Genomic DNA, 144,179 nt, shown 5'->3' on the forward strand with positions numbered 1-144,179 from the left:
TATCCTCAGTTTGTGCGTATGTGTGCGCATACACACACACCACACACGGGAACAATGTGAGTAGTGGAGCTAAAAGAGCATGAATTGCAAGAGGCCCAGCCTGTGACACTCCTATCCAAAGCTCATAACGTGTATGTGGTAGCCCTGATGTGGATTGCCTATGACATGCAAAACTTGTACTTTCATGCCATGAACCCACACAGCATAATGCCACTGTTTTTCAGTGATCAACAGAATTCCAGTCCATTTCATGGAAAGGAGACCACATCTCTCCACTTACAGCAGCTCTTAGAAATTGCAGTAAGCAGGCAGAGGTTCCTATTTATTTCATGGAAGGAACACCGTGCCTCTCTGCTTTATGCAGCTCTTAGAAACTATAGCAAGTCAATCTGCTTGTTTTAAGTGGATAATCCAATTCATCCATTTTATGAATGGATGACTTAGTGGATAAAGTAGCAGTTACAGGAACTCTGGGGGAAAGCAACCATGTTGCACTTGAGTTCTTGGTTCTAAGGGAAGCAAAAGCAGAGTGTAGTCAAACGCATACCCTGGATTTTAGGAAAGCTGATTTTAATAAACTCAGAACAATGATCAGTAAGGTGCCATGACAAGCGACGCTAACCAAGATGGGTGGTTTAAAAGGAGTCCAAGATGGGTGGGAGCTTTTAAAAAAGGAAATTCTCAAGGCACAATCACAAACAATTCCAACAAGAAGAAAAGGTGGAAGACAACAGAAGAAGCCAGTGTGGCTTCACAAAAAGCTTAGGGATGACCTGAAAACAAAAAAGCACACATATAGGAAGTGGAAAGAAGGCCAAGTAACAAAGGAGCAGTACAGGCAGGTAGCACAGAATTGCAGGGATGGCGTCAGGAAGGCTAAAGCTGAGAATGAGCTGAGGTTCGCGAGGGATGCTAAAAACAACAAAAAGGCTTTCTTCAGCTACGTGCATAGTAAAAGGCAGAGGAAAGAAATGGTGGTTCAGCTATTAAATAAGGATGGCAAAACGATAACAGATGAGAAAGAAAAGGCAGAGGTGCTCAATTCCTACTTTGGCTCAGTCTTCTCCCAAAAGAGGGTCTATGACCCCCTGGCAAAGGTGAAGTGCAGGCTGAAGGGGCAGGATTGCAGCTTGAGATCGATAGGCATATGGTCAAGGAACACCTAATTACTTTGAATGAGTTCAAATCTCCAGGGCCAGATGAACTGCATCCTAGAGTAATAAAAGAACTGGCAGAAGAACTCTCAGAACCGCTGTCTATTCTCTTTGAGAAATCATGGAGGATGGGGGAAGTGCCAGATGACTGGAGGAGGGCTCATGTTGTCCCTCTCTTCAAAAAGGGTAAAAAGGAGGAACCTGGGAACTACAGACCAGTCAGTCTGACATCAATCCCTGGGAAAATTCTGGAGCAGATGATAAAGCAATCCATCTGGAAGCACCTTGACAACAATGCCGTGATTACTCGAAGCCAACATGGATTTGTCAAAAACAAGTCCTGCCAGACAAATCTCATCTCATTTTTTGATCAAGTAACGTCCCTTGTAGACCGTGGGAATGCTGTAGACATCATATATCTCGACTTCAGCAAAGCTTTCGACAAAGTGCCCCATGATATCCTGATGAGCAAACTAGCTCAAAGTGGGCTAGATGAAATCAACTGCAGTGGATCCACAGTTGGCTACAGAATCGGACTCAACGAGTGCTTATCAATGGGACCTTCTCAAACTGGGGAGAGGTAACGAGTGGGGTACTGCAGGGCTCAGTCCTGGGCCCAGTGCTCTTCAACATTTTTATGAATGACTTGGAGGAGGAGGTGCAGGGAATGCTGATCAAATTTGCAGATGACACAAAATTGGGTGGGATAGCTAATACTTTGGAAGACAGAAACAAAATTCAAAGTGATCTGGATAGACTGGAGTGCTGGGCAGAAAACAGAATTACATTTAATAGGGATAAATGCCAAGTTCTGCACCTAGGAAAAAGAAACCAAATGCACAGTTACCAGATGGGGGATACGTGGCTCAACAACACTACAAGCGAGAAAGATCTTGGAATTGTTGTTGATCACAAGCTGAATATGAGCCAACAATGTGATGTGGCTGCAAGAAAGGCAAATGCTCTTTTGGGCTGCATTAATAGAAGCATAGCTTCCAAATCCCGGGAAGTACTAGTTCCCCTCTACTCAGCACTGGTTAGGCCTCATCTGGAGTACTGTGTCCAGTTCTGGGCACCACACTTTAAGAAGGATGCAGACAAACTGGAGAGGGTTCAGAGGAGGGCAACAAAGATGATCAGAGGACTGGAAACAAAGCCCTATGAAGCGAGACTGAAAGAACTGGGCATGTTTAGCCTTGAGAAGAGAAGACTGAGGGGAGATATGATAGCACTCTTCAAGTACTTGAAAGGTTGTCACAGAGAAGAAGGCCAGGATCTCTTCTTGATCATCCCAGAGTGCAGGACACAGAATAATGGGCTCAAATTACAGGAAGCCAGATTCCGTCTGAACATCAGGAGAAACTTCCTGACTGTTAGAGCAGTACGACAATGGAACCAATGACCTATGGCGGTGGTGGGCTCTCCCACACTGGAGGCATTCAAGACTAAGCTGGACAGCCATCTGTCAGGGATGCTCCGACTTGGATTCCTGCATTGAGCAGGGGGTTGGACTCGATGGCCTTGTGGACCCCTTCCAACCCTACTATTCTAGGATTCTAGGATTTATACAGCCCAGATTAGGACCAGCTGACTCAGCAAACAATTTGTGTAATCGTGGTCCAGAAAAATGATGTGAATGAGATTGGAATGGAGTATTGTATTATTAAAGAGTGGAAGCAGAGTGCGAAGTGCCATTTGGAAGTGGCTGTTCCGGGTCATTCGCTTGTGTTTCGGATGTGATTTGGGCATTAAGGGGCTAATACTAATAATGAGTTTTCAAGCATTTCTGCCTTAAAATACTGTTCTCAGGTGTCTCTAACACATGTTTTTTTTAAAAAAATGAAGGGGCTGTTGTGGCCTGTGCTGTTCCGGATTTTATACTATCCCACCTTTTACAGCAGTACTATCTATCCTACACACAGCTGTTCAGAATCAAATCCCATTGCATTCAGTGGGACATAGTCCCAGCTAATTGCAGCCTTAAGACCCCGGTAACTTTCGCTGTAGGGGCTTTGGTGGCTCCGATTTCGGCGAGGCTGTGAATCCATTCTAGGTTTCAGTCACAACTCTAAAAGAGCTATCCAAGTGCTTACCCCTACCCCCAACCTGGGATGAGCACCTTGGATAGCTCCTGTAGGGTTCTGGCTGGTTCTGACTAAAACCCAGCGTGGATTCGTGCCGCACTGAAATCGCAGCCACCAGCCTCCGCTGAAAAATAATATAACGACTCTCAGAATGGAAACGGAGGGATCCCGCCGGCTTGGCTTTTGGCGCCTCCACCGCTTGCAGGCTGCCTCCGCGCCGCCAGGGGCCGGGTCAGGCGCAGGCAGGCTCCGGCTCCTCCTCTTTCGCCTTGGAGGCGCTCTGGGTGGCGAGGCGTGTGTGTGTCGGCGGCGGCGGCGGCAACCAGGAAGTGGGACCAGAAAATTGGAGTCTGTCAAGCGAGCGGGGCGCCTTGGCTGGCTGGCTGGCTGGCTGGCATGGAGGGCGCCGGCCGTGAGGTGAGTGACAAAGGGAAGCCCGGCAGGACAGAAGGCGAGTCCGGGGGAGGCTGCTAAGCGAGGGACGGGGGGGAGGCCTAGAGGCGTGGCAAGAAGACTCGGTGTCGGGGCAAGAAGAGAAGCTGCGCAGGTGATGGCGGCCTCGGTTGTGCGCCTTCTCTCGTGTCCCTCTTAAAGCAGGAGTAGGCTAGTGTCTCCGCCCCCACGTGAGATGTTTTGGGCTACAACTCCCATAGGCCCTGACCCTTGGCCATGCGCCTGGGGCTCAGTGGAGTTGTAGTCCAAGGCATCTGGATGGCACCAGGTGGCCTCTCCGTGCTCTAAGGAGGGCCGCCTCAGAAATCACTACGATAAAAAGCTTTTTTTTAAAGGAGGTGTTGGATGCGGGTATAACTCCTTCCCACCTCCCAACTAAAGAGTGGGCTGACTTCAGCAAAGCCCAAGGAAAGACATGAGTCCTGATGCTATGCTGCGCTGTGCTTAGGCAGCAGCCAGTATATCAGATTCATGACAAAGTTTCAATATCTGGGATGTCACTTTGGCTCTTGCTTTTTCAGTGTTGATGGATTCTTTTCAATTTGTACAGCCCGAGGATGCAGACAGGATCCTTGGAGCGGTGAGAGCCACCACATGTATGCTGGATCCTTGCCCCTCCTGGCTTATTAAAGAGGCCAGAGGAGGACTGGCTGAGTGGATAATGGGAGTGGTTAATGCCTCTTTGGAACAAGGTATTGTTCCATTATGCTTAAAAGAGGTGGTTATGAGACCTCTGTTGAAGAAGCCTTCCCTGAATCCCACCATACTAGATAACTATCGTCCAGTCTCTAACGTACCGTTTTTGAGCAAGGTATTAGAGCGTGTGGTGACCTCTCAGCACCAGGGGTTCCTGGATGAAATGGATTATCTTGATCCATTTCAATCTGGTTTCAGGCCTGGGTATGGGACAGAGACAGCTTTGGTCGCCTTGGTGGATGACCTATACCAGGAACCGGACAGGGGGAGTGTGTCCCTGTTAGTTCTGCTGGACCTCTCAGCAGCATTCAATACCATTGACCATGGTATTCTTCTGGGACGCCCCGCTGGGATGGGAGTTGGGGGTACTGTTTTACAGTGGCTCCATCCTTTCCTAGCGGGGTGAACTCAGAAGGTCGTATTGGGGGATGCCTGTTCAACTCCGTGGCCATTAGCTTGTGGGGTCCCTCAGGATTCTGTTCTGCCCCCCATGCTATTTAATATCTACATGAAACTGCTGGGAGAGGTTGTCTGGAGTTTTGGAGTTCGGTGCCACCAATATGCTGATGACACCCAGCTCTGCTACTCCTTTCCACCAGATTCCAAGGAAGCTGTCTCTGTCCTTAACTGGTGTTTGGCATCAGTAATGGACTGGATGAGGGAGAACAAATTGAAATTTAATCCAGACAAGACAGAGGTGCTCCTGGTCAGTCAAAAGGCAGATCAGGGAATAGCCTGTATTGGATGGGGTTACGCTCCCCCTGAAGACTCAGGTTTGCAGTTTGGGGGTGCTCCTGGATTCAGCCCTAAGACTGGATGCTCAGGTTTCAGCGGTGGCCAGGAGTGCTTTTGCACAGTTATACCAACTGCGCCCGTTCCTGGAGATGTCTGATCTGGCCATTGTGACACATGCCTTAGTTACATCTCGTTTGGATTACTGCAACGTGCTCTACATGGGGCTGCCTATGAAAAGTGTTCAGAAACTGTAGTTGGTTCAAAGAGCTGTTGCCAGACTGTTGACTGGGCCTGGTTACAGGGAGCATACAACTCCCTTGTTAAAACAGCTTAACTGGCTTCCAGTCCTTTTCAGGACACAGTTCAAAGTGCTGGCTATGTAGGGATGCTGGAGAAATTCGAGACTATTAAAATGAGCTCGGATTTCTAAGAATCTGACCTGCGGAATCTGCTGCAGAGCGACCCGCTCAGGTCTTGCGGAGTTCGTGGACTTTTGGATGATTTTTTTTACTTTCCCAAAATTTACGCATATAAATCCATAGAAAAATACATAAATTTCTGCTGAGGAAACGTAGAATGGAATAGGGGACAATACACTGGGGTAAATTATGTAAATACAATAAATGTTACATACTGGGGTAAATTATGTAAATACTTATGTAAATATTTACATAATTCTTTCCGTATTTTTCTGCATAATGAAAAAGAAATATTCGCATCCGTCTGTGGGCGGATGACGGAACGAAAGGCACCCGACAATCCGCAAAACACAGACAGAGCAGATTTTACACAGTCTGTATATCCCTATGGCTATGACCTATAAAGCCCTATACGGCTCCGGTCGAGGTTATCTGAAAAACCATATCCTCCCTTATAAACCTGCCAGTGTCCTGAGATCTTCTGGGGAAGCCCTTCTCCCAGTCCCACCACTGTCACTGGCACGTTTGGTGGGAACCCGGGAGAAGGCCTTCTCAGTGGCTGCCTCATGGCTGTGGAACACCCTTCCCAGGGAGGCTAGGATGGCTCCCTCCTTGATGTGTTTCCAGAGGCAGCCTAAAACATTCTTGTATAAATGTATTATTATTATTATTATTATTATTATTATTATTATTATTATTGGAATTCAATACCATAAGATGTGGCAATAGCCATTAGCTTAAAAATAGACGGTCTTGTGAAGTATAGATCTATCAGTTAGACTCTATGTTTAGAGGTAGTAACTGCTGGATTTATACAATGTAAAAATGTGCTTTTATAGGCCCTGGTTGTAGCTTCCCTGAAATATTTGGCTGGCCCACATTGGAAATAGTATGCTGAACTAGATTAAACTTGGTTTGATTCAGCAAGGCTGTTCTTGTGAAAGAGAAAGTAGGGATTACCCTCTTCAGCCTGAATCAAAAGAGACTTAAGAGTAAGACCTTTTGGCTTTCTCTTTTATGGTAAGAACCACTGGAAACTGAAGGTTGACTACCCAGCCGTTGTAATTTATTTTTGAAACAGTTTTCATTTCTCTTACTGTCGCTGGAAATATGAATAACTATGAAAGATGGCCTTTCCTCCTAAGAATGAACATAAACTTCCTTTAAACATCAAATTTTGTCTGCTTTTAAAAAGAAAAAGAAAACCCTGTTCCCTCTAGAGCCGCCTTCCTCAACCTCGTGTTCTCCAGATGTTCTGGAATTCAACTCCCATCAGCCCCAGCCAGCATGGTCAATTGTCAGGAATACTGGGAGTTGTAGTCCAAAACATCTTGAGGCGACCAGATTGGGAAAGGCTGCTTTATAGCTTCTGAAAGATGCTTTCATTGGGGTGTGGGGGAGGTCTGCTGGCATAGGCAGCAAAGAATTGGTCTGTGAAAACAGGTCTCCCCAATAGTGTAGCCTGGAGATGAATGAATTGCCCAATGTGTCATGTGTTGGAAACTTTTCCAAAGCAAACAGCAGTGGCAGGAAATTGATTCCTATGCTTAGGTTTCCCTATACATAGTTGTTGCAGTGATAAAGAATCAGTTCCTATATTAGGTGGATGATATACATAGGATAGGATCACTTCAGCCTTTGCCTGGGTTGAGACCCAGGAGCTTCTTTGGTCAAAGGGAAATGGAGGTGGACGGGAGACCCCTCCTTAGTTGCAAGGCTTATCTAATATATTAATAGCACAGTAATTAATTTACTAAGGGAGCAATCCTGTGGCCGCTAGTCAGGGGCTAGATGGCCATAGGATACGTTGGTTCCCAGGAACCGATCTTTCCCCCCTCCTGCACTGCCTCGTGTGCTCAGAAGAGGAGCGCAGAGCGGCGAAAACGGGGCATTCCTGGGGGCGTTCCGGGGTGAGGAAGGTGAAAATACCAGTACAACACATCCTATGTGTCATCCGGCAGCCTCCTGCCCCACTCCACCTTCCTGCTGCTAGACAGCCGAAATTGGCTGTCTAGCCACAAATACAGGGCAGCTGAAGCACGGAGGGGACGATCCCCTCCGTGCTTCTCCTGCCCTGCATTGGATAGGTGGTTGCCTCCGAATCCGGAGGCAGCCGCCTATCCCGATAGGAATGCGCCCTAAACCCTTTTATTGGTTGCCAGCCACATCCCTGCCCTAAATATCTTTGACTGCATTTGGCTTGAGATTCTTCCATGGCAGCAGCTTGCTAATGCTACTTGCTCTCTAATAAAGAGTTAGCCACATGATGTAAATTAATAGGTGGCTATTATTGTCTGACTAATGTTGAAGCAAATGCAGTTCAGCCTCTGGCTTCCACCCATTTCACGGTTATCTTGTTTATGGCTCATCTTTCACACCCCCAGGCATGTTTACATGAGCATTCCATTACAGAAAGCTCCTGTACGTATCTTCTCAGAAGTAAGTCCATTGATTTCAATGAGGTTTACTCCTAGGTAAATAGGAGTATGCTATTGTTCCCAGTACCTGAGTTCATTAGTAATCATGAGTAGATGCCAGTTATAAATATAACATTAGGCAAGCTTGGCAGCTTCAAAGTTGTAATTAATGTTTTTCAGATGATTATCTCTAGCAAGTGTATCAGACCATACATATATGTCATAGAAATACATATGACTCAGAGTGAAATGGAAATAAGTAGTGACAATGAAACTGAAGGTGACCCAACAACCTTAGTGGAAGAGAGTTGAACTCTGTTGAAATAGATGAGTAGTTGTCAACATGTCATGCAGTTATTTCGGCTGCTAAAATTAGTGTGTCAACAATTTTCAGTACCTTTGTTTTTTCCCTTAAATTTAAACAATTTAAGGGAAGTATATTCCAATAAAATAATTCTACATAATATAACATTTAAACATTACTTGTGCTTTAATTTCCCCCCTCAAATATTTCAGGTCAAATACTTGTGGTATATTGGGACAAAACATTAACATGGGGTACTTTTTTAGCTTTGTTGGCACTAAATACAAGTAAAATATACACATGGTAAATTCAATCACTTTCTAGGATATCAGAAAGTTTTCTGATGCAAACTGAAAATTTTCTGATGCAAATGACCCTATGTAAATTAGCCTACTTTGCCATATTTATTCCAGTTCATTCTATTTCCAAATTCAGAATTTTCTAGAAAACCCATATCACTGCTCAGGACCACAGCAGGGAAGGAAAGGGATAAAATTACCCCTCCACATATGATTTGATTCCATTAATTATTATTCTATCAACCCCCACCGCCAATTGATGCTTTTTGCCTTTTTAGGAAGTTTCCACATTTTCACATATAGTTTGGCCCTCATTATGAATCCAGCCACAGAACTGATACTAGTTTGGCCACTAATTAGGATTTGGGGATTTGGCCACAGAATTATGTGCTCCATAACTTCACTTTTTAAAAAAACATGAATTCCTATTGCCTTCACTCTAACAAAGGTAGGAATAGTATCTGTCTACCCTTATGTAAATTACTCCCAGGCTCCTGTTAAGGGTGGTCTGTCTGTCTGTCTGTCTGTCTGTCTGTCTGTCTGTCTGTCTATCTATCTATCTATCTATCTATCTATCTATCTATCTATCTCCTGTTAGAGCTTCTTTGAATACACAGTTTTCTTTGTGATGTGCTTGTTGTTTTTTGTATATGGTGGATGTTTTATGATGAAAATACACGTCCCAAATTGGAAGTAACCAATATTCTCTCTACTTGTAAGTATGTAATGTTTCTGGGTTAGCATATTTATTATGGAATATGTTAATTGTTATTTAATAGTGTAAGATTCACAGCCACGGTCACCTTCACCATCATGACCACAGCTGGCCTAACTTGTATGAAGATAAAGATCTACTGAAAGAACAAGATGTGCTTCCTTTTGTGGAGGACTACAGCAATTTTGATATTGTCAAAGCAACCCAGTAAGTCTCTTGAATAACATCATTAATTGTTATAAATTACATATATAAAATTGCATATTTTATTACGTATATAAAATATATTGAATTCAACTATGTCATGTAGGTGAGAAAGACTGACCAGTAATGTTGTTGTATTAATAATAGCTACTGTGTCTTAATGCCTTTTCTGTAGTAACAAATGTGTTGGCTAATAACGACGCTTCTCATCATGCCTCTCTGCAGGTGTGACACCTTTAGCCAAAAACTCAAACTGTTCCCAATGATCGTATCTACGTACAGATCATACATAATCACTTCCTATGCTCATTTTTTCATCTGACTTCTATTTTAAATAAGCAAGGCATGTGATTCTATAGTATAGCTAATAAACACTGCATCTGCCAAGCTTTTGGGAGCTATGAAGAGTTACTGAAGGTAACCCTCAACAGAGACCCAAATCGTTACCAGATATGGATGTTATATCCCATCAGAATAACAGCTAAAAATGTGTTCTGACTATGATAAGAACAGTAGTTTCATTGAAGGCTGTGAATTAAAGCTACAATCAGCAATTAGTTCTTGTCAATACATGGAGAAGGGCTGGGCCAGAGGAGAATGAGATCCCACTACATATGATTGGAGTATGCGGAAATGTTGTTGTTGTTGTTCAGTCGTTAAATTGTGGCCGACTCTTCGTGACCCCATGGAACATAGCATGCCAGGCCTTCCTGTCCTCTCTCCCGGAGTGTGCTCAAGTTCATATTCATTGCATCGGCGATGCTGTCTAGCCATCTCATCCTCTGCCGTCCCCTTCTCTTTTTGCCTTCAATCTTTCCCAGCATCAGGGTCTTTTCCAGGGAGTTTTCTCTTCGCATTAGGTGGCCAAAATATTGGAGCTTCAGCTTCAGTATCTGTCCTTCCAGTGAGCACTCAGGGTTGATTTCCTTTAGGATGGACTGATTTGACCTCCTTGCAGTCCAGGGGACTCGTAAGAGTCTTCTCCAGCACCGCAGTTCGAAAGCATCAATTCTTCGGCGCTCAGCCTTCCTTATAGTCCAGATCTCACAGCCATACGTTACTACTGGGAAAACCATAGCTTCGATGAGATGGACCTTTGTCAGCAAGGTGATGTCTCTGCTTCTTACTATGCTGTCTAGGTTTGCCATAGCTTTCCTCCCAAGGAGCAATCATCTTTTAATTTCATGGCTACAGTCACCAACTGCAGTGATCTTGGAGCCCAAGAAAATAAAATCTGTCACTGCTTCCATTTCTTCCCCTTCTATATGCCAGGAAGTGATGGGGCCAGATGCCATGATCTTAGTTTTTTTTAATATTGAATTTCAGACCAGCTTTTGTACTCTCCACTTTCACCCTCAACAAGAGGCTCTTTAGATCCTCTTCGCTTTGTGCCATTAGGGTGGTATCATCTGCGTATCTGAGGTTGTTGATAATTCTCCCAGCAATCTTAATTCTGACCTGTGATTCATCCAAACCCACGTTTCTCATGATGTACTCTGCATAGAAGTTCAATAAGCAGGGCGACAATATGCAGCCTTGTCGTACTCCTTTTCCAATTTTGAACCAATCGGTTGTTCCATGTCTGGTTCTTACTGTTGCTTCTTGGCCCTCGTACAGGTTTCTCAGGAGACAGGTAAGGTGGTCTGGTACTCCCATCTCTTTCAGAATTTGCAACAGTTTGTTGTGATCCACACAATCAATGGCTTTAGCGTAGTCAATGAAGCAGAAATAGATGTTTTTCTGGAATTCTCTTGCTTTCTCCATGATGCAGCAAATGTTGGCGATTTGATCTCTAGTTCCTCTGCCTCTTCGAAACCCAGCTTGTACTTCCGGTAGTTCTCGGTTCACATACTGCTGAAGCCTAGCTTGTAGGATTTTGAGCATAACCTTGCTGGCATGTGAAATGAGTGCAATTGTACGGTAGTTTGAGCACTCTTTGGCATTGCCCTTCTTTGGAATTGGAATGTAAACTGACCTTTTCCAGTCTTGTGGCCACTGTTGAGTGTTCCAAATTTGTTGGCATATTGACTGCAGCACTTTAACAGCATCATCTTTTAGGATTTTAAATAGCTCAGCTGGAATACTGTCATCTCCGCTAGCTTTGTTGTTAGTAATGCTTCCGAAGGCCCACTTGACTTCACTCTCTAGGATGTCCGGCTCAAGTTCCGTGACTGCACTTTCATGGCTATCAGGGACATTCAGATCTTTCCTGTATAGTTCTTCTGTGTATTCTTTCCACCTCTTCTTAATCTCATCTGCTTCTGTTAGGTCCCTGCCTTCTTTGTCCTTTATCATGCCCGTCTTTGCACAAAACGTTCCCTTAAGATCTCCGATTTTCTTGAAGAGATCTCTAGTCTTTCCCATTCTGTTGTTTTCCTCGATTTCTTTGCATTGTTCATTTAAGAAGGCCTTCTTGTCTCTCCTTGCTATTCTCTGGAACTCTGCATTCAGTTGGATATATTTTCCCCTTTCTCCCTTGTTTTTCACTTCCCTTCTTTCCTCAGCTACTTGTAAAGCCTCATCAGACAGCCACTTGGCTTTCTTGCATTTCTTTTTCTTTGGGATGGATTGAGTTGCTGCCTCCTGAACAGTGTTACGGACCTCCATCCATAGTTCCTCAGGCACTTTATCAGGTCTAATCCCTTAAATCTATTCCTCACCTCCACTGTATATTTATAAGGGATATGATTGAGGTCATACCTGAATGGTTTAGTGGTTTTCCCTACGTTCTTCAATTTAAGCCGAAATTTTGCAAGAAGCAGCTCATGATCTGAGCCACAGTCAGCTCCAGGTCTCGTTTTTACTGACTGTTTAGAGCTTCCCCATCTTTGGCTGCAAACTACGTAATCAATCTGATTTTGATATTGACCATCTGCTGATGTCCATGTGTAGAGTCGCCTCTTGTGCTGTTGGAAAAGAGTGTTTGCTATGATCAGCGTGTTCTCTTGGCAAAACTCTATTAGCCTTTGTCCTGCTTCATTTTGTACACCAAGGCCATGCTTGCCTGTTATCCCGGTGATTTCTTGACTTTCTACTTTAGCATCCCAATCCCCTATGATGAGGAGGACATCTTTTTTTGGTGTTAGTTCTAGAAGGTGTTGTAGGTCTTCATAGAACTGATCAACCTCAGCTTCTTTGGCCTCAGTGATTGGGGCATAGACTTGAATTACTGTGATGTTGAATGGTTTGCCTTGGATTCGTACTGAGATCATTCTATCGTTTTGAGATTGTACCCCAATACTGTTTTTCCACCCTTTTATTGACTATGAGTGCTACTCCATTTCTTCTCAGGGATTCTTGCCCACAGTAGTAGATATAATGGTCACCTGAATTCACCCATGCTTGTCCATTTTAGTTCACTGATTCCCAAGATGTTGGTGTTCAATCTTGCCATCTCATGTTTGATCACCTCCAGCTTACCTTGATTCATTGATCTTACATTCCAGGTTCCTAAACAATACAGTTCTTTACAGCATCAGATTTTCTTTTCACCACCAGACACATCCACAGCTGAGTGTCCTTTCGGCTTTGGCCCAGCCGCTTCACTCTTTCTGGCGCTACTTGGAAATTCCCTCTGCTCTTCCCCAGTAGGATATTGGAGACCTTCCGACCTGAGGGGCTCATCTTCCGGCGTCATCTCTTTTAGCCTTGTGATATGTTACATGGGGTTTTCTTGGCAAGAATACTGGAGTGGGTTGCCATTTCCTTCTCCAGTGGACCACATTTTGTCAGAACTCTCTGCCATGACCTGTCCGTCTTGGGTGGCCCTGCACGGCATAGCTTATGGCTTCACTGAGTTACGCAAGCCCCTTCGCCACAACAAGGCAGTGATCCATGAAGGGGATGTGGAAATGTAGCCTGCATTAAATACACAAGGGACAGAGAGCAAAAGTGGAGATGTCTAGTAACAGGCATGTGGAAATGAGGTTGATTTTAGAGGTATGAACATTTTGGAATGGAAGAAGATATTGTTGTGTTTTTTAAATCACACTCGCATCATTCTGTGCTTTTGCCAATTCTCTTTAATAGCCCTTTTTCTTGCAATAATGATTTCTTGAGTTGATTTTAATCACTAACTGCCAGTGATGCAGCAATCTTTTTGTTGCATAGTAACATAATATGTAGTATTACTGTTAGAATAATTTCCCAGTCATCACCAGTTTAATTTTACTTCTTAAATTTCCTTGTTCTTTTTTATTGTCAGCTCTTGAAGAGTTAGGAAATAGGTCTTCTATCAGATTTGGATTGAACAACTACTTAGAATAAAGTTAGGCCATCTTCCAAATGTTCCTACTTGCCATTCAAATTAAACTTTTTCTTATTTTAGATATGGCCTCTTGGAGCGGTGTCGGGAGTTACTAGAAGCAGGATATGATGTAAGACAGCCAGACAAAGAAAATGTAACTCTTCTTCACTGGGCAGCAATCAATAATCGGCTGGATCTTGTAAAGTAAGCTGTTGTCAGTATGTGCATTTGTCAGAACTTGTGAGTGTAAAGAAATGAAGTAGGTATGGTATTTGTTGTCTTTTGTTGATGATAGTGTTTTAAAAATTTTTTTGTATAGAATATGTTCTTTAGTTTCAGAACTACACATGTCCATATTGTAGCTTAATTTTATTACTTTTATTACAGTAAGCTTAATTTTATTACTGTTCACATTTGTTAGTGTCACCTTTCCAGGTCTTAAGATCACATATAATAGTTACAAATAATATAGAAGAAGTTAATTTCCAGTAACTACATGTATATTTCCTGTACATCTTACTAGAAATTCTTGTACTAGAGAGGGCAGGGGAATTTGTGGTTTTCTAGATAATGTGGTATTCCAAATCCCATCAGCCCCAACCAGCATGGCCAATGGTCAGAGATGATAGGAATTGTAGCTCCAAAACATCTGGAGGGCCACGGGTTCCCCACCCCTTTACTAGAGGATGGGCAGAATCCGGAGAGTCCTTGGCACATGTGAAAGGCACTTAAATAGATGTTCTACATGAAGGCAAGAATTCCACAGCTAGCAGAACCTTTCATAATCAAAGGGTAGTTTAGTGTAAATGTAAGCTTTTGCCATTAGTGAATTTCCTTCCTCTTCAGTTTTAGCTTTGTATTTAGTCTCTAAATGCCAGCTCAAGGGGGAGGCTAGCAGAATCCAGTGTTACGAAGCTCCAGGGGTATGCTAGTTACAGAAACAGTATAGAATAATATATGTACATTTTCTCTGTATGAAAATTACATACCCAGTTGCCAGGTATTTTGGATAAAGGCAAGGAGCAGGTTTCTTCTCTTTATTCTCCCACTGAAGATGCACCCTGACCTTGATCTTTCTTCCTGCACAGCTTCCCAAGAAGGAAAGAGCAGACTAGGCTGTGCAGCTTAGCACTGACCTTCTTCAATGAAGGCAAGCCAAGCAAGAAGGGGACCATACTTAAGTTTCTAAAATGAAAAATTTAGGCCGCAATCCTATACAGACATCCCTGGGAGTAAGTCCCACTGAACTCAATGGGCTTATCTGAGTAGACATGCATAGGATTGCACTGTACATGTATTACTAACTGTTGAATAATTTTGTTTCTAAAAAATCCTATACAGTGGGCAAAGGCCCAGCGAAAGATCCATTTGCAGAATGAGTGCTCAGTTGAATGAATATACTTATCTCTGACATAAAGGGCTTTACTGAGGCATTAGAGCATAAGCATTTTTCTTTCAGTGTTCACCCATCACTTATTTATTAAACGACTTTGTTTTATATTTACACAGGCTCTTTATTTCGAAAGGTGCTGTGGTGGATCAACTAGGAGGAGATTTAAATTCAACTCCACTTCATTGGGCTGTTAGGTATGGCATTTAACAATCCTGCTTTTGACTGTTTACTCATATACAGGTTATCATGAAGTGGTGTGATACATGACGGGGAACTTAGTTCTGATTTCGTGAAAACAAGTTTGCTAAAAATGTGTAGTTTTCACATAGCAATCAAATACTTATTTTCTGATGTTTTCACAAAATGTTTTATATTTGTATATATACAAATCTATATATAGATTTGGACCAAATCTAGAGATCTGGGAGCACAAGTAGAAGGCTGCATGCCCTCTGCTGTTCTTGTATTTTTACATAGTAGTTCGGGCTGGAGAGAAGAAGCTGCTCAGCTGTCGGAGCAGGAGAGGGCAATAACTTCAAAGGCTGACTGAGGCTGTGAGCGGCTTTATAGCACCTAGCAGTACCTCGCAAGCCAGCCCCTTCTCCCTCTTTCTACCTCACCTAATAACTATTTGGTTAGAAATCTCTCTATGTCTGAAACCCTGGTTTGGGAAAGGAGAAGAGTTGCAGGGGGTGGATTAAGCATCCCTCTGGTCTGCATGTTGCTTCTCCCCTGTCAGTTGCCACCTTCTGATACTGCTTTGCAATGAAGAAACAGTGGCTGAACATTTGGACATTTGAGTTGGCCAGTAATGTGTAGTTTGACATTGGGTTTTAAGTAGTGCCAATGCTTGAATAAGGGCTTTTCCACGCATAACTCCCTGTTCTAACACTGCTAGAGCAGATATCCATGCCAACATCTGTTTCCATATATGGATTACTGTTGCAGGACTGGGGCAAATACTGTATTTCACAACCTTATAGATATATACAAGTACAGAGTTAGTAACCATTTGTAGGTATTTTAGGCCAATTCACACAAACCTTTTGAGAGACATGTTTCAAAAAGGATGGACTTCCTATTCTTTAAAAAAAAATTGTATGGAGTTGCTGTTTCGATTGATAGGTTTGCCATACCCTTATCTTCAATAAGCAACTCTGTAATTCTTTCCCACAACCACTGATGGCATACTGGAACCTCTGTGTATAGCAAAGGTATTCACATAATAAATAACTGTATGCTAGGGTTGCTTAAACAAAACAAACTGGAAATCTTGTCTGAATTACAATTAGCGTGCTCCCCATACATGCATGTGAATTAGTCCTTATTTTGCTTCACCAACAAAAAGTTCATTTAAAATGGTAAGCTATTCAGCATTTTTCTGAGGTCACACACTGGAGGGGTGGAGGTGGTATTGCACTCATGTTCTGCTTGTGGTCTTCCCATGGGCATCTGGTTGGCCACTGTGAGGATAGAAAGAGACTAGATAGGCCTTTGGTCTGATCTAGCAGGGCTCTTATGTGATAGCTCACTTCCAGTTGATCTCATAACTCTCATGCCCTCCTCCCTGACCCATATATAACTACATAAATACATATTTGTTGCTCTCTTCTTCCTCCCATGTCATTTGTTCCTTTACTCTTTTTGTTCATCTCAGTTCTTGGCAAAAACTCAAATAAGAAATATGCACACAAGACAAATTTGTTGTCCAATCGTAATTGTTTATTCAATTTCAATATTTTAATATAATTTTCCAAATAAGTACAGTATTTATTTATTACATTTATATCCCACCCTTTCTCCAAGGAACTCAAAGTGGTGTACATGGTTCTCTTACCCTTCCCCCATTTTATCCTTCACAACAAGCCTGTGAGGAAGGTTGAGAGATAGTGACTAGATTTGTACCTGGTTCTCCTCAGTCCTTATCCGATACTTTTAACTCCACCACAGTGGGTCACAAAGTTGACACATTCCCAAATTCCTAATATGCTTATCCTAAAATTCCATAAATAAAGTATAGTTCTCTTTCTCTAATCCTCTTCTTTTTAGACTTTTTTTCTTATCCAAACTGTATTTAATCAGTTATTCTGCCTCCCACATTTTTCCACGGCCACTCTTCCACTGTAGGAACAACTCTGTTCTTCCTTTTGCTAGTCACTAATATTTGGCTGCTATAAACACGTTCTGTTTTAATTCTAAATTACAGTTCTAAAGTTATACACATATTACACCTGTGTTAAAAGAACTGCACTGGCTGCCTGTCTACCAAGCCATATTCAAGGTTTTTGTTGTTCTACAAAGCCCTGAACAACTCGGGACAAGGATACTTATCTGACTGCCGTCCCCTATATACAACCAGTCGACCCCTGAGATCCTCCAAGGAAGCCTTGTTGGTAATTCCACAACCAATAGTGTGTTGCCAAGGAACAGCATGTAAGCGGGCCTTCTCAGTAGCGGCACCCACCCTCTGGAACACCTTCCCACGTGTGTTGAGCTTTTAATGCCTCTTGAAGACATATTGTTTACACAGGCCTTCCTTGACTTGTAGTGAATTATGACACTGCTCCATTTTATGACTGATTGTCTTGTTGTAATGTTTTAATGTAGTTATTGTTTTTCTTGTTCTTTCACTGTTTGTATATTGGTTTTATACTGTCTTTGATATATGTGTGTATTGTGAACTGCCAAGAGATATTAGGATATTAAGCTGTATAAAAGTAGTTTGTATGTATGCATGAATAAAGAAAGAAAGAAAGCTCTAGACAGAGTTGACCTTTTATCAGTGTTTTTTCTTTCCCATTAGTAATAGAACTTGAACTTTTCTACATAAGTAGTATTCTAAAAATAAAAGCTTCTGTCTCTTTCCAGACAAGGGCATTTATCTATGGTCATATTGTTGTTAAAATTGGGAGCAGACCCAACTCTTATTGATGGCGAAGGCTACAGCAGCCTGCATTTGGCTGTGCTTTTTCAACACATGCCCATCATAGCTTACCTCATATCAAGGGGTCAGGTATGTTTTTGGTATGGTAAATTTAATTTTCTAATAGTAACATACTTTGTGAGGATGGTAGTATATAGCCTTATGACAGACCGTTCATACTTGGGTCCTATTCCTTGTGTTGTCATGAACCTCCTTTTTCATAATTACACAGATAGAAGCAGCCACATTGTCCTATCATAGACATTTTGGGTTGTATCCAGGGCTGTGTGTCTGCCAGCAGAACAGAAACCACCGGCGAAACAGATTTTGCCTGTCCCCACAGCCTCCCACATGCACCCCAGATCTGCTCCAGGAGGTTGGGAGACTCTCCAGAGCAGACTGGGGGACAGGGATGTGGGGATTTACCCCGTTGTTTATTTACTGCCTGAATAAGTTTTTGAATTAGCCTATTTAATCTTTTAGCTCCCTGTAGAATCCAGCTGAAAACTATTTTGGTATTCCAACTTAAACTGATAACTAGAAGACTCTGCTCCTGATTCTCAACCCCTTGGCCCTAGCATGTTAATGTTTTGAAGGGTTTTTAAAAAATCTCTTAGCCTTATCCATAACATCATACTAACCGCCCCTTCCTCAGTTTAAAAAGAATGCATTTTAAAAGAATTGATTGCATGCTTTGTTGAGATTCCATGCCTATTAATTCCTTCCCATTTTCACCACTGATAATATTGCAGCCTGAACTGCTCTGTCTTTGAGTCTTGGCTCTAAGAATTTACAGCTTGGTGGGGAACACCCCCCCCCCCCGAAAAGTGTACTAATACTAGTTGTTGATATGTACCGAACTGCTAGTTTAGTGAACATCCTATATATTTATTATTATTTATTTTAATACTCCTGACATGATGTTGTAACAAAAAATGACCATTAAAAGTAAGCTATTCAGATATATACGTTGCTTTTGCTATGAATGCCTCTATTATGGGGTGTATATTCATGGAAAGTAGTGTTACTAGGCTGTAGTGTACAACTCTTTAAAGTTGCCTGTTTCTAGCACTCCCATTTGGTTGAGAAGAATTGATGCATATAGTCTATAACGGTGTAAGCAAGACCCATATGAAAGAGTTATTAAGCTATAAATGTTTAATGAAATACACAGTTTAATTCAATGCACTATTGCCAGTTTATGGCTCTAGCTGAAGATTTGGCTGATACATTCATTTCCTGAACTATTCATCTTTTTTGATAGAGTGTAGATACCACTGATCACAATGGACAGACACCTCTTATGCTGTCAGCCCACAAAGTCATTGGGTGAGTAATGATTATCACTAACATGCCATGCAATATTATAATGTTTCCTCAGAAGTAAGCCCTGCTGATTTCGGGGAGATTTGCTCCCCAATAAGTATGTATATGATTGCAGCCTTTTGCCAGTGGTATTTAAAAACTACTACAACCACTCAACAAAACTTTCTGGAAGAAATAACAGTGACATATTTGTTACCAAAGCAGTTGTTCACAACTGATGGATAAACTCCTAAAAGCAGTTTTATAATGGAAATTTGATGCACCCCAGAAGTATAATTTTCATTAAATTGATACAACCATATTCAACACTTATTTCTGTCCCACACGAGACCTTTTGGATAACAGGATAATTCAAAGTGTTTCTGTCATTTTTTTCCTTTCATAATTTTGTTTTCTATGAGGTGCTTATAAACTTTCCAAACATGTGCAAATTCTTCTTTAAACAGAAGAATGTGTTTACATTCTGAGTTAAGAAATCTTGTCTTGCCAAACTGCATAAGAATCACTTGGACATTAAATACGTTTTAAATGAGAATTTTAATACTTTTTAAGCAAAAGTATGTATGTATGTATGTATGTATTTATTTCTATACTGCCCAATAGCTGAAGCTCTTTTACTTATACCATCCTTTCTTACACAGATGTTTCTCCCTTGAATTGGATATTATCCTGTGATTTTCTCCCTATATACCACCTGTAGTATTTGTGTGATAAAACTTATTCCCAAAAACTTCTGTTTCATTTAAATAGTCTTGGTTTCATAGATTTATATATAGCATTCTTGAGAGGATCCTATTTTTTATTAAAAATACAGAAATTACGACATCAGTGATGATTGGAAGTATAATCACATGAGAATATTGTTTTTGTTTATCTTTTCTCATATTTTTATGCGACCCCTTACGCTGCATATTCTCATTATAAGTAAATTGTGCTGCTGCATTGAGCTAATCAGGTCCAGTGTTTTCACGGAAGCTACGTTAATTTAGTATCCTGCTTTTGAAGATGACTGCATACAATGAAACTTCCCTGAAGACCTGCATCATGTAACTGCTTTTCTTCTGTGACCAATACAGTCTCACCAGATTAAAATTCGTCCTCATCTAGACATCTCAGTGTGCTCAAACATACATTTCTGTTCTGTGTGGGGGCTGCTCCAATTCAGTGTAGGATTCCAGTGCACACTTATTTTTCTTTCCTAGCTGGGAAGTTCTTGATTCCTCCTATAGCAATAGGGTAAACTTTACACCATTAAAGTAGTAGCTGTGGTTGCACTCTATCTTGTTGATAAAAAGCATATGCTTTGCTTGCACAAGGGATGCTTCCAGGCAGAGGGTTCCTTGCACTGCCGGTCAAAAGCCACTATGTAGTTATTCCATCTTTTCCCTCTTTAGTGGCTGTTTTGTGGAAAGAAAAAATACAGAAAAAGCAGTGAGAAAAAATGGCAAGGTTACAAATGGAAGATGACATTGTCTAGACCGCCCCCCCCCAATGCCCCCAGTATGTCAATGTGGCAGGGTGACTGCACAATAAAAGCCTTATCTGGAACCACCCAAGGTCCCAGGTTCAATCCCTGGCATCTCCAGTTAAAAGAATTAGGTAGCAGGTAATGTGAAAGATGTGTGCCTGTTGTAGGAATAGGCAACCAGGCACCCTTCGGATGTTTTGCACGACAACTACCATAATCACTGACCATTTGCCTTCTTGGTTAGGACTGAAGAATATCTAGAGGACATCAGGGGCAGTATCCAAAGGAGCCTTTGTGTGGGTGGCCCAAGCCACTGGCTTTAGAGTACACACGGCCCTGCCACTGGTGGCCTCAGTGTAGCACTTCTGGGGGCAAGTGTAGCAGCAAGTGGAAATGCTCATTTCTGGAAGGGGCAGGTTGTGGAGAGTTTGCAGTTGTTGCGGCACTTGGCCTAAGAAGCACTACATCACGGCTGCCCGCACATGCGCCTCTGCCAGCAGGCTTGGACCACCCGCACAAGGGCCCCATTGGATACTACCCCAGGTTGTCTACCCCTAGATGAACAAATAGTCTGACCTGGTATAAGGCAGCTGCTTATGTTCCTAAATATAAATGCAGGTAGGAAGCATTTCCTTCTAGTGGTAGCTTTTAGGGCTTCTGCCTACATGAGCGCACCCTTCCCACCCCGGTGTAGATGCAATCACAGAATTCCAATGTCCCGTATGTTTTGTCCATGAGTATTTAACATCAGATTTTTAGATCTCCTTATTCCGAGATGATGCAAAAAGAGTCCTGTGGTACTCTAAAGATGAACAGGTAAATCTGATAATCTCAAAAGAATCAAGGGACATGTCTGATGTTTCCTGTAACAGACTACCATGGCTACCCCTCTGGAATGTATTCCTAACTATCAGCATGCCAGGGATACTATTAATAGAATGAACTATTTAAAAATAGTTAAGGTGAAGTGCCTTCTTCTTACTAGCTTGTTGTATATCTTTGTTTTCTTTAAGGGTGGAACCTACGCGTTTTCTATTAAAGTTTAATCCTTCTGTTAAAGCTGTAGACAACACAGAGAAGAACACTGCATTGCACTGGGCCATTAAAGCAGGAAATGTTAGTGCTGTAGATGTATTATTAGAAGCTGGGTCCAGCCTGGACATCAAAAATGTCAAGGTATGATTGAGTTTTCATCCTTAAAGATCCTCCTAGCTATTAAAACTGCAAGTCAGTTTTCAAAGTATGGCTTTAGGGCTAAATCCTCCTTCTCGCTAAAACAAAAACATCTTGATTTCAGTGTGAAAGTAAAGAGCAATGTTAGCCACTGCTATTCTGTTTTCCTAAATCATGGATGATATCCCTCTCTGTGTTCAGAAGTTGAATGTGTATGTGCCTGGATAGCTTAACTATATAAACATTTTAGTACCGTTATAAAAATGAAAGCCAGGAATTTCTAAGCTTATGCAGGAATTGGACCCATTTGAGTGCTGATGTTGTGTAGTGGCTAAGGGTGCGATCCTATCCATATTTAGACAGAAAAGAAGTCTTACAGCTCCCAGTGTTCCCCAGCCAGCCATGCTGGCTGGGGAATGCTGAGAGTTCTGGGACTTCTTTTGTCTAAGCATGCACAGGATTGCACCCCTAAAAGTGTAAACCAGAAGGTTCTGGTTTACCATAAACTCACAAAATGGCTTTAGGTAGACCATTGTCTCTCATCCCCAGAACCCATCTGCAATATGGGTATAATAAGATCCTACCTTGCAGAGTTGTAAAGATTACTAGAATAATGTATCTAAAGCATTTTGTAGTGTTCGAAATAATGAATAAATGTTGGCTGGCATCTGAAGAACTGTGTGACTAGTTCTTTGTGCCCAAGAAGGCTTTGGGCTTGTTTCTTGAACAGCAGCCATGCTGTGAATGCCACATGGCAAAATGTGCTTTCAAGAGCAGATTGTGATATGGTATGGTGGTCTGCCAATTCAGGCAAAAAAAGTTAAGAATTCCATTTAGAATGCCCAAACTCTTGGGTACATCTCTTTGGCTACTATCAGCTAATTACTGCTATTATTATTTGCTTTAAGAAACATTTGTAGAACAAAACACCGCATCCATCTGGATGGCTTTCTCTGTTTGAAAAAACAGAGAAGGATTAAGACATACTAATGTCTGAGGGAAATCACTGAAGAAGTTTTTCAAAAGATGAATAGTGATTATCTGTTGGTGGGAGGAGGGACAGTTAATTATTATAACAGGTCTTGATTATTAGAACACTTGGTGTCTGAAAAGATTACCTTTATGATATTCTTTTGTGAATAGTTCAAGCTGTGATTTTTAAAATAGCGTGTTGAATAAATGTGGGATTGTAACTTTAATTAATTAAACAAAGTATAATTTCTTTCATCTTTAGGCATGTGTGTATATTTAAATAACATAAGGCATTAATAATGTGCTTTTATTGCTCCTGTTGTATTGTTATATTGCAGACTACTTAAAATATCCGGTTCTTTGAGTCTTCTGGTACACCCCTAGGGATTGTAATGCTATCTAATTTAAATGTTACTTGGAAATATGACTTCATGCCACAAAGAGGGTGCAATTATTCAAATCCATTTATAATTAGTGCTGAAGTTAGTCCACCAATTTGTCATAATTGGATTCATTTGCATAAAGATAATATATCTGCTAATCTTCTTCCCACCCCCAATTTTTAAGCATTTTTATGAGCTTATCAAGTTTCAGTGAAGACCTTACATTGTGTTTTGCGAAGTCACATTAGAATTATCCCATCCTAAGTACCTTAGGAGCAGGTAGTTAGTTGGGTTTTAAAATGAAGCAGCCACAGAACCGTTTTTAAGTTTTCCTCATTTTTCTTCGTTTTTAATGTACTTGATGCATTTTTTTAAAGGGAGAGAGACCACTTGATCTTGCTCATCAAATTAAAAATCGCATAATTATTCACTTGCTTTCTGAAGAAGAAAGGATGAGAGACAGAAGAACTTCAAGGTTTCTGAGGATTCTGGAAAAAAATGAGGTATCAACATTGAAACAAATCTTAGCAGGCAGCAATGCACTTAAAAACAACAGACAGTATTTTGGTAGGGGTGGTGGGAGATTCACACAGATTGGTTGGGTTGGAATTGGCCATGGACTTAATGGAATCTGCTGGCAGGTCCAGCATTAAAGAATGGATGGTGGAAGCACAGAGTTGAAGAAAGCAAGGAGAAAGTGCGGATGGTGGAGGAGCCTCACATAGGGTTTCAGGAAAGGAGGATCTTAGCTGTTAGTGGTTGGGAGAGAGTAGACAGCCAGTACATCCAAGGGGTATAGAGTTGCCAGGTTCATACCCTGAGAGGGTTCTAGTAGCTTTAGTAGAAGGGAACATTCCACCAGGTATGCTTTCTCTATCACAGCAGCACCTGGCAGCAGCCATTCCATCAGACTGCTGCAGAAGCAGCTCTGCCGAAAGATTTGCTTCTTCGGGCTCTTCCTCTCTCTGAACTTCTTCGGTTTCACCTGGTCGTTATAAGAACTACTACTGAACCTTAAGAATTGGTTCCTGTCTTTGCTTGTTTTCCCCTCTCTCCTCCTCATCCCTTTTTCCTTCTGTCTTTTAGATTGTAAATCTATGGGAGGGGCTGTCTTGTTTTATTGATTGCATGTAAGCCGCTCTGGGAGCCTTTTCAGCTGAAGAGTAGCGTTAAGATGCTTCAAATGAATAAATACATCTGGAAAAGACCTCCATTCTACATAACTCTGAGAGCTACAGGAGCCTTCTTAGGGTCTAAACCTGGCAACAATATAGGAGTAAAAGATAAAATACAACTGAGGGAGATGACAGAATTTCACATTTTTATTTAAACAAATCAGCCAAATGTTTGGCTATAGGTCCCTAATTATAGTTTATTATATAAAAAAGAAAGAAATGCATCACTTGAGTTATTGTATTCAGCATGATTTATTTTTGTTAAATTACCTATTATCTGCCTGTGGAAGGAGGGCAGTAGTTATTTCTGGGATATTACTCCCCATCAAGTAGAGAAAAGCAAAGCCAAGATGATGGAACATGGTGCTAAATTAGCTCTGCTTTCAAGCTGATAGGCAAGGCTGCTTCAGGGATTGCTGTGTGAGACCCCCATCTCACCCACTTTTTTTTTTTTTTTCCATTTAAGCAGCATCCTCTTCTGGCTTCTTTGCCAATTTTCTCATTTTGATCCCACTATAGTATATTGTAATGATACCTATTCTATTTGATTTTATTATAGTTCTTGTTGTTGCTTATCTCATCATTGGTGTTGATATGGGCAATAGGATATGTAACAGACCTAAATTCTGATTCTTGGCTATTGAAAGGAGGCTTGCTAATCTTCATACTTGTTGTTCTGTCCTTGTTTGCAAGGTAGGTGCATCTAGCTTTCTTGTGATTATTTCTAGATTACAACAAAGTTTGCTTTGTTTTACAGCAGACTTCCCCAAAGACTGGTGCCCTCTAGATGTGCTGGAGAGCACCAGGTTGGGGAAGGCTTTTCTATACTATTTATTCTTGGACCTGCAACAAGGAAATATTTTTAGATTCTGAATGAAAATGCTTGATTAAAAAATTATGGTCCTTTTCAGATAAAAACCTAAAGTATGGTTTAGGTCAGGGTTCCCCAGTGTAGTGCCCATGTCGTGCCACTGCACCCGCAAGACCAGGCTGAGGTGCCCACCAAGCTATTTTCCCCCTCTGCAAGTGAAAAATGTCTACATTGCTGAGAAATGGCTGGAGGGGGGCACAAAGTACACCCCCCATCAATGTCCATTAAGGCAACAAGGGTCCTTGACCAGGGGTGAGCTTTTCTTCCCCTCCAGCCAGAGAAATTGCTCTGGTCAGTTGCATAGGGATGGGCAGAGAGGGCAATAGAAAGAGGGGCCAGAGGGAGAAAGTGAGGGATCAGAGAGAGAAAAAAGGAGAGAGAGAGAGAGAGAGACTGGGTAGGGGGGATGAAAGAGAAGCCAGAAGAGGGGAAAGAATGGAAGAAGAGCCAGAGAGAGAGAAAAGCAGAGCCAGAGATCTAGAGGAAGGAAGAATGTCAGAGAAGGAAGGAAGGAAGGAAGGAAGGAAGGAAAGAAGGAAGGAAAGAAGCCAGAGAGAGAGAAGTAGGAGAGAAAGAAAAAGGAGCCAGAGAGAGAGGAAGGAAGGGAAGCCAGAGAGATAGAAAGAAGGAACAGTCAGAGAGAAAGAAGGAAAGGGGGAGAGAGAGAGAGAGAGAGAGGACCTAGAGAGAAGGAAGAAAGGGCCAGGGAGAGAGAATTGAGGAGCCAGAGAGAGATATAAGAGGCATCAGAGAGTGAGAGAGAGAGAGAGAAGCCAGAGTGAGTAGCATACAGACAGGGAGTATATTCATGCGCATACACACAAACACAGATAAGGGGGCACTGCTAACATTTTTGTGATTGCCTCCCCAACCCCCTACAGCAGTCAATTTGTGGTGGTGTCCAGGGCACATTTTCAAAATGCTAAATGTGCCCATAGGCCCCAACAGTTTGGAAACTCCTGGTTTACGGGATTTCCAATTGTGAGCCTTGGGCTCCTGCACTGCCCCTCCTCTTCCTCCTCCTCCATGTGCAAGATTTATGTCTCTTTATCAAAATATGTCTCTGGCACTTGAGGTATTGGGTGGTGTGATGACACTGAGAACAATCCAAAGAAAGCTAGAGATCTGGTTCACGCATGATTCTTTAATGCAGAAATCACTTCCATATTGGAAAATGCATGAAACCCCCATGTCACACCTAACAATCATACACTTACGTAGTTAAGTTTGGATACATGCAATGGGAAGGGGCGATTGGCTTTGGTTTCCTAGAGTGTGCAAACCAAGCGTGCATGCAGTAAATTACATGGATGTAGGGGATGACAATCCTCATGTGGGTTTCATACAAGTGCCTTCCATGTATGAAAATAGTAATGTGTGAAGCAGCCTGTTATAATTATTTAAATTCCCATTGACCTCAACCGTGCACTTTCTGGGACTTATTAGGCTCAGTTGAGACATAACACAAAACCATGATTTCCCACTATATGAATGAGTCTACACAAGTCTTGAACACGTGCTCTCTTCCTACTTCTCCTTTGTTGAAAGAGGAGGAGAGTGAAAACTTCTGCTCTCATTTTAAAGCAAACCACTGTTATATTTTAACCATGTTATATGAACTGTGGTGTGCTCTGACCACTTAGTTAAAGCAAATCAGGATTAGACTGGTTTGTACTAAACTGTTGTCATATAACTCACTAAATAATTCTAAATATTATTTTGAACATTTGTGTGTCAGATACTGCTTTGAAAGATTTTTATATTTCCCTTTTCAGGTTGTTTGTCGGATTCAACAAACTGAAATATTTTCCAGTAACATTCATGCTTGGTTCTATCTTCTGGATATCATGGACCTGCTTCATCTGTTTCCTGCCTGATATCCTTTGTGCTTGGTAAATAACGCAGAATAAACAAGGTCTTGTTCTTGCAGATGCTGATGTACCCAATTTCCATGGAAAGTTTATATAAAATCTGATAATAAATAAATAATAAATAAATTTTTCACTCTTGCAAGGGAGCTTGCTTAGCATCAGAACGTAACACTTTATAGGATGCTGTCAAGAGACTTTTGAGCTACTTACCAAAAAAAATTGAGTTTGTATGATGGGTATTTGTTGAAGTAAGAACTAAAGCTAATTTAAACACAATGGCCTCAAATTTTAGAACACAGCTTGAGACTGTAAACCTATTCCTATACCTTATAAATCATATCCCTAATAATCAGGGCTGTTGGCCTCTGTCAGCACTGATGACCTGTTATGCAGTCAAGAGAGGGGAAAGGAGATGTTTGAACTAAGTTCAGTATTTCCCCCCTATTTTTAACTGCAGTACTGTTCACACATCCTAGACTCAGATTCACCCTTCTTCTCAGCAGCATTTTTGTCTACTAGTGGTAGGACAGACCTACAAAGAATTCATTGGGTTGGGATAAACACCAGCAAAGCATTATCAAAAATGAGTGAAAATGTGGTACAAACACCTGAATATGTAGCAGTGTATTATGCTATCTGTGCAAAAAAAAAATTGCTATGTTTTGGTAGACAACACATAGCTTACAGCAGGGGTGGGCAGAAAGTAAATCTCCAGATGTGTGCCTGATCTTGTCTGATCTTGGAAGCTAAGTAGGGTCAGCCCTGATTAGGACTTGGATGGGAGACTGCCTGGGAATCAGGCTTCCTGCACTGAGCAAGGGGTTGGACTCGATGGTCTTGTAGGCCCCTTCCAACCTTATGATCCTATGATTCTATGTTTCTACTCCCAGCATTCCTAACTGTTGGCTAAAACATCTGGAAATCTACCTTCTGCCCATCCCTGGCTTACAGCATAGTTAAACCTAGCTTCTTTTCAAGTCAAGTACACAACATGGCCCTTTTTCCTAGTAGGGCAATATGCTCTCATGGCATCTATAAATGGCATAGAATTGCTAGTTTACTTGGATGCTTTGGGTGAACAGCATGAATGTGACATGCAAATACTATATTTGCTGCCTTCTGTTTTGTCTTGTTTTTACACACAGGGCTTAATAAAATCATTTTCTTAACAAACAAAAAGGATAACAGTAGAGAAGCTCTTGTAAGTAAAAATAATTACTTTTTTAAGCTAGCTCTGATCTACTCTAGTACTAAATAGTATTTCAATGTTAATTACTTCATCTCTGAAGTGGCATTTTCTTTTGGTATGCTTTTTAATGAGGTCCCATTAATACAATTATCTGGATTAATTCCTGTGAACTACTTGGACATATTCCAGCAAAGGATGCATGCATATGTTTGCTTGGCTCCAAAGAAAGATATTTAGTAATTGTGCTGCTGCATTATGACTTTGAAGCTTCCTTTTTCAAAATTTTTGTAAATTAGTTGTAATCTTTTATTTTAAATACTACACAAGCCTTCCCCAGCCCTATGACCTCCAGATGTTTTGTACTACATCAGCCTCAGCCAGCATGGTCAGTGTCCAGTGATGATGGGAGTTGTAGTCCAAAATGTCTGCTGGGTACTAGCTTGGGGAGGCTGGTTTAGTGCCTGAAATAATGTGTGCAAAACATTGACTTAAGTAACAGAACTCAGCTGCCTCATAATTATAACTAAGGTTAGGAGTGGGTGGTCTTCTTTATGGTTGGTTTGTGTACTGTATATGTTTTACCCTAGATTATTTCCCTGAAATCTGTTAACAACTTGTGCCAGCCGTTTAGTTCCCTGTAACAATGCCAAAGAGTGTTCAAACTACCATACAATTGCGCTCAAAGATGCCTTTGCCATCTCAGCATGTCCACACAGAGAAAAATGTTTGAATATGGCCTACGTCCTGTTGGTCCCCCAAAATCCAGTAATTGATTGTTACTTTACCCTAATACATTGGAATATGCTGTATTTGGATGTTGCATTCCTATGTGGACAGTCAGCCACATGTAATGGGCTGGATCAGGGAGAGGTGTCATCCAATCCAGCTCAGAGTATCTGATCATTGTACTGACCAAAATTTTCGTAATAGACACAGAATATATCGATTGTATTCAGTGTTCAAATGTTTGATGGAAATTAGATACAAAACTGTCAAATCCAATAACCTATTTTTCTTCACCTGTTTAATCAGAATAAGTATTTTATGGAGTGTAATGTTGAATTAGTTTTCTAATGTGACGTTTGGTACTTGTAACTTATTTTTAGAAGCTAGTAATAACTATACTTCTGAAATCCTCCTTTGCCAATTCCTTAAAAAAATTAGTTTTATTTTCTAATTTGGATTCTGTTTTTTTGCTCATTAAAAACCTGATAGTTTCTCTTCTCAAACTGCACATTCTTTTTATCCTGTTTAGAGTTGATGTTACATTTCTAATTTCCTTTCCCTGTCTTTTTCCTGAATCTTATTTCCTCTTTAGGAGCCTCCCCCCTGCCACCAAAAAGTGGTAATTTTTTACTTGATGTTCCTGTGTCTCTATAAATAGATAAAAAGAAATAAGCGAACATACCACAAAATTCATCTAGATTATTTTTTGTCAATGAAAAATATCAAAAGTCATCAATTCAAATTAATTTAAACCAAGCAGTTCAGAGGTCAGTTAATCTAACACTAAAGATGTCAATTGAGCAAATGAAACTAAATGGTTCAATGAGCAATCAGTTCATCAAATAATAAATCAATTTCAGTAAGATTAATAGAATACATAAAGGGAAACCTATGCTAAATATGATGAGGAACAGAATATATTTGTGGAAGCAGTTTTGTATCTCTTTAGTGGGTTTTCTCAATATTGTCTTTCAACAATATTGAGGATATGTGTAATGATATTTCCAGGTAGACTTTTGAAATCCTCACCAGCAGATATGTCTTGACTCTTGCTCAGTGCTAATGTTAATGTGAATCTTGTAGAGCTGAAGTCCTGAATCTGGCTATACAGGGAATCCCAGAGTCTGTCAGCTCTCTCTCTCTCTCTCTCTCTCTCTGTATGTGTGTTACTGTTAGAAATAGTTCCTTGCTTCTTAGCTTGCAGTGACTTTATTGCCTTTTGACTTTGAAGTATAGCTTGTGGGAGGGATCTTTGCAGCAATACATGAATTATGAAAACATATTCCTTAACTGAAGGTCACATTTTTCTGACACAGTCTCTCAGCTTCCCTTCTTTCTTGGTATGGTGGGTCTTCTCTATTATTTCTACAAAACTGTCAGAACTGATCCTGGATACATTAAGAATACAGAAGAAGAGAATAAAAAGGTATTTTTGTACAGAAAGAATATCTGCAATAATAATAATAACAACAACAACAACCTAATCAAGAACAACAAATTTGAACAACAGATGTTTTAATATAATGATTCCCTCCTCATTTAAAGCCTCACTGAATATTTACCAGTAACAGAAACCTGAAAAAAGTAGTGAGGATGTAGCAGGGAAAGTAGCAAGGAAAACTTTAAGACTTGTTTACTTGTGTATGTCACAGAAGGACAAGCCAAAGCGCTCAGGAAACACGATCATATTGGACATAACTTCCAGTTTCTTGATTACTAATGTGGCAGGCAAAATACCACTTTTGATTGGAATCCTCTTCTGCTTGCAGAGTTTTCAGAAACCCAATGTAGGTGTTCCCTCTAAATGCATGAAGGTGTGGAATTGTGCCCCCTAACCCCTTCATGGATCACTGCCTTGTTGTGGCAAAGGGGCTTGCGTCACTCAGTGAAGCCATAAGCTATGCCGTGCAGGGCCACCCAAGATGGACAGGTCATGGTGGAGAGTTCTGACAAAATGCGGTCCACTGGAGAAGGAAATGGCAACCCACTCCAGTATTCTTGCCAAGAAAACCCCATGGAGCATATCACAAGGCTAAAAGATATGACGCCAGAAGATGAGCCCCTCAGGTTGGAAGGTGTCCAATATACTACTGGGGAAGAGCAGAGGGAATTTCCAAGTAGCTCCAGAAAGAGTGAAGCAGCTGGGCCAAAGCCGAAAGGACACTCAGCTGTGGATGTGTCTGGTGGTGAAAAGAAAGTCTGATGCTATAAAGAACAATATTGTTTAGGAACCTGGAATGTAACATCAATGAATCAAGGTAAGCTGGTGGTGGTCAAACATGAGATGTCAAGATTGAACATCGACATCTTGGGAATCAGCAAACTAAAATGGACAAGCATGGGCGAATTTAATTCAGGTAACCATTATATCTACTACTGTGGGCAAGAATCCCTTAGAAGAAATGGAGTAGCACTCATAGTCAACAAAAGGGTGGGAAAAGCAGTACTGGGGTACAATCTCAAAAACGGTAGAATGATCTCAGTACGAATCCAAGGCAAACCATTCAACATCACAGTAATTCAAGTCTATGCCCCAACCACTGATGCCGAAGAAGCTGAGGTCTATGAAGACCTACAACACCTTCTAGAACTAACACCAAAAAAAAGATGTCCTCTCCATCATAGGGGATTGGAATGCTAAAGGAGGAAGTCAAGAAATCACCGGGATAACAGGCAAGCATGGCCTTGGTGTACAAAATGAAGCAGGACAAAGGCTAATAGAGTTTTGCCAAGAGAACACGCTGATCATAGCAAACACTCTTTTCCAACAACACAAGAGGCGACTCTACACATGGACATCACCAGATGGTCAATATCGAAATCAGATTGATTATGTAGTTTGCAGCCAAAGATGGAGAAGCTCTGTACAGTCAGTAAAAACAAGACCTGGAGCTGACTGTGGCTCAGACCATGAGCTTCTTATTGCAAAATTTCAGCTTAAATTGAAGAACGTAGGGAAAACCACTAAACCATTCATGTATGACCTAAATCATATCCCTTATGAATATACAGTGTAGGTGAGGAATAGATTTAAGGGATTAGACCTGATAGACAGAGTGCCTGAGGAACTATGGACGGAGGTCCGTAACATTGTTCAGGAGGCAGCAACTAAATCCATCCCAAAGAAAAAGAAATGCAAGACAGCAAAGTGGCTGTCTGATGAGGCTTTACAAGTAGCTGAGGAAAGAAGGGAAGCGAAAAGCAAGGGAGAAAGGAGAAGATATACCCAACTGAATGCAGAGTTCCAGAGAACAGCAAGGAGAGACAAGAAGGCCTTCTTAAATGAACAATGCAAAGAAATCAAGGAAAACAACAGAATGGGAAAGACTAGAGATCTTTTCCAGAAAATCGGAGATATCAAGGGAACGTTTTGTGCAAAGACGGGCATGATAAAGGACAAAGAAGGCAGGGACCTAACAGAAGCAGATGAGATTAAGAAGAGGTGGAAAGAATACACAGAAGAACTATACAGGAAAGATCTGAATGTCCCTGATAGCCATGATAGTGCGGTCACGGAACTTCAGCCGGACATCCTAGAGAGTGAAGTCAAGTGGGCCTTAGGAAGCATTAGTAACAACAAAGCTAGCGGAGATGACAGTATTCCAGCTGAGCTATTTAAAATCCTAAAAGATGATGCTGTTAAAGTGCTGCACTCAATATGCCAACAAATTTGGAACACTCAACAATGGCCACAAGACTGGAAAAGGTCAGTTTACATTCCAGTTCCAAAGAAGGGCAATGCCAAAGAGTGCTCAAACTACCGTACAGTTGCGCTCATTTCACATGCTAGCAAGGTTATGCTCAAAATCCTACAAGCTAGGCTTCAGCAGTATGTGAACCGAGAACTACCGGAAGTACAAGCTGGGTTTCGAAGAGGCAGAAGAACTAGAGATCAAATCGCCAACATTTGCTGGATCATGGAGAAAGCAAGAGAATTCCAGAAAAACGTCTATTTCTGCTTCATTGACTACGCTAAAGCCTTTGATTGTGTGGATCACAACGAACTGTGGCAAATTCTTAAAGAGATAGGAGTACCAGACCACCTTACCTGTCTCCTGAGAAACCTGTACGAGGGTCAAGAAGCAACAGTAAGAACCAGACATGGAACAACCGATTGGTTCAAAATTGGGAAAGGAGTACGACAAGGCTGCATATTGTCGCCCTGCTTATTTAATTTATATGCTGAGTACATCATGAGAAACGCGGGGCTGGATGAATCACAGGTCGGAATTAAGATTGCCAGGAGAATTATCAACAACCTCAGATACGCAGACAATACCACCCTAATGGCAGAAAGAGAAGAGGATCTAAAGAGCCTCTTGTTGAGGGTGAAAGTGGAGAGTGCAAAAGCTGGTTTGAAACTCAATATTAAAAAAACTAAAATCATGGCATCTGGCCCCATCACTTCCTGGCATATAGAAGGGGAAAAATGGAAGCAGTGACAGATTTTATTTTCTTGGGCTCCAAGATCACCGCAGACAGTGACTGTAGCCATGAAATTAAAAGACGCTTGCTCCTTGGGAGGAAAGCTATGGCAAACCTAGACAGCATAGTAAGAAGCAGAGACATCACCTTGCCGACAAAGGTCCGCATAATCAAAGCTATGGTTTTCCCAGTAGCAACGTATGGCTGTGAGAGCTGGACTATAAGGAAGGCTGAGCGCCGAAGAATGGATGCTTTCGAACTGTGGTGCTGGAGAAGACTCTTACGGGTCCCCTGGACTGCAAGGAGGTCAAATTAGTCAATCCTAAAGGAAATCAACCCTGGCTGCTCATTGGAAGGACAGATACTGAAGCTGAAGCTCAAATATTTTGGCCACCTAATGCGAAGAGAAAACTCCCTGGAAAAGACCCTGATGCTGGGAAAGATTGAAGGCAAAAGGAGAAGGGGACAGCAGAGGATGAGATGGCTAGATAGTATCACTGATGCAATGAATATGGACTTCAGCATACTCCGGGAGAGTGGAGGACAGGAAGGCCTGGCGTGCTATGGTCCATGGGGTCATGAAGAGTTGGACACGACTTAACAACTGAACAACAACAACAAGCCCTATTTTACCCCAACTCCCTTGCATTCAGAAGAACATCTGAAAGGGCTTTCTGCACAGATATGGTTGTGCACATGTCAGTTCTTCCAAGTGATTAGAAAAGTCTGAATAGGACTGGAGTCTTGTAAACTTTTCTTTGGATATCTTATCTTTTCATCACCATCATCCTGTAGTGTAATACCAGATGTAGTGATTCCATGCCTATTAGTTTGGAAGCAAAATGGGGTTACACAGATGACATAGTGATTTCTGTGTACTCAGGACTAGAAGTATATTTGTAAATTAAAAGAAAGCGGGGGGAGCAAAAACAGCTCAAACTGGACTTTTCATGCTCCTTGGCCCCCAGGAACTAGGGAATGTTGACGGTGTTGCGGGAGGGTGGAATCAGCCTGCTTGAGTCCCAATAGTTTATTGAGTCCCAATCCTGTAAGGTGGGCAGGAGAGGCAGGAGGATGCATGTCATAAAGCTAAAATAACATTCCCTCCCTGCACTATAGAGAGAGGTTTCAAAAGGGAGGCAGTGAAAAGGTTATCCTTTTCCTCTCCCCTCCACCCTTCCAGCCATAACTAGTGCTACAAGGCTCCTATTCCAGGGTATCTGGTACTCTGAATATGAGCAGTCCTATAAATTGCTGGAGATACACTGCAACGTTGTTCCTTCAAATACTGAACTTAGTTTGGCAATGAAAGAGGGCTGACAACAGAAAATATTGGGAGGTTGGCATACCTGGAAAATTCCCCAGGAATTCAGAAAAATACCTATGTACAGTTTTTGTAACTTTTTTTAAAAAAAGAAAAATTAAATCAGTCCCCACAGACTGATTATAACTGAGCATGCCAATTGCCATCCAGGAGGCATGGAATGTTAAGGGTATCAGTTGAAGAGGCAGAGAAATGATAAACAGGTTGGGGACATTTAACCTCACCTGTCAGTGCTATAAGGCAATTGCACTATAGTGCTAGACTGCTGAGGTTCAGCGCTAGGTAACATTTCACGTGGCCTGAGAATTCAGCATCTTATACTGTTGTGCTGCTGGGGGAAGAGTTTCCCAATCATTTGTAAAAGCAACAAGGACGTCCACCCATACCATTTATAGTGTTAAAAAGGCATGAGCCAAAAGGAGATGGGGAAGGGAAGATGATGAAACCAAGAGGAGGGTAAAGATGGGAACATTCAAGAAAGTGTGGAAGATGGGAGATCAAGGGGAAAAAGAGGACAGATTTTAAGGAATTACACACGGTGACTAAAAAAGGGTGGCTTAATAATAGGTCTGCCCCACCTCCCAAACTCCCTGAGACCACTCCACAGTGACACTTGTGAATATGGCTGTTTTGTATGTTCTGATACTAATAAAAGTAATAAGAAACTGCCTTAGATTGGAATATTATGACTACCTTGAAATGAATGAAAATCTCAATTCCACCCCTACCTCCCCAATGTTGCATTGCAGAAAGCTGTAAGGGTGAGTATAGAATATTATAATTATGAAGCTAAGGATTTACAGTCATCCCACCATGACACCTCTGAAGCCCAGAGACTAAAAAATGGTTGTAAAACATTTATCTTTCAGAATATCCTTAACCTTGGAGAATCCAGCTCCTTGGATTTCAGAACCTTTTGTACATCATGTCTTGTAAGTCAGGCTTTCTTTATCTTGCATTGATTTTTTTATTGCATTTGTTAATCTGATATATAGGAAATTGCATACACAATTTCCTATATACTGGAATCACGCACTCACTCAAGGTTCTCCTTCATGTCACTGTTTGCATTTTCACATTTTGGTGTCCACACAGGCTTGAATAAAAGATTATTCTAGAACAAATCCTCTGCATCCATTCTTTGGCTGGCTGGCTGGCTAGCTCCTAAGCACACACGTGCAGTCACATACATCCAGCCTTTCTATTGTGGGAAGGTAGGCTGGATGTGTGACTGCACAGTAGGTACTCTAAGAGGAATGTTAGAAGAGTCCCACTGAACTAGACCACAGGCCAATCTAGTGCAGCATTCCTGTTTCCCATAGTGGCAAGCTGGGAATCCCACAAGCAAGATCAATTTCAGATCGGCAGTTCTGTTTTCATAGAGCTCGCCTGACTTCAGATTGACCACTCCTTGAAGGATTTGTGGAACTTGGAGGTTCCCCCCTCTCAATAACAATAATTGTACAGTCCAATCCTGTGAGCTGCTGTTTTGGCATACCAGCTCGTGAAATTGGGATCACAAATTTTAGTATAAGAACCGTCAGCAGCAGTGGGCCAGCAGTGGCAAAATGGCTTCTGAACAGTTGTTGGTTGGAGCCTGCTTGTTGTTGCAATCCTGCATTTGATTTTCTTTATCTTATATTTTGTAAAAAGAGGTTTTATGGGCTTCAGTAGTGTATAGGTTGAGCTCTGCTTGCTGAGCATAGGTGGTCACTGTGTCATGGCTGACTGTAATACAGTTCACTCCAGTTATTGTTCTTTCAGGCACAACAAATTGTTAGGCTTGGTTTTATGTTTTAGGGCCAGCCCCGCCATGCGGCTGGATGAAGGGACCTGCTTCAGGCATCACAGTTGATGTGATGGGGGGCAGTAATACATGCAGGCAGGAATTGGTGTCTGAATGGTGCAAATGTTCTCCATAATAAGGGAGAGGGAGGAAGACAGGTCCTATTTGAGCTCTGTTTAAGACAGCAAAATGTCTTATTGCTGATACTGTATGTTTGTATGCTTGCTCACTGCTTTGAGCTCCAGAAAACAGTTTATAAATACCTTCAGTAAATAAAGCAGAGTAGAACCCAACAATGACAGCAAAGTTTCTTTATTACCAAAAATAAATTTAAAAAGTATTTTCAGGAGCTTCTAACTAACTGCAATTAAATAAAGCACGGAGAAAGAGTCAGATGTTAGGGAGCAGCAAGTTCAGTAATACCATAAAAACATTATGTGGGCTTGGATCCAGAGAAACACATGGTTGCTGACTCTTTCACATGGGCACTTTTCAGCTTCTCTCTTCCGGCAGTAATACCCCCAACTTCCACAGCACCACTGAAATGTCGGGAGAACAGTGCCCTTCAGAACAGCACTGTATGTGGCATGTGTGGGAAGTGGCCACCTTCCCTCCCTGCACTCACACATGGAATACCTTGCATCTGCACACTGATTTCTTTAGATCCAAACCATGATTTTGACTGACCAAAGGTGGGATAATAAGGTCATACTGCTGGATTTTGTGTAGTTTGGAAATACGTATGTAGTGTGAAGCTCAGGGTTTTTTTTTTTATAGGAGAGTAGTATTTAAAATTAAGCAGGACTTTGTGAATATACTGTATGGACCATGAGTTAATTATCTTCCCCTACATCCTTTACTAGGTGAAAAAACCACTGAGATCCCTGCACTGCCACACTTGCAACTCATGCGTAGCTAGATATGACCAACACTGCATGTGGATTGGACGGTGCATAGGTGAGTTTATTTTAGCAGGACTAGGACTCCTTTCTTGGTGCCAGGAATATTTCTGATGGCTTGAAAGGAGAAACTCTTAAAACATCATGTAACTCTAGTAGTTGAGTGTTATGTGAAGAGATGTTGACAAGCTCCACAGGGAACTGCAACCAGATCAGCTCTACATTCTAAAACTGAAGAGTGCAAAAGTTTCAGACAGAGTTTGTACAGTTTGGGTATTGTTAAAGTATCTCAGTGTTGAAATACTTAATATCCTGGGTTTTAAGTTAATTCTGGTTTTTAGTTAGAATTCATAGTGAAGTAGCTTGCTGCAATTCTAGACATACTTATTGGAGTCAACTTCATTGAACACATGTGCAATGTAATCCTGTGCATGTTTACTCCACATCTCATTGGAGCAAGCATGCATAGGACTGTACTGCACATTTCTGTTCTGCTAACTGCTGTGATTTCAGTGAGTTCTGGAATGGCCAAATTCTACTCGGCTTATTAGAAAAGACTGAGAGCTTTATTCTGTTAATTTTTTTGTAGGAGGCCTTCCATAGTTTGGGGGCAGGGTCTTGGGGAGGGAGGTATTGTCTTGTGTCTGTGATATAAACAAACCCTTACAAACCTTTCTAATCTAGGTGTTGGCAACCATTGCTATTTTGTCCTGTTTCTCCTTTTTCTGACAATGGTGAATATTTGGGCGATATACGGAACAATTCTATGTATGTATTCCTAACTCTTATTTCACTATTTGGTTCGCTAATATTGAATTCAGAAGCTATCTGTATCATGCTCTAGCTAAAATGTTGGAAAACTGGAGTCCTACCCTTGGACATGAAGGGGTCAGGTGAAATAACGATGTGTGCAGTTCTGATTGCAAATTGCACAGCTTCTGGTGCACGCGCGCACACGTGCACGCACACACAAACACACACACACAGTTACACAAGAGACAGTGAAACAAACAGCTATCACTTTTTATTAGGGCAAGCTTGTGCATGTAGAATAGTATCTCTGGATAAGGCTTTATTTTCATTTTGAAGTTCTACAAATTGACCTTTGATCCTGGTGTGAGAGCTGGAGTCCATATTTAGATTAAGCGAGCCCTGTTAGTAGTTAAATATGTGGACAACACTTACAGTAAGTGTACACGGTGGGTCTTCTGGGTAGTTCACCACTGTTTGTTTTTCAAGGAAAGCTTTACTTATTTAAAATAAACATTCTTTCTCTTAGATTGGTCAGAACACTGCACAACAACGTATTGGCAAGATGGAGTATGGACTTCCTTTACACAGATTGTGTCTTGTTCTCCGTGGGTGTTGTACATTTTCACACTAATATCTTTTCACACTTCATGGGCTACATTGTTGCTGATCCTTCAGCTTTATCAGGTATTGATTTTATTTAATGTACATTCCTTAAAAGCATTGCACTTTGTAATATTTCCTCAGCAGCCTACATTTGTGCTGCTCATAATTACCATTCCAGAACTGAACCTCTGTTTTGAGCATATCGAACCACAGTTCAAACAAAATGATATCAGCCAAGAGTATTTCTGCAGATCAGTAGATTATGGAAATGACATTTGCTATTTGGAATTTTACAAGTGGGACATGCAACAAAATGTTGCAGTGTAGCGGTCTCCTGTTCAGTGTTTTAGTCTGTCAGCCATTGACTTCTCCAGGATACTCCATCCCATTGTCTCTCCCACATGGTTTTCTATCCCCGCCCCCAACAATCAGTCTGCAGTCCATGGCCACTGGATGCGCTCAGTCCTCATAGGGCTGTTTGAGGGTGTCTCCCCACTTTGGAGGTTTTTCTAAAGTTGATTTGAACTTCCCTCAAACCTGCGAATGCTTCCCTCTTGTGTGAAGATGATGCTGTTTTGGCTACATAAGGATCCACACTCACCTCTGGACACAGAGGGAATTACGGTCCAGCCCTCTAAGTCATTATGGACGCGCAGCACTCAGTAGGTTTTCAGCACCAGCATAACGGCCAAACGGATGTCCTTGTGTCAGAGATAAGACTGGCTCCAGCTCTAAAGCTAGCACAGCAGCAGCTGATACTGTATCGGCGCTTGCTGTAATGTGTCTGTGCAACACAGTTGTCCTAGAGTGTCACCCTGTGCAGTTTGCATAAGGGCAGAGAGGGAGTTCTGCTTTGCAGCCTGAGAGCCCCTGCATTAGTGCTTGCTCTTAATAGCACTGCTTCCAGATTTAGGATGTTGCTTTAGTTGCAGGACCATAAATAAACTGCCCCTTTAAGGTTGGGTTCTCAGTTTAATTTTGATGTGTAGTAAATGTTTGTTGTTGAGAAAGTTGTGTTCTGATGAAGGAACACGAGAGAGAAATAGTCCTGGTGTCAGTTTCTAAAAATATGGTATGAATAATTTATCCTGCCCAGTGGAGAGATTAGTGCTGATCTGGAAACTGTCCTGTAGCTCAGCTGTGCATCATTATTCTATGTTAAACCCTCTGTGACCTCTGGAGTTAGCTGGCTGGGAGCATTAAACCTTCTTTTTTTCTTCTTCATTTTTGGGTTGTTACAAATGGAGGAAAGTAGTTTGGCTACACAAATAGCCACTTGTGTGCTTGTTTTATCCAAGAAGCAAATATTGAAAAGTGTTTTAGCAGCATTTATGTGGGTCTTAATGCAAACGGATGTATTTCTTTTTCTTTCATTTTGGCCCTGATCAAGGGAACGTACCAAACACCATGAGCACATTCAGTCTGAGGAGGACAGAACTGTGTAGCACACACTTCCCACTAACAGCTGTTTCAAGCAGAAGTCTGAGATCCATCTTCTCCCTTCCTAATTTTTACTCTTTTTGGAACTCTGCATATAGGACCACGGTTAAAGATACGTTTATAGTGAATTAGTTCTCAGCAGCTGAGGTCTAGTATGAGGCTGTCCATGTTCTCTTGTAACATTACGTTTTGACACATCTTATGTTATATTACTAGCAAATGCACCCAGCTTGGCACGAGTTCGAATAGCCTTTAGTTCAACATAGCAGAGCCTTCAAGCAAACTTGTGCAGCTGTCAGGGATGACAGCCCATCCTCTCTCAGTGAAGCCATGGCTGCTGCCACGCATAAGCACAGCTCCTGCCATGGTATACCACCTTAGCCTCCTGACAGAGGGGTCTGTCCACTCCATTCACCCGAGAGGGGCTGCCCCACAGCAGCGGAGAGGGAGCAGCCATATAACTTTGTCACTTGGACTACTTCCCCCTGGCTTCAAACTGTATTGACTGCCAAGCTATACGCTGGTTAAGGAAGTCTGCTTCGTAGTGCAGACTTTAAGCACATGGGCACATTGAAATCAATGCATTTTAATAATCAGATAAACAACCAAGGTGCACACCCCCAGGGTCCTCGTAGTATGCATGCCAAGTTTCAGTGTCTAGGCTTCATGGTCTTAGTGCTATGGTGCAGACAGACAGACAGACATCCTCTTTTATTTTTATAGATACAACAGTACAGCAAAATACTTCATGAGCCTTTTCCCAGTGACTGGGGTAAAATTTTAGCCTGGGTGAGCTTTTATAGCAGAACTTACATGCAAGTAGACCTAAAACATAGCCTTCCTAAGTTATTGTCAACTGCACAATAGTAAACAATGTACCCAGATTTCAGCCACTTGCTATTTAGTTTTCATTCTTTACAGGAAAAGTACCTGGGAGAAATGGCTTTGTTTTGGGGACATTTTATCACCCCAAGATACATTTGAATGTGGCTTGGGGTAGTAAAATACCCCCAAAATGATTCATGCCAGTTTCTTTGTTTCTGTTTATGAATCAAGAAGTCTGCTTAGGGCATAATCCAATGCATGTTTAGACAGAAAAAAGTCCTACAACTCCCAGCATGCCTCAACCAGCCATGCTTGGAGTTGTAGGACTTTTTTCTGTCAAAACATACATAGGATTGTGCCTGAACAGAATTAAATTAAGGGTTGATAAAGTTCTTAACTTGGTGTAATGTGGCACTGCATTGTCACTAAAGGATTAATAGAGACTGTTTCTAATGGATTGATATTTACACCTCTGTCAATAGTTAGGGACAGTGTGCTCAAGATTATTAGTATTGCCTCTCTCCCAATTTTTCACTGTTAGATATACATTTAACTGGAAAAGGGTTTGTTTCTTATGGTTTATTTAAAATGTAAGAAAAGATTGATTATGTTTTGGGAACCTCTGACTCCTCAAATGGTGCATCATTTCTTTCAGTAGACTTGTTGAATTGGTTTTCTATTGGCATTTCTCTTGTTTGTTCTTTTCTTTCAAGATTGCATTTCTCGGATTGACCTCACATGAGAGGATTACCCTCTGGAGGCAGAGTAAGCGTTCAAAGCATCCTGTTTCACTCAGTAAAACTCCATATAAGTAAGTAATTTTTTGAGAGATGCATTCCTTTTAAAAATAATGAAACTACTCTTATGGTGATATAATGTAATGACCACCTCTTTGTATGATGGTGCTGCTGGTAGTTTTTGTCATTGTTATTTTTAAAACAAATGAAGATGATCAACTCCACAGCACTATTCCAAAATCTGTTTGTATAACAACAATAACATTATTTTTTTTCCTGGATATTGGGTGTCATATATAAATTGTAAAGGGTCTAGGATTCTGGCTGCAGGCTCATCATAAAGTGTGTACCTTATGATGATATATGGGGCTACCTCTAACAGAGTTTTTAAAAATCAGTGGTAGAAAGATAGTTGGAGCATGCCACGCACTCCCTTCAGGGTATGTTATGTATTGGTACAGTCAAGAAACCATGTAATTTGGCTGCAGTAGAACACCACACAGCCTATTATGCTGCAGCCATGCTCTGGCGCCTACTGCCTAGCAAAGATTTGGGGATGGGACAGCAGTTGAGGAAAAACTTCTGCCTTTCAATTACAATGACTTACAGTACGGAATGCTGGGATGCAACTAAGAACCTTGCCGAACTAATTTTACCTCCGGTGGTTATTTGAATACCTGCATAATACTTGTGCAGACAAGTTTATCTTGGCATTTAAGTATAATCATAAATTATATGTTTAAGGTGCAGTGCATATTATAAAGGATGGCTCAGTAAAGTGCCATTTAGTACAGGACGTTCAGGCAACTCTTCAGCTGCCCTTGCACAAACATTTTGGAGCACTTCTGGGGCTTCGTGTATCAGGATATTAAATCCTTATCACAGTGGTGCGTCTGCACAGTGTCTGAAGTGACAGGTACTGGTTCTGAGTGGCTAAGAGAATGCCAATTATATGTCACCTTCATTCCCAAGACATGGGAGGGACATCTATCTAAGCATGGTGCATTGGTGCTGTTAATTCAATGTGAATTTGCAGTAGTGTCTGCAGTGACCCTGAGGAAAGATATATACACACACAGGGAAGCTAAAGGATATGCACAAACAACACCTACATCTTGAGCTGGATCCCTTCATCAGTTGCTAGGGACATAAGGAGATCCAAGCTTGCAGTCATGTCCTGGATATAGTGGATAGTGCTTGCAAAATCTCTTATTTCCATAGGTGGGGTCCAAAATCCACAGAAGGGCAATAGCTTTATTAGGACCAACTAAAATGTTGCAAAATAGTGAGCAAGCTATCAATGATTTTTCTAGATGGTGGACTCTTGATTCAGTTTTAATGCTGTTTGCACACTGTAAGAGTTCCTCACATACAGCCAGATGTGTGCTGATAAATTTATTTTTAGAGTATAAATACCATATTTTCTACACCCCTGTGAGAACTTTGAAAGTATGTTGGGGCAGCTGCTGGGCAGCATCCACATGGAAGTGCTGTGTGTAAGAACTAATTCCTCCATGGGGGGCCTATGTGGATATAGCCCCATGATGAGGCACCAATTCTCACAAGCACCCCCTTCACATGAGTGCAGGCCTGTTGGTGGTTCCTGCACACTCCCAAAGCATTGCTCTGGGGTTCTCATAAATGTTTCCATTCCTCTACTATGCTAATAATTGAAGTAAGACACTTCCTTTCTAACTGTGTGGCTTTCTTCTCTTTCTTAGCCATGGATGCCTCCAGAACCTAGCAGACTTCTTTCAGTGTAGGTGCTTTGGGATGTTCAAGCCCAACAGAATTGACTGGACTAAGCAGTACACCCTGATATTTCAGTCAGTGAAGGATCGAAATGTTCATCCTGTGTGAAGAAAAACTACAACAAATCCTTGGGATTTATTGGAAGCTTTAAAAAATATGGATATTTGGTATATTGTACAGTATATTACAAATTATTTTGTAATTTCCTTTGCTATATTTGTCTTATTGCTATTTTGGAAAGAGAGTAAAGTTTCCATGCATAAACTGCAGCAAACTGGATAATGTAATGACAACCATGGTTCATATATAACATTTTCAAATAGGTCCATTTGGAAGGAAATACAACTGTGAAATGTCATTTTTCAAATTGCTAATGAAAGATGTCTTATTTTTAATAAAGCAATATGGAAATCCTGTGCATTTTTTCATATGTATCCATCCACTGAAATTTGCACATTATGATTAAGGGAAATAAAAGATGTTTTGAAATCTAAAATATTTTAGTATATCAAACCTGGTTTGTAATTTTTAGTAACTTATATCTCTGTGTGTAAATCTGTGTAAAGAAGCTATTTAGATTTAATATATTCATGCTCACATTGATTAAATTAGAACTTTTTTGTAATTACAAGTGTATATGGATTTTCAAATATTCAAGGGAAATCATATTTTATAAATCAGATGGGCTAATGCCTTTATAAACAGGTGGCAGAAGACTGAATATGACTTAGTGAAATGGTAATGACATTTTCAAGACTGATTTCAGACTCCACACATAGAGTTGCATGAACTCCTTTGCCTTTTTTAAGGTTGAAGAGATTAACAACTCCCTCCATAAACTTTCTGTGTGTGCAGCTGTAAACTGATGCAAGTCATATTTCACAGTGGCACTGACACACAGCAAGAGTCCAGCACATCCTGAGATTTATGCCAGAGCAAAACAGAACAAAAGTGACATTGAAGAAAATGAGATCAAAGTTAATTAACTGTACACAACTGTACAGTTTAACATCTAGAATTAGATGTTTGAGTATAAAATTCACTCAAGCTTCTTGGTCTAGTTCAGCCTTCCCAAACATAGTGTCCTCCAGATGTTTTGGAGTTCAACTTCCATCAGCTGCAGCCATCATGGCCAATGGTCAAGAATGCTGGGAGATGTGCCGTCCAGCTTTTCTAGACTACATCTTTCAGTATTTTTGACTGTTGGCCATGATGGCTGGAGCTGATGGGAGTTGAACTCCAAAACATCTGGAGGGCACCAGGTTGGAGAAGGCTGGTATAGATTCTTGCTTTGGTTCTGAGAGATCCTGGGTTCAATTCCTAGACACGCCCTTGGTCCAGTGGGGGGAAAAGCCACATTTTGGGGGGTGGGAATTGAGAGTCAATATGGTGTAGTGTTTAAATGTCAGATTAGAACAGGGGAGACCTGGGTTCAAATCCACACTCAGCCATGAAGCTCGCTGGGTGATCTTGGGCCCATCACTATCTCTTAGCCTGACCTACCCTTCAGGCTTGTGAACATAAAATTGAGTAGAGAGGAACCCTATTGCTGTCCTTAGCTGCTTGGGGAAAGGGCAGAATATAAATAAGGTAAAATACACTAAAATTCTTGTAGTCGGGCTTTACGTAGCAGTGAACTTAGTTTAGTATACAATATATCATTCTCCTTTTGGGACTCTTAAGATAAGCAACATAGCATAAAAGTAGCATAAACTATTGTACCTTCAGAAGGAAGATTTTAATACCATTTTATTCCTGCCAAGTTTTACCTGTTAGAAATTTTTCTATATGAAAAGAAGTTGAGGTAAAACTTAGTTTATATTGCTAAAATTAGAAATGACGTTCATTTAGTAATCATTTTTATGGGTGCTTTCAACAGTAAGGGTTAGAGTTCAGAGTCAGGATTGTGGAATCATGTTAACAGTCTTCTGTTAAACTCAGATGAATTTGAGACATGATCAGTTGTAAGCCAGGAGATAAATATAGTACTTTTCTCAACACCCATCCTTGGAAGTTAATTTAGGGTGCAATACTATACATGTTTAGATAGAACAAAGCCCTACAACTTCTAGCATTTCCCAGCCAGCATGGCTGGCTGGGGAATGCTGGGAATTGTAGGACTTTTTCTGTCTAGATATGCATAGGATTGTGTCCTTAGTTTTTTAAATCAGACTGCCAATTTGCAAGTAGCTCTCTGTTCAGTAGTACCCTTGTAGCACATGTTTAGAGATGAAATAATTTCCTCCACCAGCTTTTCCAAGCAGAGAAAACAGGGAGGGAGTCAGAGAAAAAGTGACAAAAGTGAAGATAATATTTCTAAGTGGACTTAGACTAGACCCACTGAAATCAATGGGACTTGTTAGTCATGACTAACAAGTCTCATTGATTTCAATGGGTCTACTAAGTCTGGATCCAGTCCAATGTTTTTAATGATTATTACTGACTAGCTTGACAAATTATGGTCACATACCTTTATTGCATAACACATCAACATATCTTTAAAATGCCATTTTGTTAACATTTTACAGAGTGTAAAATGCGAATCAAGTTATGTTTTGTTAACATTGCTGTAAAAATAATAACCTTTGGGCTATGTCTTATAAATGCAATTATCTTTGTGATACAGTACCCAGAGCTACTATTCCCTAAAACAGGTAGCGATTCTGAAATTATTTGTGAAAAGTTCAGATTTTCAGATATAAGGCTGTTTTTTGTTGTTCAGAAACGTTTTCCTACACTACCTATCAAAATATGCTTTCATATACTACAACATTTGTGTAGGAAAGTAGCTTAATTGTTCAGTGAGATGAAAAAGTGTTATTAATATCTTATTGTTAGCCATATGTTACTATTTAGACAGGTCTAAGTGAGAAATATCTTACTCCATCTTTTCAACTTGAGTGAGGCCACCAAATCCAATTCCTTTAGGACCAAAATTCTTTGCATAGCAAACTGCAAAAGAAAGAAATGTTATATTTGAGCTGTTATTGTAAGGTGCTCAACATAAAACATCTTACTTCAAATCCCTCCTCAAAACTTACCTTTTCCAGGAAGCCTTTGGAACAATCAAATTTCCAATTGTAACTAAGCCAATGTATGTGTAATTGAAAAAGCTGCATATATTCTTTCCCCATTTATCACCTGCCTCCATTCCTCTGTTGTTTCCCTTTGTCTGTTTTTAGGTTATAAGCCCCGTGGGGTAGGGATCTATCACACCTTTACAAAACAGGTAATGGCTTTTCAGGCATTTGGAGAGAGGAATTACTATGCTTGTGTTGCCTGTGGTACACAGTTTTGTGCTCATGCCATGCCACGTTTCAGGGTTTTTTTAGCAAGTCAGAGAGCAAAACCCAAAACTAGTCTCCAAAAGCATGACTGGCCCTTTGCTGAAATAGATGTGTGAGACATTTATTGGATTGTGTTCATGTCCATTATGAGTAACACCATCTTCTCCCCCCACCCCCAGCCCCCATGAAAGGATGAGTCCATCCCAACATATGCAGGTGTAACCTTCTAAAAGGAGGAAGAGTGGGATTTTTTTTTCCTTTGGAGGGAAACTGATTAGATCAAGGAGCAGCTTGCAATCTGATTTAGTCAATTTCACAGCTTCCTTTGATTTCTGAGACTGGGGCATAGCTATAATTAGGAAAACAACAAACCGGATTTTTCTACCAGTGAAGATTCTCTGCTCTCCTCCCTTATTTATCTCTGTGCCATTATCAAGTTGCAGAGGATCAGAACTAGTGCCGTGGTTGGTCATAGCAAGAAGGAAGGTGCTGCTTCTCATGAGAACTCCCTTCAAAAGTTGGTGTTCTTAGCAGTAGCATTAGTTGGGCAGGAAGAGTGGCATTTGTCTCAGTACTTCCCATTCCTCTCTAAGATCTGTGTGAGCAGAGTTATTCTGTTGCTCACCTATTTGGTAATATAGATGCATGCTTTGGTTCTCTGGCTGGTTTCCTTCTGCAACACCCTTCTTGTGTATGCTGATGGAAATTTGCAATGGCAAGTTGCATGCCAAAACCCATTTGTATATGTGAATAATCTCCATTGGATTGAGGAAAATATAGGCAGGATGGCAAATGACAATGTATAGCATACTTTGACCACACAATGTATACATGAGATGTGTAATCAATCTGGCTTTTTAAAAAACTGAATGACTTGGAGACTTGACAAGCAGTCAAAAGCAGAAGGACATAGAAGGAAAGGGAAGCTACTTCTGGTGAAAATTACCCCCTCCCCCTGCCAAACCAGGTGCTTGCTCACCCACTGGAAAAGAAATGGAACTCTCATGTATCTTTTCCAATAAGGAGGAAGGGCAATTTTAAGACAAGGACAGGAAAGGCTTAAGAAGCCCCTCCCTGTATCATTCCGCTGCTCAAACTGGCAGCACTCCTGTGCACCCGCTAAAAAAAATTGGCAGGAGCATCTTCATGCATCCCTCGTGTAAAGACTTGTTTGGCTCTAAGACTCCAATTTTGACTGAGTTGGGGAAAGAGAATAAAGTTTACTCTTATTAATGGCTGTGTCATCTAGTTTAAGTCCAGTTCACATACCCGTTTTCAGTCATTTTTTCTTCAGTGCAAACTGATTCTTGAACATGATCACACTGAGAGGTGGACAGTGTGAATTAGTGGTATGCAGACAAGCTTTACGGTACTGTCCTTCACAGTTCCAAAAAGTATGGCCACCAATTGCAAAAGATACTGTGAAGTATGCCTGCATGGAAAGAGAGAACCATCTCTCATAATACTTGGCAGAAATGCCATTCTAGCGGCATGGTGGTACTTATTCCCTCAGAGGGTCCCCCAGGAATGATAATGGGATGGGGGAATTAAAAACCCGGGAGGGGGAGAAAAATCTACCGCTCACCAACCCTGGCTGCCATGAGCCAGCAGGGCTTAGGAAGTGGCAGCTGCTCAAGCACATATTCTCTTCCCCTCTCACCCCCATAAGTTTTCTCTGTGATAGTGGCATTTTCTGTGTAATGCTATTTTTACATAATATATATCTAAAAATAACATTTTAAAAATTAGAATACTCAGAAGATATAATTAATATTGCTATAGGAAACAATAAATAATGCTGTTTATAATATTGTTCGAAGATGGTTACTTGCAGTTTGGTTTCAATAAATGTGTGCGTTTGTACATTTGTGGTAAGCCGCTGTTCTACAGCTGTGCTTTTTAACTAGGTTGAGTGATAGTTATATCGAATATTTTAGGGTTGCACTGAGGACCTAAATAAACGTGATGCTAAATTATGAATGCTGCTGTAAACTTCCACTCATCTTGTTCTCCCCCACCCCTCTTGACCATCTAGTAGAACATACCCATGTCCCAATGTTCTGTATTTTCCTGCCTCCACGTCATTGACAAGGTGTGGGGGTGGGGGGACACAATGGTGTGATGTTGAGACGTAAGCAAGTTCTGCTCAGATAGCGGTGAGGAACATTTTTCAGCCCAAAAGCTGCATCCGTTTCTGCATAACTTTCCAGAGACCACATACCAGAGGTAGGCATGGCCAAAACAAAACTTACTTGAGGCCAAAACTAGAAGTAGGTAGGGTCAAAGCCGGTGGGGGTGGGGTAAGGGCAAAGCCAGGACATTTTGTTGCCTGAGGCAAAAAACAAGATGACACCCCTTCCCCCATATATTAGCTGAATGGACTGCCAGATGAATCTTATGTCTATATTGCTGATGGGCTGACATTTTCCACCTGAGGGCAGCAGGCCAGTTTAGGGAACCAGGACAGACCATGGGGCACACACAGCTCTGTCCTCCAACAGAGGAGAACGGCCAGGGGGTGAGGATGGCTCAGGAAGAACAAGCAGGGAACTTCCTGCTGCCTCCCAGCATCGGTCACCTGAGGCAGTTGCCTCACTCTGTCTAATGGTAGGAGCGGACCTGCTCAAAGCAACATCCTCTATCTTTCCTTCTTTCTCTGCCTTCTCTCCCCATTCTTCTCTCATTCTGTCTCTCTTTTTATCTTATTCTTCTTCCTCCCTCCCCTCTCTCTCACTGTGTTTCCCCTCTGGGCACCAAGAAAGGGACTGCAAGAGGAATCCAAGCAAGCTGGCAATACAAGAAGAGATTGGACTTTTCCTGCATAACCAGCTCACTGTGGAAAGCAGGTGATGCCTGGTGGGAGGCCTGTCAGAGACCTGGCAGGCTGGAGGTTCCCCACCATTGTAATAGAATTATTGAGGGAGAAGCTGGATGTGTGACTGCTATTTTCATATCATGCTTAGTTTAGCCCTTGGAGGACAATAATGTGATCCAGTGAAAATGAGCAATTACATGTGGATTCAGACAACTAGCATTTCCCCCCAAATGACTGATAGCATTTTCAGTTGTTACTGGTAGGAAGCCAGTGGAATTAAGGGTCAGATGTGCACTACTTTGTTATAGAAGGTGAGTAGTAGCAACTGCATAGACCACTCAGTGGTACCATTAAAACTGTCAAGTTCCACGGGCTTTCTCACTCCTTTAAAAAAAATTTATGTTCCTAAATCCACCACAGGTTTTCATGGGTTGCACCTTAATAAACTTTGCCATAATTATATTTTAGGTACTCTACTACACTTGCCTTTACAGTAAATCTCTCCATCCTTGTCTGTGACATTTGTAGATTCTAGGCTCTTTCCACAAATAGCACATCGGAAGCATGTCTTGTGCCAAGGCTGGAACAGAAAGCAAAAGGGTGTCAAGGAAATCAGAGCCAGCACAGATTTACATTTGCACTTCCAGATTTACGCTTGGTTGAATTGATCTGCAGATAAGAAAACAATCAATGGAAGCTGTCTTTACGCAATCCCTACTAGACTTAGGGTGCAAATCTATGCATGTTCAGACAGAAAAAAAGCCTACAACTCCCAGCATGTCCCAGCCAGCCATCGCGACTGCTGGAAAATGCTGGCAGTTGTAAGCTTTTTTTCTGTCTAAACATGCATAGGATTTTATGCCTTTAACATCTTATATGAAATGAGGAACAGGCACCATTACGAGACTTTGGAGATGCTAATACCAACAATTCCTAATGCTGACCTATGCAGAATAGAATTGGAATACTGGGTGGGTGGGGGAACTCGCCAAAGTCATGCCCTTTTATTTAAATAGGGAAGTTGAACACGTGAAATAAATGGGACTGAAATGTGCTTTTATAGCACAATCCTAGGTGTATCTATTCAAATATAGGTCCCACTAAGTTCAAAGAGACCTTGTTGTTCAGTCGTTCAGTTCTGTCCGCCTCTTTGTGACCCCATGGACCATAGCACGCCAGGCCTTCCTGTCCTGCGCTCTCTCCCGGAGCGTGCTCAAGTCCATATTCATTGCATCGGTTCAAAGAGACCTACGTTCCGGTATTTGTGTATAGGACTGAGCCTTAATCTTGGTTCAATCTGTCCATGGGTTAAGAAAGTGAAGCAACTAACTACCTTTAAGCAACTGCCTTTGAGAGGCAAGATATATGATTAAAATCACAGGTTTAGCAGCCTCTCTTCTATTATAATGCAATAGCACAGCCTTTCCCAGCCTGTTGGCCCTCAGACATGTTGAACTACAGCTCCCATCACCTCCAGCCAGCATAGCCAATGGAAGGGGAAGGCTGCAAAAGCGCTTTACTTGGTGTATGCCCCGGCCATGGGCTTCCAGAATTTAGTGGTGCTGAGAAAATAAGTCAGGTCCAGGTTTACTTACAAGGAGATTTTATTGAGTACTTACAGCACACAGGCGTACCCAATTGTTGGATCAGACAAAGGCTCTGAACTCAGAACTGAACTGCAAGATGGGTTTTATTATTCAGGCATAGCAGTGAGGCAGTATAACAGGTGCAAGCATTAATTAGAGTTCATCTACAACTTTCCCAGTATAACCTGGCAGTGCTTGGTAACATATTTGGCAGAAGCAAGACAATCATATTCCCAGCACAGACACCTGTAGCTTTAAGATAAACACAGCTTCACTTTCTCAGGCACATCCTAGGCTCTGATAAGATAAACAGTGCCACAGCTTGTTAGCATGGAATGTGCTGAGGTGGTCATATCGACCTTTGACTCATCTTACAAGCCGAGAGGCCCACCTGCAAGAGAATTGCCACTAATAATGAACCAAAGCAGAGAGCAATATGGATCTCTAAGCCTCTCTAAACTACTATTAGCTTGCTTACAGGCCTGGGGCCCTACACTTGGTCAGCCAGTTTCTTACCTTTCCTCCTCCCATTATCTTCTCTGCAGCATATACCGACTTCCCACAACGAGGGCATTTTTCTACATCACCAAACTTTTTGGCAAACTTTGAAGGGTTGGTAGGGGTGGAAGGACGAGCCGGCTTTGGTGAGCTGATGGCAAGAATGTTTGGCACATATTAACCTTTTGATCCCAGAGATCAGCTAAATTAAGCAAGTATGATATGCACAATATGTGTCGGTATCATGGCATCCAAATCAGCCGCACTGTTGATGGAAGAATGCAAATGCTTTCTACAGAAAGAGGGGCATTCCACAGTGTTTTGTTTGTGGTATAACTGCTTAACAGTTGGTATTGTCCTGGTCCATTTGACTGAACAGCCAAATGATACAACATCTTCTAGCCAAGGAGCTCTGAGGGCATTTCTACACCTGCCTAAAATCCTGCATTTAAAACGGGGCTTTCTGCTTCCGTTTTAAATGCAGAATCACCATTGACTCCCTTTACGTGCACTTCCTCCCCCTCCTTCTCCCCATATCTGAGTCTTCCATTATCTTTCACTGATCTCACTCCTCTTCTTGCCGCTTTTCCTCTTTTCATGGAGGAAGCTGAAGCGGAACACAATGGGGTAATGTGATAGCTCATTATCTGTGACCTATTTAAAAACAGAACAAAGGGCATTGAGTGCAGGAGGGTCATGGCAGGATCACAGCGTCATGTAAAGAGCCGGAAAATTTCCGTGAAGGAGCAATCTCAATGGCAGGATAAAAGCTCCGTGCGATGAAGCCCTAAATGTTATATTCCCTCTGGGTTGTATCCAACAGTGTCCCTCCACCAGCAGAACAGACACCCTTGGCAGACTGAATTCTCACTTTCCTCTGAAGCCCCACCCCAAATTTGCTCTGGAGGGTTGGGAGACCCCTCCTGAGCAGATTTTGGTGGTGTGTGGTGGTGGTGGGGATGCAGGGGGGAGGAGGGGAAGGGTAACTCCCACTGCACAAGCAGAAGTCTGCTTGTATAGTGTTAGATTTAGCCCAGTATATCTGCCATAAGTACTTCTAACGCCACCTGCACAACATATAGGAACCTTAAAATAATAACTTTATTGTGGCCAAAATTCACAATGCAGTATGAGAATTTCTCACTTCCATAGAACTTGTACTCAAGCTGGTTGGTCAAAAAGAAAAAAAGGGAAGATCACACCTTTGTACTGAAGAACAGTGAATCCAAAGCAACTGCTACCCCCTGGTTCCATACTGACCACTACTAACGCCTCTTAGAAGAATCCTCACTTTGCTTGCATAAACACACAATAAAAGAGGAGGGAAATCTACCTATTTGAACATCCAAATTATGAGCATGAAAAATGGGTGAAAAACAATGTCTTAAGAAACTAACCTGCTTTAAGTGATCCTAAGCATGTGCCCTAGACCCTTACAGAGAATCCTGATGGGCTCACCTGAAGGCAGTTCCCAGAATAGCTGTCGTGAAGCCTTAACAGACAAAAGTTGTCAAAGCCAGTTTAGTACATGTAGTATAAAGATACATTCGGGAGGGACTGAGGGCCCTTAAAGGCAGCATCACGGAGCAACGACAATGGAAATCTCAGCATGCAACAGGGTCTCTGTACATAGAACTGTTATTGTGGCCACTGAAAGCTACAAAGGAAAAAAGTGGCTAATGCTGTTCCTTTCCCCCTTCCCTCTTGAAACTTTGAGATGCATTCGCCGGGAAAGTCAGCAGCAGCTTCGTCCGTTCTTTGTACAGATTCTGCAGCAGTTCACAGTGACCTTCAAAAAGCCTAGCCTGTGTCAAGGCCAGGCAGCAGGGGGAGGAGAGAAACGTCGTACTTTCCCTTTTTTTGCAACCCTCTCTTTTTCAGATAGTGTCCTAAAGCTTTCCTGTGGTGGCTGAGAATGTCTCCTGATGTGACCTTTGCATTCCTCGATTGTCAGACTTCAAACATGTGATCCAGAAATCAGAATTTCCTGGCACCAATCTTTCTGAAGTGCACAATTATAGATAAATGCCTCCTCTAGGTCTATATCTGTACAAGTGAGACCTGCAACAAAATGCTGCAGCATGAAGTGCGGCCTGTTCAGGATTCCAGCCATTCCAGTCCATCTCTGCCCCTCACCAGGTTTCCCATTTTTTCCTCAGCAGCCAGCCAACCAGGGCCAGCCCTCCAGAGTGACGCTGATTTGGGGTAACATGAAAGGGCAGCAAATTGTTAGCTATTTAATTCATTGTTCTTGTATTTCTACTCTCAAGGAGAGGCATGCTTGAAATTTTCTGCCTCAGATACCAAAATAAATTGGGGGGTCCTGGGTAGAATGCACCTTCAGTGGGGGAGGGCGGAGAGATTTGCTATTCTGCCTAAGGCAGCAAAATGTCTTGGGTTAGCCTTGCAGCCAGCCAACATTCCTTGGCCACTGAGCATGCTCAGGTTCCCCACCACCACCACCACCACCCACCTTACAATTTCCCCCCTAAAGATGTACTTCTGAAAATCTTGGGATTTATTTATTTATTCATTCATTCATTTCATTTCATTTCTATACCGCCCAATAGCCAAAGCTCTCTCTGGGATTCTCCCAGGCCTGTTGAGACCTCCATTTTCTGCATGGGTGCTGCCATTTTGGGTACATGAGCTACAGCACTCTTCTCCCTGAAGACTGATATCTGTTGTAAAGATTAGTTAACGCTAAGTGAGATTCATTGAGGAATGGGCACGTTTTAACATTTATATACAAATACAAGGCTATTATCTGCAAAAACACCCAGCCAACCAACCACAGAACCAAACAACCAACCAACCAACCAAAAAACACCCCGGAGATAGTAACTTTATTTTATCCCCGTACAAGAGGTTACATCTTCAGAGACTGGGTGTCATAGACACTGGGATGGCATCAGTAGAGGCCTGGGGGATTGAGTATAGTGCTGTACCCATAGATTGTGTGGATGTGGATTTCAAAATCCTCTTCAAGCCCAGAAGATCATTCATTTTGACATTATGTTATCTCTTGACTAGACTGAAAAGAGCATCTTGCGGTGGCTTGCAATGAAAAATCTTCACCACACAACATCAAATAAAATGACAGTCTAAAATTATTATTAGAAAGCGAAACAAGAAGGGGAAAACAACAATGGCCACCACGATCGGCAGACAAAGTCAACCACCTGGTATAAAATACTTGGCCTTCTGTCCTTGCCTGGTCAACAGTACAGAAACCACCATGACCACCTGCACGTTAGGCCATAAACAGAACCCTGACTCCAGCTCAAGCTCATGTGTTCTGATCTGTGTTCCAGCAACAGACAACAAGGACCCCAGTTTGGGAAACATTTCTCCAAGCTCTGGAATCATGGGTCTCAGGATTGCCCTGACCCTGTGTACATGACCAAGGACCACAAATTTTACTTCTTCTTCCTAAGGTGCTTCCTGGTGAGGCATTGATTATGCAATAGGCCTGCCTCATCCACATAATTTTACAAGGGGTCCAGACAACATTGTCTTACATTTGTAAGTCCTCCGATCTTTTCCCACTGCTGCTTCTGTCTTTTTCTTACCATGGAAAATCCATTAAGGAGAGAAAGACAGGACAGCTGCACAATATCTTTTGATTGGTAGCAGCAGAAGCCATCCAACTGGAAGCACCCCCCAGTCACTGAACACGCACCATCTCCCTGATAAAGCACATGTGAAGGTCCCATGTGTCCAGGGTGCCCACTCATTCAGTGGAAGGAGACAACTGATGCACAAAGGAATGTGCATGCACACTCCTGCTGCCTCTGTTGAAATGACTAGGGCAGCCCTTGCCCATGTGGGAGCTCTATGTATTCATTTGGATACCTGTATCCACAAAACATCCATAGAATTGGATCCAGATTTAGGGTCTACTCTAAGACCATCTCTATACCAGCCTAAAATCCTGCATTTAAAGCGGGGTTTTCTGCTTCCGTTTTAAATGCAGGATCACAACGGACTCCCTTTACACGTGCTTCTTCCCACCCCTTTTTCCCCCTTAAATGAATCTTCTATATGTTTCATTACACAGCCACTAGACGGCAGTGTAGTCTAGCTCCTCGTATTGTGGCTTTTCCTCTTTTCAATGAGGGAAGCAGAACTCAAGCGCTGTAATTTGTAGCTCATTATCTCCGATCTTTAAAAAAATGGAATAAAGGTCATTTACTGTGGGAGACGCCTTGGAGGTTGACGATGTCATCTCAAGGACTCACAAGCTTCCATGAGTAACCAATCTCAATAGCAGGATAAAAGCTCCATTGTGAAGAAGCCCCAAGTATGACTAAATCCAGATCCAATGCAGTAATCAGGAGGATATACTTGGAAGTAAAGCCTTTTGATTTCCAAGTAGCTTTGCTTACAGTACAACCCTATGCATGCCTATTCAGAAGGAAGCCCCACTGGGACATAGATTCTGGTAAGAGTGTGTACATAGCAGCCTTAAGATTACAACTTTGGGAAGTAATTATTCTCTGTTTCTACAAGTGATGCGAAACGCAGGAATTTACAGAACTTGATGATATCACCACAAATATTGTAAGGCTCTGATTCTTGTTCTTACTTTCTTGCAGTTGTGATCTTCTGTTCTCTGTGTTTATATTAATATGAACCAAGAGCTCTGCAAACAAAGTAGTAACCCTTAATGTGAACTACTCAGAGCAGATTTTCTCTATGGCCTAGAAAAAGGGGAAGGGGAAAAACCCTTTTAAGAACAGATTGCTTTGTGACTATTCCAGCTTTAATAACATCTTAGTACAATGCAGTGCAATGATTCCTGCATTGTCCCGAGAACATCTCCCTTTGATTGTGCCATGCTTAATGAGTTTCAATTGCTGTGAAGATTGAAGTCTATGGTGACATGTAAAGCAAGGGCTCTTTCTGTAGCATAATTACCCACTGGAATAGGAAATAATTTGAAAGTAATGCTCTGCTGGGACTGAGCATCATTAACACAGGGGGTGGGGTGGGGATGATATTAGATCTATTGAAGAAAAGTCTCTGCTACTGCTTCCCCTGCATGTTGTTATGGAAACTGAATGAAGTGACTGGATGCAATGGAGACCGATAATTCTTATCAGACAACTGAGAATTTCACTCACTGCTGCTGTAGGTCCAGCCCAAGATGCTCTCCGGTGTCTGTGCTGAGGCAGCCGGCGCCTTGTCCAAAGCCAATCCCTTTGGGGCCATATTTTCTGCCATAACAGGTTTTGCAGTAGATTTCCGATTCATGAGCTGCTACAGTTGTACTGTCCAGAGCTTTTCGGCAAGCCACTGGAAAGGAAGAAAATGCATGTTTTATACACTTGTTATCACAGTGTATGCCCCTGCATTTAAGTTGTATGTCCTCATCTCGTCATCGTTGTTGTTGTTGTTTGGGGGGGGGGGGTGAACAGAAGAAGGTTAATGTGTCCAGAAGGAGTGCTAAAAGCTTCTTAATAGTCTGTGGCAAAGTATGCCAGCTGCATCTTTCGTTAGGGAAATTACAGGTAAATGGCCCAGAAAAACCAGGAGATGGTTGAAGAAAATTACACATTCTCCTTCTCTCTCTCTCTCTCCCCCCCTCTCTCCCCTAAGGCTTAGTTGGCAATAAGAGCTTTAAACTAAAATATGCTGGTATTTTTGGACCAGACCCTCTTTCCCCTTGGCCCCATCTGCCACTGGAATGTTGCCCTGAGAGCCCTGACACTCCTGCTCTAAGTAAACCTACCACAGACTGTAAAAGGCTCTTATTCTTACTTTGCTGCAATTGTGGAAAAGGCCTTTAAAAAAAATTCTGGGAGATGCCCGGTATGAAATTAACAAATGCCATTGCAACTATTTCATTTGCCAACAGTGAGTTTTGGATCGTCCTCAAATTGGAAGAAGCATTGTTGATTACTGAAATAGAAGGAGGGTAAATAAACTTAATTGTTTCCCCTAAAATTAAGACCATTAAAGAAAACAGCTACTGTAAATTTGTGAAGCTGATCTTTCTCCATTCTGCATTCTCATCTGTGAGGAAATGATAATTACGTTTACTGTGGGTATTAAGGGATGACAGAAACTCCAGCGGCAATGCTTCGATTTTTGTCCCCTTTGGGACAGAGTATCTGTTTGCTGCAATAGATGGAGCAAAAGCCCTTGGAGTGCTATTGTTGAAGTCTTCTTGGAGATCTGTCCACCTGCTGGCAGAGGCAGCTCAGCCAGGACAATGTAGTTTGGGGCTTACAAATTGTGATCGTGCCTCATGTCCACCACAGATGTGTTTTAAGTAAAAGCCAACAGGGAAGTGCAGTAGCCAAAGAGCAAACTACATATGTGGGTTATCAAGTCCATCACAGGGCAGATAATAATAGATAGTTTGGGGAGGGGGGATATTTACTTTTCGGTTTGCATCATGCCATAATAACTATTATTAATAACTATTTGTTATGTATATCCCACTCTTCCGCTAAATGTACCCACACCATCGTACACCGTAACCATAAAATCATACAAAATTAACATTAAAATGTATCTAACAATTTCTTAGTTCCCCTTCATGGATCACTGCCTTGTTGTGGCGAAGGGGCTTGCATAACTCAGTGAAGCCATAAGCTATGCCATGCAGGGTCACCCAAGATGGACAGGTCATGGCGGAGAGTTCTGACAAAATGTGGTCCACTGGAGAAGGAAATGGCAACCCACTCCAGTATTCTTGCCAAGAAAACCCCATGGAACGTATCACAAGGCTAAAAGAGATGACGCCGGAAGATGAGCCCCACAGGTTGGAAGGTGTCCAATATACTACTGGGGAAGAGCAGAGGGAATTTCCAAGTAGCGCCAGAAAGAGTGAAGCGGCTGGGCCAAAGCCGAAAGGACACTCAGCTGTGGATGTGTCTGGTGGTGAAAAGAAAATCCGATGCTGTAAAGAACAATATTGTTTAGGAACCTGGAATGTCAGATCAATGAATCAAGGTAAACTGGAGGTGGTCAAACATGAGATGGCAAGATTGAACATCGACATCTTGGGAATCAGCAAACTAAAATGGACAAGCATGGGCGAATTTAATTCAGGTGACCATCATATCTACTACTGTGGGCAAGAATCCCTTAGAAGAAATGGAGTAGCACTCATAGTCAACAAAAGGGTGGGAAAAGCAGTATTGGGGTACAATCTCAAAAATGATAGAATGATCTCAGTACGAATCCAAGGCAAACCATTCAACATCACAGTAATTCAAGTCTATGCCCCCACCACTGAGGCCGAAGAAGCTGAGGTTGATCGGTTCTATGAAGACCTACAACACCTTCTAGAATTAACACCAAAAAAAATGTCCCCTTCATCATAGGGGATTGGAATGCTAAAGTAGGAAGTCAAGAAATCACCAGGATAACAGGCAAGCATGGCCTTGGTGTACAAAATGAAGCAGGACAAAGGCTAATAGAGTTTTGCCAAGAGAACATGCTGATCATAGCAAACACTCTTTCCAACAGCACAAGAGGCGACTCTACACATGGACATCACCAGATGGTCAATATCGAAATCAGATTGATTATGTCCTTTGCAGCCAAAGATGGAGAAGCTCTATACAGTCAGTAAAAACAAGACCTGGAGCTGACTGTGGCTCAGATCATGAGCTGCTTCTTGCAAAATTTTGGCTTAAATTGAAGAACGTAGGGAAAACCACTAAACCATTCAGGTATGACCTAAATCATATCCCTTATGAATATACAGTGGAGGTGAGGAATAGATTTAAGGGATTAGACCTGATAGTCAGAGTGCCTGAGGAACTATGGACAGAGGTCCGTAACATTGTTCAGGAGGCAGCAACTAAATCCATCCCAAAGAAAAAGAAATGCAAGACAGCAAAGTGGCTGTCTGATGAGGCTTTACAAGTAGCTAAAGAAAGGGAAAGAAGGGAAGCGAAAAGCAAGGGAGAAAGGGGAAGATATACCCAACTGAATGCAGAGTTCCAGAGAATAGCAAGGAGAGACAAGAAGGCCTTCTTAAATGAACAATGCAAAGAAATCGAGGAAAACAACAGAATGGGAAAGACTAGAGATCTTTTCAAGAAAATCAGAGATCTCAAGGGAACATTCTGTGCAAAGACGGGCATGATAAAGGACAAAAAAGGCAGGGACCTAACAGAAGCAGATGAGTTTAAGAAGAGGTGGAAAGAATACACAGGAGAACTATACAGGAAAGATCTGAATGTCCCTGATAGCCATGATAGTGCGGTCACTGAACTTGAGCCGGACATCCTAGACAGCGAAGTCAAGTGGGCCTTAGGAAGGATTACTAACAACAAAGCTAGCGGAGATGACAGTATTCCAATTGAACTATTTAAGATCCTAAAAGATGATGCTGTTAAAGTGCTGCACCCAATATGCCAACAAATTTGGAACACTCAGCAGTGGCCACAAGACTGGAAAAGGTCAGTTTACATTCCAATTCCAAAGAAGGGCAATGCCAAAGAGTGTTCAAACTACCGTACAATTGTGCTCATTTCACATGCCAGCAAGGTGATGCTCAAAATCCTACAAGCTAGGCTTCAGCAGCATGTGAACCGAGAACTACCGGAAGTACAAGCTGGGTTTTGAAGAGACAGAGGAACTAGAGATCAAATCGCCAACATTCGCTGGATCATGGAGAAAGCAAGAGAATTCCAGAAAAGTGTCTATTTCTGCTTCATTGACTATGCTAAAGCCATTGATTGTGTGGATCACAACAAACTGTGGCAAATTCTTAAAGAGACTGAAGTACCAGACCACCTTACCTGTCTCCTGAGAAACCTGTACGAGGGCCAAGAAGCAACAGTAAGAACCAGACATGGAACAACCGATTGGTTCAAAATTGGGAAAGGAGTACGACAAGGCTGCATATTGTCGCCCTGCTTATTGAACTTATATGCAGAATACGTCATGAGAAACGCGGGGTTGGATGAATCACAGGTTGGAATTATGATTGCCGGGAGAATTATCAACAACCTCAGATACGCAGATGATACCACCCTAATGGCAGAAAGCGAAGAAGATCTAAAGAGCCTCTTGTTGAGGGTGAAAGTGGAGAGTGCAAAAGCCGGTTTGAAACTCAACATTAAAAAAACTAAGATCATGGCATCTGGCCCCATCACTTCCTGGCATATAGAAGGGGATGAAATGGAAGCAGTGACAGATTTTATTTTCTTGGGCTCCAAGATCACCGCAGACAGTGACTCTAGCCATGAAATTAAAAGACGCTTGCTCCTTGGGAGGAAAGCTATGGCAAACCTAGACAGCATAGTAAGAAGCAGAGACATCACCTTGCCGACAAAGGTCCGCATAATCAAAGCTATGGTTTTCCCAGTAGTAACGTATGGGAGTGAGAGCTGGACTATAAGGAAGGCTGAGCACCGAAGAATTGATGCTTTCGAACTGTGGTGCTGGAGAAGACTCTTACAAGTCCCCTGGACTGCAAGGAGGTCAAATCAGTTAATCCTAAAGGAAATCAACCCTGACTGCTCATTTGAAGGACAGATACTGAAGCTGAAGCTCAAATATTTTGGCCACCTAATGCAAAGACAAAAGTCACTGGAAAAGACCCTGATGCTGGGAAAGATTGAAGGGGACGGCAGAGGATGAGATGGCTGGATAGCATCACCGATGCAATGAATATGAATTTGAACACACTCCGGGAGACAGTGGAGGACAGGAAGGCCTGGCGTGCTATGGTCCATGGGGTCACGAAGAGTCGAACACGACTTAACGACTGAACAACAACAACAATTTCTAAAAGCAAATCACAAAAAACATATAATGCAACCAACCCAACAGCAGCAAAGCTAAAACTTAACGTGCATTCATTGCGCACCCCTATTCATGTCTGTGCAGAAGTAAGTCCCACTGAGTTCAATGGATCTTAGTCCCAGATAATAGGATTGCAGCCTAAATATGGCAGCAGCAATAAAATTGTCTTCAATTTCTGGCAAAACAGACACCAAGAGGAAGCGTGACAAATTTTAGCTGGAAGAGGATTGATTCCAGAGACAGATCTCTCACCAAAAAGGCTCACTTGTGCTCATTTGCTGAATATCCCAAGATGGCACTTGAAACGAGGCCTCCGTTATCAATCTCAATACAATGTCAGCCATCCCATGTTGCTCAGGTACTACCAGGATGGACAGCATGGTGGAGGGGAGGGGAATCAAAGAAATATTGTTTGATGCGATGAGATGAACTATGTGACTGGTGCATTGTCTACACTCAAAGCTTTCCAAATTAATATTCTCTATCAGGCAAGAAGTGAGACTTTAGAAATGGCTGCAGAATCTGACAAAATGGATTTAATGGAAACATAAGTTTTAAAATATTTCTTCTTTTCACTTGAATTTAATAGAACTCTCTATATATCCAATAACATATATATGGTTTCTTCAGCCTGTTGGAATCTCTTCTAATGATAGTGGTATTAATACCACAGTAGCGTAATACTATTTTAATACTGAATTATTGGATTACTATTATTTTAATATTTGTTGGAAGAAACCTCATGTAGTTTAACTCTGGCTGGAGACACCTTTTGGCTTCTTCTTTTTTTATGCTTCCAGGAAGAGAGATGCTTTCACTTTCAGAGGCAGTTTACCCCATTGCTGAAGCAACTCTTGAAGCAACTGGAGACCCCTGGACGAAGTCCAGTCCCCACTGCTGCCTGGCTCCCATTGGCCAATTTAGAGGCAAAAGGAGCATGGAAACAAATTAAATTGCAGCAGCCCACCCAACATATGGGTAGCCCATCCCCCTTCACTCTCAGTCTGCCATTCAAAGTAGGCCAGCAAGAAAAACAATTACCGATCAGGGTCTTAGAGGCAGGAAGTCCTTCCTAATGTTTAACCATAAATCAGCTCTCCTGTACTTTAAAACCATCACTCCTTGTCCTATCAACAATAGATGTCAGTTTAAATTACAGGAAAACAGATGCAGAGTTGAACACTAGAGAAACTGTCCCACCTATCAAAGAAGATCTGTAAGAAAACAAGCTGCTGTCTCCTACCTGTCAGTCTTTCTCTGCCCTTGTGCCTTGCTAAGCCATTCCTTTATCAAACCCTGTCCTCTTCCCCTTAATTTTATTTGTTCATATTTATTTGATTTGCAGCAGCATCTGGGTTCTGCAAAGATCCTAGCACAATCTTTGTGTTAAATGATTTTATTTTATTTGCTTTTCCTTTAAATTGTTCTATCACTTTTGCCACAATTTGTGTCAGCATTAATTATTCAGTCTCCTTATTGCAACAAGTGAAAACCTACATTTTGTTATGGCATAGATTCTGTTCATATTAAGGAGAGTTCCACATAGCTAATGACAGGTTAGTACCATAAGTGAGAATGACTATACTATATAACAGGGGTGGGCAGAAGATAGATAGGAATCTGCTGGCAGTTCTCTTGGTGATTTGCAGTAGATGTCCGACTCCCAATAACTTAACAATAGTGACAAAGAGTCTGTTTCCCTCCTGAATTAGGCTGCTGAGATCAAGAAAGCTTGGAAAGGGGGTGGTTTTGTCTACAAGCTTCAGCTCCGGTACTGAAAACAAACTTAAGGGCTAAGCACGTGCTTGTTTTGCAAGTTTATGTCCACCTTCCTATACCACTATTTTTGCACCTGGCTCCATGTGATGGACTTCAGGGTTCTAGTGAAAAAACAAAATAGATCCCTCAAACCTAAAGTCTGCCCACCCCTGCCATATAGCAACTAATTACAAACTCATTCTCAGAGTGTGGATCCTTATGGAGCCAAAATAGCACCATTCATGCACAAGGAGGAGGTACCAGCAGACTTGGGGGGACATCAAGGTTTGCTGAACAACAACAAAATATTTATGGTGGGAAAACCCTAAGGGGGTATGTGAAAACTCCCAGAACACCCAATATCCAACAGGGCCTCTCCACCTCCTCTGGTTCCATTGCACTCACAGGACCCACCACTGGATCTCAGCTTCTGAGAGCTCCACTGATCTGTCCGGATCCAGTGTTTCCACTAGTTTCCAGGGTTATTTCTAGAAGCATCAAAGTCCCATTGTGAGCACAATAGGATACTACCCAATGAGTGAGCATGCTCAGTGGGCACGGAATGTGAAATGACTGTTGGGGGATGGGTGGAAAACCTGGCCGGGGTGAAGAAATAGAGTATCCTGGAAGAGAACAGGACTGTCTGGCTGGCACCTTGAACAGGAACACTCAACACTGGAAATCCTACTTGTACTTTGCAATTTGTGATCATTGCAGATTTATGGTTAGCTAGATGCCACATGGTATTGTACCATCCAGACCAAACTATAAAATGAAATGTGGACCTTACGAACATAAGAAGAGCCATGCTGGATCAGGCCAAGGGTCCATCTAGTCCAGCATTCTGCTCCCACAGTGACCAACCAGCCGCCCACGGGAAAACCCACAAGCAAGACATGAGTGCAACAGCACCCTCCCGCCCTTGTTCCTTATCAACTGGTGTACATAGGCATACTGCCTCTGATACTGGAGGTAGCATATAGCCATCAGGACTAGTAGCCATTGATAGCCATCTCCTCCAGGAATTTGTCTAACCCCCTTTTAAAGCCATCCAAATTGGTGGCCATCACTACATCTTGTAGTAGTGAATTCCCAAGTTTAACTATGTGCTGTGTGAAGAAGTACTTCCTTTTATCTCTCCTGAATCTCCCACCAGTCAGCTTCATGGGATAATCCTGGGTGCTAGAATTATGAGAGGGCGCAATCCTATCGGGATAGGTGGCTGCCTCTGAACTCGGAGGTGACCGCCTATCCAATGCAGGGAAGGAACAGCGCAAAGGAGATTGTCCCCTCCACGCTTCAGCTGCCCTGCATTTGCGGCTAGACAGCTGATTTAAGCTGTTTAGCCATGGGAATGCAGAGCGGGGAAGGAGGCTGCCAGATGACACATAGGAAGCATCAGAATGGCACTTCCGCCCTCCCTGCCCCAGCCTGCCCCCAGGAACGCCCCATTTTCGCCGCTCGCATTCCTCTTATGAGCATGGAGCCGATCCGCGCTGCCTATGAGGCAGCACAGGAGGGGGTGGAGGTCGGTTCTCAGGGAACCAACCTCAGAGAGCTGGCTCTGAGGTTGGTTCCTGGGAACTGACCTATCCTATGGCTGTCTAGCCACTGACTAGTGGCCGTAGGGTTGTGCCCTAAGTCAGATGTATGTGGGGGCAGCACAAGTACTGGTCTGATATCTCACTGTGTATGCAGAGGTTCCAAATGTGCAAACCGGCCCTCAAGGTTTGTGGCCTTGCAGCTGGATAAAGCGGCATCTCAAAATATCCACTGGTTTGCTATCACTAGATCTCCTCATAGTCCCTTTATAAGACTATGCCTGAATATCTACCAGTTCTTACTTAGTGGATGTTGAAATGATGCCCCTTGAACTTGTCTGAACATACACCTCACAAATTACTCACTAAGGCCAAGTGTTTCCTTTACATTCAACAATTATAATCAGTATGAGCTGCCTCAGAAGGAGGTGGACTCTCCTTTGTCAGAGGTTTTTAAGCAGAGGCTGGATGGCCACCTATCAGGGATGCTGTAGTAGGGATTTCTTGCATCAGCAAGGGCTTGGACTAGATGACCTTTGGAGCTCCTTCCAGGACTATGATCCTACAAAAAAAGCTTTCCCCACAGCACTATAAAAATGTGGCTTGTGCATACTATGTAGAAGCCAAGGGTTTATCTGTAGATAATGACTATTCTATTTTGAACCTGGTTTTTGAGTGTATGAATTGCTGTTTAACTAATCTTTATGTTTTAGCAGAAATACGGCCTATTTGCTATTGGTACATGTATATTTTATTGATTGATTGCTTGATTGCTTGCATTTATACCCCGCCTTTTTTCTTCTTGCAAGAAACCCAAGGCGGCTTACATTATCCTCCTCCTCTCCATTTTATCCTCACAACAACAACCCTGTGAGGTGGGTTGGGCTGAGAGTCTGTTACTGGCCCCGAGTCACCCAGTGAGCTTCCATGGCCGAGTGGGGACTAGAACCCAGATCTCCCAGCTCCTAGTCCAACACTCTTGCCACTACACCACACTGACTCTCAACCATGGTATATGCAGTGATAAGAATGATAACAAGGCTATTTGGTGAAACAAGATAGGATAGACTCACTTACTGCAATGGAAACATGTCTTGTGAAAACTCCTGCCATTACACTGGATTTCCTCGGCATGATAGACGGTCTTGTCACAGGCACCACATTTGGCTCCACCTCCCCAGTTCGGCATCCTTGAAGCTTTCCGTTGGCTTGAGACACCACCTTTAAACCCCAAAACAAATAAACCAGAATCAGCAGAAATTGGGCACCTAGCTTGCAGAACGTACATTTTTGCTAATGTGATGTTTTGCTGACCACCCAGCTATCTAATAATGGATGTAATAGAGTTCAAAGATGGGGTGAGCAGCATAGATACGGAGAGAGCACCTCGTTTGGCCTGGAGGTCTCAGGCTCTCTGTCTGCTGTAGAGAGTTTTGAATACTGTGGTCGCTAGCAATAGCTGATATGAAAGAGATTATCACCAGATCAATGTTCTTTCGCATTTCTAAGGATGACCAGCTCCATTCTCTGACAGGGCTTAAGACTTGCGTGGCGGTACCGGTAAGATTTGGCTAAGACAGTGGAAATTCCACCAGGTGCAGCTTTTCTCACTAGCACAACACTGTGGAGGAGGAAAAAGGGTGGAGTGGAAATTGACTCCCAAATTTGCGGCCCTGCTTGCAGGTGTGGGCGCACGGGAGCATTTTGGACATTTTCTCAGGGATGGCTAAAGTTGCAGAAAGTTTTGTGGAGGCTGTGCCCAACATTTTGCAATGGGTCTAGCTTCTTAACTTCCTTTTCCGTGTGTGTAATCCACTGGTATATTTTCCCTGTAAGAATTTTGAAGGGGGAATATTCCTTTACATGCTCAGAAAGGGAGTGAGATGGGGAGTGGCCACCATTATTGGCCGTTACCTCATCTCAATGAGGAAGAAGCTTGCTTTCTCCTCTCTGTAAAGCCCTGAATCCTTGAGACAGAGCTGTTTGCAAAGTTTGTTCCTGTGTTATTGGACTCATCCACCTTGAGAAGAATGCTGCAAAGCTGGAGTGAACTAAGTAGAGACGGTTTTCTTTCTTCGGCCAGCAGAGAAATCACGCTTCAGAGAGAAGTTTTATTTTGTGGACTCAGGTTAAAGACAGAACCTTGAGACAGATGTACTCTGTTTTATTGTTTTAGTGAGAAGTGAACTGTTATGCATGTAAAATTATTACATGTGCATTATTGTTTTTAATTAAGAAATTAAAATGCGTGTTAATTTTCCTTGTACAAGGCCTATGCTGTGAGTCCCTTTAAGAGACCTGGAAGAAAAGTGTTACACATGCATGCTGGTGGCTGCCATTCCCCCAACCCCTCCAGAATGCCTTTTGGAATGATGTTGCATGGCAAAGGGTGTTTCCAGATGGAGGTCTCCTAGCACTATCTATCAAAAGGCATTGTGCTCTAATTCCAGCTTTTCCTCCTTAATGGATGATTTCTAAGGGGGGGGGGAGACAGAAGAGATGGGAGAACATGGGAGGGTTACCAATGGACAGTGTCATTTGGACCCCTTGTAGAATTTTGTGAACGAGGCAGGTCAATTGCACAAAAGCCTCATCTGGAGGCACCTGAAGTATAATTCTGGGGCATGGTCGTAGTGGGGGCCATGGTGGTGGTGGGAGTGGGGGGCATGGTGGCCCCAAGGGGGGAGTGGTCACAGAGGAGATCCACCAGCACAGTGGTAGTAGCAACAAAGGGTTGGGGGGAGGAAAAGAAAGTTGAGAAGGGACTGCTGCAGCTTCTAGGAAATAATCCTCCTGACACTTTCTGCACAGGGCCAGTCCAAGATGTTTTGCTGCCTGAGACACAACATCAAATGCCACCCCCAGCCCTCCCCCCTCCACGCATATTGTCACAGTGCATAGTACTCATGGCCTGCCAAGTTATTGTGGCACCTGTGATAGAAAATTCCAGAAGCACCTCTCTCCCACCCTGGCAGTAAAAATATGATGACAATAAATAAAATAATTAACAATGTGCTTCCCTTTCATGACATCCCAAACCAGCTGCATGTGGTAGCCACCTCACTCTGCCTAACGATAGGCCCAACCCAGTCTGCAATGTTAGCATCTCCCAAAATTGCCCCTCAAATTTGTGGGAGCGGGGAGCTTACACACACACACACACACACACACACACCAGTTTGAAGCCAGTCATCCTCCATATAAATTCACAGCTCAGCCTTTATAAAAAACCACACACAGTAAAATGTGGTCATTTATTAACTAGCAACTATTAATGGTACAGGAATTTCCTCAAGTTCTGAACCTAGCTCTCTCACATTGATTAAAATACTAAGGGAGCAATCCTATGGTCACTAGTCAGGGGCTAGACGGCCATAGGATATGTCAGTTTCTGGGAAACGACCTGGGAGTCCGCGCTCTGAGGTCGGTTCCCTGAGAACCAACCTTTCTCCCCTTCCACACTGCCTCACAGGCAGCTCAGAATGGCCCCGTGCTCCGAAGAGTAGTGTGGAGAGGCAAAAATGGGGCGTTCCAGGGTGGGGAAGGTGGAAATGCCAGTACATCCTGTGTGTCATCCAGCAGCCGCCTTCCCATTGCCAGACAGCCGGAATCAGCTGCCTAGCCGCAGGGCGGCTGAAGTGCAGCGGGGACGATCCCCTCTGTGTTTCTCCTGCCCTGCATTGGATAGGCAGTCGCCTCCGAGTTTGGAGGTGGACACCTATCCCCATAGGATTGAGCCCCAAGAAGAATTCTGCCCTTGAAAAGGAACTGCTAGCTATTTCAGGGGAAGAGGAGGTTTTGCTGTACTCTATGAACTTGAGCACACTCCGGGAGAGAGCGCAGGACAGGAAGGCCTGGCGTGCTATGGTCCATGGGGTCATGAAGAGTCGGACACGACTGAACGACTGAACAAACAAAGAAACATTTCTGTGGGTGCTCCCTGCTGAGGGTTTTATCATGCGATTGCCCTGCCTCATTCATGGAATTGGGGGGGGGGGCAGATATCCCCTTCTTCATCTTGTAACCCTCCCATGTTTATTCACTGCTTCTGTCCTTTTTTCTTTCCACCAACCCCTCTCCACCCAGGAGAAAGAAAGATGGAGTAGCTGCACAACGCATCGTGATTGGTAGCACTAGGACCCCTCTGTCTGGAAGCGCCCCGGTCATGCATACCTGACCCGAATAAGGGTGCATGTAGCATTAGTTCCAGGGTGCTTCCAGATGGATGGCTCTTAGGACTACAAAGCAAAAGTCACTGTGCAGCTATTATTCCATTTTCCCTCCTTAATGCATTTTTTGTGGTAAGAAAAAAAGACAGCAGCAGCAGTGGGAAAACATGGGAAGGTTACAGATGGAAGATGATGATGCCTGGGCTCTCTAAAATGAATAAGGCAGGACCAGGGTGCAGGCCAAGGCCCATAAAATTTGCATATGCTGATTAAGATCTATGTATACAAATGTAGAAATAATTACTAGGATTTATTTAAACTGCACAGGAGGCAAAGCCAGCCAATCTATTTCCCATCCAAATAATCTCAAACAAAATTAATTCTTCAATTCATTTGCACCCTGCCACGGATCATTCCAAAGCAATGGTAAGCTTAATTAATTATCATGCAGGGAGAGATTGGGGTTGTGGTGCTGCAGAATGTGCAGAGGGGAGAGTTCCCTCCCCAGATGCAATCCCCCCTTGAAAATTGCCCCCTGCATGGCAAGTAAGCTAACCAAATGATCTTCCATTGGCACCAGTGGACACTCAGGGCTCTGGGGCATAGCTCAGAGGCCCTAGGAAATAGGTTTGGGGCTGGGGACCCATGAGCCCAAGCCTAGCAGGGGTAATTACATAGTAAAAGCCTTGTCTAGAAGCATCTCCAGTTTCAAAATCTGCCTTCAAACTGTTAGTGCAAGCATACCATTTTCATGCCATGGAAGGACTTAAAAAAAAATTCCAGCAGGCAACATTTGGCTATATTCTCTGCTGCTTCATATTTCAAGCTTAGCTCCTTTCTTTCTTTAGCTCAGTCTTCTCGCCTGTTTCCCCAGAGCAGATGCTATTTTATCACAGCTTGCTATGTGGTGTTGCTCAGCGACGGAAGTTAAAAAGAAATTCTTCCCCGCGGGCAGCGTGTCTCTGAGATGATGCGGCTGGTTATGAAGGCAGACCATAGAATTCCTCCACAGACACAAAACGTAGGGCTGATTTGCACATATATGGATAGCATTTGATAGCACATTGCAACGACTCAACCTTTCATGACTGATTCCCAGATAAATGTGCAAACTGCTCCTTCGAAAAGCTTTGCCGTGAGGTAGAGTGAAAGCTTTGTCCATGGCATTCAAGGGCTTGTGTTCACACAACCAAGTCGCTGCTGTATGAATTGAATTATGAATGTGCCTATATCTAAAATGCTTAGATATATTTTTTAAAAATATGGCAAGCTGTATATGAATCTAATAAATAAATGTATTATTTAGTATTATTTGTTACATTTCTATCCTGCCTTTCCTCCAAGGAGCCCAAGATGGCATACACATAATCCTCCTCTTCATTTTATCTTCATGGTCACCCTGTGAGGTAAGTTAGGTTGAGCATCAATGACTGACCCAAAGTCACCCACTGAGGTTCATGGCCAAATGGGGACTAGAATCCGTGTCTCCCAACCCCCAGTCCAACACTCTAACCACTCTCATGTAGGTATGTATGTATGTATGTATGGGAATTACCTTTAGATCTCCAGAGGTTTTAGACTTCCAACTCCCAGCATTCCTGACCATTGGCTATGCTGGCAAGGGCTCCTGGGAGCTGAAGTCCAAAACCTCTGGAGATCTACCTTCTGCCCACCCCTGATATAAAATACCAATGCTGAGTGTAACTGAAACTTTACAACAGAAGAGACTCCAGGTGTGCTGGAGCAGAGACAGGTATGGCTGCTGTAGAAAATAAAGCTGGATTCGGACCTGCTTTGAAACCTTGGGCAAAGTTGCAGCTCCTTGACAGTTCTGAGGAATCATGACTTTCTAAGCCAGAAATTCCAAATATATATTTATTTATTTATTTATTTATTTATTTTATTAGATTTCTATACCCCCCATTAGCCAAAGCTCTCTGGGCAGTTTACAAGACAAAGCTTAAAACCATACAATACAATATTAAAACACAATTTAAAAAACCCTGTGTAAGTTTAGAACAGAATAAAACCAAAGTAGTAACCAAGATAAAATCCAGCAGTAGTGCAAAGAACTAAAAATGCATTAACACAACTTTTTTAAATTAAAGGTTAAAAAGCCTGGGAAAATAAAAAGGTCTTCACCTGGCCCCCAAAAGACCACAATGTATGTGCCAGGTGAGCCTCTCTGGGGAGGTCATTCCACAGCTGGGGTGCCACCACTGAAAAGACCCTCTCCTTAGCAGCCATCCACCTCACCTCATTCAGAAGGGGCACCTGGAGAAGGGCCTCTTAGGGATGATGTTAAGGCCCTGGCAAGTATGTATGGAAGGAAACTATCCTTCAGGTAATCTGGCCCCAAGCCGTTCTGGGTTTTTTAAGTTAATGCCAGCACTTTGCTTTTGACTCGGAAATGGACTGGCAGCCATAAAGCACTGGCGTTAATATTTTCATATTGACCAGTCCCCGTTAACAGTCTTGCTGCCCACACGTGAAAGGGTGGAGCCACATAGATACCTCAGCAAAGGTGCACTCCCAAACTTGTGTTGCCAAGATGCAGAAAATGGCAGGGTGGTGCTGAAGAATGAGGCAGGCAGGGGAGAGACACTTGGATAGATGGGTGGGAGGCAATTGTGTTTAACCCTGCTGCATCTCCTCTGAACCTGCCCTGCCACCACATTTGATTTACAAGGGAAACATGGCGCTTAGGACTCCAGGCTCCCATCATAACATTTTTTCCCTTAGAGAGTTGAGATCCTTGAAAGAAAACAAGTGAGGAATGTCAAATATAGTCCAAATGGGTCCAAAGATAAAATACCTTCCTACCTCCACCACTGCTTATCTTCTTCTCAACATTTGCCTCCTGAAATATGACTGCAAGAATCAGCAGGCCTCAAACACAACTGTTCTTTATTCAGCACACACAGAAGTGAAGAACTTAGCAGAAGCTTCACCCACTGTTGCTGCTCCCAATTCTACAGGAGCTGCCAAGGTTCAAAAACAATAAGTAACCCACAGTATCCCTTCCCTCGGAACATAACATTCCTCCCCCATTAGCTATCATAGTCTTCCAGCCAACAAGGAGGTACCCTTTCACAGCACGGTTTCTGCACTCGACTAGTAGGTGTAGATTGCACAAATGACTTTCTTTCAGTAACTGCCGTAGGTAAGGAAGGAGTATTGCTCCCACCACTTAGTGGTTCTGGTGCTTCAGCTGACAGTGAGAGAAACACATCAGTTCCAGATAGATCTTCAGCAGCTACCTCTGCTGATGACAACCCACTCTGGCCAGAACGCCTTCTCAGCAGGTCAACATGGCGATGCCACACTGACCCATCTGCACCCTGGACCTTGAATGACACAGGTCCAGTGACCTCAGTGATAGAAAAAGGAACCCATCTCGGTGACATAGCTCTTGAGTTTCATCACCATGTGGACAATCAACCTCATGGGGCATGGTGGAGTAACTCTTTGTTATAGTTCCTTGGCCTTGTGCTGACAGATTTTGAATGGCAAACTCACTCAAGGTGGCCCTTCTTCTTGCAAAACCTGCACTCAGCATCCTTGAATCTGCACAGAGAGCGCTGATGTGGCCCTCCACAACCTGAGCAGGAATAGATAAGCCACGGCCTATCTGCAGATTTTATGGAGGGTGCATTTCTTGTGTTCTGTTGACCTTGCTGCCCAGAATTCTCAGCCTGCTTACCCTGGATTGCACTTACATCCTCTGCAGCTCTCTTGAGTTCTGTGATGTAGCCTCAGTGGCTAATGCTTTTCTTGAACCACTGCAAATGTAATGTTTGGCTCCGACAAGAGGCGTCATTGTAATGCTTCATCATAAACCCCAGAGACAAGGCAATCCCTCAACATATCCTCTAGAAAATCCCCAAAGTTGCAGTATTGAAAAAGATGATGCAGTTCTGCAATATAAGTGGCAATGCCCTCCCCAGGTTGCTGCATTTGATTGTGAAATTTAAATCTCTGCACACTAACTGAATGATTTGGTGAGAAATGGTGAGAATTTCAATAATTCTAAAAGTTCATCAAATGTTTTAGTTTTGGGTGAGGCAGGAGCAGTAAGGTATCTTAGTATGGAAAATGTCTGTGGCCCACAGTTAAGAGCACAGCTTGTTTTTGTTCAGGATTAGCTATCTTATTTGCTTCAAGATAAAATTAAAGCCACTCTGCATAAGAATCCCAGAAAGCAGGTTGACTCACATCAAACTCTTAAATATGTCCAAGAGCAGCCATTTGAATTTTGAATATGATGATTTTTTTGCACAGGAGTTGCTCCAGTTCTTAAGCGGGGCTAGCTGACTGCTTACCAGTTAGCTGTATAATTGGATTCACAGTCCTTGCTGCCTGTATAGCTCCCAAATCCCATCCTTGTTGCCAGAAAATGTTGTATAGGTAGAAGGAATGACTGCAAGAATCAGTAGGCCTCAAACACATCTGTTCTTTATTCAGCACACACAGAAGTGAAGAACTCAGCAGAAGCTCCACCCACTATTGCTGGTCCCAGCTCTATAGGAGCTGCCAAGGTTCAAAAACAATAAATAACCCACAAAGCCCCAGCCCACCCCCACCCCAGGATACATAACAAAGGGCCACACAAATGTGTTACACATACATACAAGTTGTCTGAAATGTCTACTTTGGACCCAGAAAGTTGCATCTGTGTTTCCCCATGACTCAGCGTTTCGGAATGAAATGACTTGGGAATAAAATGCATCTACACAGTTGGAGGGGAGACGGGATACAATCCCCACCCACCCGAAATAGCAGACCAGCACCGTGAGAACTTGTACTTTCACAGTACCAGTCATCTCTTAGGTTAGGTGGTGGCTCAGAGGGAGAAGAGAGGGTCCAGATGCTTTCTTCCTCTTCTTATTAGGTGATTGGTGCTGTCAGAAAGTTCAGAGAGTGAAGAGAAATGGGGGTGATTATGATCACAGTTGGCAGGTGGCAAAAACCAGATATAGAATCCAGGACACAGCAAGCCTGAGGGAAACGTCCTCTTCAGTGGCCCAAAATTCAGATGTACTGCAGAATCAAGGCGGGACCTGCTTTGCTCATCACACTTACTTTGATGACTCCGAGTCATATTTTCTGGGATGATCAAATGCTAGCTTGACATTAACACATCACATTATCATTGCTCAAGTTGTTTTGAACTCCTGTCTCTGTCCTTCATTATCCTCCTTGGAAGGCTAGTCACTTTCTTATTATAGAGATGTGTGTTTTTCTGTGTTTAGTTTACCCCAACCATGCTAGACGAAACCACCACTGAGATATTCTTAACGGAGGTAAAGGATGTCAGAAATGGAGAGATTCATCCAGTCTTTCCCTCATTAAAAAAATAAAACTAGCTGTCAAAAAGAAGAGAGCATCAAGTTTTGTTTTTCAGGATAATACAAAAAAGAGTCACTTTGGTTATATCCCAGTTTAAACCATAAGAAGATAGACTTGCCTCACTGGCCATCCACTGGTTCCCACAGGACTAGGTTTGATCGTTTTGAAGCTGCTTCCAAGCCAGAGAATTGGTCCTTCTAGCTCAGTACTGTTTACTTATAAGTAAGCATAAGCACATGTAACAGAAACCACCACACATTGCTTCCCTGTTCTGCCCTGCCTCCAATTCCCTCTCCTTCCTGTGTCATTTGTGACTGCTTATCAATGGGATCTTCTCAAATTGGGGAGAGGTAACGAGCGGGGTACCACAGGGCTCAGTCCTGAGCCCAGTGCTCTTCAACATTTTTATTAATGACTGGAGGAGGAGGTGCAGGGAATGCTGATAAAATTTGCAGGTGACACAAAATTGGGCGGGATAGCTAATACTTTGGAAGACAGAAACAAAATTCAAAGAGATCTTGATAGGCTAGAGCGCTAGGCAGAAAACAACAGAATGAAATTTAATAGGAATAAATGCCAAGTTCTGCACCTACGAAAAAGAAACCAAATGCACAGTTACAAGATGGGGGATACATGGCTCAACAACACTACAAGCAAGAAGGATCTTGGAACTGTTGTAGATCACAAGCTGAATATGAGCCAACAATGTGATGTGGCTGCAAAACAGGCAAATGCTGTTTTGGGCTGCATTAATAGAAGCACAGCTTCCAAATCACATGAAGTACTAGTTTCCCTCCACTCAGCACTCGTTAGGCCTCATCTGGAGTACTGTGTCCAGTTCTGGGCACCACATTTTAAGAAGAATGCAGACAAACTGGAGAGGGTCCAGAGGAGGGCAAGAAAGTTGATCAGGGGACTGGAAACAAAGCCCTATGAAGAGAGACTGAAAGAACTGGGCATGTTTAGCCTTGAGAAGAGAAGACTGAGGGGAGATATCATAGCGCTCTTCAAGTACTTGAAAGTAGGGGTGGGCGGATGACTTACCTGGCTCCGTTCCAGGGATCTGCGGTCTGGGGCAGACGATCCCTCCCTCCCCGCAGAATCCTCCCTGGCCGGCTCCGCTTTGTAGCAAGTCCGCGGAGCCACTGGCCGGGGCCGCCCGCAGCCAGACCTCCATCCGCTGCTGGGCCACGGCCGCAAATGGCGGCTGCCGTAACGGCCGCCATTTGCATCCCTGCTCTTTGCCGTGATAGGTTACGTATATATTTACGTAGCCTATCATGGCAAAGAGCAGGGACGCAAATGGCATAGCGGCTGCCATTTGCATCCCTGCGTTAGCCATGATAGGCTACGTAAATACTTTTATAGCCTATCACGGCTAACGGAGCGAGGGAAATGGTGGCCGCAGACTGGGGCCACCATTTGCACCCACGGACGGCTAACAAAAGGTAGGTTCTGTCCTGGGGTGGTTTCTCAGGGTGGCCGGGGGGATTGTTCCATTCCGCCACAGACTCCGGGGGGGGGGGCGGGGTGGATTCTAAAGAATCCGGCCTCTCTAGAGTCTGTGGCAGAATTCTCCGCCATCCCTACTTGAAAGGTTGTCACAGAGAGGAAGGCCAGGATCTCTTCTCGATCATCCCAGAGTGCAGGACACGGAATAATAGGCTCAAGTTACAGGAAGCCAGATGCCAGCTGAACATCAGGAAAAACTTCCTGACTGTTAGAGCTATACGACAATGGAACCCATTACCTAGGGAGGTAGTGGGCTCTCCCGCACTGGAGGCATTCAAGACGAGGCTGGACAGCCATCTGTCAGGGATGCTCTGACTTGGATTCCTGCACTGAGAGGAGGTTGGACTCGATGGCCTTGTAGGCCCCTTCCAACCCTACTATTCTATGATACTATACTATACTATACTATACTATACTATACTATACTATACTATACTATGATTTTCCCTCTGTCAAATTTTCAGTTGTCAGCTTCTTGGACAGGGACCTGTCATCTTGTACTCTGTAAAGCGCCAGGTACACTGATGGCACTGTATAAATACGAATAATAAATCATACTTTGCCTGAGACCTTGGATGGTGTTTCCAATTAAACATACTCCCTGCAGCTGGAGATGTGAGGGATTATACCTGAGACCTTCAGCATTCACAGAACTATGATCTCTTCCTACTTCCCACCAAACTCTTGTTTTAGCTCAGCCTTAGGGGCCTCTATAGCTACATCAATACAAGCTGTTGTAACTACAGATATTTCTAAATAAGTGAGGTAGATTACACAGATCCTGCTGTGTAAGCCTGGATTCCCAAACTTTTTGGGTCAGTGGGCACATTTGGAATGTTGAGAGAGAGTTGTAGGCACTTTCACAAAATGGCTGCCATGGTGGCCATGGCTAGTTAAAAAACACCCATTTCCCAGAAGGTAAACACATCAAAGAAAATTAATTCCCCCAAAAAACTAAGTACAAGGCAGCACCATGATCTGTGCTCCAAAACACAAAACTACTCTTTTAAATCCACATTTTTCTGCCCCAACACTCATTTCACAAAAGCAAAATGTTGAGGCTTAGCAAGTAACTTGGCAAAGAAAATGAGTACAAGACAGTGCTGGGGTCTGAGTCTCAAATGCCAAATCATAAATTTGCCACCACAACAAAATACCTACTACACATGAAACCAAACTTCTATCCAGCAGAAGTAAAAATAATAATACTTAAACTACTTGTGAAGGATTATCAAAGTTGGTCAACATACTTCTTGCTATTACAGAGTCTCACAAACCTCCTCCTGTTAAAGGTCTGGAAGAAAGCCTCACTTCTGATGCTATTTTTAGTAACTTTGCCACACTTTCCCCATGCTTTTCATTCCCACTGAATGAAAGGCCAGTGGGCTGTGTCAAGGCAAAAAAGCTGCAGCCAGTGATTTCTGTGAAGAGATGGAAATGCGAGAAGAAAAATGCAGGTCTTGGGCACATTTCTTTCCCAGCAGCCACTTCTTACACCATTGTTTTTTCTTGCTCCACCCTTTCTCACAATATATGTTATGGTGCAACTATTGGCTGTGAGCAAGCTAATCTGTATTTTATTAGATGATGTTGGGAAAATTTCATATAGATTTATAAGACTGGAATTTCAACGGAGTGTTGATTAATATTTTATCTAGCAGCTCTTAGTTTTCTCAGAGAACAATGAACTCACCTAGGGCCAAGATGTGATCAATCTCCACACTGGTCAGTGAGAGCCTGTGGGAGTTGTGTAAGATGGATGTAAACAACAATAGGATTCAGCCCAAGTCTGAGTGAATACGAACTACCATTTCTCAAACAGTAACTTATCATGCATGGAGACACTTGGGGAATGCTTTGTCTGATTTGTACTGACAAGTAAAGAGGAGGATGTGACCCCTCCCTGCTTCCCCAGAATTCTGATCATGTGCAGAAGTATGGTAAAAAACAACAACTACTCATTATTTGGCAGGTTGATACAGACAACTGGCTTACAAAGTAGTTACATTTACACTGTGTGGCAAATAACAGTTGTCTGTATTTAACTTTTCAAGCCCACTTAGGGCAGAGAGAAAGGGAATGTTTATTCTCCATATCGCAAGTGTTTCTTGATCCACCAAACTGTCTGAATGTCTAAATTAAAGCTTCACCTCCCCCCGAGAAGCAGTGCTGAGATATGCTTCATCTGTTGGATTTCTGCCTCTTACACCATTTCAGACCTAATGATTGCTACTCGAGTTTCTGGAAGCTTGAGGTGGGACTATTCTAATGGCTTCCCCGAGAGCGACCCAAGAGTATCTGGAAGGTGCAATTAATGCAAAATCCAAGTGATTAATCGACTCCAGTGGGAAATACTTCCAGGTGAGTGGTTCAGGCTTTCAGCGTAATCTCTTCTACACCACAACTGAAAGGTATGACGTGCCTTCAGATGGAACACAGTCCCCCCGTACTCAGACTGCGGACACTGACCCTTTCTACTATTCAAACGCAAAACTGGAAATATGGTGAGATGACATCTACCAACTCAGATGACTTATCCAAGTAGGCCAGTGTTGCCTATGATTTCAGTCCTTCAGTAAATATTGCCATCAGCTCTCCTGCTGTCTGAAGAAGCCAGCGTTTGAACCTGAGACTTTCTACATGCAAAGTATATTCTCTAACACTGAACCACAAGTCTTCCCATTTTCTACCTATGGATAATGTAATGCAAATGTACTCAAGTTAAAAGAATCCCAAACTGCAATCCTAAACACACTAACTAGGACGTACATTCAACTGAACACATAGGAACATAGGAAGCTGCCTTATACTGTGGTTTTAATGTTCTATATATTTTAAATTGTTTTATTGTGTGCTGTTTGGTTTTAATTTTTGTGAACCGCCCAGAGAGCTTCGGCTATTGGGTGGTATAGAAATGAAATGAAATGAATGAATGAATAAATACATACATACATACATACATACATAAATACTGAGTCAGACTATTGGTCCATCTAGCCCAGTATTGTTGACACTGACTGGCAGCGGCTCTCCAGGGTTTCGGGAAGGATTGTTTCCTAGCCCGACTGACAGAAGTCAGAAATTGAACCTGGGACATTCTGCATGCAAAGTAGCTGCTCTACCTCTGAGCTACATTGGGATTTACTTCTAAGTAAACAGGTGTTGTTTACCTTGTTTACCAGGTAGCCGGCTCAGGTCGACTCAGCCTTCCATCCTCCCAAGGTCGGTAAAATGAGCACCCAGCTTGCTGGGGGAAAGGTAGTCATGACTGGGGAAGGCAATGGCAAACCACCCCGCTATCGTCTGCCATGAAAACGCCAGCGAAAGCGGCATCCCTCTAGGAGTCAGCAATGACTCGGTGTTTGTACAGGAGGAACCTTTCCTTCCTCTAAACAGGCATTAGATTGTGCTTTAAGTCCTGCTCCATGAAGACAACATGGCTCTGCAGTAGGGCTAAACTGTGAGAATGAGGTCTTCCAGATTTGACTGAGATAAATGCAATAGCAGCCCTTTCTGGTGTTTGCGCTCTCAACACAAATGCTGAGTATAGATCATGACACTGCAGCTCTATGGTTCCAATCCTGAAGCAAATATGGATTTAGGGCGCAATCCTATTTATGTTCAGACAGACGAAAGTCCTAGAACTCCCAATATTCCCCAACCAGCATTCCCCAACTGGACTTCTATTTCTACACTTATCCATTTTTATCAATAAAAATACACAAATATTTTTTCACTCAAATTATTTGGCTAGAGTGCACATAACAAAAATGGAAACACTGTTTTAGTTGAATTGCTGTTTCTCATGGCACGTAAGTTAAACTGCATGTATTGTTACATTTACAGCCAACCTAAGAAAATAATTAAACGTTTCATGTATCAAGAAACAGGTCTGCATTTTATGAAGGAAACAAGAATTTGATTTCCAATTCAAAATTAATACCATGTGATGATGAACATTAAAAATTTGTCTGTTGCATATTATTCTTGTTTCCACCAACTAGATAGGAGCTGTGTCCTATCCATTTGGACTCAATGGTCTTATAGGCCCCTTCCAACCGTACTATTCTATCATTCTAAGAGCAGCACGCATTTTATTCAGCATCAAGGGTTAACACTAAATAGCACATAAGGTACATTCCTTAGGATAATTTTAAAAAAATATTGTTCGGACCTTTTGTAAATCAAGATACCAACAATCAGTTCCTAATCTAATTTCCACCAATATTTATACATTCAGTCATGCTAAAATAGCTAAAGGCGTTTTCAGGTAAATGGAAGAAAATACGAAGAAAAACCATATGCTTGGAAGTACCCAGCTAACAAAATATTGTTAACTATCAATCTAGCAGCAAGCCTCTCATCAAACAACATGCTCCCAGGAATTTAAAATACAGAATGCCGTTTATGATCTGTACTATCCTGAGTCGTAAATCAATGAATTATAGAAATACATCTTTACTTTGTGGAAAACCCCACCACCAGAATGAGTACCCCATTCAACATAAGCAGAGAGAGCCTCTTGACACTCTCCCAACAATACCTACCAGAATGAGTTGTGTGTATCCTCTTGTCTGCTGTATCTTTTTGAAGAACCCAAGCCAGGACCCAACAGTGTTTAAATACTGTCAAGTAGCTACCAGCATTGGCTAGGAAAGGGCGAGGGGAGAAGTGTGTGTGTGCTGGAGCAGGGGAGAAGGAGTACGTGAGCGATGCTACTGCTATCAGGTGCTTAAAATAACTTGTGACAAAGCCTTGGATTGAGCACCAGTTATGAGCAAGTTATAGAACAATGCAGGGCCCTCAGATTACATTCAGATGCTCTTTCCAAACACAGTTGCCTAGATATAAAGAAATTAAATAAATCAATATGTCATGGGGCATGAGTTAGACGTAAAGTATGATTGAATCTTTAAAAATAAAATTAAGGATAGCTATGGATCACTGCCTTGTTGTGGCGAAGGAGCTTGCGTAACTCAGTGAAGCCATAAGCTATGCCGTGCAGGGCCACCCAAGACGGACAGGTCATGGCAGAGAGTTCTGACAAAATGTGGTCCACTGGAGAAGGAAATGGCAACCCACTCCAGTATTCTTGCCAAGAAAACCCCATGGAACGTATCACAAGGCTAAAAGATATGACGCCGGCAGATGAGCCCCTCAGGTCGGAAGGTGTCCAATATGCTACTGGGGAAGAGCAGAGGGTATTTCCAAGTAGCGCCAGAAAGAGTGAAGCGGCTGGGCCAAACCCGAAAGGACACTCAGCTGTGGATGTGTCTGGTGGTGAAAAGAAAATCCGATGCTGTAAAGAACAATATTGTTCAGCACGCTCCGGGAGAGAGCGCAGGACAGGAAGGCCTGGCGTGCTATGGTCCATGGGGTCACGAAGAGTTGGACACGACTGAACGACTGAACAACATGGACATACTGCTCAACTATGTAAGAGATGATGACGCAGGGGCCTACAACCAGGCTAAACATTCATTCGGATGAGACCTCATACAAAGAAGGTTACCGAAAGAAAATGAGCTGAAATCTGCCATTCTGGAAAACAATACATTAAAAACAACAGCAGTTCAGTCATATGCTCAACCTTTTCCTTTGGTGTTGGTGCTCATCACTCTTGCTGCTGTGTCAAGTCCTCAACTCAAACAAAGGCCTGCCCCACCCAACTTGGAAACCAGTTTAATGGATGCTGGAATGAGACATTTAAAGGATGAGCCAAACTTTGGAACATGTATTTTTCTTCTTACTGTTCACAACTTGGGAAACTTGTTAGATGTAGAGTGGTATACACATTCTGTAAAATAAAACAGAATATTGCTAGTGACTTCTTGTTGAATATATTTCAGATTTTTCTATGCATATCCACTATCATATATTCTCATTCAGTTCTTTGAGTGCTATCGCTTACGTAGCATAAATGGCACCACCCATGCACAAGAGGGACGTATTAGCAGACCTCGGGGAGCCCTGAGCTTTGCAGAAGGACAAAAATCCTTCAGAAAAAGAAATGTTTAAGTTTGTGTATGGTGCAGGGCAGAATCCTCCCCCAAATCCCAATTAGCACTGAGCATGCTCAGTGGCCACAGAATGCTTGCTGCTGAAAGGGGAAGAAATCCAGAAAACTGGGCTGAATCTACATGTAGCAGTTTTACCATTAACATACTGCAGTGACAGCTATTGGTGCACATGACACCAACGGGCACCAATAGTTATCACTGCAGTATGATAATGGTAAAACTGCTATGTATAGATTCAGCCCAGCTACACAGCAGAGGCAATGGAAAGGAATGGATAAAAAAGGAGGACAGAGGAAGAAATACATAAATATAAGATTACAGAGAATCAGCTCAGTGTCTGGAGACATTTCCTGGTTCACACTGAGTCACTGTTTTTAAATGCCCCCAGGGACAGAAGTGGGAGCTGCTACTAGAAAGCAATGAAGAAATCCAAGATTCCAACAAAGGAAATTGTTACCTTGTCGTGGTGCTGGAGCTTGAGCACCTCAATGATGCCATGAGCTAAACCGTGAAGGGACACCCAAGACGGGAAGGTCATGGCAGAGAGGTCAGACTAAATACGATCCCTGGGGAAGGAAACGGCAACCCATCCCAGTATTCTTGCCATGAAAACTAAATGGATCAGTACAATCAGAGATATGTCGGTATGCCATCGGAAGATGGGACTCCCAGGTCGGAAGATGGTCAAAATGCTACTGGGGAGGAACAGAGGATAAGTTCAACTAGCCCCAGATGTGATGACGCAGCTAGCTCAAAGCCGAAAGGACGGCTAACGGCCGACGGTGCTGGTGGTGAACGACGAATCCGATGTTCTAAAGATCAACACACCATAGGAACCTGGAATGTAAGATCTATGAGCCAGGGCAAATTGGATGTGGTTATTGGGGAGATGTCAAGATTAAATATAGACATTTTGGGTGTCAGTGAACTGAAATGGACTGGAATGGGCCACTTCACATCAGATGACCACCAGATCTACTACTGTGGACAGGAGGACCACAGAAGAAATGGAGTAGCCTTCATAATTAATAATAAAGTGGCTAAAGCAGTGCTTGGATACAATCCAAAAAATGACAGAATGATCTCAATTTGAATTCAGGGCAAGCCATTTAACATCACAGCGATCCAAATATACGCCCCAACCACAGATGCTGAAGAAGCAGAAGCAGTTCTGTGAGGATCTGCAGCACCTACTGGATAGTACACCAAAAAAATCTGTTATTTTCACTACAGGAGACTGGAATGCTAAGGTGGGTAGTCAAACGACATCTGGAATTACAGGCAAGCATGGTCTGGGAGAACAAAATGAAGCGGGACATAGGCTGATAGAATTTTGCCAAGACAACTCACTGTGCATAACAAACACTCTCTTCCCACAACCTAAGAGACGACTTTATACATGGACTTCACCAGATGGCCAACACTGAAATCGGATTGACTATATCCTTTGTAGCCAAAGGTGGTGGACATCTATGCAGTCGGTAAAAACAAGACCTGGAGCTGACTGTAGTTCAGATCATGAACTTCTTATTGCACAATTTAGAATCAGACTAAAGAGAATAGGGAAGACCCACAGATCAGTTAGATATGAGCTCACTAATATTCCTCATGAATATGCAGTGGAGGTGAAGAATAGATTTAAGGGACTAGATTTAGTAGATAGGGTCCCAGAAGAACTATGGACAGAAGTTCGGAACACTGTTCAGGAGCGGCAACAAAAAACGTCCCAAGGAAAAAGAAAACCAAGAAGGCAAGATTGCTGTCTGCTGAGACACTGGAAGTAGCCCAAGAAAGAAGGAAAGCAAAAGGCAACAGTGATAGTGGGAGATATGCCCAATTCAATGCAAAATTCCAGAGGTTAGCCAGAAGAGATAAGGAATTATTTTTAAACTACTGTAATGCGCTCTACGTGGGGTTACCCTTGAAGACGGTTCGGAAACTGCAGCTGGTACAGAACGCGGTGGCTTGCCTGATTAAAGGCAGCTGCCAGCGAGATCACATCACTCCAGTGCTGAAGGAGTTGCACTGGTTACTGGTTAACAACTGGCACAGTTGTTTTCCGGGCCAAATTCAAGGTGTTGGTTTTGACCTTTAAAACCCTATATGGTTCCAGCCCAGCCTATCTTAAGGAGCGCCTCCAGCAGCACCAGACAGGCCGCTTAACAAGATCAGCCTCGGATGGCTCTCTGTCCCATCAGCCAGGACAGCTAGACTGGTGGGGACGAGGGAGAGGGCCTTTTCTGTGGTGGCCCCCACTCTGTGGAACTCCCTCCCTAGGGAACTCCGTCATGCCCCCTCTTTAATGAGCTTCCGTCGTGCATTAAAAACGTTGTTGTTCAGGCAGGCATTTGGGGTGGGTTAGGGTATTTTAGAAAATGTTTTTATTGTAGAATTTTATTGTTTTAAACTGTTTTTATTGTATGTTGTACATCGCCCAGAGTGGCTGGGTGACCAGCCAGATGGGTGATTAATAAATTTAATAATAAATAAATAAAATAAACAAGCGGAAGAAGATAATAGAATAGGAAGGACAAGAGACCTCTTCCAGAAAATTAGAAACACTGGAGGTAAATTCCAGGCAAAAATGGGTATGATCAAAAACAAAGATGGCAAGGACCTAACAGAAGCAGAAGCGATCAAGAGAAGGTGGCTGTATAGGAAGGATAATAATATCGGGGATAGATTTGACAGTGTGGTCAGTGAGCTAGAGCCAGACATCCTGAAGAGTGAAGTTGAATGGGCCTTAAGAAGCATTGCTAATAACACGGCAGCAGGAGACAACGGTATCCCAGCTGAACGGTTTAAACTCTTGCAAGGTGATGCATGCCATATGCCAGCAAATTTGGAAAACACAAGAATGGCCACCAGATTGGAAAAAATCAACTTATATCCCTATACCAAAAAAGGGAAACACTAAAGAATGTTCAAACTATCAAACAGTGGCACTTACTTCACATGCCACTAAGATAATGCTCAAGATCTTGCAAGGTAGATTCCAGCAATTCATGGAACAAGAATTGCCAGATGTACAAGCTGGATTTAGAAAAGGCAGAGGAACTAGAGACCAAATTGTCAATATCTGCTGGATAATGGAGAAAGCCAGGGAGTTTCAGAAAAACATCTATTTCTGTTTTATTGACTATTCTAAAGCCTTTGACTGTGTGGATCATAACAAATTGTGGCAAGTTCTTGGTGGTATGGGGATACAAAGTCATCTTGTATACCTCCTGAGGAATCTGTATGACGACCAAGTAGCAATGGTAAGAACAGATCACGGAACAACCGACTGGTTTAAGATTGGGAAAGGAGTACGGCAGGTTGTATACTCTCACCCTACCTATTCAACCTGTACGCAGAACACATCATGTGACGTGCTGGGCTTGATGAAGCCAAGACAGGAGTTAAAATCGCTGGAAGAAACATTAACAATCTCAGATATGCAGATGATACCACTTTGATGGCTGAAAGCGAGGGGGAGCTGAGGAACCTCGTGACAAAGGTGAAAGAAGGAAGTGCAAAAGCTGGGTTGCTGTTAAACCTCAAAAAAACCAAGATTATGGCAACCAGTCTGATTGATAACTGGCAAATAGAGGGAGAAAACGTGGAGGCAGTGACAGACTTTGTATTTCTAGGAGCAAAAATTACTGCAGACGCTGACTGAAGCCAGGAAATCAGAAGACGTTTACTTCTTGGGAGGAGAGCAATGACAAATCTTGATAAAATAGTTAAGAGCAGAGACATCACACTGACAACCAAGGTCCGCACAGTTAAAGCAATGGTCTTCCCCATAGTAACCCATGGCTGCGAGAGCTGGACCATAAGGAAGGCTGAGCGAAGGAAGATAGATGCTTTTGAACTGTGGTGCTGGAGGAAAATTCTGAGAGTGCCTTGGACTGCAAGAAGATCAAACCAGTCCATCCTCCAGGAAATAAAGCCAGACTGCTCACTTGAGGGAAGGATATGAAAGGCAAAACTGAAGTACTTTGGCCACATCATGAGAAGACAGGATACCCTGGAGAAGATGCTGATGCTAGGGAAAGTGGAAGGCACAAGGAAGAGGGGCCGACCAAGGGCAAGGTGGATGGATGATATTCTGGAGGTGACAGACTCGACCTTGGGGGAGCTGGGGGGAGCGACGGCCGACAGGAAGCTCTGGCGTGGGCTGGTCCATGAAGTCACGAAGGGTCGGAAGCGACTGACCGAATAAACAACAACAAGGGACAGAAGTGGGAGCTGCTTCTAGAAAGCAATGAAGAAATCCAAGATTTTAATGTAGCCAGGATTGAGCACCAGTTATGGGTCCAGGATTGAGCCTCCCAAATCCCAAAATGTAGCCTCAAAGAATTCCTGCTCTAAATTGGTTCATATTTAGTGTGAAGAACTAAAAAAGAACACCTAATGCAAATTAAAAAGTGAATGCATGTGAATATGTCCCCATATTGCAGGTTAAAAGGGGCTGCGGCTGATGACCGGCCTGCAGCGGAGTTCACACTGAATACTGGAACTCAAGCTCCAAGTAGTTCACAAGAATCCTACAATACTGTCCAGTAGTATTATTGCAGACTGGGAGGAAATTGAGAGAGTAGTTTAAAACCACCTTGCAGTGTTATCCATTGCTTTTATCACAATGCTACTTGTCGGACTGAGGACCAGTACAGCCCTGCAGCGTTATATCCCTATTGTAGGTTGAAGAGCTGTGCGGGGGGGGGGGGGGAGATTAGCTTACAACAACCCTCCAGTGTAGTTCACTGTTAATACTGCAGGCCAGAGGTGTGAAAAAAGCTGGTTTGGATCCCATTCAAAATCCCCCATACCTCTCTAGTAGTGCATGTGCTTAGCGTGCAGAAGGTCCCAAATTCAATCTCAGCATTTCCAGGTAGGACTGGAAAACCTCCTACCTGAAACCCTGGAGAGCCGCTGCCAGTCAGTGCTGACAATACTGGGCTAGATGGACGAATGGTCTGACTCAGAATAAGGCAGTTTCCTAGGTTCCTTCCCCCCTAGGTCCAATCCACCACTCAACTGCACGCAGAACCCTCATCCTCTATGGTGTTGCATGCCAGCTGGTTGCACTTCTTAATATTCAAAAGTTTTTAAAAAAGAAAACAACCTTTGCACATGAAGACAGATGCAAATTAGAGCAGGGACTGATGCTATTTTTACTTTGTTTGTCAACAGTCACAGCCTGTTAGCATACTCATACCAGTGTTACTGTGCCACATTTACTGCAGAGCCCCACTTGTATGCACTCAATTCAAGTGCTAGTCCTTATGTAGCCGAACCAACACCATCCACATGCAAGAGGAAGCTATCGACAGACTTAGGGGAATCCCTTGGTTTGCAGAAACAAATGAAATCTTTAGAAAAACAACCCTTGGGGAAGAAACACCCCCCCCCCCGCCAAAAAACAGCCCAATGAGGACTGAGCATGCTCAGTGGGCATGGATTGCAGACCATTGTGATGGGGTGGGGGCTAGGGATGATAGTAAACTGAGGGGGAATGGATTGCAGTGGAATCCTGAACAAAAGCACTCCCCACTGCAAGAATTTGTTGCAGTTCACACTGTTTTTTGTTAATAACATAACAATGGATCAATTATAATTAATATAAAAGCAGCAGCTACCTTCTTTCCCAATCCCAACTGACCCTGCCTGGATTACCTGTAAACTGGGGCCACCTTGCCGGTCATGCTTGAGCAACAAGCTTACTCTGCCTGTAGCTATTGATCCTTGTTTCTAAGAACTAACTTGGCTACCGCTGCCTTGCTGACTTGACTACTTCCCTTCCTCCTTCCAGCTCTCCAGGCTTCTTTTCCTATCCTGCTCCCCTGCACATCCCCTGGACTGTATTCTCGGCTTAGGTCATTTTTTCCCTAGATTGCATCTTTAGACCATTTATTTGATTTGGGATTCCCTCCTCCCTTCCCATCCCCAGTTACTGAGAGCTGCCTAAATAAGGGCACCAGACTTTGGTACCACATTCTGCCTTTACTTCCAAGACTGACAGTGCATAATGTCATTTGCCCGACAGCTGTAGACAAAACGTTTCAGTGGCTATTCAAGTCAAGCCAGTCCAGGTGTCAGGGGGACCCACCAGGACTTAGATCTCAGACTTGATGAGGCCTTTGATGAAGAGATGAAGCAGGATCCTGTGGTGGCATCTAGCACAAATGGGCACACTGGAGATTCAGCAACCTCCCCCAGGCAAAACCAGAGACCGCTTCCATAGACGTCACCTTGCCCGAGTGGGAGCCAATGCTGGGGACCCCACTGCTCCTTGTTAAAACCCCACCCCAGCCCATCATCACATCCAGGACCCAGGAAGAGTGGCAGCAGTTCCAGGCAAAGTTCAGGTCTGGTGATACACTGCCCAACTAGCAGCCTGAGACCTCCTATTAGGTCCAGTGGTAAATTTTGAAGCGCAGGCATTCATCATGACAGCCCCCATAGCCACGTCCCCAAGGAGAGTCCAAAAGGTCAGGTGGTTGTGTTCATCCATATCAACAAACCAGTCCTAAGAGTTTTCATCTCCACCAGAAGCAGGTCTTTGTAAAGCTAATGGGTCTTAATGGTCCATTCAAGACAATGGGCAGGATCCAATAGGGGCCTTGTGCCTAGTCCGTACCTGGCCCCTGCTGTGTAGCGCTTCTGGGGGAAAGCCCTGAAACAAGTGGAAATGCTTGTTTCTAGAAAGCAGGACCTGGCATTTTGTTTTTTAGCCGTTTGTAAACTGCCCAGAGAACATTAGTTATTGGGCAAATTAGAAATGTAATAAATAAATAATGAAAAAATAAATGCATCCTTGGCTGCTCAGTGCTGATGAAATCGCTCCATGGGGTGGCTCCTTACTTAGCTTGAACACCAGGTGACCTCCAGGTACAGTGAACACCGCATTCTAGGTTTTAGGAGCTAACCCCATGGGAAAGTGAGAGACTAGTATGCCCATACCTTGAAGCGTAACTTTTTAAACAGTGCAATCCCATAGCCTACTCAGAAGTATGTTCCACTGAGTTAAGTGGGATTTACTCCCAAATAAAGCGCATATAGGATTGCAGCCTAAGTGGCTTAGAAGAGGTTTGATCCAGACAAGAGGCCTGGCTCTTAAAACAGAAATTCGCTTCTTAGTGTTGATAGCAAAGCATCTCTAAAGAGCTAGAACTCCTTGTGCTGTACAGCAGAGTCCCTGAAATGTTTTAACTGTCATTTGATATTCAGAGTGCCTTTGCCTTCAAAGATGGCGTATATGGCAATGATTAATCGTATGAATGAGAAGATACAGGACACTACTTCAAACTTTAACAAGTTCTCCAGCCTATCTGCCTGCATCCCTGCTTTGATATTCCAATGGGCAAAACTGTACTGCAGCAGTGATCAATATATAAATGCGGCAAGGGTTCATTCTGGTTTAGGGCCCCACAGCTGTTTTTTCTCCAAAATAAAAGCAGGCAGGTTAAGCACACTTGTTTGAATGCATGTAGTTTGGCCCTAAGTGGAAATACTGTACATTGGGACAAGCAATGTGGTGACTGTGGGCAGCAATGCACCCCCAGACCCCTTTCTTACCACCTACTAAGGTGTCCTACCCCTCCCACTTAAAAAAAATTAAGACATTTTCTTACTGGTATCTGGGATTGCTGTGAAATAGGTTTCTGTTGGTTCTGAGAACTATGGGTTCAAAGGAATTATTTGGGGCTCAGACCCCACCTCTGCCTTGTTCTCAGTCTATTGGGCAGGTTACTTGTCCTTTGTCACACCTCCCATGGCAGCCATCGTGCGGTGGTGCCCAGGACAGTTTCTCAAATTGCTAAAAAGGCTGCCTGTTCTACATCAAGTGAACCACAGCAGCTACATCTTTTTTTAAAAAATCACCGCAAGGGCACGATGCAGTTATTTCAATGAACCGAACGTGCAGAGACTACAAATGTCACTCAAATGTTTGAAAGCAGCACATCAAAAACATGAAGTCACACTCAGAGATCAAAGAGAGCTTCACAAAGCAGCAAGTGAATCACATAATCAGGTCATGTTTAAGGCAGACAGGATAAAACACAGTAAGTCTGAAATGCCGATCCCTATACGAAGAGAAAAGAAATTACAGAAATGTCTGCAAAGTGCACAGGAACCAGGCAACCTCCAAGAAATTGAAAAGAAAAGACAAAGTAATAGCTTCCAGGGAAGTTCTTATTGTTTCAGGATCACAGCCAGGACAACTTGACCTCATAGAACCATAACAGCAAACAGGAAGTACTGTATTTTTGCTGTACCAGTCAAATTCTTGCAGTCAGCTCTTTCAAGTCATTCCCTGTTTAGAATGTTCTAGAGAGAAACTGCAGGGGTTAGGAGGTGGATAGAGTCAGAAGGCAAGACAAAAGTGCAAGCGCTTTCAGGAAATAGAGCAACGGAACATTTGGAGACTGTACACAGAAAAGCTTGACAATGTAGGATACCCAAACGCATATGACTAATGTCATATACTAAGTGTTATTAGAACTGATACCAAATTGGGGTAGGACTGAGATCACTTTTAGGCTGAAAGCAGACTCTCTCGTCCTGACAAGAAATCTAGAGATTTGGTGAGGTTTTCCAACAATAGGTTGAAGAAACTAGTTGAAAATATATTTGGGCAAGAATCTGAATTGATACGCCAGTGACCTATACAACTCTTACCATTTTTTTTCTATTCTGACTCTCAACAAGTGGAAGTTATTGAAGCCAGTTCTCAGATGGCTATTGGATACCTGTGAAGACTTCCATTTAGTTCCATCCAAATGTCATCCAGAAACCATCTTGCACGTGCCGATGATTGGAACCTCGGCAAAAATGCTGTTCTCATCCGAATTCCTGCCTAGAGGCTCCCTCCTCCTCTCCTGCAAATGCACCATATGGCATTTTATTCCGATTCATACCTTTTTAATATGATGGGGCATGTTCTTCTGCGTACTGTTCCTGAGGATGCTCCTGGCAGTGTTTTGTTTCAATGCCAAGAATAACCACAAGTATGAAAGTTAGAAAACATAAGACTCAAAATTTAATTTGAAGAAATTGATTAATTCCCCTTAAATAAACTTGAAATTTACATTGACGTGATTAAGGTTTTTAACATTATAACAATATCAATCAAAACACAGAACATAAATGTTATTTAAACTAAAATAACTCAAGCCCGTATAGTTTAAAAAATAGAATATGTTACATGCTTGGTACTTGAAATGTGCTGTTTACATATATAGTACATTCTAGACAAATAACAAACAAGAGATTTCTTATTCCACACAACTATGAAGTTAGACATTTAACGGAGTTGTTCTAAATTGCTTCTTTATCTGTTTTTTAAAAATATATGTTGATGCATATTCTTGCTGCTTTTTTTTAAAGAGCTAGCATTCATCGAGTAGAAGAACTGTAAGTAAAAAAAAGCATTCCAGCATGAAGAAGCCATCCCAATGATCAAAGATCATTTCCAGAGTACACATTTATAATACCAGAAGTAAAGATGTGCAATTATGTCTGCTTGAGGGAGAGTTCAACAATATTACCTTCCAAGTCAAATTTTATCTTTTGGTGACATATGAAGGTGTCCCTGTGCAATACCCAATATTCCTTGGGAAATTCCATCTGATTCATAAGAGGATGAACAAAAGCCAGAAACTATGGCCAAATCAGATGATGTTTGGAAGATGTTTTCATTGCATTTCTCAGAATCTCTGGATGCCATAGGAACATTTGTCTGGATGGAAGGGAGAACCAAAGTTATTTCCAAGTCATCACACTAAAATAACTTAGGGCACAATCCTATGGGGTTAGGCGGCCGCCTCCAAACTTAGAGGTGACCGCCTATCCAATGAAGGGCAGGAGAAGCACAGAGGGGATCGGTCCCTCTGCGCTTCTCCTGCCCTGCATTTGCGGCTAGACAGCTGATTTTGGCTGTCTAGCTGCGGGAAGGCAGAGCGGGGAAGGAGGATGCCAGACGACACATAAGATGTATCGTACCAGCATTTCCGCCTTGCCCGCCCCGGAATGCCCCGTTTTGGCGACTCCGCACTCCTCTTCCAAGTGCAGGGTTGTCCCATGATGCCTGCGAAGCAGCGTGGAAGGTCGACCTCGGCTCCAAGGTCGTTTCCCAGAAAACCACATATCCTATGACCGTCTAGCCACTGACTAGCGGCCATAGGATTGCTCCCTTAAATACTTTAATATTAACAGGCAGAAGGAACACATCTAGTTGCATTATTACTATTGAAGTGTGTGGATTCATATATGCAGACGACATACAACTCTACCTTTCTTTTCCACTTACTAATCCCAGGGAGGCTGTTGAACTCTTGTGGGTAGGGAAATCAACTGGTCTAGATGGAAGGCTGCAACCTGTCTTGAATAGGGTTACACTCCCCCTGAGAGGCTAAGTTCACAGCTTGAGGGTTCTTCTGGACTTGGTGCTATATGCAGAAACACAGGTGCCATGGATGGCTCAGACTGCCTTTTTACCAGCTTTGGCACTATCTGGGGAGGGTGGACTAGACCTCCGTTACTCACTCACTAGTGACATCCAGATTAGATTACTGTAGTGTTTTCTACATGGAGCTGCATTAAAGACATGGACATTTCAATTAATTCATAATGCATCTGCCTGGATGCTTATTGTACCAGTTGCACTGGTTAGCAGTGTATGTCCAGGCCTAGTTTAAGTGCTGGTATTGACCATTAAAGCACTAAACCAGACATGAGCAGCCGACAAACCACATGTAGCCTGGGGGGGGGGGGTGTTCCTGCAGTACACCGACTGTCCTAGCCAACCCTTGAAGTCTCCCATCAAGGAGAAGGTCTCATGGAGCCAAAGATATGGTAGGAAATTGTTAACTTTGTTTTGTATAATTTTAAGTTGTGCTTTTAGTGTTTTATGGTAGGAGTGAGTAGGATCCTGCAGGAAGATTTACAATTCAGGCCACCTGGAGGGAGAAGGAGATGTGGGCCATGCCAGGACTGAAGGTGCCAGGCCGGAGGCCTTATCAGAACTCAAGTTCAGAAACCAGGTTGGTCTGCCAGAGGGCCAGCACAGCTGGAGAGGTGTGAAAAATCCTGCTCATCCTCCTTGAGAGAAAGGACGGGGGACAAAAGAACTACAAGCTGGGCAGGGAATTAGATAAAAGAGACAAGCAACCACCCTTCTTTGTCCTTTGGTTTCATTCAGTCCGGGTGGAAGGTGTTGGAATGCTGGCATTGACAAAGGATCCTACCACGAGGTGTGAGTAGACTAGGCCAGGTAGTCTTTTATTGTTTTATTCTATGTTGGGTTTCCAAACAGGAAACTGGTACTCGTGGGAATTCTAAATTGTACTTTGTTCTGTTTCTCTCCCCATTCCCTTACCCCTTATTTGTAAATAAGTATCTACCTCAAACTATTGCTGCTATTTCTTTCCTGGGCATATGCTAAATTCAGTGGCTACCATCTCCTTCACAAGTTAGGGAGGAAGCTGGGGTGTCCTCTCAGGTCTGGTAGAGCTGGCTCAGAAAGGTGGTGGCAGCAGATCAGGAGGGGCTAATAGAGCGCAGGGGTCCCGCCTTCCTTCACACTCCCCTCCTGCCTACTTTATCATGGATGGACCCTCCACTGCTGCATCTTCAGATTTGCTGCTGCTGGGATTCCTTCCCCTGAATGGCCTCGGCCAGGTTATCTGAAAAACTACTTGTGCTCATATGAACTTGCCCAGGCCGAGATTGGCCTCAGAGACCCTGCTCACAGGCCCACCTTTAAGATCTGTAAGACTGCTGGGCACTACAGACAGGACAGTTTCAACATTGGCCACATATCTGTGGAACTCCTTCTCCAAAGGACATGTGTTTGGCCACTTCAGTACTGGCTTTAAAATGGGCAGCGAAACCCATAAATTCTTAGCTGCTTTTAATTAAGATACTGAAATTTAAGATACTGAAGCCACTTTGAGTGCCATTTGTTTGGTAGAGAGTCAGGATATAAATAAATTGCTCTTTTTAGCTATTTAAATTAATACATGTGTAGTGCTGGCTTCTGAATTGTTTGAACTGTCATTACACTTTATTGTAATTATGCTTTTTATGTAAGCTGCCTTGAAAAGCCTTTATTCTAGAAGGCAGACTAGAAATCTTTGGCTGTTGTCTACAAAAGCTCATGCCACAATTAATGTATTAGTCTTTAAGTTAACACAGGAGTCTTGTTTTCACCTGTTTTTGTAGCCTTTACAACAAAATAGACTCGAGCTATCTCTTCAGTTTTCTCATGTCTGAAGATTTACAGCCTGATACATTCTACAGCTTGGGTCGGTAACAATTAGAAATCATCACATGGAATAAAGTTCAGTCTGATTTACAATACCATTTAAATTCCCATCCTTCGGCCAATTTAATCCTACCCAAACAAGCTCAAATAGACACATCTTATAAAACTTCCAAAGGATGCCCAACTACTCAGCTGGCTCTCCATACCCTCTTAAAGCCTAAAATAAGAATTGCTGTATATTCTTTAGAGCACAAGTGCTTTCAGGTGACTTGAAATTAGTGAAGAGCTGCATTTTATTGGCTAGAGGGTTGCTAATAACACATCATATTTGGCAATGCTGTAAGGAATCACTTCTGCAATTTTTTAAGCTCCTTCATATAATCACAGGTGCTGCCCTTGTAGCAGAGAAACAACCTCTTCAAATAAACTGTGTTAATCTTTCAAAACTAAATTACTGCAGACAGCTGGTGTATGAAGATGTAAATATACTACAATGAATTGTTTTATTGCTACTTACAACCCACTTCCTTTGTTCACTAAATTTGTATCCTGAGCTGTCTTTGTATTCCTTGTTTTTCTGAGGTTCCTTGGAGGATCTGCTGTCAATTCTGATGTTATGGAAATTATGTATCCACGGTTCTAACCGCTGTAGAAATTTTATGATGCTGCTTAATATCGATACAAGCAACATCTATATTAGATATTGGGATGGGATGTATCCAGCCTACCAAAGTCTCTACTCCAGAACTGCAAGCAAATTGTCATGACAATAAAATAAATCTTCAATATATCCTACCGACTTTTTGCCACCTCTCCCTATCCTAGTAGTTCCATGAGTCTGGTACAGCTTTTATCAGACAAATTCTATTAAGGCACGGACTGCACATTCTAAGAGGCAAAACAAATGATCGGCAACCCTGCGTGACGGAATGCCTGCTGAACTGTACTCACTTGAAAGCTCCTTGATGGGTAAAAAAACCTCCCTCTGTATGTACAGTATTAGCATCTCAGGATTCTAGAATAGGCTTGCTAATTTTGTTTCTGCAGAGGTTTTTATGGGGGTGGAGGAGCATTCAAACATTTGATCCCCTACCTGCAGTTTGAAATAATACAGTGCAGGAATGAAATCATGTGAGGCTGCTGCTTCTGTACAGCAGCGAAAAAACCCAAGGAGCACTGTGGCAATTGTATATATTAACACATCACTCTACTTTAAAAGGCCGCAGTGGCTTAGTGGTTAAGACACTGAACTGCAGACCGGAAGGTCGGCAGGACAGCAGTTCGAGACCCGAGTGCTGCGTGACGGAGTGAGCTCCCGTCTTCAGTCCCAGCTCCTGCCAACCTAGCAGTTTGAAAGCAAGAAATTGCAACTAGATAAATAGGTACCGCTTCGGTGGGAAAGGTAACAGCGTTCCGTGCACCTCGGTGTTCAGTCATGCCGGCCACATGACCACGAAAGCGTCTTCGGACAGCGCTGGCTCTTCGGCTTAGAAATGGAGATGAGCATCACCCCCTAGAGTCGGACACGACTGGTTGGGGACACCTTTACCTACTTTAAAAAGCTCTCTTACCTGCTGTAAAGGAGCTGTTGGAACCGATTTTGCATTTAAATCATGGGTGCACATTGGTAAGGCATTCCGTAACGCTTTCCCTTGTTTCAAGCCTACAGTTTTGGGGACAGAACCAACATGTTCTGCTCCTTGGAAAATCGGGGCAGATCCAAGTACTTGATTTGCAGACATTTGTATACTGGCTGGCATCAGTCCTAAGTGTTGTAGTGTAAAGTTCAGAACGGAAGAGCCTGGAGCTTGGACAGGACTAGCATGGGCTGAAGCAATAGCAGTGCTATTCAGCACAGGTATGGCAGCTACAGAAGATGGTGGTAGCATTAGGTTCAGAGGTGTTATATGAAGAGCAGGAAAATTAACAGCTGTTAAGTCAGATGTCACTGGAACACCACCTATGATCAGGAAGAGAAAGAACTATTACTAATGACATTATATGCCGTGGGGCAGCCCACAATGCATGGACAGGAAGAAGCTCATTCAGTCCAGCCAAATATCATAAATTTGGTTATGGCAGGCTTTAGGCAATTAAGCATCAATGACTAGCTGGTTTCAAGAGAGTGGATATTGACTAGGATTGATCAACCTAACTTCTCCTCCACAAGCAGACTGGTTTGTATCTGAATACCTCTTACTGTGGACCTATACAGAGGAATACAAAAGAGATTTGAGATGTAGCACTAAAATAAGGAAGACGTAGAAGTTACAGGCAGCTCTGCCAACTCTGCAAGAACTGATCAACTCCATCTTCCTTGGATCATTGATGCTAGAACCATGCTGGACAAGCCTCAATTGCAAAAGCTGGGCAGGGGTACAGGTTGCAAGAACCAAGGATCCCACATGTTAATGCCACCCTAAGGACTGGCAAGTCCTCAGGTTTATAGAGGGTGCACCTAGCTTTCCAATCTGAAGTCCTGCATCATTAATAGCTGGCGACAGGAGATGTCAAGATCAACTAATTCTGGATACTCCCAGTGACATGGCCAATGAATACGCACCAGCGATGGGAGAACTGTAGGATTTCTGTTTTGCTGCAGATACCTCAGCTTTCACCTTGTTAGAGAGAGTGGTCTCACTGACAAGCTTGGTGCACTGAGGAAGAGGTATAAGGTAACCTGAAGGAAACCAAGTCTAAAAAACAAGGAAGAATATGCTATTTATATCCACAGGAATAATACATCTGACAAATATCATGGATTTAGCCTCCTTTTTCACTCTCCCCCTACAGCAAAGGGCTAAGCTAGATGCAACATGGCAGATCTATGATTGGATCTCCCGATATCTTAAATGCTTAAAAGCAGCCACTGGAGCTGGGGGAAAGTGGTGTGGCCCTGGGGGAGGGGGATATAACCCTCCCCCTTGCCATTTCCCAGATGGGGAGAAAGGGCAGGTAGCTATATTGTGCCTGGTCTTCTCCCCATTTCACAGCTTTGGGGGAGAGAGATAAGAGTACCCCGTCCTGATCCAGGACCCCTGGAGTTGCCTTTAAACAAATAAAGAGAAATTGGGAGATCTCCAGGTCACATCTAGTTTGCTCTGAAGTATCATATATTTCCAGGGGCAGCATTTTTTTTAATACAAAATTCCCCACAATCTCTTTTCTGCTCTTTATTAGTGAACTGAGTGTTTCGTTTCATTAACACCCAGACAGAAAGCAAGGACAGGCAGGTATCTATAATCAAATGAGAATGCTGCAGTTGTGTTAGATATTTATGGAAAGCCAACATGCAATTTAAGTTACAAGCAATTCTTGGCTTTAGTGTTCACCGACATCACTGTTGCATAAAATAAACTCTGAACTGCTGTTGATGTCAATATCATCCCATTCTCAAATCATGTCACACTTCTTTATTTTCCTTCTTCCTCTTTTTTCATAGCCATATTAAACGATGAAGACTTCGTATATATGATGCAAAAGACAGACACTAAATAATAATAAAAGATGGAAGACCATCAAAAATTTAACAGTTTTGGGGTGGAGTAGAGATAAACATAACATTGTATTCCAGCTTTAAGAATGATGCAACCACGCGTTCATGCTCCATGATCACACAGAACGTTAAGCCAAATACTTCTTTGGAATGTTGGAATCTTATAGCTGGAGGTAATTTAGATATAGAAAACCTCCCACTATATTATCAAATTATTGTGTTCTATAACTCTGTCCACTGATCACACGTTACTTGGGGTGGAACTGCTCTCCAGAAAGCAGCCAGGGTCTGCATGCAATACAGTACTGAAAAATAGAGCAGAAGATCTTAAAAAAAAAAAAAGCTGCAAGGTGTATCCATGGGCTGCAATCACCTACCCCATCTTACATTTGCCCTGCAAAGTGATATATCTAAATATTTTGGTAACCTGGATCATAAAAAGTAATGTTTTTAACGTTTAGTTACGACACACGTTTTTTAAAATCCTTTCAGAGGAGCAAAGATATCAGAGAAAAATGCTTGATGGAAAGTGTACCTTGTGCTTATGGGCTGCAAGTGCTGCAGGCATCTCCTGTGTTGTTGTGGGGATTCCGTCATATTTCAAAAGATCTTCCAGCTTCTGCTGCTCATATTGACCTTCCAAGTGTTGATCTGTTTTTTCTAATTTTCTTTGCCGCACTACCAATGAAGTTAAGTCTTCCTGGTCTGGATGGAAAGTTATGAAAGACTGGGCTTTTTTACTCTTAAGAGATTCTCCCTGAAAAACAAATGTAAGAGGCTAACTTAGAAAGAGCTTATATCTCTTCTCTGGATATATCAAGGAAAGCACATCTTCAAATAAGTAATATTTTAGGTGTCTTCTCCCTTACACACCTGCTTTCCATGAGCAGGTAGATTTTAATGTAAGGGACATTCAAACATACAGTCTTCTCCATGTACAGTTCTGTGCTCTCTGCTTAATATTGAAGGACCTTCTTAATTTTCTCCTTAGCTTGAGAGAAGAGTAGTCCTCTGTCTTCCAAAACACAGTCTGAGCCATTCTGCAAATATCTGAACTTGTGCTGACTACACACACAGATGAATGCAACTGAACTGGCTTGCTCCATCAAAGAGTTAGAACGCCACCAAGAAGCAAATTAATTAAGTGCTTTGAATTTTTCTTCAATATATGCTTCTGGCTTTTACCCTGGAAAACTCTATCATTGTTTAAGTTAAATGCATTTTAAAACAATAAAAACACGGAGCCTTTTAGGCTCCCACGTTGGAGCTGGGTAGGTCAGCTGCTTCTCCCCCGCCCCCAATGCATTTGTAGCAAGGGCAGCTGAAAGCATGACACCTTTATCCTTCAGTTTTCTTGACCATTATTTTCTATCAGCAAAGTGCTGACATACGGTGGATAACAGTTCCATATGGAAGCATTTAAAGGAACCACAGCGGTAGGGGCAAAATTTGCCTGTCCTCCCGGATCAATAATGCTGATTCCAGTTCTCAAGGAGGCAGGGGAAAGGGGACTGGCTGACTCTCAGCCCAACAATGTCACCAGTAATATTACCTTTACTTCCCTCAAATATGTCAATGGCTCTCAGTCATTCTATGAGAGAATGCAGAGCAACAGTATACTATGAGCAAACAACAGAGCCAGGGAACTGACTTTTATACATATAGAATCAGGGGTCTTTCCAAGCCTTATTACTTAAGACTGGAGATGTCAGAGACTGTGTGCTGTACTTCATTTCTATGCCTTTTCAACATAGAAAAGCAAAACTATTCCAAAGTCTATGAAGTTGCATGGGTAGACAATACTTGTCTATCCATTTGCCCACCCTGATCCCATCCCATACAGCACTCCCATGCTTCAGATTCTCCCCTTCTTCTACTTGCTATCCCTACTCTCTTACACTGTGCGCTTCAGTTCTAACCCCACCCCCCCCACACACACACACACCAGAATTACAGCCTCTCCTTCTCCCAAAGTTAGCTCCCACGTTGGAGCTGGGTAGGTCAGCTGCTTCTCCTCCGCCCCCAATGCATTTGTAGCAAGGGCAGCTGAAAGCATGACAAAGAGGTAGTCAGTTCCCAGAATTGTAAATCTATAAAAGAACCCAGCATCTTTAACTGGCTGCCATAGCTCAATAAAACAGGAATGCTGGACAAAAGCATTCCAGGCTCTTGGGGAAATACCGTCCCCCTGCAAAATACTTACATATATACATCAGCCTTCCCCAACCTGATGCCCTCCAGAGGTTTTGGACTTCAACTCCAATCAGCCCTAGCCAGCATGGCCAATGGTCAGGCATGCTGAGAATTATAGTCCAAAACGCCTGGAGGGCACCGGATGGCGGAAGGCTACTATAAGGAATTGCTCGGTGCTGCCTAGATTCCCAGCAACTGTGCACACACAAGTCACCTGGCACTTTGGCAGCTGCTGAATCCACCTCAGCAAAGCTGGCTATATGTGCCCTCCCCTCCCCTGCACTGCCATTCTCATCTCGACTGTCCCAACTGCACCCCATTAAGGCGAGAGAAAATTAAGTCATGGCCACGCATAGCAGACAGCCATATCCATGGGTGGACTCACAGGAGGACCAAAAAGAAAACTGCCAAAATTGTTGGTGACTGTCCTGCAGGGGGTGGGGGACACCCCACCCCACCCAGTGGCTATTTTGCTATGGAGGCAAGTTGACTGCCAGGTTCATGGGGGAAAGCTTACCTTTGGCAGTGGCTTCTTTTAATTTTGTTTAGTTTTTTTTTTCAACCAGTTTGGGCTGCCCAGTTTCTTTCTCCACAAGGCTACAGAACAATATTGCTGTGGAGAAAGAAACTGGTAGTTGGACCGCCAGGCAGAGAACTCTGCTGTTACTGTTGCCGCTTGCACCAGTAACAATAAAAAGAAAAACAAGAAAAACAAAGGAGCTGCTGCCACCCCATTTCTTCTTTCTCCAAGCCTTTGCCACTTATCTCCCAAATCTGTTTGTCTGTAACTATCTATGCCCCCTGCATCCAACTTATCAGCTCGTTGCTGTTTTCTAGCTGGCCACCAGAGGGCACGTGATTGCCAGTAGTATACAACCTCAAGTCACAGTCACCTCTACTTTGGGCCTAATTCTGTCAGAGGCTAGGGTGACAGTGGGGAGCACAAGCTACCACAAACAGGTCCTCTCCACCCATAAAAGGGAAGTACAAATGCTGGCTGGTAACCATCAACCAGCCAGCATTTGTACCTGCCCCTGAACCTAGCTCACGGCTGAATTAATTCATTTGCCATACTGCACAATTTAAGACTTACTGGTCTGGTGAGATCCCATGAATTTCAGCTCTCTGCACTACCCATTTCATATTTGGAAGAAGTGCACACTTTAATACATCTTACCAGAAGCACATCTTGATGCTCTGCCTCTTCACTCTTAGATTTTTTAGTTGGACTATCCTCCAGTAATGCTTTACATCTCTTAAAACATCTCTTGGGCATCAAGACATCTTTTGTACCTTTCTGCTCATTAGGCAGCCAGAGGTTCCAGTCTTTAGCATTGGTATTGCCCTCTTCTAAACTGCTGCCATTGTCTTCAGTAAGCACTTTACCTGGGACTACTTGTGAACTAGCCTCCCCCGGAGACTTCATTCTAATCACATTAGCACAGGGAACAGGCTGTATCGTGAAACTTGGATTGTATGCAGTCACTACCTGCATTTGGGAAGGGTGCAAATAAACTGCATATGGCACATTAGAATGGATAGGAGATAGTATTGCTTGAGACACTGAGTTTGGTATCAGAGGTAGGATCTCAGCCTGAGAAGGTCTGGTTTTCAAACAAGATTCAGGAGGTGAAGCCAGAGTGCCTGGCACAGCAGGGCGGTCCAGTTTCATGTTTATCTTTTTGGATTCCCTATGGAAAGAAATTCAGTGTTAAAATACTTCCACCCAAAATTACTCTGCTCAAAGAAAGCAGAACACTGTGGAATTGACTCTGCTTATTTGGAAAAGGAAGTACAGCAAATAGAAAGTGCAATGCAAGTGTAGATGGGTACCCTTATGAACGATGATGATATTATGTGCTAAAGTGATCTTAACTGCTGGCACAAACAGGTATGTGTGAGTTCCCAATTTCAATAGGCAGCTTACTATATGCATCCATTAGGCACCACCATACTTCATTTACAAACATACCTGGACTGCTCATCTAATTGTTGTTTGCAGATTGCTGCAAGTTGAGCCATCTTGCTTGGAAAGCTTGATGGAATGTGACCTTTTGAGAAAAGATAAACATAAAGGGACTTAACTGAAACCATACTGTTTGTATAGCTTAAGGCTGAGCAATTCATGGCCAGTGGAAACTTCTCCCTGGGTCCATCACTGGTAGCACTCATATGATACAGTCTATGGCCTAGTCTCATGGCCTGGGTTTGGGTCATCTACACAGCCATTGCCACAGAGACAGGACCACATGACTCCATTAAATTAAGACTACTGGTCCCATTTCAGTCATTTGGCACTGATTTCCAAGGGCTCAAGGCTTTTTTCTTGCAACACAATACCCTCAGCCGAAGAGGCTTGCTGTACTTAATGTAGATGCCTTTTGGACATGAAGAAGCAAAAAGCTTAAAAACTAAGGATGTGTATGCACCGAATCAACATTGTGGCCTTTCAAAACCCTCTGGAGACTTTGTGTACATGTGTAAACTGAAGTAACACAAAAAGTAAGCAAACATAGTAAGACTGCTCAGAAGCAAGGAATTTGGAGATCGCAGCCAAAACACATATGCATTTTGTCTGAGCTAAGAGTTGACACACAAACACCATGGCTCAATATTTTAATAGCATCTCCAGAAAGTCATCAAACAGAGTTTATATCTTAGCTACATACTTGTATTTTTCTTGATGGGGCTGCTTGGAGCAGAATGAATCTTTCTCCCATCACTTTGTATACTCTTTCCCAGTTTTATTAAGGATGGATGCCGTGTGAAGCCTTTCTTGCTTCTAGTAGGGAAGAGGTTCTTGGAACAATTCTCTTTGGAAGATTTCCCTTCCACAGGATGAGATGCACCAATCATGATAGGCATAGGAACGGTTTGTGTACCTATAAATCAATCATGCACAAAATGGTAACATTTTTTTAAGTACTACTTAAACTACATTATTAATCCTGTGATTTGACAAAGAGGTATTTAAAAGTGGTTATGGGAAGGGTGACGTATGGCACTGGGAGACTGACAAGCCAGTTGGGGATTACAGCAATTAGTCATCCCCCACCTGTTCCCTCTTCTGGCTTGTCCTCCACACCCAGAAGGTTTGTGGTTACCTTATCAGTCTGCCCTCAGGGCTGTTGGTGGTGCTATTAAAAGCCAGGTTGGCCCAAAATAGAATCCCTATCATTCATAATAGAATCATAGATGAGGGGGCCAACCTAGTTTGTATTACCAAGATCCGGGTGGGTGAGTCAGAGGAGGGAGTAGTATCTCCCAGCCATGCCCTCCAGGGTACTTGGCACAGCACCAGCCCAGCACAGGGCTGGGGAGGGGTTACTGTAGTTTAGGGGTGGGGAAACTGTGGACCTCCAGATGTTGGATTACAACTCCCATCAGCCCTGACCACTGGCCATGCTGCCTGGACTGATAGGAGCCAAGTCCAAACAAATCTCTTCAAGTTCTCCACCTTTGCCATAGTTTGTAGAAATACTATCTTCCCCTCCAGGCTGTCCATTTGAGTGCCAATCTTGAGTATTTTTATCTTGTGCTGGGTAGTCAGGATAGATTGGGAATTCTGCCACCCACCCTGCTTGCCATCAATCTCCTTGCCTCAGCTGATAGAGGTGGTCTTGGATTTGGTGTCAAGAATTCCCAGGATGGTGGTCAACATGCCACTGGATCTGGAGTGGCTCAAGATGTCATGGTGATCATGACAACCATAGGGTTGTTTCATTGCATAATCAGTGCATCGTACATAGCAGGATACACTTTTGATTTGGTTTTCTCTGGTTGGGCACAGCAATGGTGAGCTGAAAGTGGGGAAACTTCAATTTCAGGAAATCAGATTACTTCCTGTTGAGGTTTAGATTCATAATGCTCTTACCCCTCTGCAAGAGTGGGTGATTTAAATGGTCCATTCCCAGAGATTAACAGAACCTTTTGGATTCCTGAGATCTATGGGGGAGGTTCTAGCTGGTATGGATGGAGTTCCTGGCAAAGCCCTGGTTTCCCTGTGGGCAAAGGCCCAGGTGGTTGATACGTTTGAACCGAAACACTGTCTTCTCCCAAGAGAAGCCTGGGCAGCTCCCTGGGATACAGCTGTGAGCTGAGGTTGATAAAGCAAGCCAGGAGACAGTGAGAATGCAAGTGGTTGAGAGTCACAATGAGTCTGATTGAACAGAGTTAGAACTTATTATCAATCCTCCTGGTGGGGGGTGGAAAAGGAGGATTTCTTTTCCACTATCACTGCATCCTCTCAGTGTCACTCAGCTGAGCTGTTCCAAGTGGTTGAGAAGCCTTAAGAAGACTGAGGGGAGATATGATAGCGCTCTTCAAGTACTTGAAAGGTTGTCACAGAGAGGAAGGCCAGGATCTCTTCTCGATCATCCCAGAGTGCAGGATACGGAATAATGGGCTCAAGTTACAGGAAGCCAGATTCTGGCTGAACATCAGGAAAAACGTCCTGACAGTTAGAGCAATATGACAATGGAACCAATTATCTAGGGAGGTGGTGGGCTCTCCCACACTGAAGGCATTCAAGACAAGGCTGGACAGCCATCTGTCAGGGATGCTCTGATTTGGATTCCTGCATTGAGCAGGGGGTTGGACTTGATGGCCTTGTAGGCCCCTTCCAGCCCTACTATTCGATGATTCTATGATTCATGGCCTTTTGCTATCTGGCATGGGAAGAGATTTGACAGAACCTTTAGTAGCATGCTGTGACATGTTTGCAAGACATTTTGAGGATAAAAATGCTCACATCCACCATGATCTGGGATTCCGCAGTTACAAACAATCTTATCAGTGGAGGTGTCCAAAATACCATCTGGTCTAATTTGTATGGATGACATTCAGCTGCTGCACCTTGAGTATGTGGACAAGGTGCTTGAATAAGTCCAGCCAACTACTTGTGTGCTTGACCATTACCCATCAATGCTGATCACATCTAACATGAGGATATTCAGTTGGGTCAAGATTGTTACTGCTTTCTTGAGGAAGGGAATGGTACATGCTACCTTGAAGGAGGAGATGTTTCAGCCACTACTGAACAAACCTAAACTAGCCCCAGAAGAAGTTAACAGCTCTAGGCCAGTAGATAATGTCCCCTTTCCTTGGCAAGGTGTTTCAGTGGGTGTTGCTGAGCAAATCCAGACATTCCTGGATGAAGCTGGTTTCTAAACCCGTTTAAATCTGGATTCAAGCCTGGTTCCAGAACTGCAGTTGCCTTGGCTGCCTAGTGGAATCACCAGTCGAAAGAATGTGACCCTAGGAGTGCAACCCCGTTAATTCTCTTAGACATCTCAGAGGCTTTTGATACAATTGACTATGGTATCTGCCTGGATAGGCCTTCTGGGCTGGGGGTTGAAGGCATGGCTTTTCAATGGTTCTGCTTCTATTTAGATGGTCAATTCCAGAAAGCGGTGATGGGAGATTTCTGCCCAACACCTTGGAAACGGTGTTTTGCAGTACCATGGGTGTCCATCTTATCCCCCATGCTCTTTAACATCTACATGAAACCACTGGGAAAGGTCATTTGGAGATCTGGAGTGAGATGCCACCAATATGCGGATGATACTCACCTCTCGTTTTCATCAAATTCAGGAGATGCAGTGGGTGTTCTCAGTTCATCTGAATCAGTGGGATACCCTCCTCAGAGGCTCAGTGGTCACCTACTTTGTATTCTTTTCAACACTGGGCGTTGAATACTTCTTTTATTCTCCCAGGCTTTTTAGGGGGCCTTTTATGTCTTTAAGGGCGCAATCCTATGCAGATAGGCGGCTGTCTCCGAACTTGGCGACTGCAAGGCAGAAAAAGCACAGAGGGGATCGTTCCCTCCGTGCTCCTCCTGCCCTGCATTTTTGGCTAGACAGCCACTTTCGGCTGTCTAGCCATGGGAGGGCAGAGGGCAGAGCAAGGGAGCAGGCTGCTGTACGACACATAGAATATGTCATACAGGCATTTCCGCCCTCCCTGCCCCGGAACGCCCCGTTTCAGCCACTATGCGCTCCTCTTGCGAGCGCAGGGCTTCTTCGCACTGCCTGTGAGGGAGTTCGTAAGTGGGGAAGGGCAGTTCTTGGAAAACAAGATACCCTATGGCTGTCTAAGCTGCTGACTAGCAGCCATAGGATTGCTCCCTTAAATGTTTTTTGAGGTTTTGGCTTTTTAAAGTCTTGAGACCAGTGTGCTTAAACTGTACTGCAATGCGTTTTATACTGTTATTGTACCTTTATTATTTACAATGTATTTTAACTATTTTTATGTACGCAGCCCAGAGAACTTCAGTTATGGGGTAGCATAGAAAGATTAATTAAATAAATAGTTAGAAAATTATCACATAAATATAAAAGGTTTGTTTTGGTATTGTTTTGGGAGCAAGAAAAGCAAGCAAGAAAGCTTTACCGTTAAAACTAATTCCAATATAGAGTGCAGAAGCAATAGTCCACCTACCCCGAATATCTGAAGAAACAGCTGGTCCTGTCCATTTAAATGCTGGCTTGCGGCCCTTGTCTTCTGTAACATGAACCTTCTTGATAAGCTCAAGGCTACTGAGAACATTAGCAATATCATACAGCCGCCGAATTTTAGCTGAAATATTTAGAAGACGAGGTCATTATTAAACAGGGGTTCAATTTTTTAAAGGTCAGACAGCCTAGATTAGTCTCTCCCTCCTCTCATCCAAATGCTGTTTTAAACATATAAGACAAAAGCCGCAGGATCATTTATGTTTCAGGAACCCATGAAAGAGGAGCACGTGAACAGGCTCACATGCATATTTACAGTTTTTGGTCCCTTAGACAGTTCAATTTTTTAAATGTATTTTTCGTTTTGTTTTTCGGGGTGTGGAGGAGGACAGTTTAGGTGTCTGTACAGAGAACTGCTGAGAGTGAAATTGTGATGGAGGCCCAAAAATGCACCCCCGCCCCCAAAAAAGACCTCACTTCAGTTTTCAGGAATTGGGATCTCATTTCTTTCCCAGGTTCATGACAACTAGTCCCTTTAAGCTTGTAGAACACACATCCCAAGAATGCCCTTTGGAAGGTCATTCTCAATTCAGGCTGCAGTCGTTTGGATCCTGTTTCCTTCCCAAGGTCACGCCAACCAATACTTTTAAGCCCGTACAGTATGTAACTCCTTGCTTTATTAGATGGAAACTGGAATGATGACAGGATGTACTTGTTATTTGCCTGCGGAAAGCCGGAATTACTATTCCCCAGAGCCAGAAAGAATGCTGCAGGGCAGGGAAAGAGTATTGTGGGGTTTGCCTTCCTGAGGGACACACCTCCAATAATTGCACAGTGCCCCTTATGGAGTTCAGGACAACTAAAGGAAATCAATAGCTCTGCAGTTCCCTTCCTCTGCTATGGAGCTCTGGTCAATAGCCTGGTTGCCTGTCACAGAGAGAGATGAGATAGCTTTGCTCATTGCTTCTGCTTGAGAAGAGAGCATGGTGGGGAATAGCAGAGAGAGGGGGGCAGGTGGCTGCAGGCAGGTGGGCCATAATAAGGGCATGACAACATGGCATTGGCCACTGTCGTAATTTCAATTAAGGTGCCATCGTCTCTGCTGAGAAAAGGGTTCTCATAGACCATATCTTTGTAGATTAAATAGAAAGGAATCATCTCTTCCCTCTCTGCCCACAGCCATCTCCATTACATTGACTGGGAATGGAGGCCTCACGCTCTCTTTTATGGATCGAAACACACTTGGAAGGGTTACAGAGAATGATGAGCTTATCATGAATCTTCAGAAAGACCAACATCACATGCTGACCTGGTCTGGGTGTCACCATCCAAGTCTGTGCAACTATGGTTTACTGGACCTGTAACAAGCCATGCTCACTTCTACCCTTGTGTGCCTGGCTTCTGTGAAGACACCTGGTTTCTTAAACCAGTTTCCAATTTGGACACCATGGAAAACAGATTTAAGAAACCAGGACCGCTTTGCGGGAGCTGGACATGCGAGAGGATGAGGGCAGGGGAGGAGTGAGCATGTGACTCATTCATGGTCTGCAACGTCGAAACCAGGCATTTAGAGCGATTGACTGGGTTCACATGACTGCGGGGGTTAAAGTTGCCACCGTGGCTTCTCCTCCTCCCCTGCCGCACATTCCGTTTGTTTACAGAATTACCTGTACTGCAGACCAGGTTGATGTGTCATCTGAATCTAGTGTGCGATGCAGCAGGGGTGCCTTTGTGCCCACCCCACAACCCACAATGTGTCAGCTGGGTACAAAGCCATCCCCCGTGCCACATTTGGACGACACACCAGCCCACACTGCAGTGCGGATAATTATGTAAACAACTGGAGCATGCACGGCCCAGGGAGGGGGAGAAGCCACGATGACTTCTTGTACCCCCGCAATCGTGCACACTTGGCCATTGGCTGTGTTCGGATATCCCAGTAAGCTTTGGTCTGTCATGATGGGCTTGTGTGCTTCACCGATTCTCTCCTCCTTTTGGCCATGCTGGAAAAGATTATTTGTTTTCATTCTGTTTCTGATTAACCCATGGGATATGAAGCTGGTTTATTTCAACAAACCATAGTTAAGATTAACCAAAGTTTATAGTCTGGAAGAAATAACAAAGGACAGTTAATCAAAAACTGAAGCAAAAGCTCCCAAACCTCCCCTTGTAGCCACAACAGATGAGGCAGGGCACAGGGGATTGAGGGGGGAGTGTGTGAGCCAGAGGCCTATTGCAGCTTGCTCCCATTATGATAAATTATGGTTTATCATGATGTCTGAATGCAGCCAGAGGCAATAGGCTATCTTTGTTTTTTTCATATTTTTATAGTCTTGAATTAATACGTTACAGAGAAAGTGACAAAATATTTAAAAACACAGGCACACAGCACCTCTCTCACTTACTTTTAAACTTGTTTTTATCTAAGTACTCAACATGATCTTCCCCAATCAAAATTTTAGCAGCAACCTCAAGGCTCACGACTTGGGGGGTTGATACAAGAAACAGCATCACAAATTTCTGACTCATCACTCTTAAAGATTTGTCCTTACGACTGTTTACTGAAGCTGTGCAAAGAAAAGAAAGAGATAATAATGGCAGAAGGCAGAAGCTAGTCCAAGCTATAACAACTGTGAAATGAAAGCCTAACTCACCTAGCGTGCAGGCCAGCAAAGACTGCTGTTGTGTGACCTCTGTTCATTTTAATGAGGCCCACGCTGAGATTGCACAGAAGCAGTGTTTGGCTGATCTGCAACCATTAACTTTTATGAGTTTTAAGTAGGACTGTCACTGATTTAAGAAACCTTAGGGCATGATCCTATACATGTTTAGACAGAAAAATGTCCTACATGTCTGGCTGGGCAATGCTGGGAGTTGGAGGACTTTTTTCTGCCTAAACATGCATAGGATTGCACCCTCAGTCGATTAATAGTATGGATTTTAATTTAATAGTCTCTTAATTGATTATGTTTACTTACATACAAATGTAAAATGCACACTTTATTTTTACATGATGCTCATGTATGTCATACTGGGAATGATCTTAGAAAAGGCATTTGCTCCTGCTGGAAGGAGAAGGGGAAATGTCTTTTAAGATGGTGCTTGCCATCTCCAGTTTTTATCAATACTTGTATTAAAAGTGATGGATGTCTTATTTAAAAAAAAAAGCATTAATCTAATTCAGCCTTCCCCAACTTCATGCCATCCAGGTATTTTGGACTACAACTCCCAGCATTCCTAAGGATTGGCCATACTGGCTGGGGCTGACGGGAGCTGAAGTCCAAAACATCTGGAGGGCACCAGGTTGGGGAAGGCTGATCTAATTAATCAATTAAACTTTGTAGCCCCACTTTAAGCATTTGAAACAAAATAAATCCAAACTATGGAAGAGAGGCAGACAATGGCATGTCAATCCTAAAACTAGAACAAAGCCTTACCTGCTCGAAACTCCATCCCAGGAAGTTCCACAAAGCATATGTCGGTATGAACATTTGGTCCAACATGCTTTGCCATCAACTCAATCTTCTCGCCGTCCTCCTCAGGGTCTTGTTCAGACTCTCTTTTTTTAATCAACTCAAGCTGCTGTGTGTATTTGTTTTCCTCAGCCACTTTTTTCAAAATCTGTAGCGTTTTTTTAAGATTATGACACCCGTGCCAAGAATACCTGTTTTTGGCAAGTCGGCTCACCATGTGAAGGCTCTCTAGTACATTCATTATGTCATAGATGCGCCTGCGCTCAACATCTGTAAGGAAGGATGAAAAATGATTTATCTAGGTTATTTTCACCCTGCTTTTTAATTCTATCAAATTCCTAATGAGGGTTGCAATCAGAAGATTTTAAGAATACAAAGAAAATGCAGGAGTTCTTCAGTTTCGAGAATATATCCAAAGTTTGTTCATTGAACTGTTGTTTATGAAAGTTCATAAGAGTTCCTGCTAATTTTTTGTTCAAGTGTTAAAGACGTTATTCATGTTCTCTCTCAATATTAAAGTATTTAAAGTAGTATTTCACAAATACTGGTATATAGAAAAAATGAAGAATATCAAAAGATATTTTGAGAAGTTGATGTACGATATTTTTATTGTTTTACAACAGCATTTGTGGGAAAGAGATGAAGAAGAGATGTCAATGTAGACATCTAGTTTATGGGCAGAAGCCAATCCATGTAATAACTAGATGCGTGCTAGCATTCCAGCCCAATGTCTCCTTGATCCTTTTGGTATGGGTGAGAAAATGAGAGACTAAGAGAGAAGAAATAAATAGAAGAAGTGCTCCTTCCTCCCTAAGGGCTCTAAGGGACTGAGGATTAGATTACCCTCCTTTGTCTACCCAGCTACGATTTGACAGCCTGGGTTGCATTTCACAACACTACAATTGGTAAGTGGATACCTTTAATTTAAATGGATTTCAGCAAGGTAGCACAAGCCATTACTTCTCCATGCACAAGACTGGCATTTGAGATCCTTTAACCCTTAGGCACCATTTAAGACCCTCCTAATCCTTCAACCATGTGAAAGATCAAAAACCCTGTTGGTCCTTCCCTTGCTCTACTTCCTGAAGCCCCACTGCCAGAATACGGGGAAAGCTGCATACAGAGGAAAACTCACGAGGAAGATACCATCTCAGCAATCTCAAACATCAGAGGCTCTTACCACATGGATTGCCTCACTAGGTTGTCAGCAACCATGTATTAGTTACTTGTAATGTGATGGGATTGTTCTGTATGGTAACAGACTCTAAATGCATGCACCAACTCTCATACTAAACCGTTACAGCAGGGTGGAGAACCTGTAGCCCTTCAGATGTTGTTGCTGGCCGTTAGCCATGCTGGCAGAAGCTATAGGAGTTGCAAGTCCAACAATATCTCGAGGCCAACAGATTCACCATCCCTGTATTACAGAATCAAAACTCTGCATTCAGATGTTAACAATAACAATGCTGGGGGCTATGCAGGTGTGATGGGGGCTGCTTGTGCAATATGTGAATGCTCCTGATTGTGCTAATGTAGGCCACAAATGGGTGACTGGAATACCTACTTAGCGTGTGGCTGCCATGATGGCTCTATAAGGTAAAGGGCAGAACAGACTGAGACTAAAGTATTACCAGATTTCTGCACTCTTACACCAGTCACCACCTATCCATCTCAGCTCCCCATCTGCAATGAGGGGACCCAACTACTGACTCATGATCTAAGGTTGTTTTTATAAGGATTACTGAGCTAATGCACACAAACAACCCAGAAGCATCATATGAACTAAGGATGGGCAACTCATAGCCCTCCAGATGTTTTGGTCTACAACTCCCATCATCCCTCACCACTGACTGTGCTGGCTAGGGCTGGTGGGAGTTGTAGGCCAAAACATCTGAAGGGCCACAAGTTGTCCACTTCTAATAAGTATGCTCATTTGTATTTGACCCTGCCCATCACTATTTTGGCTCGAACAATAGGTGTTAGTGTAATAAGCTCTATTAGGGCACAATCCTATTCAGAAAGGTGGCTGCCTTTGAACTCAGAGGCGACTGCCTATCCAATGCAGGGTAGGAGAAGCACGGAGGGGGATTGTTCCCTCCATGCTCCTCCTGCCCTGCATTTTTGGCTAGATAGCCATTTTCAGCTATCTAGCCACGGGAGGGCAGAGTTGGGGAGGAGGCTGCTGTACGACACATAGGATGTGTCGTACAGGCATTTCCGCCCTCCCCGCCCCAGAACGCCCCTTTTTGGACGCTCCGTACTCCTCTTGCGAGCATGAAGGATGAGGCTGTTCCGCGCTGCCTCCGAGGCAGCATGGAAGTGGGGTGAGGTCAGTTCTCTAGGAACCAACCTCAGAGCGCGGGCTCAGAGGTTGGTTCCCGGAAAACAAGAAATCCTATGGCCGCCTAGCTGCTGTCTAGTGGCCATAGGATTGCTCCCTCCATGTATTACTTGACCATTTTTAGTAGTGTGAACCAGGTCGTGTTTTTTCCAGCAAAAAACACCAGAGCCCCACCCCAAACTTACTAAGCTCTTCGGCTACTTCATCAAGGCAAATTTCATTGTTTTTACAAATATTAGGATAACTAGGATAGCGAGCTAAAAATTTGTGACACAGCAATCCTAGGCTTTTCTCTTTACGGCTTGGTTGGGATTTTTCATATTCATCTCCTGATAAATGGTCCTGCAAGGAAAAAAAACAATTAGCCCAATATGAAAATATTAAGATTTGACACATTTAGTACTAGCATCTGTGACTAATGAGTAATGCCAAGTACCCATTTCTCTGATAGCAGGAAGCCTCCAAATAATGGAGCTACCATGCAGAGTCTACTGTGCATATGCCATAAACCCTAAAAATAACCAGCATTCAAGAATCCAGTTCTAACACAGGAGATTGGAACAAGCCAAGAAGTTCTTCGCATAGGTACTTTTCAAGTGTCTGTTCAAAGCTCAAGTATATATCCCAAGAACACTTATAACAAAAACAACCACAAAATGTTTTGCCTCAAGGATTTCACTTCTTCCGTGGGATGATCTTTTTTCCTGTTCTCGATTCCTAATCTCAGGACTCGCTGCACTGATCAGCATTTTAAGGTTAGCTGTCGGTGTCCATGGGTCTCCAGGAAAGATATCATTAGGCTTTGGTGGTGTTGTCAGATGGCCAAAAGCAGCAGGCTGGATCTCTGCCAAGAGCCGATTGGAGGTAGCTGTCTGTTTCAGAGGTGTTTTCACTGTGCTTTCATGTGCTTTGAAAGACTGATTTTCCTGGGCCAAAAAAAGAAACAGTGTGACTCAACACCAGAGCAGTGTTAACATAAAAACAACATTGAAGCAAAGCTGTAATTAATCAACAAACAATTAGAATAATGCTTAAGGCAACACAGTAACTGTTGCCAAAAGATACATATATTTAGGGCGCAACAGAAACAAGGAAACGCACAATGTCTTATCATCAGAACACAAGTTCTATGCATTATGCAGGGGGGAGGGGGGACTTGACACAGGTTTTTGTCCTCTTCATTTTCTTAAATATACATACATATGTATATATATCCATAGAAATGAATACATATGAAATGCATATTTATATGGAATTACAACTTACTAGCAACTATAAATAGGCTTCACCAAAAGCAGTCCAGATAATTTGACGCAGGGTTGACATTTTTATCAGAGCAATAGAGACAGGAAAATACACAATGTCTTATCACCAGAACACAAGTAAGTTCTATGTAAGGAAGTCCTACAATTCCCAGTATCCTGGAAACTGTAGTACCTTTTTCCCATCTAAACATACATTGAACTTCCTTTTGTTCTGATAATAAGAAATGGTGCTTTTCCCTGTCTCTGTTCCACATGATCACATGGCAGGGGCAAGAAAATACATAACATCATGATCCAGGTAAACTTTACTACATATAGTAGAAGGGGCAAGCTCAAATCAGGTTTACTGTTTTGTAATGCTGAGTTTCATCCTTAGGGTTACATATGGTAATAACAAAATGCCTATCATCAGTCCATGTGGGGTGAAATCAAATATTACAGGAATCCCAAAAAAGGGAGCAGGTTTTGCCCACATCAAGTGTGCCCCAGATTGTAGCTTGCTTACTTTGCCCCACATAACCCATAACCCAGTGAATGAGCCTGCTTTCATCTACCCGACCCCTTAATTTACAAAACCCTACCTTGGGTTCCATTTCTTGGTCATGCCGGAATGCCATGCCAGAGTGTAAGAAACATATATGACTGGCAAAACGTCTCTCATTATGACTGGCAAAGGGGCACATGGATGGTACCCAATAAGCAAACAGAACCAATGGAAATATGATTATATAAATAACTTACCTGGATTGCAAAAAGTGTTTACCAAATTATAGTGTATAAAAAATACACTATACGTCATCAGTCCATGTGAACTTCTTACAAGTAAATAGCTACCTCCCAACTGTCAGCAGAGAGAAATCTCAGCAAACTTGAATACTGATAACCACGCTAAAAAATTAAATACTGATAATCACCAGAGAAGAGTCACCCAGTGTTTTACAGCAATCCTACACATGTCTACTCAGAAGTAAGATCCACTGAGTACAATGGGATTTACTCCCAGGTTCAAAGGTACAGGCTTGCAGCCTAAAGTGGGGGGAAAAAACAGGTTATACAGCTGGCCTCCTGTTGGAACTACTATTGGAACGTAATGCTTTTTAGAACCCACAGTCGATTAGATCACTGACTTTGAACAGTATATTTACGTACTATGGGCAGTATGCAGTGGTGACCGCTTATAAAAGGAAGCTCCGCCAACTTGGCCCATTCTAGAAACAAGTGTTTCTGCTCATTTCGGGGCTTGCCCTTGGAAGCACTAACTTTCTGTTGCACAAGTGATGGGGGTGCTGCTTGCACAACAGAATCAGCAGGGCTGCCACTCACAAAATGGAAGCACCAGTGGGCCCCACTCGCAGATGAGCAGCGCTGAACATTGCCTACTGGTTATGTACGTGCTTGCGTGTGTATACACACACACACACTTTGTGTGAAGACTGATGCAACACTTGCAAACTTGGCGGGGCATATTTGTAAGCAATTGACCATAACCAGTTCAGATAATTAGAGAAATTTGCAGAAGTCAGCTGCAAGGTCACCAAGTCACCCCTACCTGTTCCACTTACAAAAAGGGATAAATGAATAAATATGTATGCAATACATTAAAAAAAATGGGAGGAAGCCCAACCGAAAAGACAAGACAGACAGCTGAACTAGTGTTTGATGGGTTGGTAAGTATCTCTACCTTGTAAACTGCAAAGCTGGGCTCACAACGTGGGTGAAAAGCCCACTGTTACTTCTCTTCTTAAGCTAGATCTGTCTTTACCCTGAATGTATGTTCTGAATGCTGGCAGTTGTATACATTTAGCTACAACCTGTATTGTATTGTATTTTATACATAATTATTGGAATACACGTTTTCTAAAAGTATTTATCACAATTTCTTTGATTCTGTTTGCTTATTAAGTAAATGTATATACAGTAGTTTTCTGAAATGAATTTACCTTTCTTCCTCATTATTATTTATTGCAGGGACCATTGTACCCCTTTGTGGGTGGGATCAGAGCTGTGGCAAGATAGATGGGGTTGTGTTTCTACTTGCGGCAAGATCCATTGCCTCCTTCTCCACTATTTTGACAAATGGCATGTCACCATATGGATATGGAGGGCAAAATGTTTATCCCTTAGTGAGCTCTTCTTCAGTTGACTTGTTTTACATCAACAGTGATGTAAAACCAGATTGCTAAACCAAACCAAAAAACAAAACAGCAAATCTAGAGCATAACAATGTCTGTTTGAATGTAACCTGTAATCCTCAGTCATTTACTCTGAAACTGCTTCAACCATTCCTGGCAACTGCATCTTATAGCCCAGAGATATGTGCATAGACTTGTAATACAGAATAAATGGGAGTTCAAACAGTCTCAGATAAGTTACCTTGTCTTCAGAATTCATTTCGTCACTGTTGACTTTTCTGCTATTCATATTTGTTTACTTAAATATTAAAAGGGCAATGTATTTAGCATTCTGCTGGAATAACATATTTAGTATCCTGGGACAGAAGGAAATATAAAATTAAATTAGTTTATATACGTGCCTTTAACAAGAAAAATAGAATAAGAAAAATTTTGGACATAGTTGTACTACAGGTGCTGAAATTAATTTGACTGAGAAACATAGGTTATGTTACAGTGGTGCAAGAACTCTGGAATGAAAAGCATTTGGTCATTCGCTCAGTGGACCAACTGCAAGCATGTTCACTCAGAAGTAAATCCCACTGAGTTTACAAGGACTTACTCTCTAGTAAGTGTGCTTAGGACTGCAAGGTTTGTGGAATGTTTAGCCTATGCTATAAAACAAAGCCCTCTATTGTTAAGTGTGTCTACACAAGCACTAGTTTTCATTTAATTGTATTTCAATTTCCCTCCCACAATTTCCTAATGCTAATTTTCACAAGGTTCTCATAAATTCCTCTCTTTCTCCTGCAATTGTTGGCTCCAGTTTTCCCATTCTTAAATACTACTGAATTGTAGCCATATACCCTTTAATGAAGGGTACTAATGCAGTCTGCTGGAGAGGGGAGACAGTGTTAAGAGTATGTCTGGGTAAGTGTTATTGACTCATTTAACTCTATTTCAGTTTTCTCCACTTAATCAAGTTGAGATTGTGATGCTGCCACATCAGCTTTACACAGAATGAAAATAATAAAAAGGGGGAGCGTTGGACAATGGCAGGGAAGGGCAGCATGACACTTCTGTCAAACCAGTTGTAGGAAGGTTTATCTCTTGTTAACAAGGTACATTTGCTTCCTCTGCAATTTAGTGGCAAAATGGGTAGTGGCAGATCACAGACAGTGCTATTTTCCTGCTGTGACAGCAGTAGATTGAACCAAAAGTTTCCAGACTGCAAGCATCTTTACAGTTTTGAGGACTGCAGTCTATGCCACCCAGAGTTTCACCCTCCCAGCAATTTAGTACAAAGGTGATCATTCCTTCTCTGGAAAACATACCAAACAAGGCAACTTGTTTCTCAAGCTGAGTAACCTTGCTCCTGTTCATGCAGTTGGCAGAGGAACATCCTTTTTTTAAAAAAAAAAGTACTGTGGAACAAAGGGGCACATTTGATGGAATACTTGTGCTGTGAAATAAATGAGGGCCAATTACTTAACCCACGGGGCTGTGATACTCTGAAGTAAAGTGCCACTACTTTAAAGAAACAGCCTTTCCTGATTCTGTCTCTTGAAAAGGGACGAGACATTTCATCTTTCCTAGAAAATTGTGTGTGTGTGTGTAAACTATATTCCCTACCAGTTTGTGAGCTATGGGGTGCAAATATGTTGTGGGAGAAACTAGACCTGGTCAACATGCCCTCTGCTACCTCTGAGATCCACTTCAGTGATATCTGTTACCGCAAAAGAGAAATTGTGTTAACTCTGCTGTAGCAAAAACAGAGGATGCATGCAGACAGTGGGGTCCTAGTACTAACCTTCAGAAGGTGCTGCAAAGCTATTCCGTCCTTTCGTACTTAACAGATTTTGCAAATGGAAGAAGACAGAAGCAGTGCGAGGGCTATGAGTGGAAGATGCTGCTGTCTGGACCCCCTAGTTCCAGGAAGGCAGCAACGTGACAGCATCATAAAAGCCTCAGCTGGAGACACCCAACGAGTCCCATGTTACTCTTCGGGTGTCTCTAGCCAAGACTACAAAGCTGATCGGTGCACAAACACTCACACCCAGGCAGATGGATGCTACTAGCCCTGACAAAGCAGGCTTTTGCCCACAAGTTCATAACACCACAGAAATATGATGAAAGTTTATTGGGAATAAAAGTCTGACAACCCTCCTTTCCGCAAGCACACCAGGAGTGGCATCCTCACAAACCCAACGACACGTTCAGGAAGCTGAGGCTGTGTACATAAAGATCAGTCAACACAGTTTAGGGTGCAATCCTATGCATGTTTAGACATAAAAAAAAGTCCTACCGTTTCCAGCATTCCTCAGCCAACCAATTCAGGGTGCAATCCTGTGCATCTTTAGACAGAAAAAAGGCCTACGACGCCCAGCATTCCCCAGCCAGCATGTCGTAGGGCTTTTTTCTGTCTAAAGATGCACAGGATTGCACCTCAGTTAAACCCCTCTTTGAACAGGCACCAGAGGGAAGGTCTTCGCCCCTGGTCACCAAATGCAGCCCGCCCGAGAAACCAACCCTCCGCCTCACCGTCTGCAGCACCCCATCCAGTTTCTCCATCCCCTCCGCGGACATGCGTCGCAACCTCGCCCCAGCGCCCCTCTCTCGCTCCAGTCCCCCGCGCCGCCAAGCTTCCCTCTCCTCCAGCCCCAGCCCCGGGATTCGTTTGGGCTGGGCTGGGCTGGGCTCCGCCCACTCCGTGGCACGTTCGGCACCTCTGATTGGCTCCTGGGCGGAGGGGGCGGAGCTTTCCCGAGGTCCAGTTTTAAAACGTTTGGCGCCACCAGCCCCGCCAGCTGATTCCCCTCATCGCCCAGCCCAGCCGCGCCCGCTTTTCTCGCCCGCTCCGTGTGAGGGAAGCCTTCGGGGCAGCTGCCGCCCTTCAGACGAGCCGCGCGCCATCCCACCCCCTACCTCCGGTCCTTCCTCCCCTGCAGCGAAGCCGCTGGCTTCGCTCATCTCTCCGTCCGCGTCAGCGATTTGAATTTGGCAGGCGGAGGACTTGGGCGTGGAGAAGGACGCCGGGGGGGGGGGTCGAAGTCCCGAGCCAATCAGACCCGAGAGGCTTCCGCGCCCCAGCCAATCGCTGCTCTCCGCCCTCCTCCACCCTTCTCGGCGGGGCAAGGTCGCTCGGAGAAGTTTGGCGCGCGTGTTGGGCGCGACGGTGGGGGAAGCGGGAGGTGCGCAGCCGCCCCCTCTGCGCTGCACAGGGCGCGTCCCGCCTTCCCCGGTCCTGTGCGAATGTTTCCCTGGGGAAGGCCCAGGGCTTCGTCCACGGCAGGGTGAAGTCCTCTCCTCGGACGTGTGAACTACAGTACCTATGAGCATGCGCAGAGAGCGTCCCTTCCCTTCACATGTAGGAATAAGGCGCAAGTCATCAGGACAGCCCTTGGCATAATCCACAGTTGGGACCAACCCAAATCCCACAGCATTTCATTACGCCCCACCGAAATAACACACAAAATGTGCAAGCTTTCAAGTTCTCCAGAACACTTCATCAGGCTAAGTGTTACAAAAAGCGGGGGATGGGGGAAGAAACAGAATTAGCATCTCGTTTGGGGGGTTGGTTTTTGTTTGTTTAATAAAGAAAATCAGTGTTGGCAGGGTTGCCACTCTTCCCCGGTTACCGCATTACAAACAAGCTCAACAGGTGAAACTTTCCTCTTCCCTCGCTGTATTTCCAAAGTGAGAAAATTGCACTCCCCTCATCCCCACGCTTGATGTGTCATGCAGCTTGTGAAGGGACCTGAGCTTTTCATGTGGAAGAAAAAGAGATGGCAACACTAGTTGCATGGAATTGCTGAGTAACCTATGCAAGCCAACCTTGCACCTTTTTATACCTCGGTTTAAATGTTAGCTGGACGACAGAATGTCTCGTGCAGATGAGGGAGACTTGGCTTCAAATCCCTAACCTTGGACTAAGCAGACTCTAAACCTACCTCAGGTTTGTTATGAGGATAAACTATGAACTCTGCCCTAACGTCTGGAGGAAGGGATGGGGGGGGGGGAGAGAAAGAGAGATAATAGGGCAGCTGTTCATCTGCAAACAGCTCCCCTCGCACCCCAATCCCACAGTTTTAAAGCATTTGCACAGTGGAGTCACTTTCATTTTGTCAAAACATGTTTATTGGGGGAAAATGTGAAACATGAATTACATACAGATATTAAACAAAGATAACGAATATATACATCCACATATATAAATAAAAACACTCACTGACATTTAGTACAAAGAGATACATTTATATTGTGAAGGCTTAATTCCCCACCTACCCAACCTGGTGTTTTCAGAAGAGGAGCCAAACAGATTTCTTACAAAATTGAGAGTGAGAGTTTAGGCATAGTCACAAATTCCCAAATTGTCTTCCAGTCTCTGGGTGAAACAGAGTATTTTCATTTGCCTGCCCATTTGCTTGTTGTTGTTCAGTTGTCAAGTCGTGTCCGACTCTTTGTGACCCCATGGTGGTATTGTCTGCGTATCTGAGGTTGTTGATAATTCTCCCGGCAATCTTAATTCCGATCTGTGATTCATCCAACCCTGCATTTCTCATGATGTACTCTGCATATAAATTAAATAAGCAGGGCGACAATATACAGCCTTGTCGTACTCCTTTCCCAATTTTGAACCAATCGGTTGTTCCATGTCCGGTTCTTACTGTTGCTACTTGGCCCTCGTACAGGTTTTTCAGAAGACAGGTAAGGTGGTCTGGTACTCCCATCTCTAAGAATTTGCCACAGTTTGTTGTGATCCACACAATCAAAGGCTTTAGCATAGTCAATGAAGCAGAAATAGACGTTTTTCTGGAATTCTCTTGCTTTCTCCATGATCCAGTGAATGTTGGCGATTTCTACTTCCGGTAGTTCTCAGTTCACATGCTGCTGAAGCCTAGCTTGTAGGATTTTGAGCATAACCTTGCTGGCATGTGAAATGAGCACAATTGTACGGTAGTTTGAACACTCTTTGGCATTGCCCTTCTTTGGAATTGGAATGTAAACTGACCTTTTCCAGTCTTGTGGCCCCTGTTGAGTGTTCCAAATTTGCTGGCATATTGAGTGCAGCACTTTAACTCAATGCTAAAGCACATGCTATCCAGCAAAGGAGATCATTACCTTGTCATGGTGCTGGAGCTTGAGCACCTCAGTGACGTCATGAGCTAAACCGTGAAGGGACACCCAAGACGGGAAGGTCATGGCAGAGAGGTCAGACTAAATATGATCCCTGGGGAAGGAAACGGCAACCCACCCCAGTATTCTTGCCATGAAAACTAAATGGATCAGTACAGCCAGAGATATGTCGGTATAGCATTGGAAGATGGGACTCCCAGGTCGGAAGATGGTCAAAATGCTACTGGGGAGGAACAGAGGATAAGTTCAACTAGCCCCAGATGTGATGACACAGCTAGCTCAAAGCCGAAAGGACGGCTAACGGCCGACGGTGCTGGTGGTGAACGACGAATCCGATGTTCTAAAGATCAACACACCATAGGAACCTGGAATGTAAGATCTATGAGCCAGGGCAAATTGGATGTGGTTATTGGGGAGATGTCAAGATTAAATATAGACATTTTGGGTGTCAGTGAACTGAAATGGACTGGAATGGGCCACTTCACATCAGCTGACCACCAGATCTACTACTGTGGACAGGAGGACCACAGAAGAAATGGAGTAGCCTTCATAATTAATAATGAAGTGGCTAAAGCAGTGCCTGGATACAATTCAAAAAATGACAGAATGATCTCAATTTGAATTCAGGGCAAGCCATTTAACATCACAGTGATCCAAATATACGCCCCAACCACAGATGCAAAAGAAGCAGAAGTAGATCAGTTCTATGTGGAACTGCAGCACCTACTGGATAATACGCCAAAAAGAGATGTTATTTTCCTTACAGGAGACTGGAATGCTAAGGTGGGTAGTCAAACGACACCTGGAATTACAGGCAAGCATGGTCTGGGAGAACAAAATGAAGCAGGACATAGGCTGATAGAATTTTGCCAAGACAACTCACTGTGCATAACACTGTCTTCCCACAACCTAAGAGACGACTTTATACATGGACTTCACCGGACGGTCGACACTGAAATCGGATTGACTATATCTTTTGTAGCCAAAGGTGGCGGTCATCTATGCAGTCGGTAAAAACAAGACCTGGAGCTGATAGTAGTTCAGATCACGAACTTCTTATTGCACAATTTAGAATCAGACTAAAGAGAATAGGGAAGACCCACAGATCAGTTAGATATGAGCTCACTAATATTCCTCATGAATATGCAGTGGAGGTAAAGAATAGTTTTAAGGGACTAGATTTAGTAGATAGGGTCCTGGAAGAACTATGGACAGAAGTTCAGAACACTGTTCAGGAGGCGGCAACAAAAAACGTCCCAAGGAAAAAGAAAAGCAAGAAGACAAGATGGCTTTCTGCTGAGACACTGGAAGCAGCCCAAGAAAGAAGGAAAGCAAAAGGCAACAGTGATAGGGGGAGATATGCCCAATTAAATGCAAAATTCCAGAGGTTAGCCAGAAGAGATAAGGAATTATTTTTAAACAAGCGGAAGAAGATAATAGAATAGGAAGGACAAGAGACCTCTTCCAGAAAATTAGAAACATCGGAGGTAAATTCCAGGCAAAAATGGGTATGATAAAAAAAAAAGATGGCAAGGACCTAACAGAAGCAGAAGAGATCAAGAAAAGGTGGCAAGAATATACGGAAGATCTGTATAGGAAGGATAATAATATCGGGGATAGATTTGACAGTGTGGTCAGTGAGCTAGAGCCAGACATCTTGAAGAGTGAGGTTGAATGGGCCTTAAGAAGCATTGCTAATAACAAGGCAGCAGGAGATGACGGTATCCCAGCTGAACTGTTTAAAATCTTGCAAGATGATGCTGTCAAGGTGATGCATGCCATATGCCAGCAAATATGGAAAACACAAGAATGGCCAACAGATTGGAAAAAATCAACTTATATCCCCATACCAAAAAAGGGAAGCACCAAAGAATGTTCAAACTATCGAACAGTGGCACTTATTTCACATGCCAGTAAGGTAATGCTCAAGATCTTGCAAGGTAGACTCCAGCAATTCATGGAACAAGAATTGCCAGATGTACAAGCTGGGTTTAGAAAAGGCAGAGGAACTAGAGACCAAATTGCCAATATCCGCTGGATAATGGAGAAAGCCAGGGAGTTTCAGAAAAACATCTATTTCTGTTTTATTGACTATTCTAAAGCCTTTGACTGTGTGGATCATAACAAATTATGGAAAGTTCTTGGTGGTATGGAGATACCAAGTCATCTTGTCTGCCTCCTGAGGAATCTGTATAACGACCAAGTAGCAACGGTAAGAACAGACTACGGAACAACGGACTGGTTTAAGATTGGGAAAGGAGTATGGCAGGGTTGTATACTCTCACCCTACCTATTCAACCTGTACGCAGAACACATCATGCGATATGCTGGGCTTGATGAAGCCAAGGCTGGAGTTAAAATCGCTGGAAGAAATATTAACAATCTCAGATATGCAGATGATACCACTTTGATGGCTGAAAGCGAGGAGGAGCTGAGGTACCTCGTGACGAAGGTGAAAGAAGAAAGTGCAAAAGCTGGGTTGTAGTTAAACCTCAAAAAAGCCAAGATTATGGCAACCAGTCTGATTGATAACTGGCAAATAGAGGGAGAAAACGTGGAGGCAGTGACAGACTTTGTCCTTCGAGGCGCAAAGATGACTGCAGATGCTGACTGCAGCCAGGAAATCAGAAGATGTTTACTTCTTGGGAGGAGAGCAATGACAAATCTTGATAAAATAGTTAAGAGATGAGACATCACACTGACAACAAAGGTCCGCCTAGTGAAAGCAATGGTCTTCCCCATAGTAACCTATGGCTGCGAGAGCTGGACCATAAGGAAGGCTGAGCGAAGGAAGATAGATGCTTTTGAACCGTGGTGCTGGAGGAAAATTCTGAGAGTGCCTTGGACTGCAAGAAGATCAAACCAGTCCATCCTCCAGGAAATAAAGCCAGACTGCTCACTTGAGGGAATGATATGAAAGGCAAAACTGAAGTACTTTGGCCACATAATGAGAAGACAGGATACCCTGGAGAAGATGCTGATGCTAGGGAAAGTGGAAGGCACAAGGAAGAGGGGCCGACCAAGGGCAAGGTGGATGGATGATATTCTGGAGGTGACGGACTCAACCTTGGGGGAGCTGGGGGTGGCGGCGGCTGACAGGAAGCTCTGGCGTGGGCTGGTCCATGAAGTCACAAAGAGTCGGAAGCGACTGACCGAATAAACAACAAAAGCACATGCTGTGCATGCCAGAAGGTTCCAGGCTTAATTGGTGGCATCATCAGATAGCACAGGGCAAGACTCCTGTCTGAAACAGTACAGAATCACTGCCAGTGTGACAATACTGAGTGAACTAGATGGACCAAGGGTTTGATTCAGTATAAGAAAGCTTCCCATATTCTCAAGATTTCCCCCATAATCTTTCCTCTGTGTCTTTCCTCATACCTATTAACTCCCATGCCCGGGCATCAGGAGTCTCTTCTTCCTTTCTGTGTACTTCAGGAATAATTGTCAGGACATGATCTCCAGTCTTTTAGAGGTATACCTATGATTAAGAGTTAGTGTAGCAACAGGTTGTCCCTGGCCCTGAATTCTCCATCTAATAAGATGTGGAATATACCTTGCATGACCACCACTGATCTCAGTTAAATGTTGTCCTTAGTTTAGTTTATGGCTTATTTGGTTTGTACCTGGATCGTATTATTTCAGCAAATTTAGATTGCTCCCTGAAGTTTGTTTTTACTTGTGTTACATTTGTCTTAAGAAAATCTAAAGTGCTGTGGTACTATAAAAGGTTCATTATGAAATAATTAGCCACAGATTTTTTTTTTGTTTCAAGCTACAGACTAACATTACTACTCTTCTTAGTTTAGCTACTTATGAGGTATAGGTCCCATTAAACCCAGTGGAACCTACTTCTCCAGGGCCAGCATTAGAGGTTGGGCAGTTGCCATGGGCCCAAGGGACTCAGAACAGCCCATCCCAAACTCTGATGACACCATGGACAAGTTGGGTTGAGCATTGCAATTGGGATAATCTCATATGGTGGGTGGCTGCTGAGGACAGGAGCTGAACAACACCTTGGTTCCTATTCAAAAGGGCTGCTGCCCATTACAACAGCCACATACCTCACCCTACCCCTACCCCTACCCCTACCCCTGGACAAATTTTCCTGGGCAGGTGGCAGTGGGGGCTGAGTGGTGCTCAACTCAGACCTGTGATGGCTACCCACTGGGTTAGATTATCTCAAATGCAATGCCTGGCCGTTGGGCTGGTGGATCAGCTCCCATCCAAAAGTGCCTCTGCCTGCTTGAGAAAATATGTCTGGTCAGTCAGGGTGAGGTTGGTGACTGACCAAGAATGACAGCTGTTGGGAGGGGACAGATAAGTGGCAGTGGCAACGGGCAGGCTGGAGGGCTCCAGATGTTTGCCAATGGGGAGACTGGGGAAGCAGAAGTTTGGTGGTGGCAGCGGGCAGGGCAGGGGAGTGGATGTTTGGCAGTGCTGGGTGGCAGGGCTATGCCTGAGGGCCCACTGAAATACGGTACTGGTCCAATTTACATGGTAATATTGGGTGCCAGAAGGTGCAAGAAAACTTCAATCTGGTTATAGGGACAGTTTAGTAAGGCAGTTTATTAACCTGACCAGTTAATGAGACCTCATTGTTGACAAATACTTATGCATGAACTGAATTTTTAAAAATGTTTGGATCGCTCTTTGAAATGTACTATAGTGCTCAATATGACTTAGATGCTGCTAACCATAAAGTCCCAGTTCTAAGCGTGTTTCTCAAAACGTAAGAGCCATTGAGTTCAATGGGACTTCCTCTGTAATAAATGTGCATAGCCCTGTAGTCTTACAGAGCAATCCTATGTATATTCAGAACTCCCTCTGTATTCAATGAAGCTTACTCCAGGTCAGATAAGTGTGCATAGGATTTATGTGTTACAAATAGCATGGTAGATCCTGAAGGTAGTATTGCTACAATCTTCAGATCATTTGTTTTTGAAGTACTCTTGCTGAGTGGTTTGGGGGCTGCAAATTAACTGACTTGGGAATCTCAACTGGGCAACCAAATCCTCTAAACACATTTCTGTATTATTTCAATGGATCTTGCTTCCAAGCCTGGGACCACAGCCTTGATTTTTGTGACTGTGATTCTAAAGACACTGTGCTCAGACACCTCCTTAAAACAGGTTGGCTTATATAACCACAGGCAAAAAAATTACTGGACATTTTCACCAAGAAAACCTGTTTATCTTGAATAAGCTGAACAATTTTTTAAGGTGGACTCTGCTGATGTTTTCCCTTTTCCTTGCAGGGTCTCATTGTCCATAGGAATGTTTTTAATATTTCATCAGTTGCGTGCTTATATTGCTGAAGTCAGGCAATAATTATTTATTTAGGAGATAATTCATGTTTGTAAGCTCATTTTGGAGATAACTTAGGTTTGTCTTGTGTGAAGACAGATTATGTACTATTAGGAAACTAGGCTTTTCTGTAATACATTAAGGGCGCAATGTATTACAATGTATTTTTCATTTTCTGGGAACTGAGCTTGGAGCCAGCGCTCCGAGGTCGGTTCCCAGAAAACCAGCTCCCCACCAAACCAACTCCTCGTAGGTGGTGTGGTTTGTCCCCAGCTCCGCGCTCGTAAGAGCAGCATGGAGCTGCTGAAAAGGGGTGTTTCTGAGTGCGGGGAGGGGATGGAGGAAGCACCATTACAATGCTTCCTATGTGCTATCTGGCCTCCCCTCCTCACTCCAAGGGGCCCTGGCTATAGACCTCTAAATCAGCTGTCTAGCCACAAATGCAGGGAGGCTCGAGTGCGGAGGAGAAGATCCCCTCCATGCTCTGCCCACCCTGCATTGGCTAGTTGGCGCTTCCGAGTTCAGAGGCAGCCAACTATTCCCATAGGATTGCGCCCTAAACTTATTAAAACTAGCATTGATTAATGTTTTAGTATAAAAGGTAATAATTTACTGTACTAAGCTTGAATTTAGATTGTGACTATCTATGTCAAGGTGCAGAACCTCAGGCCTGGGGTCCCAATCCAGTCTTCTGGGTGGGGAGTCCCAATCTGGCCTTCGGGGGGGGGGTCCCAATCCAGCCCTCCAGTGTTCCCCAGATGGCCACACCCTCTTTCTCCCAACCACTGATCATTGGGTGGTTTCCTGACTTTTGTGCAGTTATTTCCATTCTAAAGGGTGAAATGCCTCTCATAAGGCTTAGTTAATGGTGTTATTTTTTGGTATTTTTGCCCCGCCCCTTCTTCCTTTAGCCCCACCCATCATTGGCATGTAGCCTGAGGAAGTTTCTCTGAAATGGAATTTGGCCCTTGGGCTGAAAGAGGTTCTGCACTATGTGGTTTGTCATCTGATCCTGTGCATATTTACTCAGGTGTCCCACTGAATTCAAAGGATCTTACTTGCAAGCAAGTTATTTATTCAGTGGGGAAGGACAATGTTAAAGTCATCATTATACCATTAAAAGTCATCAGATATCCCAATTACATATAGGGTTGGACACTTGACTGGTCAAAACAGATTTGAATAGTTAAATGGCGTTGTGCTAGCGGAAACCAAGTTCTGAACTATGTGCAAGGGGGAAATCCAACTAAAATTCTGCTTGTGCAACCAGTTGTGCAACTGCTTACAGATCTTAGGTTTACAAAGTGGTCCACTAGTGCTTTGGCAACCACTTGCACAATGGGAAAAGGTGGCAGAACTCTACTAGTGCCACAATTTCCTCCATCAACAGTGCATTGGATTTAGGGCAGTATTTTTAAAGGTACTTGTGGTAAGTAAGCAGCAGACTAGCCTGAGTAATCTTAGGCAGTGTCCTTTGCTACTGGTGACTGTGGTCCTGATCTGCTTTGGAGAGAGCTGCAATTTTAACAGCTGACCAGTAGAAGAAATTTTGCTCCGCTACTAGGCTTGTCCCTGACTGCTGTAGGGGGAGGGGAGAAACAGTGCTCATGCCTGTCCTTGCTAAAAATTGCACCATAATATATATTTTTTTAAAGCTAAGTGCCACCTACACGTTCTTGGTTTCAAGGAATATTTGACACTGTCTGATCTTATATAGGGAATCTTAATAGCAATGACAAATATAAACTGGAGATTACAGCAGCATTTGCGTGTGTGTGTATATAATCAATCTACTTTGAAGAGGGGGAGAAACTTAAATTTAAAGACTGGTCTTATCGCCCATTGGGCCAGCATAAGGAACAAACAGGATATTGTACAATAATGCACAAGCTGAAATGGCATGCATCCCATTAAGTCGTGCCTGTGTTGTGAGTTGACATAGGAAGCCATGCCACAGCAACAGTATGGGCCAACACCACTATGCAGGGAATAGTCACCATTTGCCATAGGCAGCACTGTAGCATTATGGAAAGAGAAGGCAGGACAGGTGTGGTCTTGGGGGTGGCTTACCACATGTCAGTTCACAACCTTCTGAGATATGGCAGAGCCTGCTGGTTTGTTGCAAAACAACACACCTAATATTATTTGGTAATAAACAGACTTGGATTGTACCTGACATGTTGCATTACAGGATAGACCTGTCTTACGTGCCTAGTCCAGGATTTCCTTATAGGTCATGTATTTTTCCTCCCTGAAAATCTGACTCCCTTTTCTTTCTTGGTTTTTGTAGCTTGCTTTATTTTATTTATTTTTCAGGCTCTGGTTGGTTGAACAATTAACATGCATCAAATTTAACAAGTATCATGTTTTGAAATGAGCAAAAGCTGAAACACCAGAAAGATTGGCCCCACCACCTGACTCATGCCCCCACATGAGTCACAGGCAAAAGGTTGTTTGTTTGACCTCTGCGTTCCTTGATGAATAGCAAAAAAAGGCAGCAGCAGAATTCTCTCCTTAAGCATTTCACCTGCATGATTCCCATGCACAAGCCAAGGCAAAGCAAATGGAACTGAACAGCTAAGGTATATAGTTAGTTAAATGGGAGAAGGATCTTTTGCCTGTGTGACAAACACAGAGATGCATAATAAGGGAGGGACTTATTATGCACAAACTTCTGTTGCTGTTCACAATGGAAATGTGCAAAGAGCCCTTTGCCTGTATAAAGAAAGCAGTTGTTGTTCAGTCGTTAAGTCGTGTCCAACTATTCATGACCCCATGGACCATAGCACGCCAGGCCTTCCTGTCCTCCGCTCTCTCCCGGAGTGTGCTCAAGTTCATATTCATTGCATCGGTGATGCTATCTAGCCATCTCATCCTCTGCCATCCCCCTCTCCTTTTGCCTTCAATCTTTCCCAGCATCAGGGTCTTCTCTTTGCATTAGGTGGTCAAAATATTTGAGCTTCAGCTTCCCTATCTGTCCTTCCAATGAGCAGTCAGGGTTGATTTCCTTTAGGATTGACTTGTTTGACCTCCTTGCAGTCCAGGGGACTTGTAAGAGTCTTCTCCAGCACCACAGTTCGAAAGCATCAATTCTTCGGCGGCCAACCTTCCTTATAGTCCAGCTCTCACAGCCATACATTACTAGTGGTAAAACCATAGCTTTGATTATCTGGACCTTTGTCGGCAAGGTGATGTCTCTGCTTCTTACTGTGCTGTCTAGGTTTGCCATAGCTTTCCTCCCAAGGAGCAAGCATCTTTTAATTTCATGGCTACAGTCACCGTCTGCGGTGATCTTGGAGCCCAAGAAAATAAAATCTGTCACTGCTTCCATTTCTTCCCCTTCTATATGCCAGGAAGTGATGGGGCCAGATGCCATGATCTTCATTTTTTTAATGTTGAGTTTCAAACCGTCTTTTGCACTCTCCACTTTCACCCTCAGCAAGAGGCTCTTTAGATCCTCTTCGCTTTCTGCCATTAGGGTGGTATCGTCTGCGTATCTGAGGTTGTTGATAATTCTCCCGGCAATCTTAATTCCGACCTGTGATTCAGCCAACCCAGCATTTCTCATGATGTACTCTGCATATAAGTTAAATAAGCAGGGCGACAATATACAGCCTTGTCATACTCCTTTCCCAATTTTGAACCAATCGGTTGTTCCATGTCTGGTTCTTACTGTTGCTTCTTGACCCTCATACAGGTTTCTCAGGAGACAGGTACTCCCATCTCTTTAAGAATTTGCCACAGTTTGTTGTGATCCACACAATCAAGGACTTTAGCATAGTCAATGAAGCAGAAATAGACGTTTTTCTGGAATTCTCTTGCTTTCTCCATGATCCAGTGAACACTGGTGATTTGTTCTCTAGTTCCTCTACCTCTTCGAAACCCAGCTTGTACTTCCGGTAGTTCTCGGTTCGCATACTGCTGAAGCCTAGCTTGTAGGATTTTGAGCATCACCTTGCTGGCATGTGAAATGAGCGCAATTGTACGGTAGTTTGAACACTCTTTGGCATTGCCCTTCTTTGGAACTGGAATGTAAACTGACCTTTTCCAGTCTTGTGGCCACTGCTGAGTGTTCCAAATGTGTTGGCATATTGAGTGCAGCACTTTAACAGCATCATCTTTTAGGATTTTAAATAGCTCAGCTGGAATACTGTCATCTCTGCTAGCTTTGTTGTTAGCAATGCTTCCTAAGGCCCACTTGACTTCACTCTCTAGGATGTCCGGCTCAGGTTCAGTGACTGCACTATCATGGCTATCAGGGACATTCAGATCTTTCCTGTATAGTTCTTCTGTGTATTCTTTCCACCTCTCTTAATCTCATCTGCATCTGTTAGGTCCCTGCCTTTTTTGTCCTTTATCATGCCCATCTTTGCACAAAACGTTCCCTTGAGATCTCCGATTTTCTTGAAGAGATCTCTAGTCTTTCCCATTCTATTGTTTTCCTCGATTTCTTTGCATTGTTCATTTAAGAAAGCCTTCTTGTCTCTCCTTGCTATTCTCTGGAACTCTGCATTCAGTTGGATATATCTTCCCCTTTCTCCCTTGCTTTTCGCTTCCCTTCTTTCCTCAGCTACTTGTAAAGCCTCGTCAGACAGCCACTTGGCTTTCTTGCATTTCTTTTTCTTTGGGATGGATTGAGTTGCTGCCTCCTGAACAATGTTACGGACCTCCGTCCATAGTTCCTCAGGCACTCTGTCTATCAGGTCTAATCCCTGAAATCTATTCCTCACCTCCACTGTATATTCAGAAGGGATATGATTGAGGTCATACCTGAATGGTTTAGTGGTTTTCCCTACGTGCTTCAATTTAAGCCGAAATTTTGCAAGAAGGAGCTCATGATCTGAGCCACAGTCAGCTCCAGGTCTTGTTTTTACTGACTGTATAGAGCTTCTCCATCTTTGGCTGCAAAGGACATAATCAATCTGATTTCGATATTGACCATCTGGTGATGACCATGTGTAGAGTTGCCTCTTGTGCTGTTGAAAAAGAGTGTTTGCTATGATCAGCGTGTTCTCTTGGCAAAACTCTATTAGCCTTTTTCCTGCTTCATTTTGTATACCAAGGCCATGCTTGCCTGTTATCCCGGTGATTTCTTGCCTTCCTACTTTAGCATTCCAATCCCCTATGACGAAGAGGACATTTTTTTTGGTGTTAGTTCTAGAAGGTGTTGTAGTTCTTCATAGAACCGGTCAACCTCAGCTTCTTCGGCCTCAGTGGTTGGGGCATAGCCTTGAATTACTGTGATGTTGAATGGTTTGCCTTGGATTCGTACTGAGATCATTCTTTTGTTTTTGAGATTGTACCCCAGTACTGCTTTTCCCACCCTTTTATTGACTATGAGTGCTACTCCATTTCTTCTAAGGGATTCTTGCCCACAGTAGTAGATATAATGGTCACCTGAATTAAATTCGCCCATGCTTGTCCATTTTAGTTTGCTGATTCCCAAGATGTCGATGTTCAATCTTGCCATTTCATGTGTGACCACTTCCAGCTTACCTTGATTCATTGATCTTACATTCCAGGTTCCTAAACAATATTGCTCTTTACAGCATTGGACTTTCTTTGCACCACCAGACATATCCACAGCTGAGTGCCCTTTCGGCTTTGGTCCTGCCACTTCACTCTTTCTGGTGCTACTTGGAAATTCCCTCTGCTCTTCCCCAGTAGTACATTGGACACCTTCTGACCTGAGGGGCTCATCTTCCGGCGTCATCTCTTTTAGCCTTGTGATATGTTCCATGGGGTTTTCTTGGCAATAATACTGGAGTGGGTTGCCATTTCCTTCTCCAGTGGACCACATTTTGTCAGAACTCTCTGCCATGACCTGTCCGTCTTGGGTGGCCCTGCACGGCATAGCTTATGGCTTCACTGAGTTACACAAGCTCCTTCGCCACAACAAGGCAGTGATCCATGAAGGGGAAAGAAAGCAGTAATATGGAATTAAAAGTGTGCAGTGTGGAATGTACCTATTCAAGGTGCCAGGCAGCCAGGCCCTCTTCAAAGATGCTCCCTTCCATTCCCACCCCATCCCTCGGTTGTTCATTTCCTGACCAACAGTCAGCATTCCATGCCCACTGAGCATGCTAGTTTTTATTGGGGAGTTAAGAGTCTTTTAGAGCAGTGGTCCCCAACCTTTTTTTGCACCAAGACAAATTTTCCACAGACTGGGGGTGGGGGTGGTTTCGCGGGCAGACTTCCGGCCCCTGGAATGCAAATGGCATCTGCGTAGCGGATGCCATTTGCCTCCCTGTTCTTTGCAGTAATAGGCTATGTAAAGATTTATGTAGCCTATTACTTGAAGAACAGGGACGCAAATGGCGTCCGCTACGTGGACGCCATTTGCGTCCCAGCGGCCGGAAGTCCGCCAGTGACCGGAGCTGGCCAGCAGCTCCGTGGACTCGCTGCGGAGCAGCGCTGGCCGGGGCTGGTGAGGATTCCAGGAGGCAGAGATGGATCGCCTCCCCCCCGCGGACCCCCCCGCGGACCCAAGGTAAGGGGGTTTCGCATACCCCTATGCGGCCCAGTTCCTAACAGGCCGCGGACCGGGGGTTGGGGACCCCTGTTTTAGAGTTTCTTCCTGTTATTTTTTGTACTTTTCCAAACCTTGGGGTTCCCCCAAGCCTCCTGACTAAAGATGAAAAATGAGGCCATGGGAAAAACACCATTTTCTGGGGGCGGGAGGATTAAGGAAAAAACCAGAAATTTTGAGAAAAATTGAAACATAAGCAATACTTATTTTTTAGTGCTCTTTACAAATCTAAGGGCACTTTGTTGCTTTAAGACAGCTTTTCCCAAGCTGGTTACCTGCAGATATTTTGGACTTTAGCTCCCATCAGTCTCAGGCAGCATGGCGAATGGTCAGGAATGCTGGATACAGCAATCCAAAACATCTGGAGGGCACCAGGTTGGGGAGAGCTGCTTTAGGAACATAAAGCAACCTTTCTGTTCCCAAAATTATTTTATGTATAACTTAGTTTGCTCATAAAATTATCATTGTATTCTAAGACTTTTAAAAGTAAACTCAGTAAATTTCTAATTATTATCTGAATAAGTTAAAGGTAAAGGTGTCCCCAACCAGTCGTGTCTGACTCTAGGGTGCGGTGCTCATCCCCGTTTCTAAGCAGAAGAGCCAGCACTGTCCGAAGATGCTTCTGTGGTCATGTGGCCGGCATGACTGAACACCGAGGTGCACGGAATGCTGTTACCTTTCCCGCCAAAGCGGCGCCTATTTATCTACTTGCAATTTCTTGCTTTCGAACTGCTAGGTTGGCAGGAGCTGGGACTGAAGACGGGAGCTCACTCCGTCACGCAGCACTTGGGTCTTGAACTGCTGACCTTCCAGTCTGCAGTTCAGCGTCTTAACCACTAAGCCAACGCGGTCCCTATCTGAATAGATTAGGACTACCTTAAATGACTGCTACAGCATCAGAAGCACAGGACTCTATAGAACAAAACCCAAACTGTCAAGAATGCACATTTACTGTCAAGAATGCACAGTGGTGACTCTACTTACATATTGGGAAACTGAGCATAAATGTCTATCAGTAAAACATACTTTAGATCAATGATTTTAATAAGGAATGAAAGAAATAACTATGCTGGGGATCTGACAGAGAGGATTAAAAAAAACATTTTTCCCCATGGCTTCATTATTTCCAGACATTTTACACCTCTGGCCTTTCTATAAAAGTGTTCTTATTACATAGTGTTTAGAAATCATTTTGCAGGGAGTAAAGGCTGAGTAAGAATATATAACTACTTTGTCTTAAATTCTAAAAGAAAAATATTTCTTAATCCAAAACTGTTCAATTTTCCAGTTTTTCCAAAAAAAACCAAACGGTCCTTAGGAAAAAATGGTCCATGCCCCCCCCCCAATTTTTCCAGGCCTTCATATATCTACTCCTGATACTCGTGTGTGTGGATGGTACCATTTTGGGATGGATTGAACCCTGGGCCACCACTTATCTACCCCTAATCAAAGCAGATCAAATGTGGTCCTTAAATATGCGCTGGAAACTTTGGCTGGTGTGCTTGCCCTTACTCAGTCCGTATAGCTGGAACGCACCATTGCCAGCACAAACACAGACTGTACAACCTGCTTGGCTGCATGGCCACTTTCAGTATGGGGGTAGCTTGACAATACAGTAATGAACTGAAAACATGGAACACTGTCCAGGAGATTTTCCCTAAGAAATTAAAGCAACTGACTTGAAAGTTTGTGTTTTTAAAACATAATGTTTGATCAGTTTTAAACGTAGAAAACAATGGGAAAGAAATGTGCATTTCTATGTAGAAATTAGAGGTCGGAATTAAGATTGCCGGGAGAATTATCAACAACCTCCGATATGCAGACGATACCACCCTAATGGCAGAAAGCGAAGAGGATCTAAAGAGCCTCTTGTTGAGGGTGAAAGAGGAGAGTGCAAAAGCTGGTTTGAAACTCAACATTAAAAAAACGAAGATCATGGCATCTGGCCCCATCACTTCCTGGCATATGGAAGGGGAAGAAATGGAAGCAGTGACAGATTTTACTTTCTTGGGTTCCAAGATCACCGCAGATGGTGACTGTAGCCATGAAATTAAAAGACGCTTGCTCCTTGGGAGGAAAGCTATGGCAAACCTAGACAGCATAGTAAGAAGCAGAGACATCACCTTGCCGACAAAGGTCCGTCTAATCAAAGCTATGGTTTTCCCAGTAGTAATGTATGGCTGTGAGAGCTGGACTATAAGGAAGGCTGAGCGCCGAAGAATTGATGCTTTCGAACTGTGGTGCTGGAGAAGACTCTTACGAGTCTCCTGGACTGCAAGGAGGTCAAATCAGTCCATCCTAAAGGAAATCAACCCTGAGTGCTCATTGGAAGGACAGATAATGAAGCTGAAGCTCCAATATTTTGGCCACCTAATGCGAAGAGAAAACTCCCTGGAAAAGACCCTGATGCTGGGAAAGACTGAAGGCAAAAGGAGAAGGGGACGGCAGAGGATGAGATGGCTAGAGGGCATCACGGATGCAATGAATATGAACTTGAGCACGCTCCGGGAGAGAGCGCAGGACAGGAAGGCCTGGCGTGCTATGGTCCATGGGGTCACGAAGAGTCGGACACGACTGAACGACTGAACAACAACAACAACAATGTAGAAATTGTTTTAGACTCTTTTGCTCTTTGTCCTCCCATGTAGACATTTCTCACTAGAATGATAATGCTATATTTTCTACCAAAAGTAGGGACTACAGAATACTTTTGTGATTGGAAGTTTCTCTATGGGCACAAGCGGTTGCTTGCTTCCTTGAACAATTCCCATTGTCTTTTTCTGTGGATTCTCAAAGGACTACCATACGATCTTTCTAGCCTTAGCTACCTCTCTTGCAAACTCATCAAAGACAAATAGAGCAATCTTCATATAGCATTGTAAGACTTTCCCATATGGGCTTGTTTGAAGACCAGACTGAAAAGAGGATTAATAAGCAGTGATGTTCCTGTTGAACATACACTATACTATTGGCATCCAAGCCACGTAAAACCTTTGGCGCTGCTACAGGGCTATCTGTGAATAATTCTGCAGGGTTGACATAGAACAATCTATAAAAGGGTCTAAGGACTGCATGTCACTATTCACCCACTTTATCACTTCAATTAAAAAAATATGAATATATACATTTAATTGGAATGATTTTTTTTCAGCTATGGGTTTGAGCTTAATAACTGGAGGATTTCTTACTGTAATCTTCATTTATCTCTATGCATCTCATTTATTTTCAGCACATCCCGCCCTTATTACCACTCACTGCATTTCATCTTAACTCAGAATATAAAGTTTGCATTTTATAAAGACTTTTATCTCCTTGTCTTGAGAAAACAAATTCTGATATGCTTCAAGGTACTTCAGTAATGGTAAGTAAATAGTGATTAATGCCACTGAAAGTCTCCAAGGTAGAAGACACCAAAAGCAAATACTGGACAGATTAGTAGCCAGCAGGTGGTGCTGTCTGATGCACAGGACAACATATTTCATTCATTCAGCCAAGGTTTGGAAAAGAAACTCATATTTTATTCATGAGCATGGATAAAATTAAATCAGAAGTCGTATTGTTGAAAGGGCGGATTTCAATTTTCTTTTAATTTCAATTATTTGCCTTTAATTGTTACATGATCCTGTAAGGGGTGGAGGTGGGGAACTCAGTCAAATCAATTTTGTTCAGAGCTTTGCTTATGCAAGAAGGATGGAGTTAGAGTGGAGGGCAATTGATAGATCCTGGCAATCCAGATTCCTAAACAAATTAACACCTCCAGTGGTTAATAATAGGATTCTTGGTTTGTTTGTGCGGAAAGCTAATTAAAAGCTAATGTATACAGCTGGAAAGATGCCAAGAGAATGCTTAAGGAGGAGGCACAAACAACAAAGCAAGAAAACCTGTACTGCCAACCATTTCAGTATTGCAGTCTGGATACCATTTATATTCTCACATTATTTGACCGGAGAGGAGAATTAAAGTGGCAGAACTAGTGTGGCTAGTATCAGATGGTAATAGCTGGAGTTGCAGTAGCTCCTTTGTCATCAAGGTGCCATAAAATGTAATCTTTTCTGTATCTGAAGATGAGAGAATATAGTGCAGAATTACTTCATTGCCTTTGAGTTGTTTTGTACTGCTCACTACCTTCAGGGTCAGCTTCTTTATGAAGAAAGGATCTTGGAGACTTGTGCTGTTTTTGTAATATTTATTTACAAATATATAGGCTGCGCTGATGGAAAACAGTCACATATTTTATTCATTTATTTATATATATCCTGCTCTTCCACACAAGGAGCCTAGTACATACTGCCAATTCTAAAGCAACATCAACCATTCCCAGCACTCCAAAAAGCAACACCGGCACTCTTACAGTCCCCAAGGCATCTGAGGAGAGGGATACGAAGCATTCTCACAAACATTTTTTAAAAATGCTGAGAAAATGTAACATTTCTGAAAGAGACTTTAGGGAAAATGTGAGTATGGTGCACAGAGAAAAATAGAATTTGATGTATGTTTCTTATACAGTATTAAAATGTGCAAATAAGTGTTGTGCTTTAGAGCTGGTACTTGTATTTTATTTATTTATGTATTTTACTGTGATTTTCAAGGTTTCAAATAACCTTCACAAACCAGCTTACAATATAGCTCAGCTAGTATAAACACAATTTAAAAACAATTTAAAAAATCACACACACCCCTTCCAACAATTCCTTGAATCACTTCCACGGTGTCTATGTTCTTCACTTGGTGCTTTTGTCCTACACCAGAAATGCTAGAAATTACTTTTCTGTGTTGTTGTTGTTGCTGTTGTTGTCATCGTCTGTGGCATAAAAATATGGCTATGCAGCTTTCTAGACTGCTGTTTCTTCTGGACCATTGCTTGTCACAGTTTGTGTTCTGGGTAGATATAGGGACAGGCAGGGAAAAGGTTGGCACAAAATTGGTTTCCACATTTGTCTCCTTCAAAGCTGTTATATGGATACACTGAAATGAGAAGCTATCTGGGGGCGGGAGGAAAGAACATACCTCTTATGCTAGGGGTCTTTCAGTGGAATCTAATCTGGAGGCTTTTGTGCAGGCTATCACACAGACCAATAAAGCCCTAAGTACATGCAATCCTCTTCTGAGCATCTGTAACACACTCATCCATATTTCAATAACCACTTCTAATACAAGCTACCTTAGTCTAATAATTCACTGCTGGCGTTAAGAAACATGATTACAATATCTCCATTCTTAGAAAAGGATTAACAAAACAAGTGGCTAAGAACTAAAGTGAACACGAGCAGGGATTTTTCTTATTTTCTGAACTCTGAATACATTTATTAACGATATTAATGGCTGATTTCCAGGTTGGATTCCTTCCTCTCTTGATTTATAGTAGAGATTGTCGCTTGTTACCATGCAAATGACCATGTTATCCTTCAAGTAACTCATCTGGTTTTTGACAAATTGTGCCACAGAATGATGCAGCCTAGGAAATGTTTCTGATTCCAGACTATATTCCTCTAGAAAGCATTTGTTAGTGTACAATTACAATCGTGTTAAAATACTTTCTGATTCTTTTCTTCTGCTCTCGTTCTCTCTTCCCACTTCTTATTTTTGAAAGCAGACTCCCCCCCCCCCACACACACACCTTTCTCTTTGTTCTTAGCATCTCAGGCTTTATACATTTTGGCCAGATTTTCCTTTTATCTTGAACGGCCCTTTCATCTTTTGAATCTGCTCTGTTTCCTCTTTCTTGAGTACTTTTATCCTGAATGTCTGACAACTAATTTGTTTCACACATATTCCTTTAAAACATCCTTCCCCAACCTGGTGCTCCCCAGATGTGTTGGACTGCAACTCCCAATAATTCCCAGCTAGCCAATGGCCAATGCTGATTGGGGATTATGGGAGTTCTAATCTAACACATCTGGAGGGAGTCAGGTTGGGAAACACTGTTCTACATTTCCCTCTTCCTGTTACCCATTTGTCAATGCTGCCACCTATTGCCAGTTTCAATTCATAGCCATTGATTTTGTCAATAACATAGTATAACCTAGTTTTACTTCAACCAATAAACCATCAAGCATGGATCCAGTTTGAAATTATGCCTTGTAGCCTATCTGCTATTAGAATCGTACTGATGTTAATAAGTAATATGGTCCTAGGAAAGGTTGGAAGAACAGAATATGTTTAGCTTGGAGATGACTGAGGCAGGACATGATAGCCTCTTCAGATACCTGAAGGGCTATAACATAGAAGATTTTAGGGGATCCCTAAAATAACAAGATTGCTTTCAGTAAGAGGGGTCCATCTGCAGAAAATATTCCCCCATTGGTTGTGACTTTCCAGCATATTTATACCACATAGTACTATACATATGCATCATGAAATACACAATAGCCACTTCAGGTGTGATTGAGTATAGTCTGTAACAATGCCAGTTCCACTTTTTTGAGGGCCCTTGGGCAAGACACCCTCCATGGGCCTTTCCTTCAGTATGTCCACCTTCTCACTACCATTGTCACCAGCTGCTATTGCTCCTTGCAGGGAGCCAGGGAGCAAGCAAGTAGTGATATCTACTGCTCCTCCTTCCCACCACCACCATTGTCTGGGCCAGTGTGAGAGGCAAGTGAACAAGCAGATTTCAGTGATGAAGAGGAAGAGCAACTCCAGAGGCCTAATGTCAGTGGTCCTCTGAGGTGTGGGGTGTTGGCAGGTGCCCAACCATGGCTACCCTTGATGCTGGCGCTGCTCTGTAAGGTGAAATAATTCTCAGTATACTCACAAACATCAGATAACTACAGCAATTTAGTGTGATTTCCTATGGGTTGTGCCCTCACGAGATGGAAGCCTCTGAACTGGGAGGCTTCCATGCATCCAATGCCCTGCCAGGCTGAAGCTGGCAGGCTGGGAGGAACAGTGGAGGCAATCTTCACCTCCCCATCCTCTGATAGTTGTGTTTTTTGCTAGATGTTTGTTTGTTTTTTGCCATGGTGCTTCAGAGGGGGAGGGAAGAAGGGTTGAAGAGGGTCAGGGTAGCTTGTATCCTGGCCTCCATGGTCTCCTCCCCTCCCACCGGAATGGAGCGCTGTCTCCAACCTCAGAGGGAGGAATCTCCACTATTCTATGGCCCCTTAGGCAATGTTTAGGGGCCCTAGAATTGCTCCCTCTGAATAGGTAGGATATTTTTTCTCTACAACAAATCCTAAAGCACCCTTGCTTTGAAGTATTGGTACAATTCAGTGGAATTTACTCAGCTAAAATAATTTAGCTTTCTGATATTAGAAAACTAGATTGGTAGCATCATACTCAGAGCTTTTTCCTTAGTAAGTCTGTCCAGTGTTGTATCCTGGCACCAATTTACACTTACAGTTTACAGTTAGAATCATAGAATAGTAGGGTTGGAAGGGGCCTACAAGGCCACTGAGTCCAACCCCCTGCTCAATGCAGGAATCCAAGTCAGAGCATCCGTGACAGATGGTTGTCCAGCCTCGTCTTGAATGCCTCCAGTGTAGGAGAGCCCACTCCTCCCTAGGGAACTGGTTCCATTGTCGTATTCCTCTAACAGTCAGGAAGTTTCTCCTGATGTTCAGCCGGAATCTGGCTTCCTGTAACTTGAGCCCATTATTTCGTGTCCTGCAGTCTGGGATGATCGAGAAGAGATCCTGGCCTTCCTCTCTGTGACAACCTTTCAAGTACTTGAAGAGCGCTATGATATCTCCCCTCAGTCTTCTCTTCTCAAGGCTAAACATGCCCAGTTTTTTCAGTGCCTCCTCTTAGGGCTTTGTTTCCATTTGCTTACATTTGCTTAAGAATTTTTCTCCCTGAGTAAATAAATGTGAATGCTTATCCACCACCACATTTTCAACTTTCCTTATTGTATTCATTTGCATAACACAATACTGTCCCCAGGAGTCCCCAGTGTCCTCACAGAGGATAAGGCCATCAGTGGCTACGAAGCATGATATATGATCTCCAGTAGTGGAGGCAGCATGCCTCTCAATACTAATCGCCAAGGAACACCTACGGGAAGGCAGTCTTGCACTCGTGTCCTGCTTGAGGGCTTCCCAAAGGCCTTTAGTCTGTAGAAACAAAATGCTGGACTATATAGGCACAGTTCTTATGTTCCTATATGGCAGGGATAAGGAACCTCAAACCCAGGAGCCAAATCCATCCCCCTTCCCCTGGCCCCACCCTCTTACCCTCAACAAGTGATCATTTGGTGGTTTCCCAGCTTCGGGGCAGTTTTTTTACCCATTCTAAAAGGTGGAAATATCTCTCCTAAGATTTAGGTACTAGCAGTAAGAACTTCAAGCTACAGTATGCTGGTATTTCTTTGTATGTTTAGCCTCACCCTTTTTGCCTTTGGCCCTGCCCCCATTGCCTTCAGCCCGCCCCACCATAACACCCCTATTATATAGTTCTGATGTGTCATGTCTATACCTTGACAACATTTTCAGATGATGTGACCTGTTCTAATTTCCTCTTTCTAATTTGTTTATTTTGACTGCAATCCTGTACTCGCTTACCTGTGAGTAAGTCCCATTGAACCCACTTCTGAGTAGTCATGCATAGGATTACACTCTTAAGGGGCAATCCTGTGCATGTTTAAATCAGAAAAAAAGCCCTACATACCCTTTTTCTCTCTAGCACACAGAAAAAAGGTCTGTCTGCAGTCTAGCATACCCTAGCTAGCCATGCTGACTGGGGGATACTGGGAGTTGTAGGAGTTTTGTCTGTCTAAACATGCATAGGATTGCGCCCTTAGCCACTTATATCTTAGGTCCATTTTTTTTTTTTTGGCAGAAAGGTAGGGTACTAAACAAATAAATATCTGGCATCTTCGACCACAAGGATTTCTAGAGTGGATAATAGTCATATAAAAATGCCTGAATCAATTAATATAGAAGAAAACAAAACAAAAAATCATTGCAACAAGAACAACCAAAAGAACAAAACCTAGCATGAAACAAAAACCAACCAGCAGAACCAGAAACAGCAAGGCATCAGACAATATCCCCAAAACCATGGTCAAACAATACAGTCTTCACCTTCCACCCAAATGACCTCAGAGGCTCTTTACAAAACCTCCCAGCATAAAGAGTTCCATAATCTGGCCACCACTGAAGAAAAGGCCTGATTATGCATCCTTGTCATTTGTGCTTCACAGTGCAAAGGGATGTGCAAAAGGGTCACCCCTGGTGCTCTCAGCATGGGTATAGGTTCATTTGAGGGGAGGCAATCCTTCACATCCCAGTCCCAAGCCATTTAGGGCTTGAAAGGTAAGAACCAGCACCTTGAATCGGGTCCAAAATGCATCAGGAGCCAGTGCAGCAGATAGAGCTGATAGATACAATGATATGATTAGACTCAATACACAGCCTCGCTGTCACATTTTGCATCAGTTACAATTTCCAGGCACTCTCCAAGGTCTGCTCCGCATAAAATGACTGCTTAAGGAGACTGTCTTTCTGAAACATTTATTAATAGCCCCATCCTTGTGGTAGTCCTAGCACCTTCCACACCATGCTCTGCTTTCTGGAGGATGCTTTCATTGATCTCTTTGCACTGAAAGAGAACAATGATGCCTGCTACTCACAATGATTACACATGAGCCCATCACGATGAATTGCTGTATGTTAGCAACTACAGTAGTTTTGCCTAGGGACAATAGATTTCTTGAGGATATTGTCATGCTGCAATACAATAAAAAGTGGTGTGTGTGTGGGGGGAGGGAACAAATGACTTTGATATCTATTTCAGTGCCTTCAAAAATCCCATTTCCGTTCTCTTTTTAAAGTAATCTTGGCAGAGTAAAAATTTGCATTTACTGAAAATTATGGATATGCCTAGCTTTCAAATATTAATTTACATCATCTGGCTTTTTTCCCAATCCTGGCCTGTCAGTCAGGTGTATGTCATTCTGAAAAGATTGCTACAGTTCCCCCTAAAGGCACTGACATTTGTTTAGCTACAATAGAGAGTTGTCCATTAAAATGACAGGAGGTGGGGAGACACTCAGCATACTATGCTCACAATATGAGGTATAATAGATAGTGCTACCAATCATGCTGGCACCGTTTCAAGGGCCATTTGTTCTGAGAACAGCTCACTGTGTCCTTTCAAGTAAAAAGCAGCTTTTCATTGCAAAACGTGGGGCAGGGGGCGAAGAGGAGGCACATCACCGCCATATATTGCCAGATCTAAAGGAAAGGGGTGAAATCTTGATCTCTGTCAACAGTGCCGGCTCCAGGTGTTTGAGGGTCCTTGGGCAAGGCACCCTCAATGGGCCTTCTCCCTGAGTGAGCCTACCTTCTTACTGTCAATCTCACCAGCTGCTGTTGCTCCTCATCCCCTTTCTCAGCATTGATACTACTTGCTTGGTTGATAGGCAGAGAACAAGTGAGGAAGTAGGTAGTGACATCTCCTCCTCACAACTACTGTTTTCTGGGCCAGAGTGACAAGCAGGTGAACAAGCCGGTTGCAATGGAGAAGAAGAGGAGCAAGTCCGGGAGGCTCTTGTCAGTGGGTCCCAGCTGGGATGTGAGCCCTCAGCAGGTGCCCAACCATGCCTAGCTTTTACACCAGCCCTGACTGTCAAAATCAAGAGTAGTTGAGTATGACATTGGTGTGTTGCAGTTTCAACATGGAGTGGCTATCATTAATTCTCTGTTTGCACTATGAACACAAGATCAGTCTTGTACTCTCTGGGCTGATTCATGCATGCAGACTCACCACAACTGTGGCTTCAAATGATTTGCCATTGTGTGTCACCAAGGTCTTTCTGTCTCCAAGTCTGTCCATATTGCTGTAGCGATGGCTATGTGTATGTAAATGTAGCCATCGAGGGAGGATTTTGCTTATATTTTTATCCCATTTTCAGTCAAACATCAACTCCAGCTTATAGCAGTTAGAGCATAGATGGGCAATCTAGTGCGTTCCAAATGTTTGGACTTCAACTCCCAGCATTCCTGACCATTGGCCATGCTGGCTGGGGCTGACAGGAGTTGTAGTTCAAAACATCTGGAGGGCACCAGGTTGCCGACCCCTGAGTTAGAAAGATAGAGAGCTGCTTACAAATTAAAAAGAGGAGGCAACACAAGGGAAGGGGAGTGGAGAAGGGAAAAGGTAGACAAGGGAGATTGGTTTGACGATGCCAGAACAAAGTTGTGAGAGGTAAACAGGCATTTATATCCAGCTGGAGTAGGGCCGGCCCAGGACATTTTGCTGCCTGAAGTGGAGCAGCAAATGACGCTCCGTCCATCCGAAGTACCCAAAGCTGCAAAGTACCCAAAGCCATTAACAATTTGCTGCTCTTTCATAGCAACCCCAAATCTGCTTCACTTTGCCTCATGGAAGGGCTGGCCCTAAGGCGGAGCCAGGCTGATTATCTCTTGCTGGTGGACTTGCTTGGGTAGAGGTGCTGCAATAGACCCAGCAGCCCTTGTTTCCCTGGCCAATGGCAGAGAACAAAGCGTGCTTCCCTACTGTTCTGCAGTCCCAGGCAACTGATTGTAGGCCAGCTCCAACCCTCCTCCCAGTTCCTAGCCAGGAACACCTTCCTTTCCCTTGGCCTGTTTCCTGTTCTTCTCCTCTCTTAAGCATC

The 144,179-nt window shown here is 43.1% G+C and overlaps 3 protein-coding genes across 10 annotated transcripts; 1 reads left to right on the forward strand and 2 right to left on the reverse strand.

Annotated features, from left to right (window-relative positions):
- Window positions 1-3,543: 3,543 nt before the first annotated feature.
- On the forward strand, window positions 3,544-44,156 carry ZDHHC13 (zDHHC palmitoyltransferase 13). The gene is made up of 17 exons (XM_084852244.1): window positions 3,544-3,655; window positions 9,341-9,483; window positions 13,808-13,930; window positions 15,236-15,313; window positions 17,988-18,132; window positions 19,307-19,371; window positions 21,850-22,012; window positions 23,742-23,867; window positions 25,099-25,232; window positions 27,186-27,286; window positions 30,498-30,622; window positions 35,815-35,877; window positions 37,595-37,688; window positions 38,315-38,398; window positions 38,910-39,067; window positions 41,965-42,062; window positions 43,710-44,156. The coding sequence occupies exons 1-17, from the start codon at window positions 3,635-3,637 to the stop codon at window positions 43,846-43,848; spliced, it is 1,860 nt and encodes a 619-aa protein (XP_084708370.1). The 5' UTR covers window positions 3,544-3,634; the 3' UTR covers window positions 43,849-44,156.
- Window positions 44,157-46,198: 2,042 nt separating this feature from the next.
- Window positions 46,199-77,560, reverse strand: CSRP3 (cysteine and glycine rich protein 3). 4 transcript variants are annotated; one of them, XM_084852276.1, is made up of 6 exons: window positions 77,280-77,560; window positions 66,077-66,220; window positions 57,053-57,224; window positions 51,945-52,077; window positions 50,329-50,422; window positions 46,199-46,692 (listed from the first exon to the last, which is right to left on the reverse strand). In XM_084852276.1, the coding sequence occupies exons 2-6, from the start codon at window positions 66,186-66,188 to the stop codon at window positions 46,619-46,621; spliced, it is 585 nt and encodes a 194-aa protein (XP_084708402.1). In that variant the 5' UTR covers window positions 66,189-66,220; window positions 77,280-77,560; the 3' UTR covers window positions 46,199-46,618. The 4 variants fall into 4 exon arrangements, with proteins under 4 accessions (XP_084708402.1, XP_084708382.1, XP_084708391.1 ...); XM_084852256.1 differs by lacking the exon at window positions 77,280-77,560 and adding an exon at window positions 75,562-75,709; XM_084852265.1 differs by lacking the exon at window positions 77,280-77,560 and adding an exon at window positions 74,636-74,810.
- A 13,490-nt stretch (window positions 77,561-91,050) lies between these two features.
- E2F8 (E2F transcription factor 8) lies at window positions 91,051-118,966 on the reverse strand. Of its 5 annotated transcripts, XM_084828066.1 has the most exons (15): window positions 118,175-118,285; window positions 115,896-116,010; window positions 112,923-113,183; window positions 112,443-112,599; window positions 109,881-110,186; window positions 108,849-109,010; window positions 106,430-106,567; window positions 102,661-102,873; window positions 101,964-102,042; window positions 101,169-101,682; window positions 98,334-98,555; window positions 96,866-96,998; window positions 95,874-96,262; window positions 91,586-91,776; window positions 91,057-91,449 (listed from the first exon to the last, which is right to left on the reverse strand). In XM_084828066.1, the coding sequence occupies exons 2-14, from the start codon at window positions 115,941-115,943 to the stop codon at window positions 91,594-91,596; spliced, it is 2,805 nt and encodes a 934-aa protein (XP_084684192.1). In that variant the 5' UTR covers window positions 115,944-116,010; window positions 118,175-118,285; the 3' UTR covers window positions 91,057-91,449; window positions 91,586-91,593. The 5 variants fall into 5 exon arrangements, with proteins under 5 accessions (XP_084684182.1, XP_084684173.1, XP_084684201.1 ...); XM_084828056.1 differs by lacking the exon at window positions 118,175-118,285 and adding an exon at window positions 118,559-118,597 and having other exon boundaries at window positions 91,051-91,776; XM_084828047.1 differs by having other exon boundaries at window positions 91,051-91,776; window positions 118,175-118,286.
- Between the last annotated feature and the right edge of the window lie 25,213 nt (window positions 118,967-144,179).

Source organism: Heloderma suspectum, chromosome 1 (assembly GCF_057233095.1).
Source record: "Heloderma suspectum isolate Gila_16-S chromosome 1, 16-S_ref, whole genome shotgun sequence".
In the NCBI taxonomy this organism is placed as follows: Eukaryota; Metazoa; Chordata; class Lepidosauria; order Squamata; family Helodermatidae; genus Heloderma; species Heloderma suspectum.

Bases quoted from the DNA above. Each gene is read 5' to 3' on its own strand.
- ZDHHC13 (XM_084852244.1), top strand. From the start codon at position 3,635: ATGGAGGGCGCCGGCCGTGAG. The intron at 15,314-17,987 runs GTATGGCATTTA...GTCTCTTTCCAG, and splicing joins CCACTTCATTGGGCTGTTAG to ACAAGGGCATTTATCTATGG. The intron at 22,013-23,741 runs GTATGATTGAGT...ATTTTTTTAAAG, and splicing joins TGGACATCAAAAATGTCAAG to GGAGAGAGACCACTTGATCT.
- CSRP3 (XM_084852256.1), bottom strand. From the start codon at position 75,694: ATGGAGGTCTGGCTGCGGGCGGCCCCGGCCAGTGGCTCCGCGGACTTG. The intron at 66,221-75,561 runs GTAAGTCATCCG...TGGGGTTTAAAG, and splicing joins GATCCCTGGAACGGAGCCAG to GTGGTGTCTCAAGCCAACGG. The intron at 46,693-50,328 runs GCAAGTGTAGTA...TTTCTTTTGCAG, and splicing joins TGGAGAGATTTACTGTAAAG to TTTGCTATGCAAAGAATTTT.
- E2F8 (XM_084828056.1), bottom strand. From the start codon at position 115,943: ATGAATAGCAGAAAAGTCAACAGTGACGAAATGAATTCTGAAGACAAG. The intron at 98,556-101,168 runs GTAAGATGTATT...TTTGTTTTTCAG, and splicing joins AGCATCAAGATGTGCTTCTG to GGAGAATCTCTTAAGAGTAA. The intron at 91,777-95,873 runs GTAAGAGAGCTT...CCTTCCATCCAG, and splicing joins CAACAGCTCCTTTACAGCAG to ACAAATGTTCCTATGGCATC.